The sequence below is a fragment of the Gavia stellata genome, chromosome 5 (genome assembly GCF_030936135.1).
Source record: "Gavia stellata isolate bGavSte3 chromosome 5, bGavSte3.hap2, whole genome shotgun sequence".
Taxonomy (NCBI): Eukaryota; Metazoa; Chordata; class Aves; order Gaviiformes; family Gaviidae; genus Gavia; species Gavia stellata.
The window spans coordinates 28,779,567-28,923,745 of NC_082598.1; the positions used below are offsets into that span (position 1 = coordinate 28,779,567).

Below are 144,179 nucleotides of genomic sequence, written 5' to 3' on the forward strand. Positions count from 1 at the left end.
GAATAACCATAGTAACAGACAGCATGGTACCTCACAGTGTTTACCATCATCTTAGATAGATAAACTAAACCCAAATATTAAACTAAGAAGCTTCTACTCTTTTGTGTGACATCCTTAGCTCTATGTGACTGGAAAATGTTTCCAGGCTGGGTCTGCAGAAGGCTTTCTGTCCTCATTGTGAAGTGTCTGTCTAGTTCTTTCTTTCACTGGACTGAATGCTTCTTTACCCATTGCAGGATGCCTTCCCTCTTTCTTGTCAGAAACTGCCCGTCTAGTCTTTCTACGTAAACAGTAGATCACAGCCTCTCTGTTTCCTACAGCAGAGATAGGTATGTGCAAGCTAAGTAATGTAGGTATGTTTCCTTCTGCCATTTCCAGGTTTAGTCCTTCATCCTTGGCTATAGAAGTGTTTATAGCCCTCATGCCTCTGAAAAATGGTGACTTTCCAATACCTTCTAGTTTTGTTTTAAATTTCAGATCTCATTCCTGCTTTTGTGTGGGAGCCCAAAATATTGCTCAGGCTTGCAGACCTGGAATCTTACGTTGCATGCAGATCGTCCAACTTTATCCCTGTATTGCTCTACCACCCAGGATACCAGAAACACATCTGTTGTGATGGTTTTTGTCTTTTCTGAGGGAAATAAATGTAAGACAGTGTATTAGAGCAGCTGAAATAGCTGGAGAAAGCATACAAGCTTGCAAGCACATGATGTCTTCACCAAGTCTGAAAAAATTGTGAAAAATTCCAAGCGAAACAGAGATTAATTGCAGTTGCTTTGGATTTAACATAGTTGTGTTTGTGAAACAGACAAGTTGAAAGCAAACAGCACTTAGCACCTGTTCAACAAAGAACTACAGGAGGTAGGAGATGAGGTAGCTTGGTTTAATGATCCATTTGCAATGTGGTTCTGAATCAGAATTTTAGGTTTAAGTAGCTCTCTGAATTTTTGGGTGCTGGACTAAGAGAATTGGTGTTTGGTGCCTGAAGGTCTGAGGAAGGCTTGACTTCTTTGAGCAGAATCCTCAAAACAGCAGGGGACTGTTCTGCCACCAGGTCTTCAGACACTATTTTTCCATCAAATGCTGTAAGTTTTAGTACCTTTTAATGCCTTTAAGACTTTCATTAAATCCTCTTCAACTCCTTGCCAAATTCATTCAAATATTCTTTTCAAAAATCAGCTCAAACTCTTGTCCCCTGAAGAGCTTCCACTAACACAGCTCTTAGGAGTTTGCTTCCCAGTTATCCTTCTTCTCTGCAACAAGTTTTACTTCTTCACAGAATTTTTCCTGGTAGCTGGGACGTTTTATTTTTATAGCTCTTTCTCCTAATGGAGCCAGTCCACAGTTTTCAGTAAGGAATTTCAAATCACATTTGGAATATATAAGTGTCAAAATGTCTGGTCATGGATGAGAGAGGACGTGGTAATAGGCATATTGGGCTGCCCCTGTTCTATGTTACCAACCTACTTCAGGTGTTGTCATTACCTGTGCAAAACATAAATGGATTTTAAACAACTGTTAAGTTTGCGACCAGAACTAAATCATGTTTGTAATAACAATGAGCTGGAATCAATGAGTTAGGAATTGCATCCCAGTGCTACCTACCAATGAATTTTGCATATGCAGTGCACTCAAACAGAATTACTTCACCGTTAATCCTACACAGCTTTTGACAATGTGCAAAGTACACTAAAGATTTGAGTTCAACTGTTCAAATCTGCTCTGAGCTCTAGAAGCCACTAACTCACACTGACAAGTTATAAACATGCATTAGGATGGTCACCAAAAGTAACACAGTATAAACTTTTTAGAATAGCTACTCCATTTCTAGTGACTGAAACCCCTCCTGTTGCAAAGCAATTTTGATAACAGTGATACTGCCATAACTAATAGGTATTAATAACGAGTAGTAACCAAAGCATATCAGTATACAAATAGATGTACCTCTGGATCACTCTTTTTGTGGAGTGAACTCTTGAATAACCTTGAATGAGGATGTATGCTTGACTAGGTTGTGCTAATATAACATTAACTACATTATTGGGAAAGAACAGCTCCAAGGCTTTTGAAAAAAAACAGGGACCTCCAAAAATTCAAGCACAAGGTGACAGAATGGGCCTTGGAAATGCAAGAGCAGGATGACACCAGAAGCATTAGGGGTGCAGACCAGGGTAGTACTGGATTTAGGGATAACAAAGACAGCAAAAGACAAGTATCCAACACATGAAAAACATACTATATATACTAAAACCCAATGATAACATGGAATTTGCAGACCATTGAAGACAGAGCAAATAAGTTTGTCAGAAAACATATAAAAATAACCCCAAGTGAAACCAGAAATGAGGAGGAAGAAGTCCTACTATAACTACCATGTTCCTGCCAGCGAAGCACCTGAGATGCTGGATCCTCGGTATAACTGCACTCCTGTTTTATATTCTGCCTAAGGAACAGTAACACCATCAATCTACTGACCCAGAATAAAAAAGGTGAGCATAAAAGAGGCAAGGATAGATACTAGGAAGTCTGTGTTCAACAGTTGTATTATAAATGAGAAATAGCTGTAATTGGATAATTTCAACTGTATGTGTTATCTAGATTAGTATAAATCTTTGATTAGATTTCTAATACTTTAATTGGACTAACAATAAATTCTTGACTTTGCATAAGATGTGTTTCTTTAGCCCACATACCCTGCACAGAGTATTTGGTCGGCATTGCTCCTTAAAGATATGTAGCATATCTCAGGTAACTTTTATTGTTTTGCTTCTTAACATATTCATCCAATGTAATCACAGACAGATTAATAGGCTAGCTTTTCTTTTAAGAAAGTGCTGTGCATATATGAGGTCCTAGTGAGTAAGTGTATTTCATGACCTTTTATGCCATAACGATCTAAATGAGAATAGTGGTGATTTGGTGAAAAGACTGTCATGGTTGCCCCCTAGCCCCTGATGTTCTGGAAACAAGCGGGGATAGCAAGAGCTAAAAGCACAAGCCTTCACAGCATTAGCTAGCTGCAGTCACTGAGCAGTGCTACCTGAATCACAAGAATAAGGAGGCCCACGTCACCCACGAACAAGTTAACTGTACCCTTGGTTCATCCATACAAACACCATTTGACCTCCTGGCCACCTCTGAAATGCCTGCATACTCTTGTTGCTGCAATTGCAGATGGCCAGGTAATCCCATCTTGATTCAGGCTGGCTGGAGTGTTTGTTTGCCTAAGTCTTGTCCAGACACAGTTCTTCTGATGCCCCCGTAGAGCACCTGAGGAGGTCAAACTCTTCCCTTTGCACAGAAAGCCCTACTTCCCCCAGCTGCATAAGCCTTCTATGTAAAATCATAATGTTTCTGAGACATAAGTGAGAAAATTGGGCAAAAAATTCCTTATATCTTTGATATTTATTTGGGGATAATTATAGCTTTTCACTAGTAGAGGCAGTTTGGGGAAAACAAATGTTTATGAAATAGTGGCAAATACTTCTAAAATCAGTTGCTGGAATCCCCAATAAAAATCACAGCCAGTCAGACCAAGACACAGTTACTGAAGAACAGCAAATTGCTTTGTATACCACAGCACATATTTTATAATGTATCTTTAGCTATAGCAGCCCCCTAAATACATAACCACCCCAAAAGTCCTTTCCAGGGAATTGGTGTCTTTTTACTTCCCTGATGTGTCTGATTCCTTCAGTTCACAGAAGTTCTTAAATAATCTGTCATTCTAACATAAGTCAATAATCTTTAAGGAGAATATCTTCAGGAAATTTCCCTTTAAGGGCGTAATACTGTAGCTTGTGATTAAATATAGCAAATTATTAATGTGTTTGCTTGTTCCTTTCCCTATTCTGTATTGCCTAAGTATATTTATTTTATTTTTTTTTCCCTGTATCTACTTTGTAGGCATTCTTTCCACTTCAAAATAGCTGTGTTAGTCATAAAGCATCAAAGAACTATAAAAGCTGACTTAAAGTGGTGTCCTAAAATCCCTTAGGGACCATCCAGCATTCAGCAGATTAAAGTAGTAGTTCTTCAAGACTGAAATGACATCTAAGTGTGGAAACTCATTTTAGGGAAAAAAATCAAACTGTTGGATACTATAGTAGACAAACAAGTCTTTTAAAAGACAGCTCTTGCAGAGCACAGTCACTACCTGGGTATTAATACAGGTCTCGAGTAATCTTTCATACTCTCTAAACGGAATTGCCTGGGATAAGGAAAGGCTGCTTCTGCTCCCTCATCATTTACACTACACAGCACTGAACTCAGCTACTGTTTAGTCATCTCCCAACTGTACCTGTTGCTGTGTAAAGGCTGCTCTAATGGAAAACAAACCATTCCCACTTAAAATTCATTGCAAAGTTACCAGCTGAGCTTTAAACACAGCATCTTGAGGATGCCGTGGTGACTGGATGCTGTGTAGCAGCTCTAACACGCTGACAAAACTCTGTTTACAGACAATGAGTTATAAATGTTCTTTTGCCAATAAACATAAAATACTTGTGCCAAAGAAAACACAATTAAAATGCAAGCAAGTTGTGTAGGTAAATTTACTAGTAATAGAAGTCCGTAACAGAACTAAGGAATGGCATTTTGTGACACATTACCCCAACAACTGCTTTTCCGGGGCCAAAGTGCAAGCGATAGAGCACTGCCTGTGGGCAGACTCCTAGGAGCTTTATAGTGTTGGCACACTATATGGGTTAGCAAAAGCCTCATAAACCTCAGAATCAAAATTAAGAAGAGATACATGAGAAAACGCGATCTTGAAGATAACCTTTCTTTGTTATTATTTCTAGAGAAGGAAATGATGGGACCCTTTCACTCTTCCTGCCCAGGCAACAAAAGAAAGTACAGATGCGTGCTTTGTGCATGCAAAGTGAGAAGAATTTTTGTGAGGCAAGTTAAAGGACAAGCAAATAAGATTATTTTTCACACAATTCAGACTACCTGAATTGCGAATGGAAAAGCTGAAGGAAAGGAAATTGTAAAAGTCTGAGCTGTATTTTATCAAAAGCTACAATGTGATCTGCTTTAAGAGATCCCTGGAGATCAGTCCAAGGCATTCAAGTGCAAGAATTAATACACTGTCTCACTCTACATTTCAGAAATAATTTGAGACACCAGGCAAGTTGGAGGAAGTAGAAAATACCTTAAATAAACTTAAGTTAAATATCCCTTGTCAGAATATTGTGAGTTTTATGAGCCAAGAAGCTCCTTTAGGGCTACTTAATACTTGTTACAATTTCTAATTGTCTCCCACATTGTTCTATTACATAAACAATTCCAGCTGCTTCTAAATGGAAAAAATATAGCAAGCTACTTTGCCAAAATACATCAGGTAAAATGATTGCTAACATCTGATACACGTAGAGGGAATTTTATTCTCAAGGTACTTCTAAGGCACCTACCATCTTGCTATCAGAACAAATGTACTCGATCATTTTTATTACAGATTTGCTGGAATTAGTAAGGGTTTGAGTCATCTCTAGGCCCTTTCTAGGCAAATTTTGGTTTCTGTAGAAAAAAACATCTAATGATACAGCTCCTCTAATTGACTCCTCTAATTGACGCATGTTCTGGTTTATGTCTTGGTAAGTTCTCTCACTCTCTCCAGGAAACTCACTGTAATTCTCCACTGCAGACTTTTGGAATAACTTTAATTGCTGCTGTTTCATCTTACTCGACCCTCTCTTCTGCTGCAAAAGGATGGGACACACTGACCTGCATCCTGTCTCTCACAGTCTGAAGTCAGTTTGCAAAGGAGGAAGAGGGGACGGCAACCAGCCTGGCTGCTCAGGCATAGCAGAAGCGGTGGCGGCTCCCCGCCTGCCCTTGCTGCCCTGCAGGAGCAGGGGGCTCGCCGCGCCTTTCGCACCCACCTGCAGCTCCAAAAGCCCCTGCTTTATCCCCTCCCTGAGCCAGTGGTTGAGCCAGTGTGGGGGAACCAGGCAGAATTTCTCAGATGATTCAGAAAAGCTAGGGAAAGGATTATGGCTTTACATACATTATAAATGCTTATGCCTTCATACCTTCAAACTAACTGCAAAGGGTGCTATGTAGCTGAGGTTTGCCCGTTATTGACTTCTCTCTGATGCATGCAGAAGTTCCTGAAAATAAAAGTGTTTCTTCCTCAGAGTTCTGTACCTCAGAAGTAAGAGGTGCATTGAGTCTAATCTTCCTTGGGATTGTGGGGAGATAGGGGACTCAGGAATGCTTTTGTAAGCTCTCACACTTTTATAGAAAGAACTATGATGTTAAGTACTGAAGCAAAGGAAAAATTCATTTCACTAAGCCAAGAAGGAATTCCCTAGAACGAAACGTGTTAGGAAAACAACCCAAACCAAAACAGCCCCCCAAACAAATGGAATTTAAACAAATCCATTTTGGAAAAGCTTGGAGATGTAAAAGATTGGAAAAGATCTGGAAAAGAGTGACTCTAAGGAAGAATTCTTTTCACTAATCTAAAGAAAAATTCACTAGGATGAAATGTGCTAGGAAAAAAACAAAACCAAACAAAAAGCCCTTAAACAAATGGAATTTAAACAAACTGATTTTGGAAAAAACTATTCCTCCTCAATTTCTCAGCAAGTTTTCATTGAGAAAGTGCAAGTTCAGTAGTTTCTGTTTGTCTGACTTTCTGCTATGAAAAAAAAAAAGCACAAAACTGAAATATTTTTCTTTTGATAAAACCCTCCTTGTCTTCTACATGCATTACAAAGAGCTGAAACACAATAACAACTGCCTTTATCCTGCACAAGTCACCTTGAGAGGTCCAATCTAACCCTGAATTTATTTATAGTGACTATCAAGTATGACTATGAAAGGGTTATATAGTACCGCAGAATAAATATGAAATAGATTTTAGTTGAAGCGGTACATTATTACATAACCTCCCCTTTGTTATATAGCCTCTTGTAACCTGGTAGAAGGCTGCAAGAACAAAAAGGGAGGCGCTTTAAGTAGAGGAAGGTTTTCTGAAAGTCGACTGTAACAAGAGCCCCCTGTTAAGCATAAAGTCCAATTCAGTACAGCCCCCTCTTCCAAAACCTCAGTGATATGGCTTCTGAATAAAAAGCATATCTAAGAATTAATCTTTTTGGGAAGAAAAAAGTCTAGAAGAAGAAAGAGCAACTCACAAAACCAGAAAAATAGTCCATGCATTTGCATGAATTTCTCTTTCCTCATGCGTGCCCATATCAGAGGGAAACATGCCTAGGTGAGAGCTACACCTCTGCACATCATCTGCCTGGGGGAACAAATTAAATCAAGAGTCCATTTATTCAGAGATTTCAACAGGATGTGAGTTGCCATAGAAGTTAGCAAACCATTTTCCCAAACATTTAAACATTTGTTTTAAATTATTCACAAATAATACAGGTACAGATATTCATATTCTGCTGCACTGGGTGTGAGATAACTTTGAGTCACTCCCTAGTTATCTAACTAATGACAATTCCCTAGGCTGAGTCTCTGATTCACAATGAGGTAAATATACCATGAAATGAAAATCCTACTCTCATCCCACATTAAATTTACTGAAATCCAGGTATCTGTTAAATATTTTTATGCTTTAAAGAGTATTATACTTGCATGAGCAGGGAGGATGGCAAAGTTATACAGGTTTTTTTTATTTTTCTAAGTATCAATGATGATTACTTTAAAAATAATCCTTAAAGCATCAGTGATCTCTCTCATAGACGTCTTTTCTCGCTTCTTTTAGTTATAGGTGCTTCCTATGAATGAGAAACTTTGCTTGCATGCTTGTGTATACAATGTGGTTTGTGCAATCTCCATTTTTAACCCTAATTTAACACTTTACTGAAATGGTCATATTTCTGGCTTGCCAAGAAAGATTTCTCTTGTGCTTTTTACTGAATTACTTTTTAAAACAAATGTATCAATAAATCATGTTCTTTTATGTAACTGGATTTTCTGAAGTGCAAAAGAAAATGAAAAGCATCAATTCTTTAAAGGTAGGTCAGGCTGGGAGGCAGTCCGGATTAGAAATTGGAACATTTTCTAAGATTTTATCTTTAAAATCCATTCCAAATATTGAAACTTAGAAATAATATACCAAATTTCTAAGTAATTTGATTGTAACTTGCTATGAGAATAGTGTGAGTCATGTTCTGAAGTATTCTTCTTGGGTGGTTTCTCCCCTTCCAATTATTTCCCAATTAAACTAATTCTTTTCTTAGCCGCTTTGCACATTTTCCTATTCTTTGATTCCCTATGGTACTGTACCATACAACAGATGTGATTTCCATAGCTTTTTGCTCTTTCATTTAAACCATTTTCTTTTTTTTGTGTGTAGGGAATTCACTGAGATATCATTTGAGTGAGATGCTGAACAGACATCCACGTTATTTTACAGCCTCAACATTGCATTGTATTTTAAAACCTTTTACGCAAAATCGCAAGATATGAAAAATAATGCTCCCTGAAGGCTAGATAATGACTTCAGGCTTAACTGTTAGTGTCGTTCCTCAGTTAGGTAGATTGAAGACAAATCTTGGTACGATTCCTATGAAAAAAGTCATTGTCTTTCCTGCAAGAAGACCACACTATGGACCGCTCCAATGGGAGGACAGGCAATGGCCTCACCCTCACCCTGCTTCCTTTGGGGCTGCAATTAAGGTTATGAATGAGCAGGTCAGGTAGCAGAGAGACAACTGTGGACCTTCCCTTCCCGCTATATGGCTGCACCATGGGAGGGTGATCAGCAGGGCGCTTTTCTTCCTCAGCCATTTTTCAGTGGCTGACTACGAACCAAGCCAAGCAAACTGTTAGAGACCACCCAGACCCCACAAGATGTAGGACAGAGAGCCATTAGGCAACGCTCTCGTGCGGCAGGTCCCACAAGGTGCCTGTCAGTGTTGAAGGGAATCAGAGAACCTGGAGGAGAAAAACAAAGCTACAGAGACTAGACCTGCCCTCGCGGCCCAGCTGGGCAGGAAAGTGCTTTGTGAGGAGCTCCATTAATTTAAACAGGATTACTTGAGGAAAGTAACCACCACATGAGCAAGTGAGCACATCAGACCTGAAATGAGTACCAAAGGGGTTTGCCTCAAGAGAATCCTGCTCTGCATTCCAGTCACTCTGAGTTTCCTTTAAATGTAGACCTGTCTAATGCCTTCCTCTGGAGAGTATTCTGGTCACTTTTGTCAGAGGCTGAAATGACTCCACGACGGGGAGCTTTGGAAGTTCAGCAAGGCAGCCCACAACAGGCTTCAGCTGCGACCTAGGAGGGCTTGCCCTGTAATTCAAGCAGAAGTCTGAGCTGGTGAGGCATGAGGTGAAGGACTAGTACTTAATAATGTTGGATTTGGTCTTTTCTTTAAATGAAATTTAATATGTAGACAATTACATATGAGAGCATCACACAGGTCATAAAGTCCAGTGCTCACCAAGTCAAAAATGTCTACTTGTCTGTGCAAATCCAGCCTCCTTGGTTGTTTGTAGTATAATGCTGTACTTAATTCCAAAATCAAATGCTATGGTTTTCCTCAAGGAATAGCTACAGAGCAGACTTTATCATCTCAATGGTAATTTCTTCTAATAGAGATATGTAATTCTGATACGCAGGGAGCCGTTACCCACTGAAGAAATCCTTAGGTGGAATGAGCCTTTTGTTTCAGATTTTATATATGGTCTACATTTTAGAAATTGTAATCAATAAGTGAACTTGCAAATTAAACCATTAATCAATGTAATTCATATCATGTGTTAATTAGAGAGTCAAAACTTTTAAGATTCCTTCACCATTGATCAAAATAAATTCTGATGAAGGAGACTTACGAATGTTCTGAACAGCAGTATTCAATCTGTGATTGCATCACATACCACGATAAAAAAGAAAAATTGTTACTGGAAAATTTAATTGGATGCAAGGATATAATAGTCAATTGGTGCTTGAGCAGGTGTAAGGGATTCAGGTATAATTACTACCATGAGAAATCAAATGCCAACATACATAAAAAAAAAATGTCAGAAGTAATTATATGTGGAAAGGGAATAGTTTATCCACCTCTATTAAAAAAATCCAGTTAATAAAAACAGGTAAAAACTCTGAACAGAGAAGATAAAGATCTGCAATGGGAATTAGTGGGGGAAGTAATAGTGGAGACGTACTTCTTGTCATAACCCAAGTACACTACTAAAATTAACAAAATATCACTCATAGCAAATTGTCATTTGATTATGATTATTCCTTTAGCATTGATGATCACTATTTCATGAATAGTTAAATAATTAAAGTGATATTGATATGTGTGTCATACTGACTAGCCTTGAAAGTTAACATGATACCGTTATTATAACTTGGCAACAAAGCAACTACACTTCAGGTATAAATAGGTTTAGCAACAAGTGTAATGTGTGAGTAGTGAGAAAGGCAATAATTTCAAGTAGTCAACTCTTTATGGCATTGTGATAAGCTCAGAATAAATGGAAATCATCTGATTGTTACTAACGCTCTACAAGAGTGAATGGATAATTTAGAAATTTTTGTTGTGAAAATGGAGAACGAATAGCAGGTGAGACAATGATTCAGTTGCAGGAGCGTAACATAAAAAGGACGATTTCATACAACCTTAGACTAATAAACATAAGAAATCAAAGTGTAATAAGAGATCTAGTCATGCAATAAAGAAGAAACTGCTGACAATACGAATCACATCAAAAGCCTTCTTACACATTGGCTTTTTTGTGATGGACAAAAGAATTCTCCCTACCACCACCAAAATGAGGTGTAGCTGCAATTCTAGTCTGTGTCCCACCATGGGAAACAATCCTTATTAGAGAGCAAGTGTTTGTATTGGTAAGAGCTACAACTTCCTAATAACTTTTGTAGGTACTTTTAAATAAGTTCTTCCTTTCCTTACAACCTGCAATATTTAGTTCTGTTTGATTCATAGTAGTGTTGCACTGCATAAATCTCAGTCTGCTCTTCTTTTATGATTTCCTCTTTCCCATCTCCTAAGCACTATAGACAGTTAAAAATATGTATTTGTAGTGTAGCAGTGGAAACAAAGCTCTTCCTTTCTTGAATGACTTAAATTATCTCAATTGGAGTACCAATTAAGTGATTAACTGATTAGTCCACAACACACTAAAACTACACTTCTCAGAAGTGATCTGGTGAGTCAGATTTTCTGCAGATTCAGCGAGTGCTGTAACTTTTGATGTTGAGTGTACAACTCGGAGGCTTTCTTTGAAACTGCAAGGAATAGAAACTGTTCTAAGGAAAAATGTGTCATCAACATATGAGGTAAGAAACAGAGAAATAGCAGTGGGTTGCCTATTGTGTTGACTGGTGTGGGAATGCAAGAGATCCATCTAATTTTTCCTAAATTCCTTTAATGTAGGAGAAAAATATCTGTGGAATTAACAAAAATCCTGGCAACCCTAATGGTACTGTCCTACTACATGCAGCTAATGCTGGAAAAGATGCAGTCCTTGATGCTGCACTTTGACGTGTAATGTCACACACACAAATTGTCCCTGGAGTTCAATACATCTGCTAACATAAGTGAAATTATTCCTCTCTCGGGCAAGATATGGGCCATGGAGTTTAGACAGCCAACTCTGCTTTTCTGGCTAGCTAACCAAGCAGGGTATGGGGTATGGGAGCATGCCACTGAATACAAAGAGAATTCAGTTGTTAAAAGAAGCAGCTGATAGACAGGAAAGATGCCTCCTATGAAAAACTTGATACAAATTTGACATTTACCAAAAGGCTGAATTATAAACAAAAGTATACACCAGTAATAAGGTGGGGGACAAACCCTGGAGCCAAAGGGATCTTCCTTGCAGGAATCAGGACAGGATTTCACCCACAGATTCAAACTGCAACAGAGCAGGCAAAGCTGAAAGATGTGGGTTCACAGCTATGCTAAGCCCTTCCCTCACCTCTGGATGCTCATTCCCATTCCTTCCTTTTGGCCAGCACTTGCTCTCTGTTTAAGCTCAGCTGATCAAATCAAGGAGCTAATCTGGCCAAAAATAAATAAATAAAGAAAATCAGCATTTAGCATTACTATCAGTAGTAGTGTTTTAACATTTTTGTACTATTATTATCTATCCAGATTAGGAAACTTCCCCATTGACGTAACAGTTTGGTTCAAGAGGTGTTAGCTGGTCTGCTTTAGGTGTTTTAAAATGTGATCCCAGCAACAGTTTTTAGTTATTCACAAATTATAATACAAATATAATTGCCATAAAGCCATGGCTTAGGCCCATAGCTCATGCAGAACATTTGTCTAATAATGCATGGTTCATTAATATCAGGTATAACTCATATCCCCTGTTCAGTGTGCATTAGGTTTTTTGTTGGAATACATTTTACCATGATATTATACTCATGACTTGCATAAAAACACAAACTTGCATAACAAAATCTAGGCTGTATCATATTTATAAAGTATGACTGTTGCTTCTAGTGAAACGCACCTGGATCTACACTGAATTACAGCTGTAGCAGAGTATATTCAATTCTGTTTCCTGAGCCAATTGACATTGCGTAGGCTTTGTTTGCAGTGTGATCAGAAAGCAGGCACTAACCAAAGGCTATGGAAGGCTAGCAATTTGGTCAGGTTTGGCAAAATAGCAAGGTGCATGTGTTAACTTAAGCAGTGCTGAATCCTTTGTCTTCAGTCACACTCAGTGCTCCGCTCATACCAGACTCCTCATTTTCTAAAGGAGAAAGCAAATCACTTGGCTGGGCTATAATGATCTGTGTTTGTTCCTATACAGAAATGGACTATATTCCCTCTATTGTGCACAACCATTTCTTTCAGTGTTTTAGAATTTGAAGATTGAAATATATTCATGCATACTTGCATTTAGGTATACCCACATAAGCCTTCCTACCTTTGTTTTTTGTGTTTAGTTTTTTGTTTTGTTTTTTAAATTGAGACTATTCTTAACTTACCATGTAATTCAACAACAACCACTTTTCAGATTAGCTAGGTCACTTGGAGGGCAACAGAAAGCAAGATGAGTCATATACTGCCTCAGGCTCAATTGTAAGGTTAGGTATATCTTTGGGAGTTTGATAAATTAAACTCTCAATGTATCTATAGGCTTCTTTGCAAAAAGGTAGCTATTCATTTCTTTTTGTAATAGATTTATATTCAAGTCAATCTATTTCTAGAGTTAAAGGGCTATCATTGTGACTTCTAACTTATTCATACTTTCTTTATATAGCCTGTGTTGGTAGTGGGCTCTGAAGAAAACCTGGCTGCTATTCTTACAGATTTTGTGTTTGAAAGTGAAGAGGGGAGGAGCACATTAATTTGCAGCCATGTGTTGTAAAGAATGCCATTTTTGGTATCAGGCTGCCCCACAGTCCACCCTGGAAAGGAGTCTTTGGTGGAGCTGCATAACCCAAGAGGCCAAAATGATCTCCTCTGATCAAAAGCAGAGATCTTCAGAGCTGGAAATTACCCATCCTGGGGATCTGTACAGTTCAGATTTAGCACAGAACTTAGAGCTGATAAATTCCAAGGTGGAAAGCCAAGAACACATTCGCAGAAGAGGAAATAAGATTGAACCTAGAGCTTGTTTAATTTTGTACCATGAGAGACAGTGATCTGCTTGGATCATTAGAAAGCAATTTAACACCTGCAAGTTCATTCTTCCTTCCAACACCAGCTTTGTCAGCTTTTGCAGAGTCACAGGATCACTGAGGTTAGGAGGAACCTCTGGAAATCATCTAGTCTAAATTCCCTATTCCAAGCAGGTCACCTACAGCAGGTTGCTTAGGACCATGTCTAGACGGCTTTTGAATATCTCCAAAGATGGAGACTCCACAACATCTCTGGGCAACCTGTCCAGTGCTCAGTCACTCTCACAGTAAGACAGGTTTTTTGTGTGTTCAAGTGGAACATTCTGTATATCAGTTTGTGCCCTTTGCCTCTTGTCCTTTCACTGGATATCACTGAAAAAAGTCTGGTCTGGTCATCTTTACTCCCCTAGATATTGATGCACATGGATAAGATGCCCCCTGAGCTTTCTCTTTTCCAGGCTGAATAGTCCCAGCTCTCTCAACCTCTCCTTATATTTCAAAATCTTCAGGCCCTTAGTCATCTTTGAGGCACTTCATGGAACTTGCTCCAGTATGTTCATGTCTCTCTTGTACTACTGGGGAGCCCAGCACTGAACACATTGCTCCAAACATGGTCTCACCAATGCTGAGTAACAGCAAGACCTCTGGCAATGCTCTTCCTACTGCAACCCAGGAGGCCTTCTTTGCCACAACAGGACATTGCTGGCTCAGTTTCTTGTCTGCCAGGATCCCAAGGTACTTCTCTGCAGAGCTGCTTTCCAGCCTGTACATGGTGCACAGATTTACTCTTCTTGCATTTCCCTTTGTTGAACTTCATGAGGTTGCTCTCCTCTCATTTCTCCAACCTGTCAAGATTCTTTTGAATGGCAAACAACCCACTCCTCCCAGTTTTGAATTGCCTGTGAGCTTGCTGAGGGTGCACTCCATCACGTCAGTCAGGTCTTTATTCAAGATTTTAAACAGTATTTGCCCCAGTATCAACCCCTGGGTAAATAACTAGTGATTGACTTCCAAGTGAACTTTCAGCTACTGACCACAATCCTCTGAGCTGGGCAGTTCAGCCACTTTTCAGTCCACCTCACCTCTACTTCATCAGTTTGTCTAATAGGATGTTAGAGGAGATAGTATCAAAAGCCTTACTGAAGTCAGATAAACAAATCCAGTACTGTACCCTTGGCCACAAAGTTGATTTTCTAATCATAGAAGACTAACAGGTTGGTCAAGCATGATTTCCCCTTTATAAATCAATGCTCACCACCCCCAGTCACCATCTTCTCCTTAAGGTGTTTGAAAATCCTTTCCAGGATTATTTGCTCCATTACCTTCCCAAGAATCAAGGTAAAGATGACTGGTCTGTAGTTCACCAGACCCTCCTTCTTGACCTCTTTGAAGGTAGGAGTAATATTTGCTTTCTTCCTGTCCTCAGGAGCTACTTCAAATCACTGTGATTTTTTCAAAGGTAATTGAGAGTGGCCTTGCAGTGATATCGGGCAGCTCCCTCAGCACTTGTGGGTGCATCTCATCAGAACATGTGGACTTGTGTATGTCCTGTTTGTTTAAATGTTTCCTATTCTGATCTCCTTCCATCAAGGCTAAGTCATCTTTGCTTGACTTTCCCACTGGACTTGGGGGCCTGGGATTCCTGAAGGTAGGTCTTACCAACAAAGACCACGCTGTCCTGAAGTCCAGGGATACAATCCTGCTTTTTGTCTTGTTCCCTCCTCTCAGGATCCTGAACACCACCATCTCATGGTCAGTGCACCCAAGGCTTGCACATCCCCAACCAGTCCATCCTTGTTTGTAAGTATGAGGTACAGCAGTGCATCTTCCCTGGTTGACTCCTCCATCATCTGTGTCAGGAAGCTGTCATCAATGCACTCCAGAAGCCTCCTGTATTGCTTTGGGGTTTTTCCACCTTTTTATTTTTTATTTTTTTTAATGCTGTCTCTTAGTGTGAATTGTGAAGGTACTCTCATCTTTGGGTAAATGGCAGGGTGACCAGATGGGTCTAGTCTTTGATATTCCTGATACCACCTAGTCACTGGCTCATTACTGGCCACTTGTTCTAGTGTATTAATTCTGTCAGAATTATTTTTTTTTTTAAATAGAAACATTGACCACCATGCACAGCCCACAGTAAAAGCAGTTGAACTCTATGTATAATGCAGAGTGAAGCATGGTTTGACTCTAAACTCCCATCACTGTCACTTCTGCAAACACTAACCTGTTTAGTGTCAGGTAGCTGTGATAGAAAGGAAGAGCAGAAAGGGATTTTGAAGGAAAATATGTTCCATCAGAAAGGTTTAACAGCAATATGCCAAGCCACAACTTAGGGGAATTTTCATTGTCAGTTCTGACTATCTCAAAATATTGACAATTGACTTGGGGTGGGAGGGTGAGGAGTGCAGCACTTAAGTTGCTCTGCACAAAACAGTAATCTTCATAAAACTTAGTCACATTCTTTGCACTTGCCACTCATGTCCGATATTAGCAAAAAATGATGCTAGTCTTTGGAAAGTGGAAGAGACATTGAATTCCTTCCTCTTTAGTATTTTACACCAGGGTCTCAAAAGATCTGCAAAGAAATGGAAAGCAGAGTTGATTTCAATATTTAAAATGTTATGAATATTCATCTTCCACTTTTACTATGGCTCCTATCCACCACAAATGCAAAAGACAACTGTTCAGAATGTTTTCAATGCTGTATCTAGTTAAATGCTTTTCTTCTCCCATATGATTCATCAAGTCTGCAAATATTACTCAGGCCCCCTGTTTACTTCCTATCTGTACATAAAGCATACCGTTGAAAAACAAATCCTCATCCATTAGAATCTGATTTTTGGATTAAGTTTCCTGAAAAAATGTACTATGTTATAGACCATTGTCTGTATCGTTATTAATCCCTCAGCATTCTATAAGAGCATAAAAACGCTCTTTAATGCTGGTGAAATATTCAGGGGAAAAGAGTACTCTAACTAAAGAAAAACACTTTTCAATGGAACAATAGGAAGCTTTGGACAGTTGCTAATAAGAGAGCATTACCAGCATATTTTGCTCTCCAAGCATATTTTGTCTGCATACATTTTTGCACCATGAAGAAGGAAATATATAAAGAGACAAGCAGAACAGACTGCTTCTTCACCAATAACTTCATCCTTATTTTTGTCTTGGCATTAGGATATTGCCTTGCTTTATATTAGAACATTGTCTCTGCAGGGGAAGAAATGAAAAGGAAGTCAAATTCATCCAGTGTCTTCAGGAGACGTTATGTGCAGTGTCCTAATAAATCAGTAAATCTCTTAATAAGCAAATATTCTGAATAGATGCATAAGAAATGTACGGGTCATACAGCTGAGATTGAACCCTCTCCAACAACACTCAACAGCTACTGATTTACAGCTCTAGAGAAAAGCAGGGAGCAATGCCCAAATGGCACAAGTACACACCTATCAGTGTGTTTGAAGAACCATGTCCAGCCTCTTGCAGACAGCATCCCAGTGTGAATCCCAGGTTTCATGGAGTCAGCCAAGCAGCACCGCTGTTTGTTTTGGAGCAGTGGCAAAGAAATGGCAAGCTATGAAGTGGCAATAAGATTAAGGCTTTGCATTGCCCAATATATTTCTCAATATGCATTGTACTTGTAAGCTGTTCATAAGCTTTTCCCTGGGAACAATGTTAGTGACAGCGTTGTAGTAGGACTGGAGTTCACCGAGAATGTTGTACTTCAACGTCAGCCTCTAATGCAGTAATTCAGGCTCTTTGGGACTTCAGGATCAAGACTAGATTAATTGTGTAAGGTGTGCTATCAAAAAAAAAATGACACTTTTGAGCTATCACAAAGCAATCCAGAAAAAAGCTAGGCCATTATCAGAAAGGCAATGCCCTCACTCAGCCTGCACCGATCTGCAGATGGAGTGTACATCCTAGTGCAGGATACAGTTAGAGACATGCTGTAAATAGCAATTTGACCCAAAGAACATAAGTGAACTTTCTTTGATGTTTTTTTACTCCTCACACTTTGATTTTTCCCTTCAAATCCAGGAGACTGGCAGGATAGTTAGAAGGAAGCTGTATTCTCTCACAAATACTCCCACACCAAGGAATATATTGGTTGGTATTTGTTGGTACCTTTAACACTCAGAGTTTACAAGCCTGAAATTCAAGATTAACCATGTAATATAATTTGAACTACAAGCAACACAGCTTCTTGAACTCTACAAGGTATACCATGGAGCTCATAAAGAGGCCCTAGCCAAGGGCCACAAGGAGCAAGAGGATTTACAGATATGTTTCTGAACTGAAGGCTGTTACTGATGCAGACACAAGGCACCTAACTGGTGTAGCCTGTCCTGCCAGCAGTTGCCAGAATACAAAGCACAAGCAGGAGCTGTGATACATTACCTTGGGACCACAACTGCAATTATCCAGCCCTGCATTTACAGGTTCCCATCTTCCCCCAGGGAGGTGCTGGCATCAAAGCACAGGGCTTTCCAGACCAAAAGGCTGTGTAACCAATACAGGGCACCTTCCCCAAGGGAAGAGGCACTGTCTGAGCACTGCCTGCCTGCAAATCCTCCATACATTTTCAGCACCTATTAAGGGAGGAATCCTGCTCCTACAGGTCTTCTCATGCAAGAGGCTCCAAGGCTGACAGGGCAGACATTTGGCTATGAAGCATCACGCATTTGTTCCAACACAGAGGTATGCCACTGTTTGAGCTGAGCTACCTAATCTACAGCACTCTATAGTCAAGTACCTACATGCATTTGAAAATAAAAAATTATGTCCATCAGCCACATCGAAACCCTTACCTCATGACCAATGGTAGTCAATGTATAAAAGGGAGGGGTTTCCTCACCCGATATAATACGTATTTTGTATCACCTCAGTACCTGAAAATTTACTGTAGGAAAGCAAGTGCAAAATTACACAGTCTGATTATGTGAGGATATGCAATAGCAAGGCTCTTCCACTCCATCTTCTTAATTGACAGAAGTCATTGTACACATGCAAAGAATATTGTCCTGATTCACAGAGGCAGGTAGATTTTGTTATCCACCAGCCCAAATATCTCCTATGAGGTACAAGCCATAGGATCCAAGAAGCAATCTTGCAAGGAAAACCCTACGAAAGCCAGCCTTGTGGTAAAGCCTGGGCCCACATATTAGCATTTCCAATCTAAATTACCAATAAAGCCAAACCACTTAGGGACACCGCTTGGACTATATACATACGGACACTCGTTTCAGAAGTCCAAAGCGATAGAGCAAGTAGCAACAGCCACGATTTGTAACATGGGAAATTCCAATGAAATACAAAAAAATGTTTTTATGCCATAAGGGTGGTGACAGAGTAACAGGGACCTGAGGAGGTTGTGCGATCTCCACCCTTGGAGATGTTCAACACTTGACTGGACAAGGCCTCACAGAACTTCATGTAATGTGGCTGTGCTTTGAGCAGGGGATTGACAGGATGACCTCCAGAGATCCTTTCCAATTTAAATTATTACAACTCTTACTATATTTATCTATTTGCAACATAAATTGCTCACACACTGTCCTGGCACTCCCAGGTATTCCGGGAGAGCATTACATAGCCCCAGCCCAGATACAAAGCACCCCAAATCCCTTCTGATAAGGAAAATTACTTCCATCTTCCATGAAGAACATTTACGTGTTTGTCCTGAGAAGCTTCAGCTATACAGGAAAAGAAAGGGACATCCATGAAATATTTATAGCCTTTCTACTGAAAGACTTGGAACTCAGAACACTCATTTTAAAACAAAAAAACCAAAACCAAACCCAAATCCTATTAACAGTATATACATTTGTGGTTTTTACCAAGTAAGCTTTGTTACCCCATCTACTCCCATTGATGAACCAAGCTGTCTACTAGGAGGTTTCTTATGTTCCACATCAACTGGTGGTTAGTGTATACCCTGCAGCAATATGTTTTACAAGCTTCTGAAAACATGAAACATTGCCGTGCGTAATAAGAATACATGAGGACATTCTCATTTTATAAATAGAAAACCCTGTTAAACTCTCACCAAGCTAAAGAATTTTTTTTTTTCCAATATATTGTTTGCTTCCTTTGGGAAATTCTACCTTTAATGAATAAGCACCTTCATGGAGGCTGGAACGGGTTGCTTAAAAACAAGCAAACAAAAAACCCCACATACAATCCAGAGAGAAAAGCTATGAGGGGAATTAAACATTTGTGCTGTGAAAACATTAAAAACAAAAAAACAAAGTGTGCTATATTTAAATTAACTTTAATAAGAAGTACAAAAAGATAATGTTAAGCAATATTTTGCATGTGGTTAATAAATATTCTTCAACAGCAAGCGGTGACACATTCAAACACAAATCCAGTTACTTCTTTTACATTTTAGAAAAGTAACAACTTTTTCCAGTTAAAACAAGGTCACAAATTACAGAATATTATCATCCTCTTTAATGATTTATAACTATGAAACCTACTACATAAGTGAACTGTCACCCAGAAGATTTTATGTGACGTTGATGTTCAAGGTTAAGTATACTTACATTTATCATGCAGTTTCTTACTGTGCATATTTGATTGGTGTTTAATTTTCTTTAAAATTATTGGTTCCATTCTTCCTGTTTCCTTCTTTCTTGTTAATATACTGGAAGCATCTATTTTCAAACCTCTATACATTTTCACGCCTAAGTGACTCACTAAATTAGATTTGTCATCCAACGCATAAATGCTCTCTGAGTCCAGCCCAGCTGAGAAATTGCTAACAGTGTCTGAATCAGACTCCACATTATTTTTACTATTTTTTTTAAGTCAGGTATAAAAAGATTTAGTGTAATCACTTCCATTAAAATTAAAGTGCCTTCAAATATTTCCTAATAAAGTGACTATTTGGAGGGGAGAGGGTGAAGGAGCGCTGTTTAGGAACCGAGTTTTTAATAGTTTATAGATATGGTGCATATTGTACATATGTATTCTAATAGATGTAAAGTACTACGTTGCATTCCATGCTAATGTTAAGCTACAGTAGCCTATAAACTGATAAATTCAGCCAAAATGAACATCTAATAAAGAATATCAAAAGCAGTTGATCAAAACAATATCTTGTTCCATTCTCTTATTTCCATCCATCCTCAACAGCATAGATAGATGGATGAAGTACTGGAAAACAAATAGAACACTTCAACCTGTTGAAGCTCACCTCTTTGAATATCAGATAAATGAAAGCAGTCAGTGCAATCATTAAAAACCTTGAATGCATAAAGACACGCTCCAGGCCACTTGATTGAGTGAAGCATTCACAACATTATATACGGAATTAAAATTTGAAAGCAAAATATAACTTTTAAATCATCCAACAATAAAAATATATTAATATATATTTATGTAGACACCAACACTACAGGAAGAGTAGATATCATCTTGCATATTTTAAAACATCCTCCAAATTCCTTTTAGTGAGTGTTATCACATACTCCTAACTCATAGCACTTTCACAATATTCTTAAGAGGCATTCATACACACCAGGAATGAAACAGACATCAAGTCCTATATTTCAGTATGGTTGGCTCTTCTTGTAAGGGCTTATTTTCATGGGTTAAAGAACTAAGCACCTGTATCCAAAGGACAGCCCAGGTTTACTCTCAGGTGTACTCCCCTTCTGGAAAAAAACCTTACTAACTTCAGTGACGTAGACAAATATCCTGAGGATGCTAATCAGTTTTAGTTAAAATTCAGTGCAAATTTTGCCCTGATCTCAGTCAGAGAGGTCAGGCACTCAAAGTTTAGCCTAGTCCATTAAGATGTAATCACAGATTCCAAAATATGAGTTCAAGGATTCACCTAGAAGGATCTGAATCTAGAGAATTAAATGGTTTAAAGTAGAGGAAAACAAACTTTTTATGTGATTAACATCTGCCATTCATTGAAACAAGCTTTTGAGCCTTTAGCTTCTACTACTAAAGGTCTAAAGTGATGAAGCCACTCAATGACTCTCAGATGGCTGGAATTAACAATCAGAATCAGAACAGCATTAACCGAAACTCCCTAACAACCAGAACTGTTATCTACAGAAATGAGGCAGAGGAGGTCTCCTTGACTAAAAAAAAGTAAGAGAAGCTAATGTTAAAGAGATACTTAGAGTTATATTGCAAACTGACAGCGTTCTAGCAGAAGGTACACTGTTGTTGGGAAGAGGCGGAAGGAATCCTAAAGCTCTGCTTTCTAAAGAACCACTCCCTTTACTGGAGGCTGAAGTGTGAGCTGACTTTCACATAAATTCACTCAATTACTTTAACATTTCAAAGTCTTTAAGACAAAAACTTATATATGACATCAAATTATACCACACTCAGAGATTCTATTTAGATTTGTTTAGACACTTGTAAATTTATCATGCTCTTTTTTTTATGAAATTAAGCTATTTAACTTTGACTTCTTTTAAAATGTTTTCTTCCTCTGCTTTAAAACCCATTGCATTGTTTTCTAAATTTTAGCAATATGTGTCTAGACTGATGATAGCTTCATATCCATACTGAAATAATTTTTCATGCAAATTTATTAGGAATGGAAATGTTCAGAAGCATAGACTTCATCTATTTTGTGAAAGGCCAAGGCAAAAACTTGTGCACCGCTAAGCTTTCAGAATAGGAATGAGAGGTATGGAGGATGGATGCTGACTATCTGTGGTTAAGTGAAAGTCACACCCTTTAAGAAAACAAAACCTGGAATTAACAAAGTTCTGCTTCATTCCCAAAGCTTCTTTTCCCCCTCTGCCCTAGATGTCCCATGCAGCAGGAAGCACATTTTATTGCGTGGTTTTCACAAAGCAGCCAGCAGAAGCCTCTCAGTTTCAAAGGCACGACTCGTGTTCCTCAAGTTCAGCAGAATTATACAAGAAGTATTTCAATTGCTCTAAAAGTTACTTTCCCACAACTCACATATGGTAATGAAGGCTCAGAACTAAAGCTGAAACGAAAATACACATTACCTCCTTCAACAGCTGCCTCCTCAATCATCTCACAATCCACTGACACAGTAACAAAGCCATTTGCTGCTTCTCTTTCCCCTTTTCCTCCCCCATACAGCCCTACCTCCTCCCAGCTGCTTCTGGTTGCTTTCATGCAGACAGCTTATGGTCACCCCACTTTTAAAAAGTCTTACCATCCCATATGTTATCTATAATCACCGGGAAGAAAGGGTGTTTGGTGTCTAGTGAAGCTCTTTCATGCTCTCTCCCGTAACTATACAGGCAGACTAGCTCCTTAATTTAGCATAACGTTCAGTGGTATGAGTAGTCTCCCAAGCTAAAGGTCCTATCTCAGAACATCTACCACAATAATTTTTTTAAAGATGTTCAACAATGCAGCAGTTAGTTACAAGTTGAATTAACCCAGATATGGAAGATGAAGGTAATTTCATTGGCTACAACATAACTGAGAAGTTTGGAAGCCACTCTTTTAAAAGCAATCTGTTAAGAAGTCTCCAGCAGACAATCCTGGCTGATAAACCCTGCTGATCTCTGTATTCTTCATGCTGATTTATAAATTACTGTTGAACTACTGACCACATGCATCCAGAAGTACATGTCCCAGTACTACACTGGAAACCTGTTTCATAAACCTCATTCAGAATTACGGTAATTCCAATCCAGGTTTACCACAGTGTTATATCATTGTATTCATTGTATTAATTTCTTAAGTCACATAAAATATGACACCCTGACCCAATAATAATGGAAAAAATAAATTACATTAACATGTCAACCAAAAATTTCACTGGTAGATTCCACGTGCAAGCCTTTGATACTGAAGTGACCTGCGTTTGCTCACTCATGCTCTCTCTCGGGCTTTGAGTATTTAAGACCAGCAAGTTTAACTCAATGAAACTTCTAGGTATTTGGCACATAAATTTGTGAGACCAGCTTTAAAATCCCAGACACAGATTCTATACTGCTAAATGGAAAGAAGGCCTAACTCTTGCATTCCCATGTTCCTTGCACAATGCTTGTGTTCACTTACATCTTTACATTCAAATTCATTTATCCAGTTGCTCATCTTACAAATTTGCAACTTACATGTAGTTAGTTTACTCCCTATAAATGTTTCAGTAGTGAAACAATAAAGCAGACTCCTTCCTCCCACAGAAAGAGTTTGCTTTAACACAGACCAACTGAACTAAATGTAGAAGTGAAACTTTTCTGGAGCATACGCACTCAAAAGCCTTGCTGATGCCCACAATAATTGTATATGGATATTTAAAATGTATTATTTTTCACTAAGTGAATTTATATAGTATGCCTATTTTTCTGTTAGTGTGTGAGAAATGTATCTTTAGCATGTGATAAACACCTGTTTTTTTGTCTGACTGACTCTAAGCGTAACACAAGCATAGAGAAAATGGTCAGTGAATGAAAAAATAATTGTACCCAATAAAAGCAGTAGCAGCAGAGCTGACTAACATGAGACAGCACCAGGCTTCTTGTGCAAACTGAAGATATGCTTTTTGCATGCAGCTCTGAATTACTCAGATGTTATCTTCCAGAGAAGAAGTCTTGTTGGAGAAGACTTGTACTGTTAAAAACCTTTGAGAGGTCCCGTTCTTGGATAAGGATGCAAAATCCTTTCTTATCAGGTAATCCAACATGCCTCTGAGCACACTCATGTTTGTAGCGGGGAGAGTTCTGACTATAGTGTCGTGCATGGAGCAATACACAACATCATTGTTTAAACACTGTGAAGGGTTTGGAGTACCTGGGATGCGGCCAAGGGTGAAACACAGACCTCTGTTTCTCATAACCCAGTCCAGTGAGGTTCGGCGTGCCCCTAGATCTTACTGATGTGAACAGAAGGTAAGAACTCCCACTAGGTCGCAGGAAGGAGACCTCAGCTATAGAAAACATAATCGAGCTACTCAAGTTCAAGAGCAGTTTAGCATGGGCCTCCATTAAACTATACAGTCAGAGCCCTTTGCCAAAAACAGAGTTAAAAGTGAAGGAATTTTTCTACAGTTCTAATATTTACAATTATTTGTACATATGTACATATTTATATATTTATTCATACCTGGACAATGTGATGTTAAAGGGATAATTTATAATTTACAAATGAAACATTTTTAAAATGTATAATTATACCATGAAAAAACCTTTTTTTATTGCTTGCCTTCCAGTCTTATGCTCGTAATCACACTATTGCACACATCTCCATGTTACATGGAAGATCTACATTTATATATAAATATATATGAAAATAAGGATATTTTTATTTTAATGTTCTGAGTAAAGTGCTCATTTTTTAACTACTGTTTATGAGAAAGGTTTAACCTGATGGTTTAATTAGAGGAACTTCAAGGGATACACACCTTGTCTATGCTTCTCCCTTTCATTTATAACTTACGAAATGTCTTTATTTTACTGATGTCAACTCTGTCTTAACTATTAATTCTAGTCGTAATTTGCATTTGTGACCTTGGCATCTATACTGTCACACAAAGTACAAAACAGAATCACATTAAAAGCAAAGAAAAAACAAGAAAATAAAAAAGCAAATGAAAGCAGTGTTTCTCTTTGTTGTTTTTAGCACATTTCCATGTCTTAAGATACTCTTTTATTTGATTTTAGAAATATTTGTACAACTTTGTTAAACTCTGAACATATCTATTTTATGCACTATACTCAAGTACTGTACAAAACTGCAATAAATGACACTATACGACTACATATGTCTCTACTAGAAGACATCATCATAAAGGTGTATCTTTTTTTAAAGGTCAACTAATAACTGCTAATGTATGTGTGAATCAAAATATTTCTGATTGGCCAAGTATACTAAAATCTAAATACAGTACACAATTATTACCTATGTTATGATTTACCAGGCCTTTAGGGGCATAAAGAATCTTTGCAAAGGCTCAGATGAAAAATAATTTTACTGATCAGTATTAAATGTTCATATAAAATTGCAAATGGCAGCTCCAATTTTGTTCTATTTGTGTGTATGAAATACAGTTGATACCTACTGATGATGCATGACTTTTTATTAAAAAAATAACATTCAAATCTTAGCAAAACCATTTCTAGTATACAAAGTTGTTGTAAAGTTATGTCAGCGAAATGTAAAGTTGCAATTTACAAAAGCAGCAGTAAATTTTATCATATGGACAATTTCCTGAACTTAAATCATGGTTCTTGTTTCCCTTGAACACAATGCTTTCTTGGACAAATACAGGTAAGTATTTTAATGGCAGGTTTTAGGACAACATTAAGCAAGGAAAAAGAGTGTATTATATTACTGATATACTTAACCCTGAAAAAGTTCTGAGTGCTTTTATGAACCTGATAACAATCCAATTAAGAACAAAATCAAAAAGCAAAAATATCTACCTTTGCTGAACCAGACAACCTGGCTTAGCAATATCAAATAAATAAAACAGTGAAAAGAATAAGAGTTTCACTAGTGGAAGTTGGTTGATATTGGAAATTTAATTAACATTTGCTTTTCCCTGAAATCAATTAGAAGAGTTTATTAACAACTTCAAACAGGACAGAAGTAAGAAACTTGTGGCTTTTGCCATATAGTGGTCTTTACTACCTCTTCAGCCTAACTAATATCCAGAATGTTTGTGAACAGTAGAACTGTATGACCTCCGTACTCTGTTATGTACATGGGTACTGCTATTATATGAAACAATTACACCTTTTTAAAAAAATCACTTTTTTAAATGACAGTTTCTTTCATTAAAGTAGAATTAGTTACTTTATAGAAAAATATTTTAACTTTAAATTAAAAAAATACTGTTCCTAAATAATTATGTAGGATCATATCTTCATTTTATTGTACGGAGAGAATATAATTCTGTATATTTGAATCCTAGTTTAACAGAACTCCCCTGGGTATAACTTTTAAAGAGCTGGCTGTATTTGCCATGGGTGCTATCTGTTTACAGACCCATGAATTAACAGTGTCCCTCCCTTGGAGATACACAGATAAGACATCTATATACACTCTGTACATAATGGTTCACAGATTAGCAGTTATTAGTCGTACTGTACATAGCGAACAACCTATCTGATTAGAATGATGCTGTAAGTCCTCAGTGCAGTTCAGCTTTTAAGTTGATGGTGCAAAGCCAAGTAAGACAGGCTCCCTGTTTAAATATGTAGCCCAATACACTAAATTAAAAGTACCAAATAAGACTGGAAACACTATTCTAGACATTCTGTCAATTTTGCTAACACTGTTGAATGTCTTCTTTGCTTCCTGTGGCTTCGCTTCTGGTTTTGCCTTGTTGGGTTCTGCAGTTGTAGCACTCTTGGAGATGGTTGGTAGCACTGAGTCCTTGGTAATATTTGGAGCATAGTTGGCAACAGCCACTGCATAGGCATTATTTTTCTTAATGACAGACGCTTTTTCTTTTTTCTATTGGAAGACAGCATGAAGTTAAATATTTAATGTGTATTTGCCAAAATAGACTTAATAAAACATTTCAAATGTAAAAGAAACAAAACAGTATGTGAGTATGTTTAAATAAATAACAGGAATACCATACTGATAAATTCAAATACAAAGAAAGACACTTCCAGTCTATCCAAAAAGAAGGTACAGGTAACAAGAATGCTCTAAAAACATGGACTCTTGCACCATCAAATGCCCTACTGAAGTTATATGAGGAAGGATCTGTTACTGTGATTGTAAGGGTAACGGGAAAAGAGTTGGTCTTTCTCTAGCTGCTTTGTATCCGGCTCCTTACAACAGCATTGCAAGATATTTAAAATGTTCTCTGTTAAGAGAACTAGAAGGAGTGAATGGGTGGAGCAAAAAAAAAAACCCATTACCAGGCATTGTAATAAAATGAAAATTAGGCCATCTTTCCCACATAAATCTAGCATTGCTGTTATTTGAACATCTCTAACATACCACCAATAAATAAAGGAATTTCAGTAATGGTCTACATTTTTAAGAGATTCTGGAGAAATACGTGTGTTTACATGTATATATGCATACACACACACACAGAGGTCAGAAAGAGATTGCAATCAAGAGAAAGGACTTCAGCTTGGGAGTTGCAGAAGTGAGCTGAGAACTAGCCCAAGAACGAGTTCTGTTTTTCAGAAATTATTGTTTAAAAATGCGTAACAGTGATGAAAATGGGGATTAGAACCTAAAAATAGCAAAGATAAGAAAAGTGGGATGGAATGACAAGAATTTAATGAAGTTCAGCAATGGGAAATTTAAGTCCTGCGCTTGGGGAGGAATAACCCCATGCACCAGTACCGGCTGGGGATAAGGGCTGGAAAGCAGCTTTGCAGAAAAAGCCCAGGGGGTCCTGATGGACACCAAGTTGAACAGAAACCAGCAACGTGCCCTCACAGCAATGAAGGCCTACAGCCTCCTGGGCTGCCCTGCAAAGAGCGTTGCCAGCAGGCCGAGGGAGGTGATCGTTCCCCTCGACTCAGCCCTGGGGAGACACATCCAGAGTGCTGGATCCAGTTCTGGGCTCCCCAGTTCAAGAGAGACATGGACATAATGGAGCGAGTCCAGCAAAGGACCACAAAGGTGATTTAAGGCCTGAAGCATCTGAAATATGAAAGGCTGAGAGAGCTGGGACTGTTCAGCCTGGAGAAGAGAAGGCTCAGGGGGGAAATCTTATCAGTGTATATAAATATCTGGGGGGAGAAAGTAAAGAAGACCAGACCAGACTCTTCTCAGTGATATCCAGTGGAAGAACAAGAGGCAATGGGCACAAATTGAAGTACAGAATATTCCACTTAAACATACAAACTTAAACATGTTTTACTGTGAGCGTGACTGAGCACTGGAACAGGTTGCCCAGGGAGGTTGTGGAGTCTCCGTCCTTGGAGGATATTAAAACACCATCTGGACATGACGCTGAGCAACCGTCCCTAGCTGACCCTGCTTGGAGTAGGAGGGTTAAATTCTACGATCTCCAGAGGTCCCTTCCAATCTCAGCAATTATGTGTTTTTATGGGATTCTGTATGCTTTCAAATGACTAAAGTTCAGCCAATGGCAGTCCGATGGAGCGGCTATGTCTATAGATAGATACAGGGATGTATAGGTAATGAATATAGGCTTGAGTTTTTAGACATATATATAGGTACACGGACTAGCTCTGCAATAAGATTATAATGCTATAAATTGATTCACTGTTTTGCAGCAATCCCAAACTAAGGAACTTCTAATAACCTACAGGAAAGAATGGAAGGATTTCAGTTTCTCAGGAAGTAGAGCTCTCCATATATAATTTAGAAGCAGGCAAATAAATATTAGTCAGCCCACCTCTTCCACAAAATACAGAATTAAACAGATGAAGGAATAGTTAAGTTCTGTCTCATATGAGAAATCATCAGCTGTTGTATTGGTTTGGTTTGATTTTTAATCTAACGGAAGTGGCACAAGTGAGGGAATTCTTGTGATATTTCTGATACAGGTGCATTCCAATTTTTTACTTCCACTGGGAGGCATCTACCCAGTTTCCAGTTTGGGTTTTAAATTAGCTCCAATTTGATATTTATCAGGGTCATCTACAAATCTTGATAAGATCTTCATGGGTACAAGTTGTGCCCCAAATACCTTGTCTCAGGAGATGGTGTCACATAAAAAGCAAATCTGGGATAGGGTGGGAATTCAGCATTGTTCCTTATTGACTGGAGTGTGAAAAAAGGCTGATCAAATATGTAGCTTATCCCTGCACCTGCTTTCCTGTGAGACAAATTCCATGCTGATAGCACTTAGATAGAAGTTTCCATATAACATGAACACACGTGACTGTCACTAGGGAAACATATTTCACTTTATTGGTGAAGAATAAGCCTGGCTTTAGGTGCACAGATGCATTCAGCAAAAATAAGAGCAAATTACTGAATCAAATTATGAGAGGAAAATTCTAATTGATCTATAATTCCTTCGTTTCAGACACACTTAGTGTGTTTTTAAAATGTATCTGTAATACCATTATGAGACCTGCATAACAAAGATGAACCATATTTTTGTATGACAAACTATGAACATGTTAAAAGTTTAGCTTCTTGTTAAGTCAGTTTGAAGAAAATAGAAAACTGGGCATGTGAATGGTATATAAATCTTAAAATGGAATGGCTAACTTTGTCATTCCTAGGGAAGTAATACTACCTAGCTGTTAAACAGCTGTCACTCCTAAGCTCATGAGACAACACTGTTATATTAATTTAAAGGAACAGCCAAAGGATGATCGGAGAGTTTATAAGGGCTCCCTACATTATTACAATGCCAGGGTAATGCGCCAGTCTGAAAAGCTTCACTCATGACATGCTGATAAACTTTTAGCGATTCAGTATCTACTTATAGCATGAGGGAACAGACCCTGAAGCTATGGATAGTTCATGCCCTTCCAGAAGCCACAGGGAATTATAAACAATGTACTCATTTTCTCTCATTCTGCTTTACCATTAACTGAAAATTTTGCTTCTTTATGCATTGTGCTTTATGCATTCAAAGTGCTGAGAAACCATCAGTTAATTAAACTTTGCTTTACGACTACTATTATCATCAGGAAGCAAATAATGTTCTATTCTATTTTAAGGAGAACCACAGAACTCAGTATTCTTTGTCAGAAGAAATCTTTTTCCATTGGTAGAATCAGGGGCTGGGATAGGACAAAATTTTTTAATGTAGTAAGTCAGTCTAAACAACAGGTCAGCTTTAACATTTGTTCTGTGTTATTAAAATTATAAACTGTAAAGCTTGACACAAATTTATGTGTATCACCAGTTTTTTTTGTTCACTAAATAAGAAATTCTATCAGGTTAAAATTTCTTCATGCTATCACACCTACACTACTGTCAATATCAGAAAATTAAAGCATGACTCTGTTTCTGTGCACTCAGAGCATCAATACATTATAGTTGAAGAAGTAACTCAGAATTTTGTACAACTGCTATTTAAATTAGTTTAAAAATTAATGTCCACACATCATTAGGGATAAGTTTCAAAATACTGAAAACGTTCAAAACTTCTTGATTTTGTTATTAATAGTTTTTACATATATAGGCATTCAGTTGTTTTTCTGATCCTTAGTTACCAGGAAAATTAACATGCATCATATCTTTCTGTAATCTTTTTCTTATTTCCAACTCAATTGGATTAAATAATAAAAATGTTATCAACTAGTATGATCTGGATTAAACTTTCTGAATAACCAGATAAACAGTTGTATCTGAGGAGTCAAGAAACAAGTCAGACAGTCCCAACATAAAAACCCAAGGTGCTCGATAACTAAATCTGGATTATTGAGACCAAGTTAGATATCAGGGCAGATATATTTTTGTTCAGGCCAGAAAATACATCTACATTCTTTTTATTTAAAGCATAATGTATTTTTTTTTTAATATAGCCAATTTTATCAAAGCAATATATTATAGCTGGTTTAGTGCAATTGACTGAAAATAGGGATATTTCCTTAGGACTTACCTTATCATTCACTACACTTTTTCCATCCCAGGCCCATCCTCGTTTTGTGAAATAATTTACAGTTGCAAATTCAATTAATGCAGAGAATACAAATGCATAACAAACAGCAATAAACCAATCCATAGCTGTTGCATATGCTACTTTGGGGAGTGAATTTCGAGCACTGATGCTCAGTGTTGTCATTGTCAACACAGTTGTTACTCCTGCAAGGGGACAAAAAACCAGAACATCAACAATTTTACTTGTATTTTGAATGTTAACAAAAATACAAACCAAAAATTATTATGGTATGTTTGTGAAACACAGTGGAAAATTTGCTTATCTAAGTTGGTGACAAACTGCCAGAACCATATTAAAGGCTGCACCTGGAGTTTCCTTTGAAGTATTTTAGTTCAATTTTGTTGACTAAACTTCCCTTTTCTAATCAGCTGAAGATTTCACTTACAGGAGATAGATAATATTTTATTTTTTAGCTATCAGGACAGGTAAGGGACAAAATTAACAATTCCTTTATGGACTCATAACACTTTGCAGCATAACAGTAATAATGATTAATATGTTAATGTTTGGTGGCTGGCTTCACTGCAGTGGCTGCAGGTCTGGCACCCATCCTTACTGACAGTATCACACAAATTGAGCTTTGTTATTAGAAATAAGGATTTCTTTTTTTGCCAGCAGCTGTCTCACTAACCATCCAGTGACATAGTTGAAGACATAAACAGGTTAACTTTTCATTCAGGTAACATGGATTTTTTCTAGAACAGCATATTGATTTGAAATTGTTAATATTTGAAATTTGAAATATTATAACTGTGTATTACGTGTCAGAAAACAAGACTTGATGCTCCAGGAAGATTATTCTTTCACTGTGGCAGTTATTAAAAGCACTTTACAGTACTTTGTACATAATGAAGACCCAGGAGGAAGGCAGGAATTATACTCCAAAAAATCAGAAAAAAGATACATAGGAGGAAAAGAAGAGAAGAACATTTTACTGAATCAGTTTTAGCAAGCAGAAACCCACAGCCACAAATGTAGTCTCCAGTCCTTAAGTAAATCAGTTCTCCCACTTCAGGCTGAATCACACTTAGACAAACTAAAGTATTCCCTTTGTGGCACACCATTAAATATGTCTCCAGAATGAAAAGCAATGCAAAGTGATATATGTAGCGCAGACCACCAAACCTACACTCCATTATGACAGGCAAAGGAGATGCTATGGCAGAAATATTAGTAACAGCACATCACCACTTCAACAACTACACACTCATAAAATTGTTGTAAGAGGATTCCCATGAGAAAGTAAAGTCACTCTCCCTAAGCCAGATCCTCCACTGTCAGCAATCTGTCACCTGGGTTCTGCAGGATTGACCTAGCTCAAACTTTCCTTCTGCTACAAGAGAAGCATTTTTAACCACTGTGTGAGAGGGAAGGGAGGCAGCAATTACGCCTACTCAGACCTCTTCAGGTTTTGCAATTTCCATCCCTCCTGTAAGGAATCTCCATCTCTGAGGGTGCTACAAAGGATGACAGAGCAAAGCTAAGTGGACTCAGCCCCAGTGCTACTCTCCCTTGATGCGATTCCAAAGGCCTGTGCAGCAGGAAAAACAAGGCGCAGAAACATCCTGCTGAGTCCCACAGTATCCAGACACCTTAGCAAACATAATTCTCTAATTACTATTTTTTAGCCTCCATAAATTAAAGTAGTGGATTTGGTCTGGACTCAGCTGTGACACTGTTGGGATCTACTAGCCTATACAATGAAAAGGAAGCAGCTATCATACTATATTGAATGAAAATGTGTAGACAATATATTTTGTAAAGAACTTACTCTCTCCTAACACTTAGACAACATAAGGCTTAATGATTTTCAGCACCTCAGGAAAAAGGCAGTCTATCTTACGTTTAAAATTATCACATGCAAATTTTAACATTGGTCCTGAGCTGCAGATAAATCATGTTAATTATACAGAAGTATCAGCAAAGTGATCGTTTCTCAGAGATAAGGTGACCTTATCCACATGTAAATATACACAGTTGCTAAGGTACTGTTCTGTTTAAGTCCTACCTTTTAGAATAAACTAATCTTCTGGAAGCCCCATTGGCTTCTTCAGAAATCTAAGTTAATCTTAACTGCTGACCTTTTCTAGTCTTAATTAAAACATCATGAATTTACATCCTGTATCTTGCTACCAGTTGACAATTTCTCTAAAAAGTTCAGCAAGCCACACCATTTTGTGACCCAAATGCTAATCTAACAGCACATTGTCAGACAATTGCCAACGCACTTTCATTTATTCCTTCACTATAAATTCAGTGATGTTCAAGCTACCACAGACATTTAACCTAAATTGAGTGGGAAAAAATTGGACAGAAAATCTAATCAGAAAATATCTGTTAGTTTAGGTAATCTCTAATATTGTTATACTTGCTATTCTTCTTTAGTCAAAAGATTTTGCACATTATAATTAATTTGAAAAATCAGTATTATCAAGTCTTCTTTATGAAAAAGGACTGACTGGAAATAACCTGCCTCCTTGTCACTGCTAAACCTGAGAGGACTGAAAAATTATTAATGTGGAGGAATATGGTCAACTTGTAAAACAAAACACATTTATTTCACAAAGATTTAACTTAAAACCCCACAAAACCCATACACTGACCAGATCAAAACCATCCCTCATTGCATTATCTAATTCATAACACTAGTGAACTAAAATTGGTATAAAAAACAGTGAGTAGATTGTCCCCCTACAATGAGGTAGTCAAAATATTAGAGGAAAACAATCTTCTCCCCTAAATCATATACTACTCCAAACAGCCTAAATAACGTAACAGGCTATGTAAAGACTGCATGATATCTCATGATGAGGTAGAAAGACCACAGTTTATATACAGGTCAAGAACTATCTTCTATAGCTCAGCACCCAGCAGATGTGGCACTGAACAGGTGCCAGAAGGACATGGACAGGTATTGTCTTGTAAGAGACCATGAGCAGTCACCAGTTTGTCCTTAAAAAGGATCCAAAAAATAAACCGTTTACATTTCCTTTCTCCGAAGAGGACCAAGCATTTTATACTTGACAGTAAAATTACCTCAACATCATTACAACTTTTGTTCTCAGCAGTGCATGCCTATAAAAGCTAAATATCTTCCATCACTACAGGATTATCCATTCAGGCCAAGACTGGAGCTATTTGTTTGCCTAGGACTTTTTTATGGTGTCACTTTTGAAACAGCATCTGCTCACTGGAGAGAGGATATCCATCTCCAGGGCTATAAATTCAGCACTTTTCACTGGCACTAAACTTATTTATGTGGACAATACCAGCTCTGTCATATTTTGGATTCCAGGACAGATGGATACCATTCAAGATGTGTTTAAAGTTAGACAGCCACCTTTGGGTAAACAATTTCTGTCACTCAACATTATAGGGCCCTGCCACGCAACAGCGGAAGAGGTGAACTGAAAAACTAGAAATGTCTAACTAAAAACATACAGTGGAAATTGGAGGAGCTAGCACATGAATGTTAAAGTTAAAATCTGTCATGATGACTAATTTATGCCCACATTTGTGTGCAAAAGTCAGCTTACTCCTTGACAGCGACAAGTTCTTTTGGACCCTAATTTCACCTCTTGTGTATCAATTGATTTTCCTAATTTGAATAGATTTTAGTCAACTAAATCATGTCCTAGCCTTCTTGTGTTAGAATGTGGACATTTCATTTGAAAATGAAAGTAAAAGGCCTAAATAATGAGTTACCAAAGGACACTTCTGTAACAAGAGGTACTTCAGCTTTGCAAATAATTTGTACAAAATGCCTAAAATGTGTTCCATTTCTTATAATGTCATGCTACTCCTCCCACAATTTTATCTTTTCATCACAGCACTTCGCAAAGATACATATAATGGTTGAAGAACATCTCACAAAAGGATTGATAAATTACTTTTTTTTTAAATTAGGAAGCTAATTCCATTGCTCTATTATTTCACTCTTTCTTTTTTCTTAACAGTAATCGCAAATGTTGTTAGGTAATTAGATCACTCAACCTGGTCCAAAACCTGAATAGATTTATAAATACAAATAACATAGCAGAAAAAAAAGACTGTTGCCCCTTTTACAGAGATACAGATTACTACTTCATTTTATCACTCCACAGTAAACAGTTGGAGGTCTGAACAAAACCTTAAAACTTCTGGAGATAGGGTAATTTTAAAGTATTACACCATAACATTTGGCTACACACCATACTGTTTCTTTTTTACTTACGCATTGTATATGTATTACTTGTGAATACAATAAAAAAAGAATGTACATTGATTCTCCGTAGACACCGTGAGGTACGTCTGAACAACCGTTGAGAGAAAGATTGTAGAAAATAGCTCAAGTGCTCTGTCTACCCTTTTCACTAAAAGAATAACACAAAAGGCCAGAAGCCTTTTTAAATAGCATGGTAGGTCAAGGACCATAACATAATCTATTTCCAGAAAAGTTGCATTCAGTCAGTCGGTTAAGCTACATATACATATTGTGAAGTCGGTGCTCATGTTGCTTCACTGTACCATAGCGAGCAACAGAACAGAGTTCCCCATCGATCAACAGCCAAGGTAATTCCCAAAGCTGGACAGCAAGTGCTATTTACCCCAGCTCCAGTAAAAGCTGCATGTCATTATGCCACTATTGGAACATGAACTAGTGTCTTGGCACACCACTGAGCTGAGAAGACATATTAGTTCATTTGCAGCCAGCTCAGTCTCTAAGGGCTACAGTTTTCCAGGTATGCTTGCTCACTGCCTACTACTAGAGTGTTACGTCTACAGTTAGCAGAAGTTCCCAATTAAGAAATTACAGACTGAAAGTTGTGAGTGGTGGGATATGTCTAAAGGCACAAAAGTTAATCTGCAGCATGGAAAAGAACTAAATAAAGACAGTTGACATTTTTTTCAGCAAAAGGTACTTTGCATATCCAGAATTCTTCAAAAGGAAGGATCTACGTTATTCAGATCCCATGTAAAAATAACCAGAGAACAAATCTGAACTTTTCTTAGGTTCCCCTTTCTGTAGTTGCACAATTAAAAAGTCTGTCTATTTCAGGTCTAAATGGCTTTTTGCTTCAAAATGTACATTAATTAATATAGGTTCAGAAAAGATAAACCAAGAACAAGCAAAACACAGGGATAGGAATGCAGCATAAGAATAAAATGATCACAGAGAACAGAGTCTTGACAAAAGAACATAGTTATGTCAATTTAAAATTCTGCATCTTGGACAATGTACTAAAAAATGATACGACTATTAATTTTTGTGCTTGCCTGCTTCGGGTATCAAATAATATATATCTAATGACATTCATTTTAATGTTCTCATTCCTACTCCATGTGAGTTAAAACACATAGATAAGTGTAGCACTAAGAAAACTATTTTCTGATTTTTCTGTCACCTGCATCTAATGCTGCTATGCAAATACATGTGATGCTTCTAAATGTTATGACCCATTAAAAATGAAGTGAGAATTCAATAAGCTGCACAAGATTAGTTTTGCTAATATTGTTGACACTAAATGCGTAGCAATAAACACATTACTAAATGAAACAGATTGTAATCTTGCACTAAATGAAGGCATTATGAACCAGGCTTATTCTCTTTCGTTAAAAATGCAATCAAATGCTTTTCAAATTTATCTGCTAGAGAAAACACATTCAGGACTTATTTAATTAACGATGATAAAACTTTCTTCTTACAATAATTTAAAGCAAAGTTGAAACAATATAACATTAGGCCATAATTCATTTGGAATAGCTTAGGTCAACAATATTAAATAGATGCCATAAAGGAAAGGGATTAAAGAGCTCAACTACAAAACAAGCCTCATTATACCAAGCCCTTAATGTTAACCTAGAACTTGAAACTACATTGCAAGAGAATAGAAAGGGGAAAGAAAAGTAACTTCTTTCAAACATGAAATAATAAATGCTAAGCGGTGTTTTGAATAACTGGGAGTTACGTTTCTTTGAAAGGAACAGTGCTCCAGTAGTTAGTCCTTTCCAGAACTTGGTAGCTCTCAAGAAGGTACTTAAAATAAATTTCTCATTGATTCTGAAAAATGCTTTATCAAAAATAATACTTTCTACTTAATCATAATTTAATATTGATATATTTATTATACAATACAAAGATGTGTATCTAGTAAGTGACTACTCCATATAAAAACTAAAAATTAAGTGTGATCAATAAAAATGTAAAGTAAAATCTCCTGTGATTTTTATGTTTCCTGCTGGAAGTAGCTTGTTTTATTACCTTAGCTGTAGTAAGGACTTCATGTGTCACTGGGTGGAGTCTACCTGAAAGTACCACCCAAATGAGACCTTGGGCGCACCTGCCCAGCTCTAACCGTCAAGATTAATTCAGTACAAACCAAAAAACAGTAAGAAGCAATAGACGAACTTCGTTATGAAACTGCAGCTAACTTCACATTTTTGTAACACATTTGGGCAGGAGACCAGAGGGTATCAGAAATCCCAGTGACAACTGCTGCCAGCAAGTGTGGAAGAAGACTGGGAGATTCGCCTGGGGCTACGTGATTAGAGAGGCCATTGCCAGCTTATGCTGACAATCTCATCTACAGTGTAAAACAATGTTAAGAAATAGCTGCTCAGGGGACATCCAATCCAATGCAGAAGGCTAAGCCTGAGGTGCAAATGCTGCATGCAGGGGCTAGGCTGCTCCATCAGGCAGAGCCTGGACATGTCTTGTTCCCCGGGGTTCAGAGTGCCAGTCTAAGCTGGTCCGGAGGGTACAGAGCCCTGACCGGTGCGTGAGGTGCATGTCTGTGTGGCTGAAATAAAATAGTAGCATAGAAATTGCTGTCTCCTCGATATACCCACTGTGCTTAGTAAACAGATTTTAGATTTTATGGCAGTGGGTGGTGTGGTTCTGTTCTCGCCGCCGTCCTACCCAGTTCCCTCAAGACACCCTGAAACAGGACACTGTTCATTACCCATATTATGCTAAACCCCTGGGAGAGTAAAGCAGCAGGCTGCCATGCAGATATTACTTATTTCCGAAAAAACATAAATGAAACAAAAAATAAATCAAGAACAAGAAAGGTATGCAGGGAGGGACACAACATTCCAGGAAAATTATCCTAGTGCCTTGTTACTGATGTAGTGCCTTGTTACTGACAACACAGTAACAGAAAATGCATTTTAGGAAGAGAAGATTTGAGACTTTTATGGACAAACCAGTTACACTGTCCTAAACGTATAGGAGGCAGTACAGAAAAGGGCAAAGGCAGAGACATAGAAGGATTTGACAGTGTACTTGCAAGGCTGGAAAACAGGAATGTGCATTTTGATAAGCAGAAATGGACAAATTCATGGAAGATTTTGAAGAAAGAAATAAAAAAAAAACAAACCTGCCTGATAACAGCCTGGGAAAACATGGTAGATTTCTCGTCCCACTAAAACCACTGACCCATTTCATCTGACTTCAGTAAGGCTCATATTCAAACCTGCAATTTTCATGATGCTTTGTGTGGCGTTTTCTCTACCAGGAAAGACAGTAAGTGCTTTGCCGCGCATCATACTTAATATGCATTTGAGTTTGGCCTGTTTTTTGAAATGTGCATGGTGTTTACTGATGACTAATCATACGATTGTATGCAGCATTTCTGATGGCTGATTCCATGCAAAAATACTTGCTTTTTGTTGTGCTAGTCTCTTTTTCTTTCAAAGCAAATGAATTAAAAGAACTTTAAGTTATGCAAATAAGAAAGGCATTTGTTACTTTGCTTTAACAAAGAAGAAAGCAAAAACTTACTGTAAGACAAACACCATTATTTTGTGCTGCTGAAGCTGTTTGCTGCCTTGTAGTATACTCCAATTTGAATTAGTGAGAAAGTTTTGCCTGGACCCCCAGAATAGGGTTTCTTTTAAAGAACTGCAGCTTGCAAAGTTTAACACATTCAAATAATTCAACAAATTCAAATTTAATTAGCTTAATTTAGAAATATATTTAGAAATGTGCTTATCTACCAAGTACCAAAATATTTGGATAATATCAGGGTAAGTAAGACATTTCAGAAAATAATCTAAATTTACTTTTTAAATAGAAACCTTATCATCTTTTTCCATTCTGTGAAAACTTTCTCCTCTTAAAAGAGTCAAGGATATGTGGACAGTTCTCTCGTATGTGCTAATTTCCAAAAACTTTGGGACTCTCAGGAGATCTGTAAGCTGCAGTTGGAAGCTGTTTGGACTAGAAACAGTATCACATTCTACAAACACACTAACTTGAATGAAAAAGGCCTTTACCAAGCAGACTTCAGAAATGCTTCCTAACAGCTTCAGATGTTGCAAACAAAGCTAATGCTACTCAGTATACTCACCAAAGACTGTCCTGGCAGGTACAGATTCTCTGTTCAGCCAGAATGACACTTGAGAGAGAATGACAGTCATGATACAGGGGAGGTAAGTCTGAATGACAAAATAACCAATTTTTCTCTTCAAGTGAAAATGAGCCGTCATTACTGTATATTCACCTAGGTGCCACAAACAAACAAAATACAATGAAACAAAAGGTCATTATCTTAATAAAGTCCATTTCTTTGGTAAGAGAAAGTTTGGTACGTTTATGTGAACCAATTGTGCTAGGGTTAAATTGCACAGAATATATTTTGTAGTAGAAAGCATCCTACAAAGTATAAGAAAGTTTCTGAGTACAACTTCATCTTATTCCCACTGAACTCCAGGAAAGATCAGTGTTCGGGAACTTACAAGAACTCTTGTATGCCCTGACAAGAACTACAGTCCTGCAGGCTTCTGCACATAAGCAACTCTCTGCGTTCACACAAAGGCACCCTAAGAACTTAATTTACAGTCAGAAGGCAATCATGGGAGTCCACTACAGCCTGGCACATGTAGGAACACAGCCTAGAGTCTGGTAGAATAATCCAGTGTTTAATGCCAAATACATGATGGAAGGAAAAAATGGTTGAAACCTGCATGCTTCACCACTTAATAGTCAAAAAGTGTCATTTACCATATGAAATTAAACAATTATCCCAGTCTTGGGTTACAAACATTAGGATTCAAGACTGAGCTCCAGGTAGCATTAAAAAACAGTCACTGGAGTCAAGATCACCTCTGCTATCACCAATTACTTATTAACTTGAAAGAATCAGTAAAGTGCTGCTTTGTGTTACTTGTACGATACATTAATAGACAATGCCTAATATCTCACATTTTGCAACATTTTTTTTTCGTTAGCATTCTAACACCACCAGCAATGCCTATATTCTTCATAGCCGAGTGAGTGCCTTTTTCTTCAAAATATCTTTTACTAACCTGTACTTGATTTAACTGTCTCTTTTCCAATTGTTTGGCCTAAAAGATCATACTGATTCAATCTTGAGCCATCTGGTGCCACCTGCACTGAATCTGAAGCATTGTAAGTCCAAATATATGTCACTTCTGAAGTTGTGTACGCATCTGTGGGAAATAAGATAAAATACATTGTCAGCAATTTAAATTAAACAGCTTCCACCAAAAGTCATAGAGTTAGAAGAGCTACTTACTTTAAAAAAAAACACCACCCCGAAAATTTAAAATTATATGGTAAAAAAAAATGTTTGGCGATTTAAAATAGCTTTACTGTAGGGTAAATGCCTATTGCAGCATGGGAACAAGGACATTCATTTGTGATCTTATTAACCATAATTCATTGCTATTAAATGACAAACAACATCTCTTCCACACTATTAAAAAATTTGTCAGAGATTAGATATTATATGTATCCTAAAGCTTGTGGTAAGCCAGATGAAAAGAATAACAATTTGCAAAATTTAGGACACACAACATTTCTGCAAATTCATTCCTATATTGTTCTGATTTTCCATTGTCCCCACTCTCCACTTTGGGAGTGTATCATAAGCATTTTATTATTAGGTGAAGTTCATGCCTAAATATGGGAAGCCAGGTTCAGTGACAATGCCCTTAACAAACTTGTAGCGGCTCTGTGTCCTGCCCTGCGTACCCTCTTAAATTTCACTCCTTGGCATCTTTATGTAGGACACGCTGACATTAAGCATGCTGCTCTCTCAGTGCATTCATGACCAAACATACATTTAGCCTAGGGTCTGTCAAAATAAACTAGAATGAAAGCAAATCAACACTGTATTTTAAATAGCATTAATGCCTCTCCAGTAAGTAAGAAAGAAAAAAATTGAGTATGTCCTGCGAGTTTCTCCAGTCTAATACCCTACTAACAAATGGAGTCTGAAAGGAAAACGGTAAACAACCGATGGAAGAAATTGTGTGCTTATTTTGATTGACTGAGACAAGAACATTTTAAGTCTTATACCGTAACCGTAGTGAAGTGAAATAAAAAAGCAACGTTTCTGTCAGGCTGCAAACATTTTTACTTGAGAAATTTCTGGAGGCGCAGAACGAAGCTTCTTCATGCAACTAGCCACAAATTGCACGACTAACAAAATCTAACAGGTGGGTAGCGTATAGAGATTTTTAACACTTCCTTTCTATCTTTCCAACTTCCCACAAGAAGACCTCTGCTTTAATGCAAGCCAGCACTATTGCCAATTTCTGATTTGTCCCCATCCTCCCCACTGTTGGCTAGACTTTTTGATAAGGATAAAGAAAGGCAATCTATTAAGCTACAGCTTCTCCAATACATTCAGTTTGGCTTTTCTCTTATGTATAAAAAAAACCCCTGAGACATTCGTACAGGCCAATGATCCTCCCAGCAATGTAAGATTAGCAGCATATGAAGAGCTGTGACAAATATATACCACTGGCAGACTTGCCTCAGCTAAGCCAAAATCCTCAGGATTCCTGCTTATTTTCACCACTATTCATTACTCAAATTCTATCCCAGAATAACAGCTGAAAAGTGCACAGTAGTCTAGAAATGAGTTCTAGGTAAAGAAATAAAATGAGCATGAAGCTATTCAAAATGCACAGAAATATGAGTCCCCTGGATAGGCCAACAGGCTGGCACACAAGTGACTACAGGGGAAATGAAAGACAGCTTTTCTACAATCACATTGCTCACAGTTTGAAACCATGGGCAGACAACAAAGAACAAATTAGTAAGCAAAAAAACCCAACCAAACAAATGAGAGGGGAAAAAAAAAAAGGAAAAAAAAGAAACTGTTCACACAAAGTCTAATATACCTAGTCAGAAGGGTTTCCAACTTAGGAATGCAAATGAAGTCATACTATAAAGTAGCCCCTTGGCCTTAGTATCACCTTCATTATTACAGGGTTTTTAAGTTGTTTTGAGGCTACATATGAGTCTTTTTTCCTCCCGCACCTTATAAATCAAACATACCTTGCTGCGCACATATATGTAAATATTTTAGTCAGTAGCCGATTTCGGCTAACATCTCTGGTGTTAGTTAGTGAAGCTGTATTGTGTATTAAAAATGCAACATTTAGGTACCAAAAAAGGCTCCATGATACAAATATTATTAATTCTAATGATCTTTTATCTCCATAGCTAAGATTTCCCTCTAGTGTGGAAACATCATCAGAAATACAGGCTTGGTTTAATTTGCTCCACACTCCAAGGAAAAGGGATATGTCAGGGTTATGGAGAGAGTGTGCCCAGTGCTCTGACAATGTTCATCTGGTTAATGTTGTCCTTAGTGGCAGCATATCACCTGTTTTGTAACTTGTGGTGGCTGCAGTTAATGTAAAATCGGCCAGAATTTAAAGGTATTAACCCGTCTCCTAAAAAAAAAATTCCCTTTCCAGGGCCCAGCAGAGAATGTACGCTGCAGCCAAAGAAAGAAAACCTTTTAGTGTACAAAATCCAGGAAATACATATAATGTGATCCTAATTCATGGAGAAGAAAAATGAAGGCTGTAATATAGGTAAATGAAGTTATGCTGCTGTTAAAATAATACTAGTGAGATCAAAGTCCACCTGTCTGTAACATGCAGATGCGCTAATGAGTGAAATTTTTTATCCCAAGAAGCCACTTGTTGATGCTTTCATTGACTAAGAATGTAAAAACAAATATCATTAACAATAAAGAGAAAATAAATGCTTCAATAAATGAAAACAAACATTCTTTGAAGACTTTAATCTGCTCTTTATTAATACTTGACAGGCTACGTGCACCCAGGTCTGCATTCATTCATACGGTTTGCACACTGGAATAAAAGCAGATCAGTGCAGTGCTGAATTAGGTGCATAGTGTTTATTGTTAACTGGAGTCAAGAAAGCTTTAAAATGCCTTAGAGAACAACACTGAAGAGAGAAAAGAGATTTCGATGTGTCAGGTTCCAAATTTTTTAAAAAGTACTATCATGTGTTTTAAACCTCTCATGTAACAACTTACTGAAACAAAATGATGCTGAGCAATGTTAGATATTCACTAACCAAAGGCTATACCTCTCATTATATACTTACAGCTGCCAAATTTCAGTGGGCATGAGTGAGCATCCATAGGGAAATCCTCCAAGTGCATTGGACATTCAGCTTGGACTGTAAGCCTAAAAGGCAAAAGACCACTATGCATTTAAGTCAGTTAACAGGACAAGAATATCAATTCCACAGAAATGAACAGAGTTCATGCTGATTTAGGAGATGAAACTGAAATGCTATATTAAACTAATTAAAATTTAAATCAGCTCTTGCTTCTTCCCTTTTATGTGTTCCTTTGGAAGGCATTGACTTATCACATCAAAAACCTGAAGGAGCTGACCTCAAAACTATGAGGAAAGGCCACTTAAATGAAAATATAAATTATGTAACTAGCGGTTGTTAAGGACAGTCATTTTCTTCTCATAATATTCTGAGGTACATGTGTGATTATATGGCTCTCAAAGGCTCATTACAAAAGCACATAAAACACAGTTAATTTGCCAAAGGACTGTGCTCCACAGTTTTCTGAATTTATTTTTTTTTTACAGTTTGAATGGAAGATGTAGAAAAAACCCCATTTGTGTGCTTTCAAAGATTGCTGCTACTCATTCTCCATGTTACTTGTGATTGTTATTTTTATTTATGTATAAGTGTGAAAGTAGGTTAACAATGCATTCACTTTTGTTCGTGAAAAAATCCCAGCAATAACCCAGTATCAAATATGGGGATTAATACGATAAAAAATAATTTAAAACAGTTTGAAGAAAGTTTTTGACAGACTTTTCTTTCCAATTATTTTTAATTAAAAAAAAAAAAAGCTCTCTTTCTCCTTATTCTGTAAGTCGCCACTGGCTAGAGATTTTTTTTTTTGATGTCTTCATTCCTCTTCATCCAGCCTCAAACATCAGCTACATCCTCCTGTACTCCCAGTGGTTCATAGTCATTGTGTTCCCCACTATGTTCTCCCGCCCGTTCACCCAAAAATCTGTATTTCTATTCCCCCACTCCCCAGGACAGTTTTTCTGAAGTCAAGGGGCACAGCGAGACAGAGGAGTCAGCAAACAGCTGAAGGCAAAGGAAAGAACTGCATGAACCTCTGACATAAATCACACTGTCATTTTAGATAAAGACAGATAAAAATGGCTGTTTAAAATCTAGACAATGAAAACAGTTTACACATTAATCTCAAACCCTCAGAAGCAATATACTTATAAGTCATGAAAACGCTTAGTTAATTCTAGCTGACATGACCCGTCTTATGTTTTTAAAAAAAAAATATTCATAATGGTTTCAAACAGTATTTCTTATTATTTATAGCATATGATTATGGGCCTGTTCAGCCTGGAGAAGAGAAGTCACTGGGGAGACCTTCTAGCAGCCTTCCAGTACCTGGAGGGGGCCTACAAGAAAGCTGGAGGGGGACTTTTTACAAGGGCATGTAGTGATAGGACAAGGGGGGAATGGCTTTAAGCTGAAAGAAGGTAAATTTAGATTAGATATTAGGAAGCAATTCTTCACCATGAGGGTGGTGAGGCACTGGAACAGTTTGCCCAGAGAAGTTGTGGATGCCCCCTCCCTGGAAGTGTTCAAGGCCAGGTTGGACGGGGCTTTGAACAACCTGGCCTGGTGGAAGGTGTCCCTGCCCATGGCAGGGGGGCTGGAACTAGATGATCTTTAAGGTCCCTTCCAAACCAAACCATTCTATGATTCTTGATTATAATACCTCTGGAAGGAAAAAATTTCAGTCAGTTTATACAGATACAAGTTCAAATACTGATTTGAGCCCAAGCAAAAATACTATAAATGGGGGTCTCAATTTATTTCCAGCAAACTTTTCTGAACCTCTTCAACCACCACATCATTCAACATCATTAGCAGTCTACCCATCACCACTCAATACTATAAGGGTTTGAGTGTTGTATAGTAAAATCAGGCTTACGGGATGCTGGTATGGCTGCGTGGAAAAAATTGCACAGTACATGTTTTCTTTACAGCTCACATTTTATATCTTACTAGGCTGGGGATTTTAAGTCTACAATCACAAGAAATTCAATTTATTAAATATTCTCAAAGAAAAACAAAGCAACTAAGTCAGGGGTTTCTGGAAATTTGGACAAAAAATTTCCAAAAAACTCATATAGGTAACATTATTGCAAAAAGAGCAATCGAAGAAGAAATCAGTCTTGCAAAAACGCTGCTTATGCCTATGTATACATTATATTTATAATTTTTCATAAATTATTTTTTAAGCAAATGTAATACATTTTACCAGCTAAATGTTTATCTTAGCTGCTAATCATGCACAGGATGCAAAAATTAAAACTCTAAGTAAAATATTGTAATTAGATATAAAGAAACAGTTATTACAGAGTAAGACATATTTTCCCTGTAGCTCTTGCTGGAAAGAATTTGAGGCCTTATTAATCCTTTCTTCTTCCTCTTTATTTTTTATTGCCACTGATCTTAATAATAAATCTGCTTAAGGGCTCACATGGTTGGTACAATGGGTGCAGTAACAAGTAAAAGTCATATACTATTTTAATCATTCTAAGATGGAGTTGGTAAATTTTGGGTATTCTTAACAATTCTTACAGAGTGCTTCCCATCTGAAGGTCTGAAAGCACTTTATGCAGGTGTTCTGTACCTTTTCATACATTATAGAGGTATGAAAACTGAGGAACATGTAGGAAAACAGATCTAACTCATAATCAGCCAACAGACTTCTAACAGAACTGGAAACAAAATGTACATTTTCCCAGCTTTCCTTCTGCTGGGACAGAAATGAAACAAAGGAGAGTCCTCCTGGAACCTTAATTGTTCTCTGGAAAAATCACATCAAGAAATAGCTTGAGTAGAGAACAGATGAAAAGACTTACCTCATGGTGTACAAGAGAGTCCCATCATCTTGGATTCGTAGAAGCTTGTTTGGCATTGTCATGTTATGAGCCACTGACTTCTTCCCATTGTGAAAAAATGTATCTGGGGTCCAGATTTTGCTGGCCATTAAGTTGTTCAATCGAAGAATGTTCATTGGGCCCTTGAACTTTAATCTCTCATCCTTCCATCTCTGACGGAAGAAAACATCTATTGTGTATTCCTGAAATGGAATAAAGATATGCTTTTTTTCACACAAGGAAACATTAATCTGCTTTTTGAGGGCCAAAACAGAAAAGCTCTGGTTGCAAAAATTCCCTTGGTAAAATTGTCAAGGGAAAACAACCATTACACAGAATTTTATAATACTGAGAATAATGAACAGGAAGTCAATTTATTAAGGGTATGACATTCTCCTTCATGACTGCTAGCTGTTGTTTGCATATCAAACCCTTCCAACATTTAGATTTCTGTACCTGATACACATAGTATGTGTGACAAGGATAATTTCAATAAACACAGCTATTTTACATTAAGAAGTAAGAAAAAATACGCAGAAGGATATTAAAAAGTTCCTGCAGCAGATGCACCTGAAGGAGAGGAACCCAACATTTCAAGAGCATGGAGAACGGCTGAGAGTGGAAGGAAGGAAACAAGGCTACCCATAAAGGGTACAACATATCCAGGCAGGCTGATATAAGGAAGACAAGGGGAAAGTAAGGCTCTGTAGTGGTATGGATTTTCTTAACAAAAGTACATAGGTAGGGAACAATAGCTGATGATAAACAGGTGACACACACTGTCTGCTGAACTTCACTCCAATGCCTAATCTTGGGAAGGAAGTACAGGCTGGAGAAAAGGACACAAGCGAAAACAGAGTGATGACCTAGACCAGATGCCTGTCTCACCCAGCGCTGGGTCACCCATCTGCTGGGTTTTGTTGCTGTTCTAAACAAATAAACAAACAAACAAGATACTGATTAAACATTGATAATATAAATTTATCAAGTAACTTCAAATTTGATCTGTAAATGGATTTAGTGGTTTGCCACTGTCAGCACAACATATAAATTGGAAATGGAAGAGCTTAAAAACTTGGTTAGAAGCAAACTGTATTCTGTGTATTGGCAAATGCTACCTTGGTGCAATTTCAGTTTTGTTGGACAGGTGCGAAACGTACCCATGATTTCAAAATATTAGTATGTTACAACATACTATTGCAATTACTCAGCAAATGCTACAGTTTATGTAAACCATTTTCAAGTAAATTATCTTTGAATGGACAAGTCCTGATAAAATTACACCAATATAAAATATTCAAGTGATTTCAATATAAAAGTGATTTCAAGGAACTTATCGCCCCCATCACTTTCTGCTGGCTCCCTTGTGTGCTGATTAACAAGGCTTAAGTTTTTTCTCAGTCAATCATACGGTGGTACAAAAGGAGTGCTGAGTAGGCAGTGAGAAGCAGCAGCCCTTTTCAGCTCCTTTGGTCTGCAAGCCAAGGAGCTGTGAGGACCTTTCCCAAGTCAGGGCCAGAGGCTGAGATGAGCATGTGGAATAAAGGAAAGAGAATTCTGTTACCTGAAGGAGCATGGCAGGGGCAGGAGAGAAAGCAGTTGTCATTAGGAACTGTGACAGGTACTTGGGGAGATCTTTTGGGACCGATGTAATGGTTTACTTATAAACTAACCTGACAAAAACCACAAGTGCGATTTTTACCTGTATCAAGAGGTCTTACATTGTACTACAGTACAATTTTCTCACTTTTCTAATTAAAATTATAGTTATTCAAACAAATGTTAATTAAAACTAACACTACAGTACACTGAAAATTAATTTGCTTGGGTTTCTTTAATACCAGTTGCTATTATCTCTCATAATATTTTAGCAAATATGTCTGTGAAATACAAAATTATGCACTTCTAAAACATGTATTTCTTTGACATTATACCTGATCTTTTACTGTCTCTCATCACATGAGGCCTGAGACACTGCCTCATGACAAGTAATTTTCCCATTTCTTTATGATAGATCACATTCAATTGTCCTGTTTTATTTGCTGATTTATATGTTTTTTTACTTGCTAAATATTGCGTGTCTTAAAATCCCATTTACAAATTCCAAGCTATCTATCAGTTCAGTTGTAGACCAGGGAAAGTCACAAAATGCATAAAATTATGGAGGATCAGGAGCAGCAGGAACAGTGTGCTTGAAGCAGGGGGAATATATGATATCTGGCTAGAAATACCAGGTAATTCAAGGAAAACATTTGCCCTAAAAGCCTCCTTGTGGCTTTTGTCTGAGGGGCTTTGCCAATAAATCATTGCTATGTATGATAAGATTGATGTTTGAGGTATAAATAAGTGGAAAGAAGAGCCTGAGGCAGTAAAACTTTGAAATCCCATCGAAATTCATGTAAGTGAGTGATAAGTCCTACAGGTTCCTTTTACAAATATCCCTGCACATAAATGATTAGAATATAAATCTTAAGGTTTTGTAATGTTTCCATCAATAAAGAATTTCAAAGGTCCCGCTTCTTCACTGTCTTCCAACATATATATAAAAAGAATTACAAGAGATACAAAATAGGAAAAAAGCAGACATGAAATGCCACTAAATCAAAACAGCAACATTTCAAAAAAACACATCTGATGCATGGCAACTGCTTAGGAAGCGGAATAAGCAGGAGAGAATCTGAGCTGCAGCCTTGAAAGATCCCACTGATAAATCTCTGACTGATCCACAGGTAATTCTAATTTCTCCATCCAATCCATGCTGGAAATCTTTATTTGCAGAACATCCCATTTAGAAGATGGAAACAGGGAATAAACCAAGGTTTGGTGTGAATGATCGTGAACACCTTCTCCTTCGGTTTACCACAAGAGCAATAAAATCTTACATAGGTCTTAAATAACTTCTCTTGCTAGAGACCTCAGTGCATTTTTCAAAGGAAGTATTGGGATCTCAATTTTGTATGAAGGGAAGCCAAGGTACAGAGATGAAATTAACTTGTCCCAGTCCATTTACAGAGTGATTATGAAAAGCAAAATACAACCCATGCCTTTTGCATCCCAGTACTATATTCACTGATCTCATGTTCCCTCCTAAGCCAGATCTATTCTACTTATGATCACGAATATCCCTATAATGATTGCCGTGCAAAACAAATGAAAAGAAGGAAACTATTAAAGTATTTTGAATATATTCCATGAGATAAAAAGCCAGCATTTATCAAAAGATACTACATACAGATCTTAGAATTATTTCCTATTCCATAGATGTACCACTTTGTGATAAATGCTGTGTAATATTTACTTTCCAAGCAAGACTAACATTCTGTTAGAAACGCACATCTGGGCTCTAGAAAAAAAGACTCAAATTAATACCTAGTACTCATTTCATACAATCTACAGATATTCTCCCATACGAAAAAACCTGTGCTGTCTCTGGACGTTACCAAACCACTCTCCGGTATATAGTGCGGTATCTCCACAAAATCACAAAAGCATACTTCCAGGACTACCAAGGACTCCTATGATCATTTCTAGACAAGCAAATGCTTCCTCCTGATTCGTGTCTGAAATGGTGCTTTCGCAGCTGGACTCTAACACAGTACAATTAAACATAATCTTTCAAGTACGTATTATACCAGCTTACATGAAATTTTAGGTACAGATGATGAGATTCTTACTACAGTGTTAAGAAGCACATGAGCCTCTGCCAGTTCAATGGTCTGAAGAATAAAATGGTGAAGGAATTTCATTCTTCTTTTAACATGCAGCTGTTGTGCATAACAATATGCACAGTAAAAAAAGACATTAGTATTTCTGGGAGAAGCTTTAACTGACCTGAGTATAAGCAATCCCTCTCACTACATGGCAGTCTTCTTTTTTGCTAAGGCCAGATTTGTATGGGAAAAGTTCAAACAACAAAAAATGTGCTCTCATCCTCTCAGCTAATGGTTGGCAGATTTTGGCAGTCTTTCCATCTGAAGTAAAGATGGAAGTGTTTCAAACATCTCAAAAAAATGTGAGTGTCCATTAGCAAGCAGTATTGTCATGGAGCAGACTGAACATTTTATTAACCACCCTCTGGAACATAACGTTTTGTTTAGTGAATAGTTCAGGCCAGAGTTCCTCATTCCTTACTTGTAAAGATTTTTCTCTGTCAGTTCTCTAAAGAAAGTTTGGCTTTTTCTTGACCACTGTTAAAGCCATTAACTGACACACATATATAACCACGAAAGCAAATTTTAAATACTGTAAAATATAAAACTTTAAAAAGGCAAATACAAAAAAATAAAAATAAGGAAAGGGAAAATGGCACACATTTTTTTTATTGATTCCTTAAAGACAGTCAGAAATACTGTGGTTGATACATTGACGAGATAAACACATAAGATTCATGGACCTAAATGTCACCTAGCTAATATAGGGGATTCATATTAATATTTATTTTTACATTAGTATAATTTCTTAATTTTAGTTCTTAAAAAGCACATTCTTCGTATCATATCTACCTTAAGGCAATATGTAATTTTTCTTTCAGTTTAGCTTAAAAACATTAACAATATTAGTATGCAACTAGTACTGTCGAATACTAACATGGTTGGTATGCAACTAAGTATCAAAACTACTTCCAAGAAAACGAAGAAGGAGTTTTAGACATGAGACTCAAAAAAAATTCAATTATTCAAAGCAAAATAATCTGCCCAGTATATGCAGAGTTTGAGTATATTGTGGGTTTGAGAGTGCAAGTTTGTGACGGAACTTCTGCAAATTAATTTACCAAACTTCCTCACTAAGCATTTGGATCTAGCTTTTGAGTGAATGCTGAAATCAGCTTTACAGTGGGAAGATCAAATCATTAGTTTGTTGTCTTGGTCATTTAATTCTCTGTAGGATAGATTTACGCATGGTGCAAATGGCATACACAAGGGCTAACACACTACAACAGTCTGCAAAACCCCATAGTTCTTGAAGTACACCATTGTATGGCTTGGCTTTACCTAGACCTGTCTACCAGATGGGACAAACAATGTTTCTACCATCTCCATCTCACTTACTACTTATCTCTTCTCTTAAAAAAAAAATAGTTGTCTAACAATATCAGGACTGAAAGAGTTCAGGATGCAATTCTCCTCTCCCCAAAAACCCCTCAACACTCCAGTCACAAACACTGACTACTCAGGCTCTGTAAAAGTACTTCACAAGCTATGTATCTAACATCAAATCTCATTGCACAGATGTATAAACTGAGTCCATTTGTTCTTTTCCAAAACTTACCTTCTGAGGTGTACAAAACACAGAACACAGAAGGAAATTGCACACAGCCAGAAATTCCTTTCAGGTCCTTGGGAGGTGCAGATCTTATACACTGGTGAATAGAATTCTTGAAAATATTCTGAATAAACTCCCTTATGAAGGAGGGCTGTGGTCTGAAACTGCAAGGTTGGTTATTTTTTATCAAAAACCTTAACAGCCCTGTTAAAAACTTAAACACTATCCCATCATTGCATTTCAAAGGAATATGTATTCATTTTTAAACACATAAGTAATGTCTGCCAGATATATACGACCTTTAATACTATAAAAAATATGTGGTATATTTCTAGGGAATTGTAGCATGATTTTCCTCTATTTGAAGAGCTCATTTCAAGCCTTTTATTTCTGCTTCGTCTGCCAACTTCAGTCATTTCTGTCTAAGCATTTAATCTAAACATTGAAAAAAATCTGGAAAAAAATGTGTTTAACCAGTTTGAATGATAGTGTCTAGGGAAGAGAATGTCTTCCTATTCATATCCATTTATGAAAAGGACCTTCTCTGAATGATTTTTCTCTCTCTTTCTTTCCATAGACCTGATGCAGAATGAACTCCGAGTCTAAAATAAGCGCTGAGGAGGGATAAGAGAGGAATGTGAAAGATACAAATAGGGTTTACTTAGAAAAGAGACTACAGGATATTATTCACACTGCTGTCACTGAAAATACAAACACTTCTCATTAGCCTTTTTTACTCAGACATGGAGAAAGCAGAACCCTGAAACACAATGGACGCGTGGTGCCAGGGACAGGAATCCAAACGAGGTACGCTGAGAGCTAATGTCAGTGAAGGGCTTGGACAAAGTCTCTGACAAATCAATCTCCAATACTGATCCACTTGGCAGGATGCTGCACAGGAGAACAAGCCTTCCCAACAGAATAAAACAACAGAAATTCTGCAAGAGATCATCTGAGATATCCTCCTCAAAATTTCAGCCTATGGATTCAACTTGCAAAGGCAACGATCTGAGCCTATAATAAAAGGGAATACAGCAACCAGTTTATTGACTTTTCAGAAACATATAAATGATAGAAAGACAACCTAGATGCTCCCCAACACCCAAGAAAGCCAAGTGTATTTATCATTTCTGTTTGCCTTTTACACTTTAGTTTTCTGTTACTGAGTTAAAATAAAAGCTACAGTAAAATAATTGCAGTGCTTTTTTTAATCTTTGTGAAAAAAATCATCTTGGTGCATTCCCTTATTCTGTTCTGACTTACATATCATACAACCCCTGTAAAGCTTCTCTCCAGTTAAGAACCATAGCTCATAATTAGACTTTGAAACAGCTAAAAAATAAGTTTCCTAGAAAAAAAACAAAATCTGAAATACAAAAAGGAATGAGGTAATCTGAAAAACGGACACAAAAAAAGATACATGGTTCCCTGTTCAGCCACTGTCTCTAAAGAACCATCCTCAGTTGTAGTGAGATGCTGTAACAACCCTTTTGGTCCTTTCTGGATTTGACCTTCAGGCTTCGTTGAAAATTTCTGTTCTGGTTGTACTTGAAAAATCAGAAATGCTTATTGAAAGTTTAATTGAAAACTGACAAGATGGAAGTGTGTGTAACAATGAACTAGCTGGGTATGACCATCTCTACAGAGAAACGTTCATGTTTTGTGACTCTAGAGTGACAAAATAGAGGTTTATCAAGAAACTCGGAAAAATTGTGTGTACAAACAAATGGGGAAAAACAAAAATGTAACCATGGTAAACAAAACTCCCCAAAGACAATGAAAAGCTAAGGTTGAAAGCTGAAACACAAAACTTTCAGAAAGCTTGTTAGTTTTAATATTCAAGCAAAACTGATTCAGGTCCTGCCACCTACTAACTGTGTGTTGTAGGAAAGCAGGAAAGACTGTTCCCAGTGACAATTAGAAAGACTGCTCTGAGGCAAAATTTGGCAAAATCTTGGCAAAGCTTTCTTCACAGCAGACCTCATATAAAGGCTCTCAGTGCCTATATGCTCTGTCTTACATACAACAACTATTGCTTGAAAAGTAAATATGTTTCTCATTTATGATTTACATTTTTTTTCTATCAGGGACATTAGCACTTACGGCTACCTGGGAAAATTTAGAAGCCGAAGTGTCAGGAGAGCCTGGAAAGAACGTAAGTCACAGAAAAAGCTGTAAAAGTACCTTGCTTGCAGTGCTAAAATCAGAGTTAGCAGCATATTTATTTATAAAGATACATCAATCTACCAGACTTCAAATAATTAATTTTGAAAAAACAGAGAAATAATCAGTTTTAATGTTTAAAGTATTTCCATTTTGTTATACTACAATTCATAATCCAACCAAAATTATCCTTCACCTCAGAATTTTCAAATATTAAATATTTTCATTTAATTACAAATGTTTTAATTAGCCTCTTTAATCATAATTTAGCCTTCTAACTCTTTAGAAAATTCAGATATGCTTTATTTTTCAATTGTTCTGTTCAATTTTTGGTTTGTTTGTTTTTCTAAACAATGCAGCTTTTCTTCTCTCAGGCTAATGTCAAAATAAATTTGTATCACTGATCTGGTTGGAAGCCTATAAGGCATAGCATCATAATACTGAACTTAAACATTTCAAAGAAATAACAGCTCAGAAAGACAGAACCATGAAAGTAAAATCTGTTTAATCCCATGTTTTGGTTTGCCTTCCTTGGTTTTCATTAGTTTGCAAAATGAACTTGAAAATTCCTGTTGTATATTGGCATTTCCTTTGACATTAAATACTGTGGTTGACATACAATAGCATTTTTATGACACAGTTAATATAGATACACCAATATTTTAGGCACAGCAGTTCATTTGAAGCACAGTTTGCAATAGAGTTCTGGCCAAGAGTCAACAGATTTGGTAGCTGACTATTTTGGGCAGAACAGAGAGTAGCATCTTTTTAACTTAGTCAAAATGTTAATCCACAACAAGGATCAAAAGTTTTTGCCTCTTAAGACATTGGGAGAAAAATCTCAGCTTTTACCTTCTAAATTTATCAATGACAACTTCAGCTAGCCGAAAATCAGTCAAAGATCAAGTTCCCCTGGACTTAATTATTTTTTGGCAAAATTGTGATACTGGAAAAATACAGGGAATATGAATAAAAAACTACATTCTAGCAATCATCCTGAGTCACAGATTGCACACGATACTATATTATCATTAATGGCAACTACTACACTTAGTGAGGAAAAATGAAACCTCACAAATTGCTACCAATTCAACAACAAAGGTTAGAATGACATTTTATCAACTTTGTGAATCAACACTGCTATGCAACAACTGTGTCCTTAGCTCCGATCCACCCACGATTTTCAGTGTGCCACCTCCCTCTTCCATACTATAAACATATATTAATCATCTCCATGGCAGTGAGTCCCCTTCCCATTTTCAACAGGCTTTTCTCCTAAGCACTGTTATTCTTCACAAGATGCTAACCAAGGGGAAAAGAAAACAAACTGGCAAAGAGATAATGCAAAGGAGTGCAGTCATACATCTGCTGACTTTCGTTGCTGTGAAAAATCCCAGGGGAAGGAATCCTACTGGCAGTAATGACTATGAGAGTTTTGGGCAACAGCAGTCTCCAGCCTAAAAACCTGATGTGACTGAGGGCCTCACCACTCACACTGTGAAAGCAGAGAACCTCAGGGACTGGGACCCAACCTTCCTGAAAAGATCTGAGATTCACTTTGGGATCTTCTGGAGATTTAGGAGGACATAGGCAAGCGTCAAACTTATTCTTCCAATGAAGCCTTTTAAGGAGGAAGCTTATAAAATGAGAATATTCCAGATCTTCCAACATTGACAGAAGAAAATATCAGTAAACCAAACCCTCTGTATAGTAGCTCACATTATCAATTCAGCAATGCAATACCTAAATGAAAAGAGTACTCATGGTAAAAGCTCTAATGTCACATTCATGTTTGACAGAATGTGTGATAGTTTGGAAGCTATTATTTCAAAACTCACATGGTGAAATTTTCTAATTGACTGCTCATACGTTTCAAAATTATTTTATAATTATCAGCTGAACAAGCTAAATTAACCCTGAAACTTGTAGTAGTAAGTATAAAATTGCTCTTACCTATCTACTTATCTGCAAATAGACCTACCCATTAAGTAACAGCTGCTGTTCTGATGCACTGCATCCTGTTTCAATTAACACCTCTGCACAGAGCTGTTGGAGTTTTAGCATCAAATGACCTGACCCCTTACTGTGCCGTCATATCTGTCTGTGCAAATGGACACCCAGAGTTCTCCACACATTTACACACTGATGTCAAAAGTGTTTCAGGAGCTAGGGATTAGGCTCAGGGAGCTTTTCATTAAATTCCCATTTAAGCACAAATGACTTGCACAGCCTTGGGTAAGTCTCCTTGTGCCTCAGTATCACATCTTTAAAATTGGGTTAACAACATCTTCCCATTTCACAGGAATACTGTAAGTGTAAACACTGTGAAGTCATGAGATACTAGACTAACAAGGTCAAGATGTTCATATCACCTTTGTATATAGCTGTGGATACTTGTTTTTTATAATTAGTAATAAAACAAGAATAAATTCAGAAACTTAACATCATTAGGAGAAAACACGTCAAGAGGATCAGTAACATATAGAGTGACAAAATGAAAATAAATGTCTGTTTTTCCAATGAAACAACTTTCCATATGAAGCCTCAGTAATGTATTCATCACAATTTAAACAAATCTTGAAAACTGAAACTGTCACACACAAAAAAAACAAACACAAAAAACCAGAATATATTCTCCAAAGCTATGACTACCTGTTAGTCAGGCAGCAAATAACTTTTAAAATGTACACTGTACCATGAAATATTTAGTCTCATTGCAACCTAGCTTGTAACATCAAGGTGTTTCCTGTTTTGTATGATGCATAACCTGAAAGTTTTCATAGAAAAAGTAAATATTGCCTGTTTTAAAAAATATTCGGTTTTTAATGCCTATAGATACACATAGGTAGTATTTTATATGTCTCATATATAATCATGAATGTTCAAAACACTTCAAAAATAATTTCATGCAGGCAATGATTTCTTGCAGGAATGGCAAGGACAACTAAAGTAACTTTCAGATTGTCCTTCCCTTCTTTCCTTTTAGAGATGTTAGATCCATGAAGATCTTTCTCCCCAGAGCAACACATTCTGCCTAATCTGTGTATGATTTGCAGTGAGCCTACAAAGGACTCCTTGCCTCAGAGTTTTTTCCATTGCTGTTTTCATGAAAGACTGTAATCCAGAGTAATATTCTGACAGTTTCTTTCTTTTTAATGTCACTGACTTCCTTTAAATGGTTACTAAATAGTGCAAATTATGAAGGACAGATCTGTGGAACACCACAATCGTGCTGATGACCCAACTTCCAAGCTACATCTTTCAAGAAGTTTTGTTTGGACTGACTCCAGTCACGTCCCTCAGACTGGTGTCAACATTAAGCGTGCTCTTACAATGCACCTTTCACTCTAGTCTCATCCAAGAGGAAACCAGTTCACCCATCTCAAAACTGCTCCAGAATATGAACCAAAGAACAGTCAGTGGGTACAATCAGAAGATTCACTGGTCCCAACAAAACAGCTAATACAAGTGTACTTATCATGTAAGGTCTATAAACCAATTTCCGTCTTTAGAACTACTGCGATTTGGCACTTCCTGACATCAGTGAAATTATTCCCAATTTGTCCACAATAAGTAAAAGCTGAATACAAGTTTAAAGAAAGGTAATAATATGTATCTTACACCATTTACCATAAAAGCAAAAGATTCAGAAACTCACCATATCAGTATCTGAAACAGGTCCAAAACTGGTCACATAGATGTTAGTGAAGACTTCAGTAATACTATCTGATATAAAAAGAAAAAACAAGCAAACATTTTAAATTTATAGTACTTCTTCAAACTCTCTATGCAAAATTATGGGACATTTTGAACAAGTTTCTGTCCTTATTTACTTCTCCTAACCAGTATCCTGTTCTAAATACTGGGGGTCTCTACCCCACTTAACACAGAGGTTATCGGACAAGTTTGTCCCACTGAGTAGTTTGTTTCAGTTAAAGGACTATACAACCATCAGCAACTACACATATATTTCCCACTTCTCTACCAGCAAAAATAACCACACTCTCTTGGACTTAATATGGTAGTACAGTTCTACACATAAAATGCCTTTGTTGCAGAGGTGTTCTCTCTGTTGTTGCAGATCATTCCTATTAAAGCCTTTCTAGTTCAAGGCTGTTTTCTTCATCCTGAATAGCTTTTTCAAAACTAAAGACAAGAAAAAGCTTACAAAGCAATTATTGACTACACCAAATGTAACACTCAACAGCATCCTACTTTTTAATTGTGTATGTTTTTAAGTGGCATGTATTTTAACATAATAGTTCCTTCCCTTGATACACGATGCTCCTGATACATTGTTGTGGTACTGTAAATACTATAAGAAAATGTTCTTCCTAATCATTGTAGTCAGACAGCCATGAAATCAGAATATTAAATATTGTACTGCAGGGAAAAATAATTGCTGAGTTTTCTATCTTCAGTTTTCAATTAGGTTCAAAATGGAACAGTATTCACTAAGAGGGATAGCACACACTTGCAGGAAATCTCTTACAACAGTTGCCAGCTACCGTCTGCATTCAAGACAGTGAATATGAGGAACTCTCCGCCTTAAAGCCAGCTGCTGGCTGGAAAAGAAATATTTGAATACAACTACCTGTAATTTGAGTCACCCCAGAATTTCCCATTCCTAAAAATAATACAGCTGCCTGTTATATGAGTGATCCTGCTGTTATATTATGATTTCCATATTTAATCATCATTTAGTATGGATAGTTAATAGTTTCTGTATTCCTAAAAGCCACCTTTTGACAAATATGTGGCATAGGCAGCTTTTACTTTTAATGGTGGTGTTGGGTTGATGGTTGGTCTTGATGATCTTAAAGGTCTTTTCCAACCTTAATGATTCGGCGATTCTGTGATTCTGTGATTGTATTGAGGCCAACAATATGATCACTGCCCTCTGTTGGGAGAAATCAGCAGTCCTCACCCGTGACGGCAGATGCTCCACCAACCACCAGGCAAAGGCAAGACCGTTCCTTGAGCGACTGCATGGGGAGCAGTGTATTTCCAAAGGGATGTAGCTGCACCCAAAGCAGAAAACTTCTGGTACACGGGGGAGGCACATTCCTGCACTCTCATCTTTAAGGAAACGTGAATTTCCTTCTCCAGCTGAACACCAGACGTGCTTATTAGAATACAAGACTTTGTAAAGCCTTTCCTACCCAAAAGAACCTTCTTTCCAGGATCATCCCTGCTTTTTAAGCAAATACATAAAGGCTGACTCTTAAGTCACTCTGAAAGTTCAAAAGGACACTTCCCCTGCATGTCCTGAGAGATGTTTATTTGTGTCATAGAGATTTCTGTAATCCCATATGCAGCATCCATACACAAGCACAGTTGATTTCTACTCCAAACATCTTACCAACTAATTTTAAGTCAGTGGACAACAAGAGGTGCTGAGTCTGCACTGTTCTTAGTATTCAAAAAGGATGAAGTATGGGTCTGGCTGAAATATCATACAGAAACCACAGGTACAGTTCAGAAGACTAGTGACTGCATATTGCCTATGGGAGACTCTCCAGAAAAAAGATTATTCTCTCCAAATGGTTACCTGGCACAGGCTGAGATGAAATGGAAAAGGGACAAGAGAGCTACTCTTCAGGGGGTAAAACAGCGCTGCAGGGACTAACTGTGAAATTTGGCCTGTACTATGAAATTTGGCCTGTACTATAATGACAACACAAAATCTTAATTACAGTTCCACAAAAAACACTGGTGTTACAAAAATATGACTGACAATCAAGAATCCCAACAGCAAAGAACCAAGGCTAATTTCAATTACACTGGTATAATCTGAAGGACTCCTACTATAAGCAAAGAAGTCACTTGGCAAATCTTAACCTACACATACACCCCCCAAATGGTCGGAAGCATGGTCCTCTTGTAGCCTCACCCTATTCTATCAGTTGTTTGCATCTGGCGTATTATTTGACACATTGGAATGACTTTACAATTTGCATATAGTAAACTGCAGGACATGGAATCTTCAGGCTTGCCTTGCATTTGAAGTTTTAATTTTTAAAAAAATCCCATATTCTATCATATTATTTCCACATACTTCTGGATCCATCCTCCCACCAGAAATGAGCAGAGAAAACAGAGCTGAGAACAAACAAATCGACCACAACATATCGTTGAATGCTATTACAACAGTCTGCAGACTCTCCTTGTTGGTGTGCATTACTCACTTCAAATCACTTCAAATACTTGGAGTGAAGGATCAAGACTTGGGGAGTGGAGGGGGGATGGATGGGAAGAAGAGGCTTGCTATCCACAAATCTTCAGCTGCAAGAGCTTCATTTCAGGCTGTCATCATTAAGATAAGCACTTCAATGTATAGAAAAAGTCCTGGGGCAAATTCATCCCTGATAGCCTCAGGAATAGGAATGGATGCAAATTAATCGTGCACCTTTCTTTCTTTCTTGCCAAAACTGTCTTAAACCGGCATAGCTCCAGCCAATGGTCACAGCAGTGAGTTTCAACGCAACCAGTTGCTCTCCCCCAAAGTGAGGGTTCATCCTGACGGCAGGCACTCCACCGAGCTGCTTCTCCTCTGGCGAGACGAGAGCCACGCCGCGACAGAGAGTGGAGGGAGTAGGTAGAACATCTTGAAACACGGTATGAAAGGGACAAGGCAAGCTGAAAAGTTACAAGAGATGAGAAGACTGGGGGAAAAGGAAGGATAAGAAAACAGAACAAAGGAAGACAGGAAAAAAAGAAAAAGGAAAGTACACAAAAGATGAACTAGCAGATTTTTATTTCTGTGTCCTATTTTCTGTCAAAATTCTGAATATTTTATAAGTTTCTATTTATACCCTACATACAAGGAAACTGGTCCTTAAAGACAAAAGAAGCTGAAATGTAGTAAATAGTGAATTATTCCTGTTACCATCCGTTAGTGTTAGCAGCCTGAGCCTTGTTTCTTCTTTGTTACTTTACATAGTGTTACAATAAAGATTCCTCTGAATTACAAATTTGAACGCAGGGTATCAGAATCAGTGTCTACGAAAAGAAAAAATGAATCCTCCTTTTTTACAACAAATATTGTAGTTATTACTTTGAAAGAATACATGCTCATCAAATAAAGTCTGTATTAAAACACATCACTGTGTCCTGCTAGTAACTTACTGAAAGCAATTCAGAGGCACAAAGCACAGTTTCAGATGGACTCTCAATTCAATCAGCAGGCACCACAGTTACAGGCTTTTTATAACTCACATTCTGTCAAGAACAGCACAAGTCATCACACTTAGCCCACTGGAGAGTCAAACAGTTCTGGATCATTAGTGCTTGTGAAAAAGCCAAAGGAATATACTCAGCTAAAGAATGTTCAATGCAACATGTGTTTGTGTACCAATGTAGAGTCTATTTTTTTGAGAAAAATTAAGAACAAGTTTTTTTCCACTAGAATTATAAAATTTTTTTCTTCAATTGACATGTAAACACATAACTCAAAGGCCTGATTTTCCATCAGTGCTTAAATCAATGGAGGCCTAGTGCTTTTGACAAACAGTCTAGTTTTTAAAGAAGAACCTTCTGTTGGGAGGAGAGGTGGCTGACTCATTTATAGTTGTGAGCTCTTAAGTTATTCTGAATCACTGCCTTTGAAGGTTAAACAAAGAAACAGGAACAGGAAAGGGTAAGGATATAGTTTCTATTTCTGATGCTTCTTTTAGGGAAAAAAATCTCAGGCAAAGAATATGACATGTAGATGTCATCATCACATGAAGCGCTCTGAAATTCAGCAAATGCTATTATAGCATCGTTTCTAACTTGCCTTGGTCATAAATGTTAAAAGTGAAGCCTTATCTGACTTAGCCTAGGCCAATTTCTCAGAAGATGGAAGCCAAAGGTAAACTGACAAAAAAAAGAGTCAAGAAAGTTAGAAAGAAAAAGAGGAAGAAAAACACATCCTATGAAAGAAGTAAAAGCAATAACTATTAAGATCATGTTTCACATAGTTCTCAAGCACTGGTTTCTTCTGATTCCCTTTCCTTACTTGAACTGTCATGGTATCAGTACTGTAAAAAAATCAAAAAGTAAGAAAAACCAATAAATATACCAAATCGCAGAAGATGTATAAATCTTTATCTATCCTTAGCTGGAAGTTTTACTGTGTACTTCAATTACGTTTAGGATTTTACACACATTAATTGTAATAACCTCTCTCTGAAGATAATAATTTTATTATCTTCATTTTGCTGTACTTGGGAAGCTGAGGCAGAAGGATTGAATGAAGTGTAAGTAATGTGAAGTACAAGTGTTTACCAAATCTGGCTTCAGCTGTGCAGCATTAAGTATCCACGCTGGAAAATGTCAATAAAGTAAAAGCCAGTCTGTTTGAGGTAACACAAACCGTCAAAGTATTCTTGGTGGGACAGAGCTTTTAAAATATACATACGCAGTTGTAATGCATAGCATGAAACAATTTCTTACAAACGTTATTTTCAATGTAGAGTAAATAGTACCCAGGAGAACACTGAAAGGCTGTAACTGAAGGGCTGCTACTGCATGCAAAAATAAAAGTGAAAATAAAATACTGCTTTTTAATTACGTCAGCAAAAAATAAAAATGGAGGTCAAGTTGCAGTGCTGTGGGAGCCTTAACTGAGGATTTCTGAGTTTTTGTGGAAATGCTGTCAAAAGCTTGACGTTCCTTTAATTATTTTGCTACAAAAAATTATTTAACTGGAATTGACATTGTTCTGACATTGTAATATGGTCTCCAAGGGCATGCTTGCCAATGTTGCACAAAGGCTTTGAAATTGTCATCCATAATACAAGTCAGGAATTGCACAGGTGAAATAGCCAGGGTCTTAATCCATCAAACACTGTTCCAACTCAACATGCTGCCCTTATCTGACAAGCTCCTTAGTGTGTCTGTTGACAGCTCAGGACACTCTCTGGCTGGCAGGGAATGGGGGTCAGAGGAGGTCCTGTAACGTGGAGCTGTAAGAGCAGCAAAACCCATAGGAATGCAGATATTTCAAAATACTGTTCTGTCAGTTGTTCTTTATATTTGGTTTTGGTGCTTTATGTGACAGTTTTATCTATCCAACTACTCAGCATCTTCATTCATTATCCACTGTTAAATTACAACAGTTTCAAAGCCACATGTGCCTACATAAATACACTTCCAATTTGTGAATTGAAGCCAACTGTGAGAAGAAACAAATTCACTTCCCTCCTTGGTATCAGCGCTTCACTTTCAATAGCCTCACTCTATCCTCGGTCTATTGGCACAACAATTTCTTAATATGAGCCATAAGTAAACTTCTCTTTCAATCTCCATCTTTAACAAAGCATATGTACAGTAAGCTTACCAGTAAGACCTAGTAATACCTGCGTTACTGTTGAGAGTTGCTCTCTTGATTTTGGCATAAATGAGACCTGAATCAAATGGTCTACTTGATTTCTCATGGTGTTGACTGGAACAAGAATATATTCTGGAGAAAACATTCTGGAGAAAGATACAGGAACTGAAAGCCAGCAGGCTAACAGGCCCCAACTGATTTTGCTCTGAAGAGCTTATTTCTATTAAGAGACATTGTATCATACACAAAATAGACAGCTCCATGTAAAGACTATCAGAGACCCTCCAAAAGGCCTACACAGAACCCATGAAGTTGGGCAACCCTGTAAAGCAATACCGTACTCTTCAAAAAAGACCATTATGTCATTTAGACTAACTGAATATCTGGTCCTGTGTACAAGCCCATTATTGAATTGAAATTTTGATTTCAGAAAAGTAGTATTTATTATTCTGAAATTGAATATACAGCTATATATTCCGAAATTGCAGGAAAATATAAACTTGAGGGAGAACTTACTGTAATACAAAACTTCACTTAAAAGTAGGTGTACCTTTAGAGATGAGTGGGACTTTTTGACATCAAAAACACACACATTAACCTGGAAAAAAAATGTTTAGCTTAACTGTCAACATCCTTTTCTTCTGTAGTAAAAAAATATTACTTGGGAAAACATTTTCAGATATGTTTATAGCTGAGCTAACATCTTTTTTAGGTGTAGGTTACCCACAAAATGTGCACAGAATGAAACATAGGCATATCTGCAATTCAAATAATGTGATACATCACAGTTGGGTAATTGCTCAGATTTGTCCTGTATGTAAAAGAAACTGGTGCAAACTGTAAGACCATTGTTTCCAGATAGCAAACAGAAAATTAAACAGTTCTCTCTGTGCTGAGTGATACATTTACACATCACTAAGTCAATTTTCAGATGCATATGACAGATTTGGAGTTTAACCCTCACTCAAAAAGAAGAGTGCAGATCACATACACAAACGTTACCTTTACTACTTTTTCTTCTCTCTCTCTCCGCCAAGAGACCTTTAATTTGCAGACCTTATTACTTCAGGTAACAAAATTAAACATATTTCCAAAGGGTCCTGTGAATGAAGAGCCTTGGATACAAGTGACATTTGAGGTGCAGTTTTAACTTTATTATAGCCTTCCTCCACAAGTTTGAGAAAGTCACTTAAGGATAGGGCTAAAGACTGATTTTGGTGCCCAATTATCTCTTTAACTATATTGGACAAGCTCCAGAAAGTTATTTAAGCTCCAAGTTTCCACTTAAATCAATAAAAGTTAATCTGAATGTCTCTGTGGTCCAGATCATAATGACTAAATTTTGCACGTATATTTGTCTAATCCCAAATTCCCATCTAACGTTGTCAGTACCTAAAATTCCCTGGCTGCTTATATTTCCACCTTAAGGCAAAAATATCCTGATGCTGCCAAACAGCTTAAAGAACTGGCTCTCAACCAAGTCCCAATGAGTTCCTCAAGCTATAAATAATTATAAATTTACTGGGCCAGAAAGAATTTGAGAGAGAAAGCAAGAAAACAAGCAAGAGACTGATTCCACAGCCTAGCAGTACTCATGGGATGCAGCAGACATAAACTGAAGTCTCTGCTCAATATCTAATTATTTACACAAAGCAGAACAATTCCTTCCAAAGACTGAGGAAGCACGCCCTATCTTAGAAAATTTACTTTTGTGGTCAAGACAGACCCTGACACACAGTAACTTTAGTTCATGTCTCTGCTTTAAATCAGAGCATGCACTTGACAAGAGATGCTCTCTCTCTCACAAGTTTCCATCATTCCAGGCTATCTGCTACTCTCATGGCTCTTTTCAGGAAAGAAGGAATGGCACGAGCTCTAGATGGGGCACACCACTGTGAACAGATGAAGTGGAGACTGGTAGTGTTTTCCCACCCAAACTTTGATGTTTCACCTGTGTTGGTAAGAAAAGGCTTCAGCTGCATGCCTCTCTCCAGCATTTTTTAATTAGTTAGCTTGACAGGTCCCCACTCAGTTTATTGACTTTACGAACTGCTTTTGCAGACAGTTAAGGCTATGCCCACACCATTTCTGAGGTGTGCCAACATGCCTAGCTTTTCCCATGTTCCACAAAGGAGACCTGTCTGTTTGAAGCAATGAATTCCACTATACATGGGGTCCAGGAGATGTAGGCACTGCCAAACCTAAGCCCTCAGCCTGTATGGCTGATTGGCCAAAGACTGTGAATGGCATTGCAGTCCAGCAGTACAAAACATAGGTCGCAGTCCATGTTCTGACACATATGTAGATATTTTATACAAAGTAAACCATCTCTAGTGGAAGAAACCACTCTCTCAGAATGATCAAAAGCCCTGTGTCTAGTTAACAGAGATGGAAAGTGGGACACATGGATTCAGATCCCTTTTCCAAATCAGGCAAAGAATAAATAAGACATTTAAGCTCGAATGTACTTCATCCCTGATGAGAAGGCTACCGTACTGACTGGTGCAGCCCACATCACATCGGGCCAACCAGTGTCTGGTTTGAATCCTGCTGGTAGGTAAACATGAGAAAGAGTTTGAAGCAACCCAGAAGTGCATAACTTAATTTGCATGGGGAAAAGAAGAAATGTAGATACTCTTGGTCATTACTGTTGCACTTCATAGACTTTTGGCACTTCAAGCAACATTTTGAGAATCTCAGAGGTATCAACTGCAAAGTGATTAAGACAGCAATTAACTAACTAAACATCTTTCTGGCTTTTTTTTTCCTATCTTTTAAACAGAGTACTCCTCCGATTTACAGGTTCATTGTAAAGATATTAATGCAACATGGATGCTTTGGATGTATAAACATATGAGACAACTGAGCAATTATTAACAGTAGTATTGACTATAGTACAATTAACAAAGGGAGAAACAAATGTTGAAACTAGGAACAAGAAGGAGTGAATGAAATCACTGGGAAGGACAATCTAAACACATGGGTAATATGAAATCTGTTCCCATGAAGCCAGACTACCATGAAATCCACCAAATCTCAAATTGTTCCCTTTTAATTACATCCTCACACACCAAGAAAAAAGGAAAAATAATTAAAAAGCATTCAGCTCTAAAATAAACAACAGATGTGAGTCATTTTTATTTGGAGTTGCACGAAATGTTCAATAGTTTGGCTGGAAGAAATGTGATCTTACTGCGATGGGTTACTTAAAAGGTTGAAGTAAAATGAACTTAGCTAACACACAACACATGGCAAACAAAAGCTACATGGCATTCAAATGAAAAATCAAACATCAGCCCTAAACCTTATCCCTTTAGACACTACAGCTTCCACTAGGATGCAAAGAGATGGTATATAAGAACCAGGCTGAGTAACAAATGGGACTACTGCCTTGTTTAGATCAACTGGATGAGCATGATAAAGCTAAAATGAACCAGACTGCCCCAACAGTGTCCAAAGAATGAGACAGAGGAAGACAAAGAGAACAAGAGCACTCAAACAAGTCTGGAAATGGAAGGGAGCAGACTTCGATAAAGTGGAGCAGTAATTATTTGGACCAACCTGAATCGGTGTCATCACAGAGGTAGGGATGGCAAAGTTATTATTCCCATGCAATTATATTTCCATCTACTCTGCTTAGAGGCTTGTGCTATTAGAAGGGAAACCATAACATGCAGGTAAGGCAGAACAACTCCCAAAATTATTTCAGATTTTAGAAACTTATATTCAGAAGTCTTTCTCTCTCTCTTTTTTTTTTAAATGTTTGAATTTTATGTCCTTGGTACTTAAGAGTCATGGAACACCCTGTCAAATTCTGCATTACCCTTAGAGGCTAATTTCAGGTTTAATCTCTGTGCTTTATTCCAAGTCACAGTATTTATAAATGATCCCATTTGATACACTCACTCTGCCAGCCCCTCCTGTACTCCAAAACACACCTCCCCATAATAGCAGTATCATTTTAAAAAAGCAGCAGCTTCAAGTTTCTCTTTACAGTCATGAAGTGGCCGAGTCTGGGCTTTTTAAGATATGCCTTTATTGCACAGTGGCTCCTGACTCACTTGATTTTACTTGCTAGATTATTTGCTTGTTCATCTCCTCTTACACAGGCACAGGTGCTTTTCTAGCCAAGATCGCTCAGCCTAGATTTTCTACAGGTTCGATTTCAGGAGCCGCTTTGGCTTATGCTGGTAACATGTCAACTTGCCAGTGCAAGTACAAGTTATGAGCGGTGGCTCTCCTGCAGTACCTTCCCACATTCCAAACATTAAAAAAACCCCGAATTCTCATAATTCCCTGGAAGAACATCAGAGGTTAAAGTTCTTCCGCATCAAGGGCATGTGAAATGGCCACAGTACTCACACTGGAGTGACCAAGGAACCGTCAGAATACATACATAATACATACAGGATTTCACCCTTTGGCTACACACTACTTTTTCTAAGCTAAAACAGACACTGTCACAGTGCTTATTACCTTTGTTAACTATTTAATGAAGATTTGGGTAGCATGCCAGAGCCCACTGGAGTCAGTGAAAAAGGCTTCCCCTGGTGATGGCCAACTTCAGAGGAAGCCTTTGGAGAATGTCTGTATCTGTGGTCAGCCATGGCAAAAAGACTTGGCATCCCAGAGCTGACAGAAACTGGGATAAAGCTCTGGGAAGAACAGTCCTGCTTGTTCTGTGGCAAACACTCATCGTCACCAGAGGTTGGCATCTTCCCAAGGCTGGCTGCTATCAGAGCAAAGTATGAAATTCACATGTTCCGAAGTCCCAAAGGCTGATGGAGCTCCTCTAGAAATCAACAGACTTAAGAAAGCATTGAAAAGGATGATCCTTTCAGACAGATTAATTTTACTGTCCATTTATAGTGCCTGTTACTATAGTCCTGAATCGTACAGTCATTAAAAATGGAGCTACAGTTCTTTTATCTTTTGCTAGCCTTGTACTTTGCATTCAAGCATGACAGGAACCAATGGTAGAAAAAGGTAGTGCCTTTATTTAATACAGCTGTGTCTTAGTGGGCACTCTTAATGCATTTTTTGGAGCAGGAGCCTTGAATATATTTTTAATAGGTAACGCTGTATGAAATTCTGTAATAGCATTTCAGAAGATTGTGACACACTGTCAAAAAAACTAGGCAGCATTCTAATCCTTCTATCAGCCAGCAGTTCCTATTTTAAGCCAGGTGAAATAACTATGAAGTACAGGAAATTAATGTTTATCCAGACTACTCTAATCATCTCAAAAAAGCTAGCACAGACTTACTAAAATCAGCTGGAGGTTGTGTGTATGTTAACACCCTAAATACCCGGGGTGTATAAGAACAAGCAGGCACACTTTTTCTTTAGACCTCCCTGATCCCCACTGTTGCTGAAATGCAGGGAAAGGAGGAATAGGAGTCCTGACAAATGACGAGTTCATGGCTTGACCCAACAGAGAATCATATTAATACTTAAATCGAACAAGTACCCCACAAATGAGCAAAAAATAACATGGACAGTAACGGGGCAATCTTTTTTTAAATCCCATTTTAACATGTTACAGAGTTGTCAGTTACTCTTCTGTTATCTAGTTAATAATTAAAAAAAAAAGGTCTTATATTAAGGCTGTGTAATGTGCCTACAAGAAGTGTACTGTAGCACTCAGAAGTCCCACAGCTGAGTCACTTGAATGTCTCCAAGCTACTTTACAGACAGCAGTGTTTCCCAGAATCTCCTCTAAAACGTACTCCCAGAGCTTGGATTAGGCAGCCTCAAATTTGTCTTTCATGGTTGCCTGTGACAAGAGAATTCCCCTCTGGCTGTGCATGGGACTTTCAGAACCCATCAGGCTTCTATATGTGGAAAGGCTATATATTTGGGACAAGAATCTGCTTTTAATATTAAATTAACAGTTGGTTTTTTTACAGGCAGAAAATACAAAACAGGTTTTTTTCTTTTTTGAAACAATGCCTAATATGAGTTTAACTAGAATCCACTTTCTTAAATTGCATATTCTTCTGAGCAGATACTATGGCTTTGTGAAAATGCAGACAGCATCTACCACAGAATATTATTTTAAAACAACTGGTTATTTTAAAAATAGCATATTATGCAGTAGCAAACAAGATTATCTGTTCATTTTTTTTATGGTCAACTAAAGACAAAATGCCTGGTAAAAAAATTAAGAATTCTCTGACAGCTTTTAGCACCCCGTAGATGGAAAGGGATTATTAAGGATGTGACCATTCCCTTATCTCAAACAACAGGCATTTATATTTCTCCCTTCTCATCTTTATTTATTTATTTACTTTTCCAGGAGGAAGTCTCTTCCCTTTTGTTCAGAAACTGCATGAGGCAATGCAGTTCAAAGTTCACATTTAAAGATCTAGTAGAAAGAAGTTCTCTGGTACTCAATTAACACTATAGACACTGATAAGGACAGTACATGAAATGCCATGGCATGCCCTCCGGATGGCAGAGGGGTTTTATTAACACAGCACTCAATCTAAGGCTCAAAATTCTGTTTTTCCTCATTTATATACTCCACACTACAACTGTTCCTCAGCCTCTTCTCATCCAAAGGGACTTCATTCCTCACTCAGTGAGCCTATAAATTGTGAAAAATATAAACTACTTCAAATAATGAGAATAAAAAGGCATCTAGAGTAGCCTTTAGATAGTTAGTCAGAAGGAAATATCTAGAACATTAGGCTGGTGTATTCAGGGCAGCAATTGTCCCTTCAACCCACCTCTAAATTCTTAAAGATAAATGCAGACTCTCCCCCAGCTCTATTCCCTTTCTGCTCTCTGGTGTTGTGCTGAAAGGCTCACACACTTGACGGAATGGAAAAGGATAGCTCTAATAACTCCCAATCTCCTGACAGAAGTGGTCTGAAGAACCTATTATCTTAGGACAACTGAGAATGGATACAAGAAAGAAAAAGCAGGGAATGTGTTGGAAGACAATTACCTCTCTTGGATGAGAGAATCGGCACCAAGCAACAGAGACCAACAAAGAGAAGAACAACTCCTAACAACCAGGCAATCCTTCAGTCAGAAGATACATTGCTTTACTGACATTTAGGTATTTAACTGATCAACAGGATGCAATTTTTTAAATTAAAACAGAAGAAGGTGTTAAATGCAGATAGGTAACTCCAGCAAACTACACTCACATGAAAGATCACAAATGCAAGCAGTTTATAAACACCTCAAGAAAAAAATTAGGCGTTTCAAAAAACAGCTTATTTAGAAGTCATCTTTCCAGGTGGAATATATCTTCTGCATAAACCTCTCCACTCAGGTCAAATCTGTGTTAGAAATTATGTGACCTGTAAAACAGAGCACTGTACTGGTGCTTGGAGACATGGATCTGTTCCATTACCAATAGTGGATGATACCTCCCAGTTACTTCATCCTCGTGTAGCTTTTGTATTTACTCAGATATAAAAGTCACCCCTTTTGCAAAGTAGCCTGAGTTCTCTGATGCATTTTCAGTGTCACTGCTGTGAGAAAAGCCATAATGTACATATAATGGACATGTAGGTTTTACAGCATACGTTAGTTTTTAACTGATTCTTACTGAACTATACGTGTCAGAACACAGTGAAGGTCAGTGGTCCATGACACTGAATTTGGATTGCAACCAAGTCTATTAGTCATAACACTACAAGATTACATGATACTTAACTCACAGTTTGTAAAAAACACAGATTAAGCAGATGGAACATGGGGCATCCATGGTTTTTCCAAACCAATTGCAGATTAGGATGCATGATCTCCACTGGTTCAACAAAAAAAAAATGCATGTGCAGGACCAAATATGTATGTATGGACATAAAAAATGAATGTAATTTGGTCAGATGCAACTAAATCCAATCTCTGACTGCAGCTCCACAACTTCACTAAAATGTTTCATGTCCTCTGATGTGCACAATAATCCCAGGTAAGAGGGAAATTGATTTACACTGCGTTCACAGAGTTAACTGCTCTAATTATTAAATAGCCCTCAACATATGGCAAGGAATTACAGAATGTAAATCAAGAGCCACGTGCTACAAAGTAATCACACAAATAGTTCCCAAATAGCAACACCACTTCCAGAAGGTTAGCAGAACCATACCTTCCTGATGTACAGACAGTTTCAGAAAACTAGTGCTGACGTACTCTGCATTATAAAGCAAAGTATTATTAGGATGACAGTGGTAAACAAAACTTCCTTTAGCTTGTGATTAATTTAATTCGAGCATTAACCTGAAAAAACAGACATAAAAATGTGTTTAAAGATTAATCTTGGCATATTAAAGTTCTTTGATTCTTATCACTAAAATGTATTAGACTTTTGACAGTATTAAATCAAAATCTTCTGCTGATGCTTTAATTTAGCAGGCTGGTGAATTGTACAGCAACACAAAATGTTATCCGATATATCCTCTATAGCTGCTTTTTGAGACAGATGACTCATTGTTGAAAAACAGTAATGTCAGAAATTTAAATACATGCATATACCATAATGATAAAACTGCTTATGTTATTCTACTTTCAAGTTTCCAAAGGGTATTTGAAAAAACTATCATTCAGCTGTCTTAATCTGCCAGTTGTTTAAAAGAGGCCGATGTTTAATATCACCATTTTATCTCCCTCCTTCACTATCTATCTCTTCTGTCCTGCCCTCCTGCCTTTTCCCCTGTTCCTTGCTCAAAGTGGTTTTTCACCTTGGCTTGTATTACCCTAATGCTACGTTGTTGAAAAACAGCGTTATGTTCTACTTCATCTCTGCTTCTTGGAGTCTTTAGAAGCTACTGTTAGATACTAATAGTAGCCACTAGTAAGAGCTACTAATACCAACAATTAATACAGACCAAAATACTGTAAAAAACAAAGCAGATACAGTTTTAATGTACTGGCAATTACCATGTCCCTCTGTATGACCCTTGTTGATGAAATACCTCTCTCTCTCCACACTACTAATTCTAAAGATTGGATGCACTAGATTGTGCATTGAAAAGGTTATTGTTAAAAATGGTCATGAAATGGTGGCATTCCAAGAAAACAGAAGCAGGAATATGTAGTCAGGAATACTGCCAGAAGGAACAGATCTATCTCAGACCACTCAACAACACCAAAAAAAATTGTACTGGCACAAAAAAAAGGCCAGGCAATCTGTGGGTAGAGAAGGATCTTTGCTTTCTACCTACCCAGGAGTCTGCCCTCACATCATTTCAAACTCCCCAATCCAGTTTAATTAGATATGAAATCTTTCAGGCAGCTGGACGTAAGTGACTGTACCTGGGAGGAGAGTAAGGCAACTCTGGGTTTCATAACACCAAGAAAAAACCAAAACCAAAATTAGACAGCTGCATCTACATGGCATGTCTGGCCAGGATTTGGGGAAAGCTATATTTAGACGGAGTGAAATAAATTCATGGAATTTTGGTCAAAGAAGAGAGTTGGGCACTTTCTAGAAGAATGTATGAAATAGGTATTTAGAAAGGGAAAAGGCAACTATGAAAACAGAAGAAGAAAAAAGGAAGACCTTCATCAGGACGCTTCAGAAGGGCAGGGTTTAGAGGCTTCTGGGTGCTTCCTGAGGAGGTGTTGAGCTCTAGGATACGCAGTGTTGTACAGCTTTTCAGTTCCCTGTATGCTGCCCATCTAATGATGACAAAGTGAACTGGGAATGATTCAATGAAATACAGTGCCTCTCCTTTAAAACACTGTCTTTTCCTATCTTTAACCCTTTTCAGGACTCCAGGTTATGGTGATAGTGGGAAACGTGGCTACAGTCACTTTTAGTCTATTAGTCAAGTCCCAGCTTCTGCTGAATGTTAGAAAATCCAAGGCAAAGACCATAAAAAAGGATACATCCTCTGCATTTTTCCAGACCTTTCCCATTTACCCCAAATTTTCTATTCATCACAGTGGACTGTTCATGAATAATAAGCTCAAGAGTTGTACAACACTGTGCATTCCACTGTCCATAGGCAGTCTAAACCTTTCATCTACACAGGTATTTTTATTCAGCTATATCTTCCAGAACTGACATTCTAAATAATTTTTTCACATTTGCCAATTACGATGGAAAACTTCAGCCATTATTTCAATGTCTTGCTGGTTATAAGTCACAGAATCTTAGAATAATTCAGTTTAAAAAGCACCTTTGGAAGGTCCAAAGCAGACTGAGCTCTAAAGACAGATCAGGTTGCCCAAGTCATATTCTGTCAAACTTTGAGTGTCTCCACAAAGATGGAGATGCCACCACATCTCTGAGCCACCTCTGTGACTGTGCTGAAAATCACCATCATTGGCCTAATAGTTATGAGCTTGCCTAGTAAAGCCAAGGAGGGGGAAAAAAAGGTAGTATTTCTTCATTTTTTTATCATTTTAGATTATGTCTCATAAATAGAGATACTATTGTTACATTGTTTTCACCACAATCAGGCATTGAATGGAGTAGAAGCAGCCTGTTGTGCTATGCAGAATATAAATACATAGTAAGAGGTGTGTCTCATGGCAGTTTTTATTTATGGGGTGCTAAAATACAGGAAATAAATATATATTTGCCATTAGAGTCTGCAAGAACGAAGGTTAAAAAAACCCAACCTTTTCCACACAAAGAAGCTGAAGGAGTTCTGCCTGTCCATTTAACCCCAAGTTTCCATTGAAAATAAAATGTCAAAACTTGCCAATGAATTGTCTTGAAAGAAAGTTATGAATGACTACTTGTCACATGAGCAGAAATCAACATCACTAAAACAGTGATGTCTACTCATATCACAGTATGATGTAACTACCATTTTTCCTTAAATCAAACATACTCCTAAGGTCCATTTTTCCAGCTCTGTGAAGAACAGCGTATTCCAAATATTGTCTGTATCCTATGTATCTTAAACCAAAAATTCAAAGAGCATCAATGCTTTTATTAACTGCTGGTTTAATAGTTCTTCACCAAAACTTTCTTAACACCTTTAGGTGAATATACAATCGAATAAAAGATCTCTATAGCCTCCTTCTTACATTCTTTAGTTAGCACTCTTTTTTTTTTTTTGTGCAAACTTCAAAAGATTTGAAATGTAACTTTCACTGTGTCTCCTATACAAAGAATATACGAAACTGAGTACTCCATGACTACATCGTAGCAGTAAACATTAAAGGATTTGTGTTTATAACTATACCTTTTAGTGTAACCCAGAATACTATTCATTTTGTATTACAAAATGTGTCTTTGTTGCTACAGAACGACTAACTTTTTTTTCATTGTAAGCAACATATACATTGATTTCTACATTTTAAATTCACTTTTTGCTTGGTTAAAATCCACTACTAAAAATCCATTAAATCCATTAAAATCCCCCAAAGATATCCTGGATGAATTTCTAATGCGCTTAAATAGTTCTGAAAACATTTCAGAGTTATATTATTTAAATAATAATTCTATTTCCAATTCAGGTGGCATTATACAAATTGTATGATTTCACAAGGGTAATAAAAATTTTGGAACTATAATATTGCAATCCTTTGGTACTTGGCTATTAAAACTAATCAGCCTGAATGAGAAGCAGCTCTGTATTTCGGGGAGCAGACTTGTTGCAAGATTTATGTAACATGGTAAGAGGCCTTAGTGGGAAGCAGTCAACAGAAGAATACCTTGGATATCAGTAAGACCACTGCTTTTCAACCAGTTTCTAAATAACCCGCAATAAATGTATCACTGAAAAAAGGCGATGTTTGTCTTAGCCCATCAAATCTGGCTGAAAATTAAGCCATCCTGTCCATCTGATTTACAATGAGCTCCAATGAGCTCCACAGAAATCTGCAGTATCTGCTTTCATGTCTTCCTTGTAGCTGAGATAAAAGTAAGCAAAGCCTTAATTCAGCCTTGGTGTCATCAGCAGTATTTCTAGCATTAGAAGCAAATGCTGATGCTTTGCCAGGAAAAACAAAAAGGAAAGTACTGAATATACAAGTTCAATGAACTGGGAGATCCTCCCAGACAAGCTCCTTTATAGGCATATAAACTTTATAGTAAAGTACCTAGATTTTTGTTCAACTGTTGTGAAGCATAGCATTTTGCTGCTTTGCACAGTGCAACACTTTCCCCAATTGCAATATTCTGCACTCATTAATTTTATTTTGATATCTTCACTGTTGATTTATCCACAGACGTTCAATAAATAAATAAATAAATAAATAAGCAAGCTTTGTTTCGCTCCTGAGCCACTCTCCTATCCTACATCATTTTTCCTGGTTTGTTCTTCAGTATCACAACAGTTTCTGAGGGTTTTTCATCCTTCCACTTTGCTAACGATTCATTCCCTAGCATGCTTATAGCTACTGAGTTAGTTCTGTTCTTGGATTTTAGCACCATCTGCATGCCCTGGATAACTAATTAAATGAGATTTTCATATCCTCCTCTCTGTTGCTTTGCTGTTTTTTACAAGGAATGCTTTTTGCCAATATACATTATCCACAACTCTAACATAAATTAATCTGAGTTTCTCACTGACTCGTCTGAAAGCACTATTATGGCCAGATTCCATGTGACACTTCCAGGTATGCCCAAGAAAGAGCATACAGTAGTTTACTCCTTTGCATCCTGGCGTAACTACATAGATAGCGGGCTTTCAGAAAATGCAAGTGCTGCTCTGAATTGCTCTGCACTAGCACTGGCAGAGAGACATTACCATTTCCAAAAGATGAAACGAGAGCAAAGAAGGGCTAAGGAAGCAACCAGAACTGAGCAGGGGAACTGCACTTTTTCTTTAAAAACAGTAGTGAAAGCTCTCCTATAGTGTTCTGCAGCAAAAATAGTCGAAGGACCTTCTTTTAGGATACTGTGAATGTGTATTAAGCATGATGAGGCTGACAGACTCTGCTAAGTTTTGAATGCCCAGCTAGGGGACTGCTACAGCTACAAACTCTTCTACAGCTGATTAAAAACTCTGAATCACAGAGATATATAAATATACTGCCCTAAATTTAAGATATTCCAGATTATCAGCATATGATCATGGCCTTGTTTCCTGGCAACTGAAGACATACAACTCTTTGATAAACACACACACACATACACATACACATGCATACGTATATATAGCTCTCCTGATCTGGGGGGGGAAAAAAAAACTCTGTGAAAATTTTTTTTTTTTCCCTTTTCGCTCGTATTGGTGAACACATCATACAACCTTTAATCACAGAGTCTCATACTCTACGCTACCACACCAATTCTATGCAATGATATATCCAGTGCTGCAAAGAGGAATGATCATACCCGCAAGTGCTCACTGCTCACCATCTCTCTTGATAGCAACAATCGGCAATAATCCTTCTAAGTTCTCTTCAGTTTTCCGGCTCGATTTATTTACAAAATGTGAAAAAAAGGGTTTGGTATGTCTGTAAGTGAAATGCAATGGAGATTCTTGTTTAAAGCAATCAGAACATCTGAAAGTCACCTTGCAGCAGAGATGGATCCTTCAAAATGGAACCATAGTGGTATTTAGTTTTCACCTACGTACTATCTGATCTTCCTCAGTTTTTTTAACAACCAACATTCACTTCTTTGGTTACAATGAGAATGCCATTCCTGAAGCTGGTGAGACTGACCACAGTTTGTGAAAAGGTCCTGAAATTGTATAAAATTGCATAGCTCTTTTCGATGTCAATATGGAAGTTGAAAATCTGGCCTTCAGGCTATAAAGTCCAGTCCTCTGTTCTTGTAACTTCCCTTTGTGGGTTTTTTAAGATTTAAATTTTATATTTTCTAAGTCTTGTATTCAATTATATTTTATAAATTTGAGAGAGTAGAACAGACAGAAGTTCTATAGCTGCTGGAAATGCCAATTTCAAACGTGAGAAAGCAAAGCAGGCTGAATAGCTTATGGAGATGGTAAGACTACTGAAGTACCCAACACGACATCAAAATCCTAGCATCATCTCCATTCCTTCTCCTTTCCTTCCTCTTTTTCATCTTTAAAAAGAAGCTACCATTTTAAAAAAATATGTATGTTTTTGCTGATACACCTAATACACAAGCACCTCAACATATTAAAAGAGGGGATTGCCTTAATCTATGTCCCTTTTTTCCTTCAATCATGTCTGTCCATGGGGCAGAGGAAAGCAGACAGAGCAGACAGATAATTCAATCACATCCAGATTTGAATGCAGCTGTATCTCAGCTTCAACACTCTGTTGTTTCATTATTTAAAGATCTAAATTCTCTTTTGGTCCCTTGCTTAGCTTTAGTGTTCATTGTTTTGTGGACTTCCTTTTCTACACACTAATAAAAATCAAAGGATTTATAGAAAAGTGCTTCCCTAAGTGTCTTGCAAACATTACGGCAAATAAATACAAGAAAATACCTTCATGATTTTGAAGAAAATCATAAACAATCAAACTCTTTATGACTTATCATTTGCATGGCTGTATTTCATATAAATTAGTGCTAATGACATAGGGAATTTGTTTTGAAGCCAAACTTGTAATTTATTTTGATGCCTGAACAGAAATGGCATGGAATGTTTGGGTAAAATAGTTCATGTCAGAACTGAAAGTGCAGTCAAGAGTGTTCCAGCTGCAATCCTGTGCTTAGCATAAAATGAGTACAGAGAAAAATTTATCTCCCCTTGAATACCCTCATGCCCACCCATATCAACACAGTAGGTCATGTTATTATCTAAGTCGTATGAGGTGTCTCCGGCTTCAGGGGACAGTGCAGTGTCTTCTTTTCCCTGCCCACGCCCATTTTGCAGGCTATTTCATCACTGTAATGTTCATACATCATTCAAGGACCCCAGCTGCTAGGGAGGCAATAGCCAACAGCCAAAACCTGTTTATACGACAGAGCTGCATCACCAGTGAAAGTTAAAGCTGCCTTAACAGGCTATAGAAAAGAGTACTCAGTTCTGAATTGTATCGATGTATCAGTAAAGCAACCAGTTACGTACTGTAAGTACTCACACCAAGTCTCCCGTAAAATTAATTATAAATCTATCCCTACATTCAAGAACAAATTCCCAAACAGACAATTACTTAGTTAAATTTATATACAGTCTTTGAAGGAGCCTATACGTTTCCATTTTGTTGGTCAATAACTAGCTAAAATGCCAGTGTTAAGCTAACACTTTTCATTATTAAAAACATTTTTGAGATGAATAATTCTTTAAAATGAGCTGAATTTTTGCTGTAAGACATCTCTGAAAATGTCTTTCACAACAGGTGAAAGCGGGCTGGTGAACAACTCTTGCTTTCAGAAGACTTTCAAAGAATCCATCTCAGACCCTGGACTATGTCTGTTGGAGCACGTTAGGACAAATTTTGGTCTCAGTCATAGCAGCGTAGCAGGATAATGCAAGCTGCTATGCCAAAGTAAATGCTCTACTCGTTTCAGTTGAATTATTTCAGATTCATATAAATGCAAGTGGAACAGAACAGAGAGTAAGTATATTAATGGCATGTGGCATGGTCAAAATGCAGTAGTCTATGCAAAACCACTTTTAGAAACTATCAGGACTCAATAGGCACAGAGTGTTTAAAAAAAAGATGAACGATTCCCATTTTTCTTTTCAGAGTACAGGTCAATAGAGAAAAAGGAATAAAGTGCTACAAAATTCCTGAAATATGGAACTCCATAATTCCTAAGCATTATGTACAAAAAAAAAGCATTGTCTGGTATGTTTCATATAATGGATTATCACAACTGGCTTTCAGAAGCATTCTTTTAAACCATACAAATCCGTCCATCCACAACTGAAGTATTCATGCAGATTAAGATTGATGTATCAAGAATCATCACGGTTTAATATGCATGACACAGTTTCATTTCACACATGTTCTGCATGGGTTGATTGCCATGTATACCAATATCAAACAGATGTTAATTCTTTAATTTTTATGCTCCCAAAGTATATTTTAATTACCTAGGGGGCTTGGCAGAGAAAAACAGGGAGGAATTTTGAAGTAGATTTAATGGAAAATCTAAAATAAAAATCCATTAGAAAAATAATTTTTAAAATTAATGTTTTCAACAATGTAAATTTTAATATTAAAAAGAATACATGATATGCAAAGGAACTGCAGACTGCTCTCATTAAATCGCACATTCCTTTTTGGAAACAAGAAAAGAATGTTTCATTATTTTTCTAATAAAAAACACTATTTTAAAAGCCCTGCCAATTAAACACAAGCTTTGTGATATGAAATGTTTCTGCAAGTCACCTGCAAGGCATTTATGTGTACACTATGTCTAAATTCTTAAATTCAGGTATTTTGCAAAGAAATCAAATCTCCATGTAAAACATCACTATATAAATTCTCACATCAACAGTGCTGTATGCCTCATTTTATGGATCATCTAAATTTAAAAGTCCTTAAATATAAAACATTTCACAAGTCTCCACTGTACAGAGGCCAGAAATGGAAATGAAAAGATATCCTAGGTTAAGATTAATGTATAATGAGAAAGCTGTTTCCAGCCAGCGCCAGCTCCCACTTTATGCTGTGTCAGATGTAAGCCAAGATTCTCCAGAACCAGGGCAGCAGCAGAGCCACAGGTCAGGATGGAAGAGTGTTGTTCCTAATTTGATCAAACGGAGTTGTTAGAGCAATTTCCATGGAAGTTAGAGCAGGTCTCTAGCTTTGGGCCTGATCTTACTGAAATCAACAGGAACAGGAAAGGCTCCAGGGATTTTGCACTAGAATTAGTTTTAGCAAGCTGAAAGAGTCTCCAGGTTGAAAATTAAAATTACCCAAACTGTTATGAATAATAATAACAGTAACGGTGTTATATTCTATATATAAATATTTATGTTAGATAGTATAAATAGAAGATAAACAATAATAGTAGATGAAATATTATCAAAAACAAGATATTCTGCCCCTCCCCATACCATAGAGATCTTTCTGCACAGTAATACTTCCAACACCAAACAAATGATTTAAATTTCTTGCTTACATACTCACATGAGCTGGCATACAGCTTTAAAATGAAAATGTGAACTAACATTTTGAAAAATAACTGACAGTCATGGCACAAGAGTGCAGTGACCTCTGTCCTCCAGTATTCCCTTCTTTCTTTTCTTTTTTTTCAAATGCCCAAATACATGCAAGGTAGTCAGAAACAAAATGCTAATTAGCAGTGAAATCCTAATTCCAAGGAAGTCAAAAATACAACATTCCTGTTGAATTTACTGGGACAAGGAATGAATCTAAAATGTGGATTTTACACACACCACACAACACACTTGTGCAGATTTCTGAAAACATACACTCATCGCATTGCAGGGAATCAAGCCTGCATTCCTTGCTCAACCAAAATTCCCTGACTGGAATAACAGCTTTAGATGTTATTTTTGTTCTCATTCTGTTTTACTATGTTAAATCACCAGATTTTTTTTTTCTTTTTACTCAAGATAAATGTGTGAAAGTGCCTCCTTTCCATTCATAGATGTTATCTTCCTCAAACTTCAAATGATTCAGCTGGGTGAATATAGAGTTATAAATAATTTATCAAGATACATACCAGTTGTTAGGAAAAACAAAAACTGAAGGAAGAATATCACTGCATAAAATCTGAACATTAAAACTGATTCTTTAAAATCAATTTTTAATTATTACCTCCTAATCCAGGTCTGAGACGATTATCATAACCATCCAGAAGTCTGTCTAGAATTCTTGTAAAGATGGTGATGTTATTCTTAGCTTCGTCTTCCAGGGAGTCAGCCAGCACTGATCTGAATAGACATTTTACATTTTAGAAAGTGCTAGATATATTTTAATGTACACTCAACATGCAGTTTTTGCAGGCTGGCCTTGGATATTTAACTTGCTGCCCTCTAACAGGAAGGGTGTAGTTAAGAGTATATGAATACACAAATTATATATAACATGTTCAGAAACGTAAGAGTTATGATATACTATTTCAAATTTCCAGGAAGTCATTTTCCAGTATCCTCTACTTCTAGTCAACATTGCATCACCGTGAGTGCTGTTTCAAGCTCCACTAACACATGTGGGTGTGCAGGTGCAAAAGCCTAAAAGAGCTTCCCAGGCCCCAGTGGCATGTCAGTCCCGGACTGATAACCCGGGTTCCCGCACACAAAACTGTCTCCTTCCAGCTCTATCCTATCTGTCCTCACCTAAGTATACTCTATCTCTGGATAAATCCTGTGGATATGCTTCCACCCAATGGTCATGTAACGTACATGACCAGCAGAACTAACATGAGGGAAAACTCCAGCGATCATGCTCAGGGAGTCCTCTGATGTCAGTATTTGGTGGGTGGGAACACCGATGCTGACTAGCAAGCCGCAGGATAGCTGTGGATAGCCTTCATGTTTCTAAACCGCTATTTTGTTATAAAAAGCACTATCTGATGTTCCACTGGACGCAGATAGAAGTTGGCTAGGAAGAAGAATCATAAATGAAGTGTCAAGAAGAATCTATAGAGCACTGATTGTTTCAAACTTCCCCGATAAAGACAGAGTCGTTACAGCCTTTATGGGTCACACCGCTGTGGAAAACACTAGTGTCTGGAACACGAACCTGTGTTCAGCTCTGGTGCTGAACAGTCCTTCCAGACCTGGACACCCGGACCAAAGGGTTTGTGTACTAGGGAAACACTCCCATGCAGAAAGCCTTACACACGCAAATGTTACTGTGCCAGCAATTTTAAGCACCGTGCATGTGAAATAAATGAGCTCATCAGTCTCACCTACTTAACACCAGAATATTGCTATTAAGGAAGTAAAGCATCCTATGCTACACGCATTATCGTTCATACCTTTTTCAGCCATCTACATTTTTAACCCGAAATGTTTGAGCATTTATCATCTCTAAATGAACGACTGATCGAGTCATTCTGAATGCCACAAAAACAAGCAGGTTTTCTTCCTTCTCCAACCAGAAGTAGGTTTGGGTGACGTTTTCTCTAAAGCAAGCTGTAAAATGATTAAAGACAGGGCTTTTTGTTGGTCCCCAATTCAACAGCATGGAGGAAGTATTTAAATGTAAATCATTGCAGTCTGTGCTTTCCGTCACATAAACCACAGAACCGACCAAAATCAGAAAACTTATAAAGAACATACCAAAATGCCATGTGTGATTTCACTGATGTGTGAGTTTTTTCCCAATTTTAATTACTGGATGGCTCATTTTTTATTTTTAAAATGTATTTCTGTACTGTAAGTCTCTGCCATTTTTTAAGCTTCTTTTTGAGATACAACAGTTTTTTGAACTCAAGACACCACTAAAAAATTAGATCATACAATTACATCAAATTAGGGTCGAATCCTGCAAACTTTACTCAGGCATAAACTCCTTAATTACGCATGTGGTCTCTTTGACGTCAGCGAGATTACTCACTTGAGTAAGGTTTGCAGGATCTGGCCCACTGTGACTCAACTAATACTGCACCATAGTTAGGCATAAAGTGAAATAGGAAACATAGTTTCAGGAAATACTTTGTTCACTAGGAAATAGGCAAAAATAAATGCAGACTCTTTAAATCATAGGAAACTTGCATTATTTAGCTTACGACCCTTATCATATTAGGACAAGACCTACTGCAGTCAGAACCAAAGCAAGTAAACTGAAGTTACAAACCACAATTAATTGCACGTTTAGGGGCTGTGACCAACACAAAACTATTACGTGATTAAAATTACTTTCTTTTATGTTGTCACTTCAGAAATGGAGAACTTTAAACAACATAAGAAAAGTTGATTAATAAATGAGGCTATTGTTTTATTATATGGGATTGTGAAGTTGTATGCTATCTCCACCTAGAGGTTTAAAGCTTAAGTATCATTTTGAATTCTGTTATGTTGATCAAAAAAAGACCAAAAAAAAAAAAAGGCATGCCCGTATTAAAAAATATGCGAGCATTATTTTAGGGACCATGATTTGCTGTGTGACTTCATGATAATCTATTTCTCCATCTTAACTGTTCTGTATGGTACAGAATCACAGTGATACAGTAACTCCAATAAATCTTGAAGATCCAATAAGGCATTTAACGGAAATACTATTTTTTTAATGGTGAAATAAAGCATCGATTCACAAACTGCTTAAGGACAAGAAATTAGGCTTATATGGTCCGTAGACTACCTTCTACTGCATTTGCTCTGGAAACCATGTAATACTGCATTCAAACAGCTAAGAAAGATTTTTTATTACATTACTACATACTATACTTTTATAACCTCTCACAGAAGCTCACCCTCAGCAGATCATAGCATACATGTTTGTACCGAATAACAAAATTAAACATCCTCTCACCTTGTTGGTAGCCACACCAATAAAATGAGAAGAACCAACTGCATCTCGGAGGGTGCCAGCTTCCTCTTCATCGCTGCTCTTTGCAAAACCTAACCGTGCAAGAAGAACACAAACCCACTCTCAGCTACAGCCAGTCTCCGCCAAGGCGTGCTTTCAACTTAACCCGAGGAAAAATATGTCACTTCAGCGGAGAAAGGAAACCACTGGATTTCTGCAGCACTTTTCACTACTAGCAACTTATTGTATCTCCATCTTTCCCAACGATCCTGCTCTGTGCCGAGAGGCAACGTATGATCAAAAGTGGCATGTGAGCAGACGCATCAGATGCTTTCCTTTTCCGTATGCTGAAAGCCCCAAGAAGACAAGGAACAAAAAATAAAAAACGCGTGCATAAGAAGACCGGGGCTTAACCATTCCTCGCCTCGCTACGGCACGCCGCAGCCGGGGGGGCGGGCGGGGGGGAGTCATGCCATTCGCAGGGGCTCGGTGCGGGGACCGCGGGCGAGCCGCCCCCAGCCGCCGCCGAGCGCCCAACACGTTCGACAGCTGCTCGGCAAAGCACCGGCGACAGCCGCCGCCGCGGGGGCCGCGGGGCGCGGCGGGGGAGCAGCCCCCGCAGGGCGACAAGTTGCGGACCGCAGCGGAGCCCCGCCACGGGCAGGTGCTGCCCGCGGCCGGGGGGGCCGCGCCTCGGCCGCCGGGGGCGACGCCGCCGGCCCCCGCTGCCCGCGGCGGGCGGGGACCCCCGGGGACCCTACCTGGGAGCCGCGGGCGGGCGGCCGGGGCGGGGAGGGGGGGGAGGGAGGGCGCCGACGGCCAGCGGGGCAGGAGGCGGCGGCGGCGGCGAGAGCGGCCGGGACGGAGCGGCTCCCCAGCGGCGGGCGCGCGCGCGCGCGTGCCTGGGCGCGCGGCGGGCGGGGGGCAGCGCGCGTGCCTGGGCGCGGAGGCGGGCGGGGGCGCGCGGAGCCGGCGCGCGCGGGCGGCGGCGGCTCCGCGGGCGCGGAATTGCCCCGCGGGGCGGCGGGGGGCGCGGGGGCGGCGCCGCGGGGCTGTCACGGCGCCGTGCCCGCTGCCCCCGGGCCGGCGCGGCAGGCGGGGAAGATGCAAGTCACCCTGCTGCGCGGCGGCTCCCGCCGGAGGGGCTGCCGGGGCCTTACTGCCTGCGCGGGGCGGGCGGCCGCGGTAACTTCGCCGGCGCGCGAGGGCTCAGCAGGGGGAAGGGCGGCCCCCAGACCACGTTGTCCGCCGCCCGCCTCGTGCTAAGTAGGGGTTTGGTAGGGCAGAACCCAAACAACCGCCCTGCGCCCTTTTCCGTCTGCTGTGGCAATACCCGCCAGCGCCCGGTTCCCGCCCTCGCTCGCAGGCTGCCTCATCAATATTCCTTTCCCCGCTTACCCATTGGCACAGTCTAATTGAAATGCAGAGAGAAGAAAAGTCTGTCATTTAAAGTGAGCTCAGGATGCAGGCAGCCAAGAAAACAAACCTTCCTTTTTTTGCTCAGATTGCATTACTTTCCGTTGTTTTGCCTTTTAACGCACGTTGCCCTCTTTTCTTACACCCAGTCCTTCTTCGGTGGTAACCGGACCGCTGCTAGCATTCCTTCCTGTTGATTTTAGGTTTTCCGGCGCAAGTAGATCAGGACAGGCTTGACAATTAAAGGTAAGGGTTTATATTTAGTGTACCCTCATTTTGCATTGTTAACGCGGAAATAATTAAATAACACCAGCCATAACTGCAGCTTTTTTCTTTTTTTAAACCGATCTCCATCTCCTTTCCTTTCAATCTGTTAATTGCAGAAAACACAGCTCTCAATTATCCTCTTAACATCACTGGCCTACCTGCTTATTGCATTTTGGTTGAAGCTGTTTTGCTGAAGTTTGCTTCTGAATCACTACTGGTTCCAAAAAGAACATGTGAAGTTGCTTGCACAGACACGGTGGGAAATAAAAAAAAGGAAAAAAAAAAAGAAAAAATATTTAATTTTATTCAATTAACTGTAGAATCAACTACAAAAATTGGGGGGTTCTTTTTCCTACTTTTCTTTCCACTGTTTTTCCTTCGTTTCCCGCTTCCTAAGTGTTGCTGGTTGCAACTGGAGGTCCCCTTGTTTTCCTTCTTCTCTAGTGGCTTAATGACTCCACAGTAGAGCATGAGAGACAAAAGAAGGAAGAAAAGTGCTTGGGCTGTCAAGACAATCCATTACTTCCAACTTTGAGATATTTCATAACTTGCAGTAAGAGTGGGAAGAGAGAGGCAACAGTCTGAATTTCTTGTGTTTTTCAATAACGACTGAAATGACAGCCCAAACTGTGGGAAATTACAAAGATACGGACACAAGTGCGAAAACTGAAATCCGAAGAACATCCCTTCAACAGGCATCTAACCCTGGCCATGTCTAAGGTACCAGGCCCTGGTCTTTCCCTGTCCAGATGTGAAAATGAGCTCTGCTCACAATTCTTTGTTGTCTGATCATTTAAGCATCTATGGTCAATCTAAAGTCTTCTTTGGATCTGCCTGTAGGTCCCCCGTGTTGGGAATTAACAACTGATGCTAGAGGCAGAATCAACCCTCACAGTAAAGAAAACTAGTTTTAACTACTTGTCCTAAGAAAGGGTGACTTCACAAATATCAATATGCAGGAAAAAAAATCATTAAAAGTGAAGAGCCTTCATGATTTATTTTTGTGTGAAATTCATTACATAATAGAAGCAGAATAATTTTTTTCCACAGCTATTCGCAGCATTCCTTCCCAAAAGACACTTCCAGTAATCATAATACCGAAACTAGAATCTCATCTTTGTATGCAAGTTGCATCAAAACATAGAAAAACACATTTGTTAAGGAAAACAGTCAGAGTGGCTTCTTGTTGCTGTGATAGCATATTGTCATTCTTCAAAAGCCACATGGGGTAGGTATGTATTTATAATAAGCTTGTGCTTAAAGCCTTTCCCCAGAAAAATGTGCTGGGTTTTAGGCTCTAATCACGATTATTACCTGTGATGTTCTCTGATACTTACCTTAGCTTCATGCATTGAAGTCACACTTCAGATAAACCACATATATTAAAAATATCAGAAACTTGAAAACAACTCTTCATGCCCATTCTCAGACAAGTTGGACAGCCCCATGGGGCATCCCAAATCACAGGGAAGCTGAGTACAGAGGCAATATAATTACTACCAGAAAGAACGTTCTTTGTGACAGTCCCACGCCCTTATAACCCATGCTGCTGATGAACTGGAAGGCATTTGAGGAGGAAAAAGTGTGGTATTGCTGGGGTTTTATTGTTTCGTTGGGTTACATGCATGCGTGGCTCACGAACACCAGATGTGTTAGCTCTTGATGGTTAGAAACAGTGCACTTGAGCCCCCTCAAATGCATAGTCAACGGGGAACTCTCTCTTCCTCTCTGTGTTATTATTTGTGGAGTGGTATTGAATGCTGTCATTCATTACTGAATTTCAGTTAGCTCTGAGTCATGTGCAGTGTCCAACACATCACCTGGGTTTGTGAGACTCTCCTGGGTCCTGATGCAAGTGCCCTGGAGGGCGCGGAGTCGTGCCATTGGTTTGAATAGGACTTGAAACAGTACACTGGAAGGCAGCAGGTCTACAAATTGCTACTTTCAAAGCATAAACAAATCATTTTACTTAAAAGGTTTTCTTTCTTTTCTGCTGTATTTGCTGAAATACATAACTAGAATTCAATCCCTATTTTGATATTTAAAAATATCTTTAAAAAAAAGGACCTTAAAATCCTATTATTCCCCCTTGTCCTTGGATCTCAAAGCTCTGTACATGCTGATAAATGGTGTTTCACAGTATCTTTGTGAGATTGGAAAGACTTCCTCTCTGAGGACAGATTTAATAGCAGGGCAGGTACGTGACATTTCGTATGCACTTCTTCCAGTTTAGAGGTAACAGAATCACAGGAGAGGTTAAGCCCAGGCAAGTCATTCTCCGTATTGCAAAATACCAAATTGAATGTTTCCTTTACCATTTTGCTTAAAAGAATAATTTAGATTACAAAGTTACTCCATCCTTCAGGCAGAATAAATTACTCAAAAACAATACCTCCGATTTGTAGCCATTAGGGAGGTGGCAGTAAACATTTTCTGTCATGGACATTATCAAGTAATGCCAGACAGAACTTAACACATTATGCTGATCTGGGGTACGTTCTGCGGTATACTAGTGCCAGACAAAAAATTTGACAGGTTGAGGTAATCATCATATACTTTGTGCTGCTTGAGAATAATCCTCGCCCTTATATCTAGGCCAGCAACACTCTTAGCTGTAAGAATAAAAACAATAATTACTGCGGTTCAGTAAAGTGATGCATATGTGAAAATTGAAGTGATATTTCAGAAAATTTTATATGTGATATAGCAGTGGACTTTTTTTTACTATAAAGTATGCTTTTTATAAATGCTTTAATCTCTGAAAAGGCATAAACCACATCTCTCAATCAATATGGTATTCATTATTGGAAAGACTATTTTATTTATCCTTTTAACACTTAGATTCGTAAGAATTAGATAGTTCACCATTCATGTATAAATGCAAGTGTTTAAGATACATCACCAAGATACAATGCCTATGTAATTTTAAACATGTATTTTATTTTGTTTTGTTTTGGTTTATTTTATTTATGTGAATAATGACAAAATAAGAAGTTGAAGGGGGAATTAGTTTTTGACCAAGTCAGTCCCTAGACCGGTTCATCATGCAGCTATATGAACGCTAATCTGAGTAAAAAGAAAGGACAAGCTGGCTCCTTTCAGGAGCAGCTCCACATTATGCCCCATTGAATTGATGATGGAAATATGATTTCTGTAAGAAAAGAAGACTCAGGTCTCCAAAACCCCTCTAGTCACTGACTTTCTGCAACATAGCACCCCAAATCCCTCAGAGGGGTGAAATTATTTTGAAATTCACTGTTCAACAGCAGAAGCTAGTATAATAAACAAGGAAGCAAGAAAAATCTTATGGCCTTATGTGGTACCCACTGTTGTAAGCGCCGGAGCAACTTTTAATCTTTAGGGTTTTCCATCTAACCATGACACTACAGGATTGGGAAGAGTTGTGCTCATTCAAAAGTCTCTTTCATACAGACTTTCTGACTGAATAGCAGAAGTAAATGGCCAGTGCCAGCTTTATTTCAACTGTGTGTAATCAGCTTTAAGTCACCTTTCAAAGTGCACTGGGAAGTTCAGCAGAACAGGAAAGTGAAATGAGCTTTCCCATCTAACGTATTGATGAGTGTTTTTTCTTTCCCAGGATTGTATTTCCCCCAAATTTGAACCTTAAAACTCAGATCAGGATTTTTAGTCTTCTCCAAATACACTGAGATCTACAGAAAGAATGAGCGGAGAGTCTTTGCTGTCTATCAGGAGCAGTGAGACTTGCGTCATCCTTTTAGAGTAGGTCTTCCTTGACGGGAGAAAGGAGGGCAATGCAACACACACGCCAGCTGGGATGGGAAAGCTCAGATAAATAGAACTGGCTCATAACTCTTGGTTTGGGTGAGAGGAAGGGGAGATCTGCTTTTATAAAGAGCGATAGCTTCCTTCAGCTGCAAATTCCTGTTTTCTTTTCACATCTATGGGGAGCTCACATATCACCGCAGGCTGAAAGTAAGTTTACAGCAAAACAAGACCTTTGCTCTGGGTCGACAAGACAATGCAGAAAATGCAAATATATGTTAAATAATTTCATAAATGTCTTTACATTTGTGTTACTTGTACAAATACAGTCTATTTTATCTTTCAGCTGTTCACTCAAGTATTCCTTGGACTCTGAAGATGTTTTTCATGTAAAGCAACACAGATTTGTGATGTTTCATGTTCCAGGTGTCCAGCTTGGGGCAAGTAGACCTTGTTTATTACAGAAGTAGAGATATTCCGCATTTCTAAAAATCAGCATGACAACATGGAACTACTTTGAGGTTCATTTTGTTTGAATATATTTTGAAGTTCAAAGACAAATGTTCTATGTCTACAATGAGATTGATATTCAGCGAAAAATTTACAGACATAGAGCCAGTTGTGATCAACCTTTTTCCCAGGAATACAAAGAAAGGAGAGACACTAGACTTCTGCCACCTTGTGTTGCCCACGAAATTGCCATGTGGTGACTTTGCAATCTGGAAATACCAGGAATCATTCGTCAATGGCTGTCTTTGCTTCTGCAAAGGCCTCATCTCCCCTTTTCACTGGCTAATATTGGCCATCCTAAATGATGTTAAATGTGCACGAATTTATCGATGATGACCAATAGACTTGCCTAAGCCTCAAGGCCTCAGACAACTTCTGAGAGGATGTGCTTCTGCACATCTTTTTCCCCCATCCTAATGCAGTCTGTAGGCAGATGACACAACTGAGCAGTGATATTTCTATGTCTAAAATATTTAATTAATTAGTTGAATTCTGGTTTTGGAGAGTCAGTAGCATGAAAGAGTAGTAAAAAGAAGCAGAAAGTTAAATGGAATATAGCATGACAAACAGAGGGATTACGGAGGGATGAGTTTTCCAGACAAACTGGTTTAAAAGGTACTGTCTTTTGCGAACAAGCGCAAGTCACTCTAGAACAAAAAGCACAATACAGACCTTCAGATTGCCTGAAAAGTGCTGGAATTGGCAGTTCTGGCAGTGACAGATTTTGAGCAGAAAACAATCACATGTTTTTTTTAATTCCTACTAAGAGGGCCTTGAAATTTTGAATTAAAAAAAAAATCTATGCTTTTCTGGAGTCCTGATAAAATATTTCAGCCCTTGCCCTAATTTCAGTGCTGCTTAAAAGAATGGCCAGAATTCATTTAGCAGTCTGTCCAATAACTGCTCCTAGTCAGGAAAGATTTTGTTGCTGATCCAAGATTACCTTATCTTGGGTGGCAAAAAATCTGCATTTTAAAAATGATTCTGCCTCCCGGGACTTCAAAGAGTTTCCTCCTGTCTGTGACTAACGTTAACTAAAACATATGCAAAGGTGTTCTTCTATCACTAACAACAAATAATCCAAAGACAGTTCTAACATGAAATGTCTCGCCTAGATTCAACTAGAACAACAAAAAAATCACATCGCTCCCTACAGAGTTGACACAAGTGCCTTCTTTGTATATGGAGTCTAGATGGAAGGATTTAGGAGGAAGAGTGTTGTGCTATGATGTCCCATGTTTGTTAGAAAAAAACATAAACCACAAAAAAACATAAACCACATTATGTGTAGCTACATTATGGATGTAGCTGTAGTCTGTGACAGTTTGCTCACATTTTGCAAAAACACTGGGCTATTTATAAACATATCTGTTTATACTATTTATAATATAATTGCCATTATAGTATTTTTATACATTTAAAAGAAGAATTTAGCTTTTCTGCACACTGCAGATTACATATTATGCAGGATGAAAATTAAATCATAGTAAAGACATTTGCATAAGCAAACAGCTAAATTTCAGTACCTGCTCCGTGTATTGCAGTTTCCAAAATTTCCCCTTGCTGCACCAACAGATAGAGAGATCAGGAAGCTCCCTAGCTGGGCAGATGCGAACGACCCCAGCTCTCGAGGAGCTGGTTAGATGGATTCTCAGCCAGCCCTGCTGGAGGAGGCTGAAGTACCCAGGGATGCACAAATCTAGAATGCTCCTAGCATGCACCTAAGCCGGCAGTATGAATCCTTCCTCTGCTCTTCCATGCTTCAGTGCAAGAGACCTCTATGTGAATGAAGGTTCTCCATTTCATCTCTACTCACTTCCGTACATGCAGGTGCCAAGCACAGCCCAGGGCCCAAGAAAAAGCATCAGACTTCGGCAGCTGTCAGTCCAGATGCGTTCCATTGCTTTGAGAATGCCCTGGGCTAAAATAAATAAATAACCAGATAAATGGATGACACCTGGTGTAAATAGGCCTGTTTTGCCTTCCTCTCTTTTCAAGAAATGAATCACCAGTGAAATAGAGGTGACTTACTACTGGAATCCAAAGCATGCTTTCCCTTTCAGAGGTGACTCTGCTGCAGTAGCCATCCATGCTCTAAAGGGGGAGGAACCTAGACTGCGTTTTAATATTCATTTCCACAACACTGTGTCAAAACCGCCTGTAAGTGCAAAGGGATTTTTAAGGAAAAACAGAGCTTCCCTCATATCTCACTAACACAGTGAGAATGTATAAAGAGTTGCACATGGCAGATAGCTTGTGTCAACACAGTATTGTACTTGTGAGCATCTGGGTAACAACTGCTTGACATGAGAGAGCAACTGAGTGGCTGCTAGCAAAGTATTATGCTGCTGTCTACAAAGTGCCATGTTACCCAAAAGCTCTGGGTGATGCTATTCAAATCTGCCACACAAAAAGGGGTGCCCAGGGCAAGAGTTTAATTATTAAACATCATCAAGATTATTTGAGAAGAGAGAACTTGGCATGTCCTTTCTAATTGATTCTGTGGTACCTGGCTTTGTCTTCTGAGCTCTTGATAATAGTCCCTACTGTCTAACTAAGAACCTGGACAGGTCCTAACCTCTGCCTGGCCAGTCCCTGGCATGGGTGGACAAAGTTGCATGCCACTTTTTGGGAACATGGCGACAGGTTCTCCCCTCTTCCTTGGTGGCCCTCCATGCAGTTTTCTCACTGCACCTTCTGGCTTCAGAGGCTTGATCTGGTGCATTGCAAGTCCCCTTTTTTTGCTGGGAAGCCCTGAGGGGTGCTGTGGGGGCACAGGGGCAGCTCCAGCAGCTCCTTCCCCCCCCTCCCTGGGGAATGCAGTACTGCATCTCATGAAGGAAGCTTTTAGCTAACCTCAAACTGCCGCTGTATCAAAAAGCAGGCACGAGCACGGCCAGAAGTCACAAACTCGTCCATTAGCCAGAGCAAGATCCTCCCCAGTGCTGGTTCTCCCTAAAAGCCTGAATCTGTTCGCGCAAACACCAGAGGCAAAGGAGCAGTGATTTGGGATGCAAGAGACTGGAGGGAGGCAGAGAAAAATTCTTTTTTTTATCTAATTTGTCAAGTCACGTAACTACAACTTCAAACTCAACATTCTTCACAGAATTCCCACTCCTCTCATTTGCTTCCATTTATTACAGGCAATGGTTTAACAGGAACCTGATATCATCATATCCTTGACTATTTGTGGGTTTTTTGAATTATGTATATGCTCAGCAGGATTACTTCCACAGAGAAGTGTAGATGGCTGTTATGATTCCAAATCACAGTTCTTCTTCAAGGAAAAAATGGTAGCTGAATGGCGTCTTATTTAATTTTTGACATTTTAAAAGACTAGCAGGGGGCTGTGTTTGCATAAGGACCTTTCTGTTGCTCTGAGCCTAAAGACTACATTATAATGAGTATTCAACTAGGACATTAGTCTGCCAAAAAATACCAGCAGCCTACATGCAAAAAAATCAAAGAAAATATGCAAAGTAGTCTTTTTGCACTGTTTATACAACTCTGTTAGAGATGTACCTGCAGCCCAATTTGGCATACCTGTAGCTTTCACATATTTTCACTGGAGTAGTCTGGATTGCAGAGAACAGATTGCTTCCCTGGTTTTGTGTCGCTTAATCCAGGCCCTCATGAGCACATTCAGGAAATGTGGGATATTAAATTCATTTTTTCTGCACAGCAGCAGGTCTGTCTTTAGTTCAGGTATAAACACAGTGTTTCCTCAAATTCATTCTTATCCTGTATTTTAAAAAAAAAAAAAAAAAAAAAGAAGCCCCAAAACAAAACTCAAATGGATCGAGCTATCCAAAGAGACCATAAGAATTTTTTCTTTAAATACTTCTCCCTTACCCAACTGCCTTCCTTCTTCAGGGTCATTTTCTTCTCAGCTTCCTGCATTTTCTATCAGCCTGTTCCATCTTAAGAAAGAAATCACAGGCTTCAAGTTGCTCCTCTGTTACTTCATAAATACCTTGCAAAAATGAAGATTTCAAAGTTAAATGTTATTCAATACTTTTCATTTAATTTTGTGTACATTATTTTAAGTGGAAAATGAGTCTTTGATGTTCCATCACTTAAAAGAAGCTGAAAAAATATTCTTGCAGTGGAGAATTTTGTACTTCACTAATACACCAACAGTCCTGAAAACGTATGCTCAAAAGGCATGAACAGTACTTGTAAAGCCATGTAACTCTCCTCAAATGACACAATATGCTTTTATTTGGCTGAAATGAAAGAGTAAATGCAAGTTGATCCTGGATACTATTCCCACACATTATTTAAATAATCTCTGCTTGCTTGCCATTTTCATGGCTTTATATGTTTTGTACTTCAACTCTCACAAATGTACCACACTTCTTTCTCTTTTTAAAATATTAACCTTAATCACATGTATCCAATTGCACATTGTTAACACATCTCCTTAAATTCTTATGTAGTACTACATTACAGTCATCCGGCAAACCAAGCTGTAGTGTGAAAATCCCAGTCCCATTCAAATCAATGCTCTTGACTTCCACAGGGCCCATAATTCTTTCCAAGATGCTTATTACTTCAGAGACTGATTTGAAGGTGAGTGCTTTGGATATCTTTCACAGAAGAATGTCACATTATTCCACCCGAATACCTGTGCCCTATTTGAATGAATTTATGCTTGAGTGAGAGCATCCCTATACTGCAGTTATTTGGGAAGTACAGAGAAATGTGAGGAAGTTTTGAAGTAGCTCAGATTCTGTTAACAGTGTAGAATTTGGCAGTATGAGTTACAAAATTTGCTCAATAAAATAGGCACTTTTGAGATGGCAGGGTGAACACATGATGGGAGGTAACTTCAGCTTGCCATGGGTTTAGTGCTATTAGTTCAGGTTTGTCTGCAGATTACTCTATACTGGCTGTATCAAGATGAGTCCTCATAAAAACTTTATGATGCTCGTACAGTTTTTATGAAACATACTGTGAATCCAAAGTTTGGCCTCTGGTCCACAATCTCTCCTATACCTGTTATCTGAGGGACTATGTAGAGGAAAATTACTACATTATCAATTCAAAGAGATGGGATTTTCTACATCGATTGGGTTTGGAATAATCCTGAAGTATTATAAGATCATGGAAGGACTGTTAACATAATATATTTAATCAGTACTTAATGGTGATATAATAATAGGTTTCCCCATAGAGAATGACAATATGATTTTCAACTTCCTGAATTAATAATCTTGCAGAATACTGAAGACCATTATTCCACTTCACTCACATGCAGAAAGAAGAAATCTTTTTCTGTGCAAGTAAGGAAACCTCTAAAACAAATCAAAGATGTGGGCAGACAGTACAGAGAACTAATTAACTCAAGGCGAGTAACCCAGGGAAATTAATGCTGAACTGGAGGTAGTTCGAAGACTCCAAGGGTAACAGTTTAAAATGCAGCATTTATGGCCTTGAGTAGTTAAGACCTTGTGAATGACTACATTCTTTTCAGAAGGCATGAAACATCAAAGGCAGGAGGAATAAGAATAATCTGTGTGTACGAAGTGATGGGAAAGAGAAAGGAAGAGCACTCATTGTATTCGTAGAAGGGCAAGATTGCTTAAGAGCCTCAAAGTCTACTCAAGAGATAGCGACCACTACTACTGCACTATGAATAGGGCCTTGGATGCAGTGAGATTGTCGAAGGAACATGTGCAGGGGTCCAGACATGCTGAGTTCCCCTTAGGTGGTGTGCCTGGTGGCTGCTCCGCTGTGGCAGGGTCTTCAGTGTACAGCATGTTCCATGTCTATAAGTAGCTCCTTTTATAGTGTTGCTAAATTCAGTGTTCATTAATCAGAAACAGAGAAGAAAGATGGTTCTAAATCACTGATGTAAAGTGGCACTGTAAAGCAAATGTGATCCTAGGACACACCAGGAAGTTTTTTGCAGTAGAAATAAAGCTTTAGTACCTCTGTAGTACCTCTAGTCATCTGCTTTGGTGACTCAGGAGTAATAAGAATCAGTTTTTAAACTGCTGTTTGGGAAGAAGGAATTAAAACTTGGAACATGTGTCCAAAAGGGCCACTGAAACGGCGGGGCTACTTGTATTGCTGAAGAAAGTCGAGACTTGTCTTGTGCCTAATATAATGAAGGCTGAAGAAAGAGGGGCAAAGAGAATAACAAAGCTGTGATAAAATGTCTCTAGAAAACACCAAAGTGAAAAAGCAATATTGCCACTGAAGGACAAAAGGAGTGGGTATCCACAGGTCCTGAGTAGATGTAGCCAAGAAATTAGAGGGTTTCTAGCAAAGTGGAAGAGCTGCGACAGGAGACTGTGAGAGAGACAAACACAACAGTTGGTAAGCAAAAGAGTGAAGCAGCAGTTTTAACAGAGATCTCCCTTTCCTGGGTGTTTGCTATTTTAGGACATGTTTCTCATTCTTCGTTTAAACTTTGAAAGTATTGATTGGAAACCCCTCTTTCATGATCTTCAATGATATGGTCTACTGAAAGAGAGTGTTGACTGGTAAAGCTTTAGGCAGCAACAGAGTAAAGTATTTTCCCTCTATACAGTCTTGCATGTTTCAGCACTATTGCTTTGTGATAGAAGAAGAATAAATGCTAATTAATGATAGCTGTAAAATTATAATAAACACAGAACAAAACTGAGGAGCACATTTTATCATAAGATAAGACACAGACACTTTTGATGAATGTCAGTCTGCCATCAAGGATAACTTCTATTGCACAGGCATTTAAATATCACCTCTGTCCAGTTTTTGGACAGAGCTGTCTTGGCAGACAATTGCATTTTAGTGTAACAAATAATATATATTGATTCCATCTCTTACATACACATAAAACCTGCCCTTTTGCAAGTAACCTCATTCTGTCAGCTGGTTATGCTTAAGGAAAAGGTATAATATTAAAACATGTTGGGTAAGCATTTTTATTATGCTAAATGTTTACCATATCTACGCTAGAGTTTTTAAATGTAGAGTGACTTTTTTAAGATTTGTTAGCTGGTTGAGGCAAACTCTACCTTCTTCCAAAAGACATATGTAACAGAGTACAGCTCATTCCCTTGTTTAATAAGCTTAGGAATTTTCCCTTAATGCTGAATATGGATTCATCACAGTTGTATATTTTCTAAAAATATACATTTTTGAATGCCTCAGAAGGGTAAAATAAGTGCTTACATAAATCAGAAGTAAGTGGAGTTTCTCAAGTTTCATGAAAATGTATGCATGGGTGAAGATCAAGCGTGGAGATTTTCTGCCGAATGTGAGGGTATTTTTATGAAAGTGCCAAAGTATTTTTATAACAATATTTTTAATAATATAACATCGTACTACAATTTTACTGTATAGTGAGAATTACCGGTCCTACAACATCACTGTAATTTGTCTTAAATGCTACTCCCTCAAATTAATTCTTTCTCAATCAGAGAGAGTGAGCCATAATTTTTATATATATTTTTACATATACACACAATACAAAATTGTGATTGATTAGGCCTGATTTTGATTAAGCAGATATGGATTGTTCTCCATCCCAAAAGGGATCAAGAAAGTAAAAAATGAATGAAAAAGGTTAGCAAAGTCATTTAAGAATTAGTGTGATTAGAATCCATACCCCTCTTACCGTACCCAGATCTTTCAAGAGCAAATGGCAAATATATTCCAGCCACTGGCAAGCAAAGAATAGATAATAAATATCAGAGAAATTAGAAAGGTTAATGGAAGACCACAATAAAGAAAGAAAATTATCTCATTAATTCAATTAGTAACTTGGATATCTAAGGCTAAAAGTAGAAACTGGAGGTTCAGAGATACCTGGACATAGAATTGTATGTCATTGAAACAAGAAAATGTAGAACACAAATGCTTTTGAGCAGATATCAGTTTTACAGAGCTGGAAGAGGGACAGAAGTGTTTACTCCGTTGAAAAAGCCTCTTTACTGGCTGGGCTGGATACTGTTGTTTTGTTATATTAAAGCTGGATTTAACATTTACAGATTTCCTACAATGGGATCATCTGACAAAGCCATTCTCAATGGCCAGGAATCCCCCCTCTCTTCGTTTCTTACAAGGGCATGTATTCCCCAATATTAAACCTAGAGCTTTCTTTTCAACCTTGATTAGTTAAAATAAGATAAATAGGTAAGGCTAAATACAGAGAACAAAACAACTTGCAATGACTTTGGGCTGTTATTTATATGGGATGCAGTTAACAAAGCAGCTTGCAACCACTATCAACTCACTTCCAGTTCCTTATCCAGAATTAAGTACCAGAAATACAGAAAAGTTTGTGCAAAATGTTATTCTCTGATTTTATAAAAAACAATACCCTTATTGTAAAGCAAAAAATGCAGTGATAAATGTAGTAGGGCATTCATAAAGCTTGGAGCTAGAATATATGCCTTTCTGCAGCAAAAAGCAATTAAGTATCAGGGTAAAATAAGCGTCTCCTGGAGCTCAAGGAATAGTTGTTCACACACTCGTCCAGGAGAGGGACTGCTGAAGGCTGAGTCATGCTCTGCCCAGCAGAAGCTGTCCTGGTTGTGCAGAAAAGGCACCTCCAGGGCAGTGCTGCTGCCACCTAAAGAGTTTTGCTTTTGATGCTAAACTGCAGCATGAAAGCTGTCCACCTGCAGATTCAGTTAAGGGCCCAAGCTTTCAAAAAATGCGCACACACCCCAAAATACTGCATTTTCCCCTAATGGATGAAGGGTTTTATTTAGATTTAAAATGACAAAGGCATTTCTCCAAGGCTTAAGTGAATTAATTCTACAGCAATTACAATACAATTAAATCTCAGCAGTATTCAGGTTGTTCGTAGGTAGGCTGACACCAGTAGTCTGCCAGGAACCAGCCTTCCGCTCCCTTCCTCTACCTCCCTTGCCCGCCAGGCAAACCTTTGGCCCTCTCTAGACATTCTGTTTCGTTTAACAAGTGCAGACTGGACCACTAGTTCTTCTGATACCTACGAAAACATAAAGATCATCTTTCTAACTTGTACACTTTTGTGTTTCCAATAAAGGGCCCAGATTTCCAAATAAAGCTTTGAAATACGTATTTTTATCATCCTTCTGTCCCTCCTTTTATATAATGACCTAATGCAGTTTGGTTTCAACCTTTTTCAATTTGCAGGCCTCTAAAAACCTCCCAGGGGAGATATATAGTGAATTTAAGCCTACTAACAAAATACTTTTCATGGTTGCATTTCTCAGACCCTTAGGGGCAGAATCCATAGACTTCACAGATTAAAAACCACCATAGTGTCCAAGGCTTATCTTGACTGCAATCAACCAGTGAATGTGTCATGTAGCTCTAGTTGTACCTTTTTATTTTACAGGTCTGCCTGGAGGCAGAAAGATGCAGTTGCCATTTAAACAACGTTAAATTGGCGAGAATTGGCTTACAGATATTGAACAGAATTGTGTATTTCATCATCAGAGCGTTGCCAATGGTGATTCATTTTAAAGGGATACACCTTTTAGAAATTCTTCCTTCAGTCAGCTAGAGTCTCTTTATTCCTATCAGAAAAGGGAAAACATACTGACAAACTCAAGAAATTAATGTAACTCGATACACATTCTTTAGGGCCAGAGGAGTAGTATTCTGCAAAGCAAAGTCCCCCTCTGCATGTGCAGTTGTCACCTCAGATATGGCACCCGGGAGGAGAATGGACCTGTCATGGTCCAGCCTGTCCCTCATTATTCCTGTTGTTGGTGTGTGCACAGTCACCAGGTCCTAGGTGCACTGTGCCAAGGCAGGCAGTTGAGGCTCTATCCAAACTAGGACTTAAGGAGAATCTAGACCCCATGTTAGATACCTCAATACATAGGCCATGCAGAAAGAGAGAGAGCTCAAATAAGGTACAGAACAGCCACCCGGTAGTTGCACACTTATATCTTCTCCTGAGCTTACAACTACTTTAAAAATCAAGCTGGGATCTATTTTTAGAAAATAGCAAGACACTTGGTTCTTACACTCTAGGCAGATATTTATCTGCCAAAGACATTCTGACCCACCTCTCCCATGATGGTGCCCCAGTTACTGTCCTATTTTCCTGTGACACTATGGAAACCTAGCTATCATCATACAACAACAGAACAAACCCCATCTCAACTATGGGACCCCATGCTGTTATGTAGAAACAAAAGGAAAGACTGAACAGGGATGGAGATCATGAAAAGGTTCCTGAGTATTGCAATCAAGACAAGTTGGGAAGTCAGCCTGCAGAAACTTTGCACAGGTTATTTCCAGAAGCTATGTGTTCTGGAGGAAAAAAAAAAAAAAAAAGCTTTTATTCTCTGTAATTCTCACCCACATTCATGAAGAAATTGCTTTAAAAAAAAATTGTGAGAAAAGTTAAGTTACTGTTTCTTTTCCCCCATATGCTTCAGAATTGTCTAATTTGGACGAAGAGCAGTGGGTGGTTTTTAGTGGATTTTCAAGGACAGTTGCTCCAGTTGTACATAAAAGCTCAGCATCTATTCCTTTTTTGGCAGAGCAGAAAGTGTGTAAGTAGCTAGCAAAGTAGAAACATAAAAATCTGTAAATGCTTACTTGAACTTAAGCTGAAAGCTTCTGCCTGTAAGTGACAGACTCCATTACCCATTGCCTCAAATCCTTTTAATCAATGCATTGCCTCAAAGTAATATACACTATAAAATAAAGGTATTTGTATTTGAATTTCTTGTGCTGCAGGGAAATACTATTCTCTTCCTATTGCCAAAGGTGTCTAATACCCAAGTCACACAAAACATTTTTTGGAGAAAAAGTGCAAAATCCAATGGCAACATAGCACAGGAAAGCGTTGCATGAAAATGCAAGCTGTGCTACGCAGAGGTGATTGCAAAGTAAGCACTAGTTTTTAAAACTAGTTCACTAGAGTACTTAAAAGAGCTGTTAACACAACTTCTCATTCCCATGTAGGAGTTCCATAAAAACTCATTTTAGAATATAAAGTAAATGTCTCCCCAGCCATTTCAAACAGATTTGATCCCTTGTTATTTTAATATATTAAGATGCTGTGCATATGATTTTATGTAAAGTCTTAATGTGCCTAATAAGGTCAAACTAGTGCGTTAAATAATCAGTCTTTAAAATAAGTGTGGGAAGAAACAAACTAAGCAATTGCTGTGTTCCTCTTGCTCTGACTTTATATATATAGTTCTGCTATTAACCTCTAAATTTTTTATGGTGCATTTGTGGCGCATGGAATTTTTAAGGCAGGGAAAAATAAATATGAACTTTTTTTAATAAGTATTCCAAGCCAAATAAAGGCTTAAACAGACAGCTGGAGTATAAACAACTCTTAAATTTCATCAAGCCAGGGACACAAATATGTCAGATTTTATCTGAAACCAGCTACATTAGTAAATTGTGTTCATTTGGGGCCTTTCTCAAGATTTAAAGGTCACTTCAGTATTAATTTATTTAAGTAGACTGAAAAGTCATATAGTAAATTCAGCCACCCCAACAGTAATCTTTTCTCCCTTTGATTTCAAGAGAAATGACAGCTATTCCATCTCATGGGTATCTTTACAAGTGAACTCTTCTGATACGGACTGCACATTTCCGCGCTGGTATGTAACATTTACTTTCATCCCACAGGCACCGCTGAACAAATACATCACTGCTTTTTGTGCAGAGATCACACTAGTTATGTAACACACAGGTTAGAGAAATCCGAGTTACATGAAAATCAATTTTGACACTATGCTACACTACAAAAGCGTAGCCTGGGTTATTTTGCCCACTATTATTCAGCAGATTTAAAAGAATGTTTCCAATAATCTCATTTTAGAATTTTTGATTGATAACTTCGCAATATCTACAGCTAAGTCTATTAAATACTTAGGTACCAGGACAGGGGAGGAGGAGGAATTCATTTGAATGAGCAAGAGTTTGTCTTTATCAGCAATATCAGCTGTTCTATGAAATCCATCAACAGCTTGCTCACTGTCCTTGTCCTACTCAAAAGGAACTACCTTTTCTGTAGAATATGGTTTTAACTTCAACAACAGAAAAGAGATGGGAACATAGGAATGTTGAATTATTGACATTAGCAATCTTTTTTTTTGCCTTGAAACTGCTTTATCTCAAAAAGAAAGAAACTTCTGATAAAACATTTTATTTCAGTGGATCCCAGTGCTTAGAGATCCTACTAGACATGCTATGGAGAAGTGTAAGTGTATGGCTGAAGTAGTTTCCACCCTGTATGTTTTGCGAGGATACTCTTAAGGATAGCAAAACTTATTTTCCTCACATGACAATATTTATCATTTTTTTAGAGCTTAAAAAAGAAAATTACTTCAATCCTTTGAAATTTTAATTTCAGCTCTTAAAAGAATCTGAAGAGCCACCTAAGACACTTTGGGCCTGTGTCTTTTTTGCACTTAGTTGCTGTTAAAGCCTGTACCAGCCTGGAATGTGCCCCCATTAGTTAATGCTCGGCTCTGGTGACCAGTCTGAGCTCCCTCTCATCAGGGATATGTGTTTTGGCATCTTAAAGAAAATGGATAAACAAATTACTTTTAAAGAAATACTGTCCTATCATATATCTATCAATCATTTACAATTACTATGCATTCTAAGTGAACATCCTTTTAACAGGGCAATTAATAAAAGTTTCTGACCTCTACCTTCATATCAAGCTTCTTGTTCCCTCGGGAATTAGTATGGCTAGCATTATACTCTTCATGGTGACATAGAGTGGTTGAACATCACTGCACTGTGTACATCAGGGAGATATTGCTCCCCACAAATAATGAGTCTATGGTGGCACCAGGAGGACGTAGGAAGTTAATTTCCCATATTATCCACTGGAAAAAGTCATTTTTAAATGAACAGATAGAGACTACATCAGAAAATTGCTGGTCTCCCAAATTCATGCTATTGAAATAGCACTTAGGGACAGATTTGTGATAATCTGGTGATTCACTGCAAAGGGCTGAAGGAACAATTTCCCCCCTGTTGACAATGATAAGCAAGAATGAGATTTCTTATTACTGCTGATGCACCTGCTGAAATTACTACTCAAGTAATTTCTGCTATTGCTATTTTTCCTTCTGCTGTAATTAAAGTAACATCAGAGGAACACTGCCTTCTGCTATGTCTCAATTAAACCAAAGTCAGCTTCTTCATGCAGTCCTATCCAGGAGGTTTACAAAAGGAGTGAGAAACAACATACTAACTTTAATACTGTTTCAAAGTTTTTAGCACTTTCATTATTTAGTGGTGCCTTTATCTCGGAGAACTGCACTTCCAAAGACTCGTGTGGACCCAGATGTTTTTAGTTTTCCTGGGGTCATGTCCTCATTACTAATCTAACTGCACTAGGATTGCTGGACCAGCACAGAAGTACCTAGTATGCAGGGGTGCCAGAACGTGACCTGAGAATTTATTCAGCAATGACTCAGATCAGATTCCCTTTTCATTCAGTGGCTGATTTGACTGAATTAAAATAAGCATGGAAACACACTCCATGATGGGATCCTAAACTTCAGACAGATTGACAGACGTGATAGTAAATGTAATTTGAATGCCAAGATCAGGGGTATTACCTAATTGCAGAGCAACAGTCTCTTTCTCTGCATACATAAATTGGGCTTGGCTGTGACTTGGGGCCTCACCCAAGAATCCAGCTTTTTCATGGATGGACAAGTGAGGAGCTACTTCATCATAGTCCTGCACACTGAACTAAGTAGTTAACTCATCAGAGGGATTATGAAGAGTGATTATTGCTTAAAAGGGCTGGGGTTAAATTACTGCTGTGGGATATGTAGAGCAATTTTTCCTGGAGATTTTTCTCTAAATCACACGAGCTATGTCTATATTGCTAAATAAAAGCCAGACAGGCATGTGTCTGCATGGCTAAGGGTGCTTTGACATAGCCTTAGAGTCAGATGGGATGGTCCAAAACAGAGCCAGCTAGCAAGCTAGCTGTTAAGTAATGCAGACAGTCAGGAGACCAATATTTGATCTCAGTCTCCGGGTGTCTTTTTTAGCAAAATAGAGGCATGATAGGACTGCTCTGGTACACCCACTGCACAGGACCATGGGTAAAGTCACAGTCTTCAAACGCCTGCCTTTCTGCAACAGCTGCCTCTGTTGTGGATGACACAGGACTCCCTCTTTTTCCCTAGACTGTTTGAAGATCAGTTGGCTTAGGACATATTGATTTGATGTTTGGGTCATACTGGTGGGAAATGTGCCAGTCACAAGGGAGAAGAGGAAGAAAACATCGAAAGGGAAATGGCAACAGATGGCAGTAAATATAAAGGCAGAGAAGCTATGTCCATCTAATGTCCGGTTCTACTGATACCGCTGTGCCTTAAAGTCTGTTACTAGTTTTGTATCTATGTATATGCATATATGTTTATATGCAACTAAGATGCAGTTTCATACTGCAGCTAAAGAAAACTAACCCCTAGCTGCAGCCAAGTGCTCCCACCATTTTCCTTATGCTATTTCCTTATCATTCACCTCGCTTGCAGTGAACCAGTCCCAAACACTAAACTAGCACAACTGTACCCTAAATTCTGTTGGCTCAGCTCCCTGAACAAATTCACCGTTGAATGGGACCCCATCGTGATGAGCCTGTGCTGAAACCCAAAAAGAAAAGTGCTTAACTTGAACACAGAAAGAGGAGCAGGACTGGCCTTTGTAGCAGCCAGCAGCTGTTTGACAGGCGCAGCTGTACTTCCAGCCATATTCCCAGCCAAGATTTTTATTCAGACAAGTTTTGTTGGACCTAGCAATGTCTACTATTACATACATCATGATACAAGCAGGAACAGATACTTTTTTTGTTTGTCCTGTAGGGGGGAGCAGTATTAATTCCTTAAGACCTGAAAATATGATTAATAAATAGACTCAGACACATGGACCAATTTGAAACTGAAGTGCTTTCTATTTCCCGAGATCTGACGTATATCCAGGCTTACCTTGAATCTCATATCAAAGTAAGATCCCAGCATATACCTGCTCCCCCCTTCCAGTAAAGGATCCATAAGTACATAAGTAGCAAAAAACCCTGTAGTCTGAAACTTTTGCTTGTCCTTTTAGAACATTGCTTTCTGGGCACATCGAGAGTAAATCACATCTATGGGCTGAATCTCTCAGAAGGTGGCTGCATTATTAATAGCTGATGCAATTTAGCTGGTTAGAGGAAGAACGCTTTCTAAAGTAAGATTGGATTCCAACCACCATTCTTGGATTTCTGTTATTTTTATCCTTTAGCACGAATTGTTTTCTGTGCATGGTTTGCCACACGGCTATAATTCCTGTATCTTTATAATACCAAAACAAATAGCTGCTAGGCAATGCTAATCCTTGCTACTGTCATGGTGGAGATTACATTGTCACCCTTGTTTGGATCTTTCCCTAAAAAGGCTTTTAAGTTCATCTGGAAATTAGGTTGTTGCATTTCCTTAGTCGTGCCTTCCCACTTCTTCCACCTCCCACCATAGATGGCTGCTGCTGCTAATTTTCCATTGAGCACTAGCATATATTGCAGTGTATCATCACCACCAAGATATTTGAGACACACTCAGCCATTCTGATTTGAGAAAGCTGTCAGCACAAGGGCTGTCTTCTATCACCATGTTTTTTTAACAATGAAATTTGTTATAATGAGGAAATTTGCAAAGTAAAAATAATACCTTAGCAACAAATCCCTTTCAAAAGGCAGTGACAGCGGCAAATGTATTTCTTTGTACCTTTCTCTAAGAGCAAGAGTAAATAAAGCATGTCCTTCAGCTACTTCTCTCTAGGTATAACATTTATATTCCTTCTCTATAACTGAATGATATACAGCAACATTTTGCAATAAAGCCCTAATGATATTGTGCTACGTTCACTTAAAAAACACAATGAGTTTTGTGTCACCAGAGGGTATACAGTTTCTGATCTGAGGCTTCTTATGAGTGAATGGCTTCTTCATTAGTCCTAGCCTTACTTACATACACAAATAATAAAATCCTTGCACAAAGGATTTAAGTTAACATTTACAAATATCTTAAGAAATGAAGAACAGTAATGAATTTTCTCCTTACTATTTTTTCCATTAAAAAATTGCTATGGATGGTGATATGGAGATCAGTGGATATGGGGACTCCAAGAAAGAGTAATAGTAATGGATTCACAGAGACAGAGCAGGGAGATGACATTAGCAGCCATATTTTTTCTGGGGAAAGGGAGAAAATGATGGGAATCTTGGGGAAAAAAAAACAATAAAGCAGTTTGAGTGCCCACAATGTATAAGACTTCAGGCCTGAAAGTGTTAAGCCTCTGTGTTGAAAAAGAGAGTAAGACAAGGCTTTTAGACATATGGTGGGGAAAAAAAAAAGCCAAGCATAAGAGGCAGCTTGGATCTTTGGATCCAGCAAGTACTGAGGGTCGTCTTGCATATTTTATGATCGATCTCCCAAGATAAATAACAACACCCTGAAAACCTTTGATGCTTTCAGTTTTATTAAATTACAGCAAGTTACTTTCCCATCAATCAATTAAACAGGCAAGACTGGAACTTGATTATGTATCCCTGAGTTGGTCTGCCATAAATCAAGCCCACAGTTGAATAAGTGCGTAATTATGTGTTCACAAACTGCTGTGTAAAAAGGAACATACCAAGTTGTATTTTTTACTTTTTTTCTGGAGAATTTGTTTCTCATTAACTGATTGCTAGCTACAGTGAACTTTCTCTTGAGAATGATAAGTAAGAGCCTGGTATCAGGACAGAATCTCACCTGGGAAGATCCTACATTTCCACTGACTCATATACTTGTGGAAGCCTGAGAAAAGGACTCCATACCTTGCAGGAACAGGATTCATTCATAATCTGAATGTGTGCATTGCTGGCTTTGTTTATCCTACGTTTAATTTATTGGGACAGGGAACACATTTGTGAATGGAGTCCAAGACCGAGGAAAGCTGTATATAAAGATACAGGCAGCAAACCCATTCTTATACAACAGCCAGGGAAAAAAACATGAATAGTAAGGGCTTATTTTATCTATTGCCACAAGAAAAGCCACAGGATAGAATTCTTCCAGCATACTTGAGAGTAAAACCATCCATTTTCCAGAAGGGATTATCTGTCCCAAGCATATCATGACATCCACTTTTTGTAGACTTAATAAATAGTTGGACCATAGCCTGACCACCATGGTCCACAGTCTGTCTTATTATTTATACAAAAGCATCAACCACCTGGGGTTTTTTGCTTGCTTTTAGGAAATTTTAGCCTAATGGGCAATCACGTGTAATCTGTCAGCACTTCCATGTTAATGCCAACAATTGAGTTCACTGGGTTGTTAGGGCTATCAGGTTGTTGATGGAAGTATCTAAGACTCCTAATGCAAGTCATTACTGCCCCAGAGGAATATGTTCAGAGAATGAGTTAATACTTTGTAAGGACAAAGTTGTTTGGGATGCCAACCCCAAGTTTCATAATCATAATTTCTCTCCTACCAATATCCTAAGAAATATACTGTTAAGAGCCATTACCCCATCTTCTCTATTTGGCCTTTTCAATATATTGTTCTTCTCTTGAGAAGAAGCCAGGAAATCCACATTTCCAGAGTGGCTTGGTGCCTGAAGGATGACATGATCATTGTCATCAGTTAGTGAACAACTGGGATGAGTAAGTCATAAAGACTGAGAGGAAAAGAAGTTTCTAATATCAAAACCTATAAAACTTTAAAAAAAAAAAAACCTCCATTAGGCAGAATCCGGATAATTCATCATCTATGACCCCAACTTTGCTGTGGCTTATGTATGAAGTACGTTACAGGGAAAGTCATCACAAGTTTTCTCCTGATCTTAAACTACCTTCTGTTGTAATTGCATGCTCTTTTGATCAATCTCTAGCCTGCCACAAGAGAACCACATCCACATTCAAACAAGGTGATCTGAGAGCAGTAAAATTGTACATATAGGGCAATTTTAAAGCTTTCTTGGAAGAATTATAGATTAATTTGAAAGATTAATTTCAGGATCTTGTATGAGTCATGAAGGTTGTGGGTCTGGGAGAAGAATGGTCAGATCAAGGCAAAGCATAAGATTTCCAAAAGGCATGAAGGACACTGATTTTTCTATCTTGCACATCTGTAGTTAGTGCTTTCTTGGCACATCCATCTTTGCATGTAGCAAACGAGACGTCATGCCTATTTTCATCCAGGCCAGTGCTTGCTGGCCTTGGTAACTTGCTCACTTCCATCTGCTTTGCATTCTTTACTGCTGGGAGCCAGATGATGACTGTCCTTGCTACAATATGGGATACTTTTGAATGGAGAAAAGGGAGGGAATGAGGGTAAAAAACAGTGTTATACAGCAGATGGAGTGTGGGGAAAACTGCTGAAATCATCTGATTATTTTGTGTGATTTTTTTGGGTGGGGAGGTTCTGCTTCTCCTTTATAATATTGAACCTTGGGCATTGACTGCATAGTTATGTATCACTGCTTGTCCAGAAAAATATGTGTTGTGATCCCTGGTGTCCCAAACACCCGTAATTTCAGTTAGTTTCTGGGCAGCTTCATATGCTCAGCATTTTGTCAGATCTGGCACATGAACAGGTTGATACATGAGTATAGGCTAGTTTAAATTTGTTATTTACAGAATCCCAGGATAGGAATTCTTCTACAAAAAGTCCAAGATTTTAATTCTCCTGGTATATGTGTCCTTGCCAAGGACATACCAGAGGCCACATAAGGGCATTCAACAATTTATTACAGCTCCAAGGCTTTGAACTAAGATAAAACAAAGGTAGATTTTAAATTTGAAAGTAATAAGTCCTTAATATCACTTTGGTACTTGCCAAGTGTAATATGTTGGGTTTTTTCAGCAGAGTGGGAGAGGACTGCATATTTTTCTGAAATCAAAATGTGTGTTGTATATTCTTTCATTTAGAGTTAATGAACTTTTTTTCCCATTTACCATCTTCGTCATTTGTTCTGATTCAGCAAGGTACTCAAATTTAAGCCTACAAATAAGAACATGGAGGTAGTAGAACTGCTTGTGTCCCCCAGCTAAGGAACATGCTTGGGCACAATGATGAATTCAGCCTTAATTAGTTTCTAACACTGCTAAGCACTTTTTAAGACAAGGAAGATATTGAGTGCACTTTGGTTGGAAAATTTCAAACTCAGCGGGAACCAGATTTATCTTGGCCTACCCATGAATGTCCTAAGCAATTAACCAGTTTCAGGATAATGCTTATTTACGTATTTATTCATTTTAAATAAGGAGAGGGACAAGACTGCTAAATTTGGAGTTACCCTGACATTGCTAATGCTACAAAATAGTTAAGGAAAATGAAACAAAGAAAACCCCTAAGATAGGAATGCAACCACATCAGCAGAAAGTATGAAGCAACTTCCCTGTTGGTGGAGAATTAATTTAGGTCATCATATTAGGTCTCCCTACCTATTTATTCTTGCAGATTAAACTGAACAAGTAGGTTGAATTATATTTACTTAATGGAGGGAGTCATTACCTTTGTTTAGTGGAAAGGTGGTGGAGAGAAGAGGATGAGTTGACTTGCTTTTGTCAACCTTATTAATTATGTTTAGACACCTTTGTAAATACACTAGGGATGCTAATAGGAAATCAGGAAAATGCAGGAAATGGAGGGACTCCAGGACAGAGAACTTCTATGTCTGCCTAGGTAAGACTACACATGGAGAGAGGAGGCAGCTTCAGTGAATGGAAGGAGCAGAAAAGTGGCAGATAAGGAATGTGAGTTTTAAGAACAGCCTTCTAAGCAATTTTTTAACTGGATGCCAAATTAATTAGAAGTTAATGGAATTGGTTTTAAAAACATACATATTCTTGCATGCCAGCACAAGTCACAGCTTTCTGAAATCTTCATTGTCATCTCCTCCTTTCTCATTCTTCAGACTGTTACGAAAATCGTAAGACCTCTGCAAGTTGCAAGGATGTATGATTCTTCTTGATTCTCTTCTACTTTATTTATCTGCTATTGAGTTGCGCATTTTCTTACTTCCAATATTCTTAAGTACTTCCCCAAATGAGGAAAATAAGAGTCTGAAAACCACTGGAGTAAAAAATTCATTGACAAAGATAAACATAAGTGACTAAAGTCATGGAGAAAGACAGTGCTATGTATACTTTAAATACAGAAGAAAGCAGCTGTCTGGTGAATTTGCCTTCCCACAGCCAAAGCCATTTAGCTTGTATTTAAGAAGAGTGGCAAATAGTAAAAATAATTAATAGAAACAGATGTCACTGGGGCTACTTAAGTAAGAAAAACTGATGTGAATAAGTACTTGAGGGGATATAACATTTAATAATGGATATTTATAGGGAACATTATGTGTTCCAGGAACTACATTTACAGCAATTAATCCTTAGGACACCCCAGGGAGATGACTTGTTAAGAAATAGTCTCCTGCTCAGTTTACAGAAGGGGTCACACATGTGGAAACAAGCTGTCATTGCAGTATGCCATTGTAGTATGTCATTGTAAGACTAAACAGCACTTTGACAGGAAAAATAGGGCAAGAACTCCTGAGGTTCTGGATTTCTGTTCTGTGTTCACATTGTCAAAAGTAGCAGAACCAGAGTAATGTGGGACATAAACATGCACACTTATTTTGTGTGTGTTCGGCTGCCTGACAGAGTGGATGTCATACACTGAAGTCCCATGGAAAAATATCTAAAAAAATATTGGTGTAATTGTCAGGCTGGAAATCCATAGTTTTCCTTCATGATTTTCAACTATATGACCAATGGAAATTTAGGTTGATTTCACAAAGTAAAAAAAAAAGTAACAAATTATTTTATTTTCAGAAGTAGTAGGAGAGAAGAGTATTTGTTTACTTATGTTTTGAGGATGAGACAAGAGTTGGCATGAGTTGAAAATGTCTCATATTCTCCCTTGTGGCTTTAAGTATCAGTGGTTCATTTGAGCAACAGAGGATGGAAAGCAAAATAGAGAGAATGTGAAAAAGGACAAAACAGAATATAATCAGAAAGGGCAGAAAAGGAACTTAGCTTGTAATTTAAAATTCCTGTATCACATATATTCAAAATACTCTCCCTTTCTCCCCAACAGACTCATATAAGCAAGCATTCATCTACCTTACCAAGGTTATTGCCTTCACACAATAATTTTATGTGCTCCCATTTGAAAGCATTTTATTGGACATCCCAATTATAGACTATTCTTTTTCTTACTAGCATTGGGTAGGAGTAATAGACCAACATACCATTATAAAGACAACAACAAAATCATTCCTCCTTCAAACAACTTACATGTTCCTTTTAATGGGATGTGTAAAATGTTATAATGAGAACCATTCTGAATTCCAGTGATTTTCCTGATTGAATGGTGGCATGTACAGAACCTTCAAAGACAATTTTTTTTCTTCTAATTCTCACCTCTAAAATAACTAGAAGGCTTAGTAGAGAATTAATATGGACATAGTAATTTTTATTCGGTGTCAATTAGTAACATTTTTGTAAACATGAGACTTGTAGGACAAGTAAAAAGGAAGAATTTGATTTTGATACAGCTGAGTGTCCTGAATATTAGAAATTAAATTATCCTGCCATAAGTGTCAGTGACATAAGTCTGTGGACATCAGCTTGCATGCTTAAGATGTTTACAGTGATGCTTTCACTGTTCCTGCAGAGGAGTGATGGATAACAGTTTTTCTCAGGTAATATTCTCTATCAGATATGCTCAGACATTGCTTTTTGTAATCTGCCATTCCAGCTGATAGTCCATTCCTGCAAGAAGGGCAGAACAAGGACCAACCATACTGTGAAGACAAAAAAAGTGACTCATTAAATCCAACCATGAATTGAAATATGGCCACTCACTCACTACATTTTTTTCCTCTAAAAAAGAAAAAAAAAGGGGGGGAAAGAAGATTATTATGGTTCTTGTGAGGCTATGGGCTATATGTAATATGAGTCTATTCCATAGTTTTATGGATAGCAGCTCCCCTAGTTTGTGCTTTTATTATTTTATTCTACAATGCTTCTCATATGGAGAAAACAGTCATGATTCCTCCATACTAACTCACAATTTACAATGCTACATATTACAATGACAAGATCTTTCCCAGACAGACAGAAAGCAGGAGAGAGTAACTTTGGGAAAACAAGACTCTGAATGTCAGATTTTTTATTTTTACTATTTTGTCATATATGGTCTCTGAGAAAGAAGCTAATGGTAAACTGGAAGTCATAAGCCCTCCATCGTGCATGAGCAATGAATCCTCCTCCTAATCTAGAAAGATAAAGTTCTGTTATAGCCTTAAAATAATTTTCAGAAAGAGCCAGAAGCCAGAAAGACTAGTTAAGGAACACAGTGGAAATATCTGTGTGAGGTTACTTAAATTCTAATAAATTAGAGGCAAATTTCGAGGGAAGGGGAAAAGAAACCTAATCCCTGGTAGCAAGGGATGAGAAGCCATCCTGATTACTACAAGTGTCCAAGTAGCCTCACAAGGGAGGAAGTAACTTCACCGCAATATTTAAGAAAACCAAGAAGGAAAGTCTACTGAGAGCAAAGAGAGAAACTCACTCCCGGGACACTATAGTTTTAACAAAGACCGAAAAATGTCTTCTAGAATGAGCTGCTAAAAAAAAACCCCAAACAAATAAAACACAGTCTTATGGGGAAGAATGAGGTAATCCCCCAGCACCCATCCTAACGGAGATGCTGAGGCAGTGAAAGAGGGAGCTTTAGCAGAATCCATCCTTAACAAAGGAACAAAAAGGACCTGCAAGACAGGAAGACCTCAGAGCAAGTGGTATACACAGCAGCTGAGCTAGTTGCTGTGTCCCCACACTGGGTAATTTGGAGCAACTAGGAAATCCTTGCAGTGCCCAGACTGATGCAGAACTGCATTGGGGGGGGGGGTGTTTTTTTTTTTTCTTTTCTGACTTTTATGTTTTAAAATTTGTATTTCAAGAAACTTATCTCATTTTCAGCCTAAACTGAATGTGGTGGTGAGGAGGAACTTCTTTACTTTGAGGGGGGCAGAGCACTGGAACAGGCTGCCCAGAGAGGTTGTGGAGTCTCCTTCTCTGGAGATATTCAAAACTCCCCTGGACACATTCCTGTGCAATCTGCTCTAGGTGAACCTGGCTCTGGTGGGGGGATTGGACTAGATGATCTCCTGAGGTCCCTTCCAACCCCTATCACTCTGTGTGATTCTGTGATTCTGTGAGAAAGCATGGTGAAGAGAAGGATTCCTGCAAGTGGGTATTCCTAGGAACCACTGGGATTTGTGTTTTATATCAAAAATATCCTGAAGAAGTATGCAAGATGTAAGAGCTGCCTTCGTTGAACAGAAACTAAGGAAAACTTTAATGTCTCTTTTCCTTTTTTTCCCCTTTTTTCTCCCTTTTTCCCCTTTTTTTGAGAGGGGTTCTTTGGATCCCAGCTCTAATTCCTCTTGCAGAAGGGGCCGGATTTTGCTGGTGAGTGTCAGAGCTATGACTCTCTTCCTTTGCAAATCTCTTTCCTCCGGACTTCCTTACCTCCAAGGCAAATGAAATTCCTAAATAACATGCTTAGGGCTGGTGTTACCTGTAGAAGTTCTGATCCTCCACTCATGTAAAACATGAGTAAAAATAAGCTCAGCAGGAGCAGACTTGGGGGAGGGCTTCCAGTCCTGCTACATAACATCTAGGCCCAGAGATTCGCATTTGCTGCCATTTGTTTCTGCAGCACGTAGCGACATGTAATTCCTTATCCTACAGGTGACAGATATCTTCGGTGTTATTGCTGCTGGGGGGGCAATAAATCTCCACTCAAATATAAGCCTGGGTCACGCCATATGACAACTTCTTTACTTATTTGCATCACTGTGAGGCAGCCTGGCAATTACACAGAAAGTATGTTGCCATGGCAACACAGGGAAACTGCAGCATCTAAAAAAAAATTAAGACTGCAGAATTACTTAACATTTTATTCCCCAAAGACTTCGGTATTCTGAGTTTAAACTTTGAACAAAAAATCATAACAAACGGTGCCTATTTCATAAATAGTGCTTCCTACGCCTTTTAGAAGTAATTGCTTCTTTTCATCAAAGCCTTTTATATTTTCATCTTTGTGGAATTATTGAGTACAGAGTTTAATGAGTAAAATACTCCTCTATCCCCTGTCCAGAATTTTTTTTTCTTTGGCAACAAATACCACTGGATTATTAGGCAAGTTAAATACAGTAATTATTTCAGCACAGTTAATGCATAAGTCCCCTCACACACCTCCCACACAAATGAATGCAGACAGCTCTGACAGCTCCTGCATCCTGGTAAAGCTCTGGAACAGCACAAAAGAGTAGCTGAGATTTTACGTTTCACAGGATGGGAAGAGCCAAGCAGTCTGAAGCATGAGAAGGGACATAACCACCCAATGCCCAAGTCGTGGGCTGGTACCCACTGACTCAAGATAAAAAACAGTCTGGCTTCTAGCATAAGTTGCAAGACTCCTTCTGGCTTAGTGGCTAATTCAAAACTGAGGCTCAGCCATTCAAAGATGGCTTTGTCACCCAGGTCCCACCAGCTGCACTGTTATGGGTGTTGTGTGTCACATGATTTATGCTCTTAAACCTTTTAGTCACGTACATGGTGATCAGGAAAGCAATGGGCAGTGGAGACTGTACTGTCTTCCATATCAACCTGCTACTGCAGTTCACCTTGTAAACCTGGATTTTGTGATCATTTAGTATAAGCCATTGCTGGCATATCATTACTATAAATAGTGGCAATACAATGAAGTACACATAAAATATTAATGAAATTCAAATAAAAAAAAAAAACACACTATATCCCAGAGCATTTTCTTTTGTGCTACTGTTTGTAAATTATTTCTTCTCACAAACATGGTCAAAGCATATAAAGGCAAAAACTATTTAGTGGCCTAAGAATGTTCATTATGTGCCTCTTTAAACAGAAATAATTTTAAGCAAATATGAAGCAATCATAGTTTTGTGACAGCTTTCTCACAAACAGAGGGTAGGCAGAGTTCTCAGTCTGAGCCCTTTTTGACAGAAATGGAACCGTGTGACACAGATACAAAATTTAGAGAAGTACATTAATGCATAACTAATGCTCTATACTGAGGTAAATACCCTGGGCTCAATTTTTTTCTAAATGGTTCAACACTGCTAGCAAGCTACTTTAAAGTCTGGTTTTGAAAAACACCCCATCCATCCATTCATTGGCACAGTCAATAGAAAAGCACACATTGACTTCTGAAGATCAGAGTTTGAAAAACAAGTCTTGCTGTTCAGTGTCTCTGATCCACATTCCATGCTAATTAACCTATATCTTTCAATTAAAAACTGATCTTGGTTCCTTAACAAGGAGCTTAATTATGTTACCCATATTGCATTTCTGAAATAGGTGATAAAGTCCAGTCTCAAATTAAAGTCTTTGTTAATATCACTAACCAATATGATTCACAGAGACCAGAAACTCTAAAAATGTCCAAAGCATTTGCACAAATGAAACATGCGTGGCCTATTCGTGTGTGGCCTCACAAATGAAACACGGCCTATCCGGAATTATCTGTTGGCTTAGTACATACAATAAATATGCAATACGAGAATTCAAAACAGCCCAACTGTCTTGAGTAAAATTCTGGAGCTTGAGGCCAACAATACAATGGGAAATAAAGTAATAGTTCAGAAAAAAACTTAGAAATAAAATCAGCAAGGAAATGCTGATTTTTATTCCAAACAATAGTCTTAATGAACAAGAACCAGAATGCCAGGCATAGCAAAAAGCAGAAGCAGGAGGAGGAAGAGAGGTAACAAGATGAAATACTTGATGTTGTCAGGGAGTCTACTGACACGTCAACTGAAGCAACAAGCTGAGAGCTGTGAAAAGAAAATGGTAAACAAAAAGCAGCAGCTCAATCATTAAGAAGCAACAGCCAGTTAATGGGAAAAGACATCCAGCTATCAGGAAGCCAACTGCTTGGAATAAAACTACCACAAAAGAAAGATGGCCACCTGGCACCACTGAAAAGAAAACAACAGCCAGTTGCATATACCAACAAAATTACTAGAATTATTGAGTGGAAAAAGCAGCAAGAGAGGAAGCCTGAAGGTAAAGCTGCAGGAATGTCTTGGCCATGCTGCAGACATTATTTGAAACTAATTCAATTTTGACTACAGCCTCACGTAGTTGCATTGCAGCTTTCACAATGGACTGATTTCCAGGTGCTGAAAAATCTGTGTTCTACTGGAGAAAATGAGGTATCGTCATAGGAATGGGATTACTTACCACGTCTGACTAACTGTTTACCCATTTCTGTTTTACAAATGCTTAATTGAGCGATATTTCTGTTCATAAGGTAGGATTCCTTTCACACCACAGCGGTATTTCCCATTATGCCAAGCCCCAAATACAACTGCACGTCTAACTAAAGAGGAGGAGGAAGGAAGGATGACACAATATCTTTGGCATACAACATGAGAAGCCAAGCAGGTTTAATTCCGCCCCCGCCAGACACTTCTGGAATAAACGTTTATCAGCCGCTTTAGGCAAGTCTGGTCCTTCCAGTAGGCCATGGTTCAGAGAGCCTTGGCATGGCTTTCCACTGGGCTCTGGAGGTGATGCACGAGCCTGCACTGGGATATGTACGTGCTCCTGCGGTCACACTGGAAGCCTTCTTATCTGTGAAATGAAGATAACGATCTTCCCTGTCCTATAAAGATGCGATCTGGACAGAGATAAGGATGGCAAAGAGCTAGTGAAATTAGGTTTGAAATTAGAGCACAAGCTGTCTGGTTAAAAATCTAGTGGATATAGGCTGAAAGGAACGTACAGCCACCTCTACAGAAAACATATGGCTGAATTCAATCTTGGTGTAAACAAAAATACTCTAAGATCACACAATTTCTTCTCCTCCTTTTTATTTCACACTTTTTCAATAGCTGCAAACTATCGTCAAAGCCCATCACAGCCAAAGTCATTTCTGAAGCCAAGCTATGCATTTTTAACACCATTTTATCTCTTTCCATATGTCACACCTTCTATTTTTGTTGCTTTTCTTCACCTGTAAGCCAATTATATATCTGGTAATTCGCTCTCCAGTAAAGCCTGATTCATCTATAACCGTATAAGGACAGAGTCCATAAAGAAATCTTTAGGCAAGACAGTTCAGAGCAGGAAAACTTCACAGTTTCCCCTAAAGATATTTTTCCACAACGTTCCACTTCTAGGAAAAAGCTCTCTAAATCCTGTGGAATTAACATAATAAATAATACAATGCCTAAGGCCAAAACTGCATATAGGGAAGCCTGTTTCTGAACAGGTTTTCTTTCATGCAATATTCCCCTGTGCACTTTATTCCTTTTTAAAGACACTCTTGAGAGGGGTAGGTTATATTTCACCATGTCTATACTAACTACAGAATTATTTCACCCATTTTAACAGACATCTTTCCACATTGGTGCTCTTGTATTGTTTTGCCTGTATATCCAGTCTTTTGACTCTAAATCAATGTCTTCGCTACCATTTACTTTGCCTGTTTGAAACTCAAGGATATTTTTTACCTTTTCCATAAGAAATATGTTACTTCTAGTGCTAAATTATTAGTCCCTAAGACAGCTCATTAAACATCTCCTACGTTGTTTGACATGTCGTTATTTTTAATACATCTGGTAGTCTTTCAGCCCTTTTTTTGGAACAAGCAGTACTACTTTTGTTCAAGTAAATGTGAATTAATTTTTGTCAGCTGATTTCATAGGAGGAAATAAAACTCTGACATGAAATCCAGAGACATTTCATCTGCTGCAGTCTATACAGCCACTGATTTTCTATTGTACTTTCAATATAAAAGAACAATTAAAAACATGGCTGGCAGAAAATAACTTTTGTAAGAATTATGATACTTCCTGCTCAAAGTGGTTTTATATGTTTAGAGAGACATTTTTCCATACTATCCTATTATGCTTCTAGAGGCAGAAGTGTAAAAGTCCTTTGACTATCTGTTTTTTTCCCCCCTTCCTCTTTACTCCCAACTCACTAATTAGTACAGCTAGATGTGTTTTCTCCCATTTTTAACTGGGTGACAGGGGCTGCTGCTCCTTCTCCTGGCTGCAGAGCCACTTCCACTCCCTTACTCTGGAATCCCAATGCCACGTGCAGGCAACGTCTGGTGTGCACAATCCTACAGCACGATGCAAGAGATGCATGTACTGAGGCAGAGGAAGAGAGTGAGATCAAAATGAGCAGTTCATGCTCAGTCCACATTTTAAGTTGCCCCTGAGGGCTCCTCAGAAATAGCTCATGATACATATATTTGGTTAAGTGTTCCCTCCAAAACTGCATGCCATAAATTCTCCAGAGCAGCAACTCCCCCAGGCTCTGCTGCTTTAAGTGTTTCCTCACTTGCTCCCTTGTCCTCCCCTGAAATAATTTCTGTATGACCTTACCTTCTTTCTAATTTTTCTGTGCACATATGACAAAGAAATTTTGCAGGGAATCTCAATCTTTGCCGTTTTCAATTCATAATTAATTCACTCCTCTTCATTTATTAATGAGCTAATTTCTTGCTAAGGGTAAAGTTACTCGAAGAGGAAAAAGGCAGAACTTTTTCAGTGCATGAAGGTCTCCCACACGTCTGTAAAGAAGCATGTTTTGGTGGCCTGCTGCCTAGAAGAGTCCACAAATCATAGCAATGAATAACAGAAGCTGCACATGTAGGAAAGTTGGGACCTGGCCTTTGTTTTGGATTTTGTGTTTGCCTCTTATTTCTACGCCCTGTAAGCCTGATTAGACTCTTTAGAGGGGGAAAACAAAACCAAAACCCTCAACCATTCCTCTGTAATCATCCTCAGAGGAAATCTTTTTCACAGCTTCTGAAGATGTGCCTCCCACCTTCACATCTGGGGATAGTTTTTATTTTCTAAGGACCAGGAAAGCAATCATTTCACAGAATCACAGAATCACTAAGGTTGGAAAAGACCTGTAAGATCATCAAGTCCAACCATTAAAAAAAAAAACAAAACAAAACAAAAACAAAAACCACCCACAAACCACACCACAACAACCCACCCACACCATACAGCACCATGCCCATCAAGCCACATCCCACAATGCCATATCCACACGCTCCTTGAATACCTCCAGGGAGGGTGATTCCACCACCTCCCTGGGCAGCCTGTTCCAGTGTTTCACCACTCTCTCAGGAAAGAACTTTTTCCTAATATCTAGCCTGAACCTCCCCTGGCGCAACTTGAGGCCATTTCTTCTTGTCCTGTCACTAGTCACTTGGGAGAAGAGACCAACACCCACCTCTCTGCAACCCCCTTTCAGGTAGTTGTAGAGAGCGATGAGGTCTCCCCTCAGCCTCATCTTCTCCAGACTGAACAACCCCAGCTCCCTCAGCCGCTCCTCATAAGACTTGTGCTCCAGACCCCTCACCAGCTTCATTGCCCTTCTCTGGACACACTCCAGCACCTCAATGTCCTTCTTGTAGTGAGGGGCCCAAAACTGAACACAGGATTCGAGGTGCGGCCTCACCAGAGCCGAGTACAGGGGCACAATCACCTCCCTGCTCCTGCTGGCCACACTATTTCTGATACACGCCAGGATGCCGTTGGCCTTCTTGGCCACCTGGGCACACTGCTGGCTCATATTCAGCCGGCTGTCAACCAACACCCCCAGGTCCTTTTCTGCAGGGGAGCTTTCCAGCCACTTGTCCCCAAGCCTGTAGCGTTGCCTGGGGTTGTTGTGGCCAAAGTGTAGAACCCGGCACTTGGCCTTATTGAACTTCATCCAATTGGCCTCGGCCCATCATTCCAGCCTGTCCAGATCCCTCTGCAGAGCCTTCCTACCCTCGAGCAGATCAACACTCCCGCCCAACTTGGTGTCGTCTGCAAACTTGCTGAGGGAGCACTCTATCCCCTCATCCAGATCATCAATAAAGACATTAAACAAGACCAGCCCCAAAACTGAGCCCTGGGGGACTCCGCTTGTGACCGGCCGCCAGCTGGATTTCACCCCCTTCACCACAACTCTCTGGGCTCGGCCATCCAGCCAGTTTCTAACCCAGCGAAGAGTGTCTAAACCACGAGTCGCCAGCTTCTCCAGGAGAATACTGTGGGGAACAGTGTCAAAGGCTTTGCTGAAGTCCAGGTAGACAACATCCACAGCCTTCCCCTCATCCACTAGGCGGGTCACCTGGTCATAGAAGGAGATCAGGTTGGTCACGCAGGACCTGCCTTTCATGAACCCGTGCTGGCTGGGCCTGATCCCTTGGTTATCCTGCACGTGTCCCGTGAGAGCCTCTCCATAACCTTCCCCGGCACCGAGGTCAGGCTGACAGGCCTGTAGTTCCCCGGATCCTCCTTCCAACCCTTCTTGTAGATGGGTGTCACGTTGGCAAGCCTCCAGTCGTCCGGGACCTCCCCCGTTGACCAGGACTGTTGATAAATGATGGAGAGCGGCTTGGCAAGCTCCTCCGCCAGCTCCCTCAGCACCCTTGGGTGGATGCCATCAGGCCCCATAGACTTATGAGTGTCCAGGTGGCATAGCAGGTCGTTAACTGCTTCCTCCTGGATCATGGGGAGCCTATTTTGCTCTCCATCCCTGTCTTCCAGCTCAGGGAGATGGATACCCTGAGGATACCTGGTCTGACTATTAAAGACTGAGGCAAAGAAGACATTAAGAACCTCAGCCTTTTCCTCATCCTTCGTGACAATGTTCCCCGCCGCATCCAGTAAAGGATGGAGATTCTCCTTGGCTCTCTTTTTGTTGTTAATGTATTTATAGAAGCATTTTTTGTTGTCCCTCACGACCGTGGCCAGACTGAGCTCTAGCTGGGCTTTTGCCTTCCTAATTCCCTCTCTGCATGACCTAACGAGGTCCTTGTATTCTTCTTCACTTGCCTGCCCCTTCTTCCAGAGGTGATAAATTCTCTTTTTTTCCCTGAGTCTCAGCAAAAGCTCCTTGTTCAGCCAGGCCGGTCATCTTCTTACGGCACATGGGGACTGCCTGCTCCTGCGCCTTCAAGATTTCCTTCTTGAAGAAGGTCCAGCCTTCCTGGGCCCCTTTGCCCTTCAGGACCGTCTCCCAAGGGACCCTCTCGACCAGTGTTCTGAACAGGCCAAAGTCTGCCCTCCGGAAGTCCATGGTAGGAGTTTTGCTGACCCCCCTCCTTACTTGGCTAAAAATTGAAAACTCTATCATTTCATGGTCGCTAAGCCCAAGACGGCCTCCGACCTTCATTTCTCCCACCAGACCCTCACTGTTCGTAAACAGTAGGTCAAGCAGGGCACCTTCCCTGGTAGGCTCGCTTACCAGCGAGATTTGCATTTGAATACAAAATACCTTTTATGATATTTAGCATCCTGGAATGAGAAGCTCAGGATTTCAGCAATTATAAAAAGGCAGAGCAGACTGTATGCCCCAGTGCAACTTTTCCCATGTTGGAGCAGCATGGTTGTGCAGGTTTGGCTCACACTTTACATACCTGAATTCTGCCCTATACAGTCTCATCATTACACTAAGCTACACATCAGCTACATGCAATATATTGCAATGTGAGGGGAAATGTGGGTAAGTGAAGATAATCTATCCATATTACTTGCAGAGAAGTTTTGAATATTGCATGTCACTAGGCACAACAACTGCTGGATTACACATGCCTCCTGTTCTCCCTGCCCTCTTATGTGACTGCATGTTACACACTGATTTCAGATTACACTCACTCTTCTTTTGCTAGTATTATGTTCTCATTTCTACATTCTCTTAGAAAATAGGTCTTTAGCTCACTCAACTATGTGGCATGCACATTTCTAAAACAAAAAGTAAGGTCAACCAAGGTCATCATTACTAGTGGAGCCTATTCTAAAATTATGTAGCCCAGATGTTTCTTTTTTTTTTTTCTTTTTTAATCAAATGTAGGACAAGAGTAAAGAGTACTTGAATTGACACATTAATATAGGAGGGAGACTATGTGAAGATGGAATCAGAGTTATAATCAAAGCCTGCTGCATAAAAGCAGACTGCTGCAGCTATATTCAGAGTGGAGTATTTGTAAGAAAACAAGCTACTGGGCCCTGAAATCCACATTTTAATTAGAATTATATTAAGATTTGAAGCAATTTATACTTACAATCACCAATGAGTCTTTATTTGTATCTACCTAGAGTAGGAAATCATTAATTGTGCTAATGTATTGGAAGGAAACTTCATTATTTCATCAGTGTTGAAGTCAAGAAAGGATATAAGAAATAAATTGCTGAGGAATGTGAGCCCATTCCTATAGAAAATCAAGCACATAAAATTACAATACCTTGTTTTCCACAACTTTTGGTAATTTTTGAGGAACCAAGACACCAAAACTCAGCATTTTTTGTTGGTTTCCATGAAATTACCACTATAGACTGCACATGAAATATCTCATGAGCAGGCTGCCTCCCTATATTTGCTGTCCATGAAAGAAAACAACAGACATTCCCCTTCCTCCTCTTATTCATGTGATACTTGCACACAACCTTCCTTGTAGCCTTCTGGTGAGGTCCCTCAGGTTTTGTGCACTCATTACAACTAATTCAGTGCCTCTATTTCATCTTATATTTTAGGATAAGCCAAGAAAAGGGCATGGAAATATCCACTGGCCCAAGATTGTAGAGACCTAGCAGCAAAATCAAAAGGAAAAGTTACTATTTATGGCTCTTCTGAGGGCTTCAAAAAGCAGCCAAGAAGGGACAGCCTTTGTGTACAACACATTGCTAGGGTAATGGCAGCATTTTTCTGCCAAGTACTGTTTGTTACCAGAACAAAGTCCAATTACATAGTTGTTAAATAAATTTCATTGTTCCTAGAGGGAAAGTTTCAAACCCGAACCGAACAGCAGTGCTTTATCAGTTCTTCCTGATGTAACATTTTTATTTTTCTTCCATATAGCAATTAAAGAGATTCAGTAGGGATTACTGAAAATGTTACTAGTTTATGTGAAAACATTAAATGTGAAAATATGAAGTGCTGGCAGTTCAAGTGATAAGTGGAACAAGTCAACATTTTAAGTTTTCCACATATAAATCAGTTCATCACTTATATCTAATTAAGACATTATAGCTGAAGAAACTATAACTAATATGCCATCCTGTTCTCATGGTGAAGCTGGTATAGGCTAGGAATGTATCATCCCTGCCTGAATCACTTCTGGGAGTTACATACATGCTGTATAATGAGACTAAAACTTCATGTCATATTTTGAAAATGGCATTTATGGTCTATTTATGATTTCACAATTCAAGGTCATTTACAGGGATCATTACCTCCACTTATTCTGCCAATTCTTTCGATACTTTGGCATAGTAAACTAATATGGTTTCTGAAAGTATTAAAGCATAAGTTGCCTTAGTTCAAAATAGGTGCCCACTTAGATACATTGATGAGTTTCTAACTAGAAGAAAGCATATGTATTTTAATTGGGTTTATATTACAAATCTGAAGTATATATAATTAACTAAGGCTCTTAAGCCTTTGTTTGTAAAGAGATTCTTATATTCCTGGAATAATTATTAAATTCTGTAAGAAAAATAGTTCTTCAAACATTATGTCTTTATGCAAAATAAATACTCCTTATAATGTTAAGCTCAAATACCATTAATTTTTTTTTTGTTGAAGAGAGCTTTTTTACGAAATAATGAACTAGAAAAAGATACTTGGGAACAAGATATTAAATCCTACTACATGCAGGAAGACAGGTCTAAATCTCTTGGACATTTTTCAGCCAGCAATGTATCAAGCACTTATTTTGTTATGACCCTTATTTCATCGGAATAACAGGAAAATTCTTAATGATTTAACTTCATTTACTTTGCACAGTCATTGGCAAATTTAAAAAATAGATTTATTAGGATTTTCCAACTCGAGGGACAAATTTCCCCTCTCTTTCCAGCAAGATGTGCGGAGCTGCACTACTACAAGTATCAACCTCTCAGCATCTACAGTAGTGACACATTTTCCTACTCCTCTCCTAATAAAACTAATTCAGGCATTGAGTACTTCAATTATTATTTCCTAGTACTAATGACTCTTTATGCAAGTAGAGCTAATAGCACTGAATTATCAATACAAATATACCGATATAGCTTCACTGTTGGAGTTATCTGGCATCAGGTACTGTTCAATGCTGTGAATTTTATTATTTAATCTACATATGTCTACAAAAAGAATTATTTGCCTACAGATGATCAACAGAAACAAATTATGGACAAGATTCATTAAATATATACAACTTTTTTAGTAAGTACTAGTAATTAAGACACATAAAGGGAAAATATTTGTATTTTAATATAAATAGAGGCACTGGCTACACTTTGGTTGCCATCTGTCCTGCAAAGTCAGGCAGAGAAGTGGTGTGCTATTAATGTCATCCCACCTTCTGATATGTTCGCTACGTGAGCTTAGAAAAAACTTATGTTATATTATGTTTAGGGTGGTTGCTTGCCACACTTGTCAAAGGTGCCTCACACCCTGATGATGCCAATATTTATCCCAGTCTCAAAGGACTTCAAAGCACTGAACACCATCCCTTTCAAATGGAAATACTTGGCCCTTTCAGAAATACCTTTAATGTTTATCTGGCTACATTCATCCCAGGATCCGAGTGCTTTATAAACACTACTGAATATAGCAGAGTGCTTTTTATGGCATGGAGGTATGGAAAAATGAATCAAATCTATCAATATCTCACACAGGAGTTCTCTTATGAAAGAACAAGAAGGGTTTTTTTCTACTCTAGCCAGAAGACCAGAGTTTTGGTGACTGTTTACAGTTAATTTTTATAATTAGAATAGCTAATAATAAATGACCACTCCTTCATTCCTTCTGCTCTGCCAGTTAGTAAAACAAGTCTCCTGTCTCTTGCTTGTATTTCTCTTTGAGCAGGTTTTGAAAGCCGGATCCAGAGCCACGTGTTTGGCACCCCCATGGGAAGAGGACCATTTCCAAGCCTGCTGCACTCAGGAGCCACGGGCAGGACAGGTGCCTGAACAGGCTGAGGAAAAGAAGCTCTTGCTGAGTCTCCAGTCTTCAACAGGAGCATGGGATTTTGTGTTATTGGTGAGAAATCAAGCAGCAGGAAGCCAAATGTTTAATCGAATAGCTAAAACGTATTCCAGCCCTGGAGGTACTCTTTGTTTTCTCCTTAGTTTGAACGTCTTTTCTGACCCACCTGAAACTCACCTTTCTCCTCTGTTGTCTGGCTCACCCTGCTCTCACTACACCTCTCACAATAAACAATTGCTCTATTTGTGAAAGATAATTTCATTTTATATTCATACAGTTAGGAGAGACGATGCCCCAGACAGAAAGCTACAGAAGCATTTGCTGGGCATAGTTTTGTGGAGGGCTTTGCACCCCAGATTTGTATGCACACAGCATTTTCCTCTTTCTTCCCAACCAACCCCAAATCAGAAGAAGGGAATATTTCTGGGGAAAAAAAAAAAAAGTGAAACTCTAGAAATGAATTTTAAGCCAAAGCCCTTTCGTGTCCCCAAAGTACAGGCAACAACACTGGCAACTACTGTAATTGGGTCTGCAATGAGCAGTTCAAGGGAGTCAAGCTGATGATTGACAGTTCTCTCCGGGCTAATAACCACAGAAGCTGAGCTACTTTTTTTCCTACAGCTGAAGTACTCCTATGGAAGCTTAAAAGCAAAACACAAACTTTTGCTTTTTCTCCACTTTAAAAATATTTATTTTATTATCTGTTTAGAGCCCTCTGGGGAAATTTTCTGCTTTCTTAACCAGATTTCAGTGGCATGCCGTCCTCAGCAGGATGAGGAATGTGTTACCCTTGTAACAGACTTCCTTGCATTTCTATTCCTTTTAGGTCATCTACAACACAACAAAATAAAAATCCAAATATGATATGAGACTGCAAAAAAGCAAAAGGACTTTCTTTAGACTCAAGAGCAGTTCCCCAGATCTGAAGCACATTTCTGAAATTACAGTGGGAGCTTGTCTGTTCCAAAATCTGGGTATATTTTCACACATTCCCTGACTGATTCATGGGTTAGTCACTAAGTTGATGGAGTAGCCCTGAGGGATTTAAAAAGATTATACCAATTTAGTTAGCTAAAATGCTGAGAACACATTAAAATCATCAAAACTATTATGTACGTTGGAAAATATAAAGTTATTTAAGCCTAAGGCAGGTTGTGTATTCTATTACAAAATAGTACATTAAGAAACATTTCTTTTCCTTTATGATAAGCCCTGGGCTAAAAATCTATTCTTTCCCCATCCAATTTGTCCCCTCTGTTTCCTCACAACAACAATAATCCTTCTCTCAACAGTGTGTGTTAACCTTAATACAACGCATCTCACCGAGAAGCAATGCACTGATGTATTTGGTGGAATTTGGTACTCAGCATATACAGTACCCTGATGCACTATGGATAGTGTACATCCCAGACACCTCTAAAGTTGCTTCTTTCAGTAGTGTAAATCAGCAATGTTCAGAACAGATTGTTTGAAAGCATTCATCACAGAAAATTTTTTGTACATCTTCCATGAACTCTAGTACTGTTTTACTATCACAGCAATACAAATCTGTCTTCCTAAACTTATGGGAAGATGTTCTTCATTCTATCCCAAACCAGACTAACCTTAAAAGTCAGTATTTTTGCATTATTTACTTCACTACAGCTGTGCTCCAACTGCATTAGTGCTCAAAGTACAGCTAGCTAGCCAGCTGTGCAATTGCTCTGTCAGCAACACAGAGTCTTTTAAACCAAACATGCTAAAATGGCTGTTTAAAGATGTTTCGAACTATTCAGTGGTGATTAGAATACTGAACGGGAGCGGCTGTTTGCTAGTTAATGACAGGCGAGAGATATAATTTCCTACCCATGAAAATAGATGAATTTTTTAGGATTTGCATTGTTATACTACTGCATCCTAATTTACAGCACACAGCAGTGCATGAAAAAAATAACGTAACTGGGCTGAATTCCATAGGCCTTTGTGAGGCAAAACCCATCACTCAGTTAAGAAGTGCAGAATTTGGCACACAGACCTTAAGCATTTGTCTCATATAGAATTATGTATGGTTTTCTAAATAAAGAAGATTTGAAACTAACCAATTGTATTTCATCTTCCTGTCTTGTAAACAAGTGGAAGTATGAATGGTTTTATCCCTCTATAATTCCCAGTTCTAATGCAACTGTAAATATTGTGAAGAGGTGTATTAAAGTTTAAGACTTTTTGGACTCCTGTCTGCAATGATATTTTGGGGCAATGCATGATAGAGGTTAATTATCCATTGCAAAGAAGTATACATTTTTTTTACTCAGCTTCATGTTCAACTGATTGAAAGCTCTCTTGCTGTCAGCATCTAGGAACTGTGAACATGAAGGAGTAAAAGACACCCAATGAAATCATCTAGATTAATTTACCTCCCAGAGGTCCATGGCAGCATAAATATTACTTACCCTCAGCTAGAATGACTCCATAGTCTGTGACTTTTCAGTTTCAAGTTATATACAGTGAACAAACACCACTTGCTAAAAAAATATTTTTCTGAAAAAAATTGAAATCTTTTCTTTAATTCAGTAACCATTAAATATTGCCTATTAAACTTACTATTGCAGAAGTGGGCCATTACAGTAAATAGGCAATATCACTTACTTACCTTTACAACATCAACAGTGCCAATCCATGATTCCTGACTGTCATTAAGCATAATGTCAGCTCCTAATTTTGATATCTTTCAAGTCGTTACTGCAACCCTTCCTAAGGGACAAATTCCTGCTATTTGTAGAGACACCCAGAAAAGTTTTGCTGACTTTTCTACAAAAGAATGCCAGAAGGACAGGACTGTCTTCAAGAAGAGTAAGAAAACGTTCCCAGAGAAATCTCTGATGGGAAAGCAAATCAGACAAAAATTAGACTACGAGCTTAAGCATAGCCCTGTTTCAATGTTCAAATGCCCCTTGGATCAAAGCTGATTTGCTGGGTCAAAGCCCATTCAACAGCAAAGAGGTGCTAACTTTTCTTACTCATCTAACAAGATGAACAAGCCCTGACTTATTAGGAAAGGTTGAGCCAATTTCCCCATACATTTGTACTGAAGCACAATGAAGTCTGCAACGAATCACACAGCTCCTGCAGGAGCAAGTTTCATAGTCTGGTGCCATTTATTAAGTCAGACCAATACGCATACCCAGAACTTTTTCCTCATGATGGATAGCTTTGTTACACAAAGCATTTCCAGCCTTTCACTATCAAATCTGATCTGCCCTCCAAGAGCCTCCTAGAGCAATGCACAAACTATTGTGCACAGCAGTCACTTCCAACAAAATTCATTGCTACGTAGTTTCTCATGTCATATGTGCATTCTTATATTTCATTCTTAAGTTTTCCAGTGAATCTATGAATTCAGTTTGTAGGTGATGGCCATAACCAAAATGTTGGATTATACACATCGATGAAGAGAATATAAAAATCCAAATATTTTGGTCAAAGTTCAGAAACACTTCTGTAGCTTTTCCAGGAAAATTTCTGTGCCTTATTCTTTAGCTGTCCTTTGTAGGTCAGGTGCTTTCCCCAGGAGGAGAGACTATTTTCATACAAAAATTCTGTTTAGTCAAAAACCACTTTTGCAGTGAGGGTGCTCAAGTGTAATTTTCCATCAACCATAATACCAGCAAAACAGTTGAAGCTGAAATTTGAAGTCCTATTAGTATGTACTTTTTATAGTTTGTTCTTTTTCATTCTACTCTCTAAAGCTCTTTTACATGAAAGGATGCATCTTAAGGATATAGCTGATGAAGGGGAGCATAAGTAAGAATCGTTTACAGTCAAGGCTAAAACAGTCCTTACCTCATTAAAGGTTTGTTATTGCAGCTGTTATGGTCTATCAGGGAAGGCAACCTTGCACACTAAACGAGGTACAATACTTCAGCAGAAAAATGAGAATTGTTTGGTTGAGTCTTACCGCTGCATTTCCCAAGTTTAATCAGACCCTTAATGTTAGTTTAGCATATTTTTTCTCTGGACTCCTTTTTTGGTGCTTAAAAGTAGAGAAGATGAATAAACATTTGTAACAGACATTTTCTTTAAAATTAAATCTGCTGGTGAAGGGTACAAGGCAATCTTCTGATGGAGCTCAGTATAGCAAAGCTCCAATTTTCCCCCCAAGTTCAGCAGAGTTTCACAGGAGCAACCATTTTGCCAAAACTGAGGTCTCCTCATGAAGACGACCACTTTGAAGGATGGGCTCCACTCATCTATGAGTTCATACCACTAACATCATTGTACCAGGACTATAATCATACAGGCTCCTGAATCAAACGTTACCGAAATAGTTCTTGTACTATGATACCACGATGGTATCCTTCCCATCAGCCTCCCAGGCAGTAGTATTGGTGTCATAAAAGTTGTCTTTATCTAGTATTAAAAAAAAAGAAAAAGACTATTTATTACCCAAGCCACTGAAGCACCAAGTATGCTGTATATTTCGCAGACAAAAAATTCCTTCAGATAAGTCCTAGCTTCCTTCTTATGTTAGGTTTCTTCCAAAATGACCGAAAAATTTGTTTCTCTTCTGGTTAGAGCATACATCCTTACTGAGGGTCTCCAACCCTCTGCACACCAGCTGTAAACCTGACAGCTCCAGCCATACACTGGGGCACAGCAGAGGGCAAGGCTTGCTGTCACAACATGTTTTAGACTCTCAGACTTAAATTAGGCAGGACTTTGGGTTTAGTAATTAACTGCCCTTGATCAGTGATCCAGGAATATAAATACATGCATCAGTCAATTAGAGTTTATGTCGTCAAGCACTTACCCTTAGCTGTACCTAAATTAAAATATATCTGAATCAAGCATGCAAGGTAAAGTAGCTTGTATACAGTTGGCAGACTTATTTTTACAGAACACTTAATCACACCATCTAAAGATCAGTTGCATAATTTAGTGTGTCAAATACCACCTTCAACAGAAAAAAGTTCATAACTTTCACTATTCACTGAAGTATGTTAAAGTAATGAGAAAGGACAATATTTTGTTATAATGACAAGCCCATTTTTTGTATGCAAACTGGAACAATGTCTCAATAAACAGTAATTGATGTGAAGTCATTCTGGGATAGCTTTCTATCCTATGTCAAATGAGATACGTAAATACTCATGGAGTGTTTCCACACATGCTTCAAGCCATAGTAATTTCTACAGGACTATGTGGAATCCTGCCACTCAGAAGTTGTTTATCCAAAGACTCTAATAACAACACTGTCTGGTTTCTCTTATTTCATACTAGATTGGGGAAAAAAAGACACCCTAAACCACCATGTTTCATGTTCTCTACTCTTGCACTAGATCACAGCTTTTCCTAGATTTTCTTGCCTCTCAGGCAATAAATATTTCTCAGTGCATTCCCCCACAGACACTACAGCTAAGTTAAAAACTGAGCCCTTAGAATCAAAGATGGTTCAGCACTGTTTTTTTCTACAAAATATCAAGAAATTAATTGAATTTGTTTTAGGAAGTCACTTTTCTTTGCTCTCCAAGCATATTAACAGGAATATTTGAAAGAATGTCCTTGAGCAGCAAATTTTCTTAACAATAGCAATTTTGGTCTAGTTATCTACGCAGAAATCTCTTGAGATGGCAAGGAGGGTAACAAAGAAGACTGAAATAGGAGTAGAAAGCGGCCAACTAATAAAAATGGAAGTGACTAAACAAAAGACAGAAGGAAAACTCAATTGCATACCATGTTCACAGAGCTTAAACAAAGAGGAAGCCACTACATTATTTACATCTAGAGTCTGGCCTTCAGATCACTGATGATCCACAGCTTACTAAAGAACAGAATGTATGAAGTCTTCATTTCTTTATGACTTTCATGGTAGAGTACAAGTAAACCTAAAGCTTCACAGTGGTGCATGCGTGTTCAAAACTTGGGTAACCAGTGTCATGGATCATCATAATTTCCTGCAGACACACCTATACTGAGCCCTGTCACTTGACTTATGCAGAAGTTTTTCACTTCTTAGATGAATAAATAAACAGATTTTTTCAGGCAACAAACAAGAGAGACCAGTGCTTAAGGCAAGGAAGTAACAAGACATCTAGAAGTCATCTACAAAAGCCCTGCTACCTTCAGATTCAAGACAAAGCCCCTGCCAGCCAAACCTAGGGAAGTCAGCTTCCCAGACGCTTGTGATGGTTGTTGTGACCCTGAGCATATAAGGACACCAAGCAGAGGATTCTCAGGATTATTTAACAATATTAATAGAACCTTCCTAACTCACCCTGTCATCTGACCAAATTTTGATGGTTCAAATTAATAAATAAACAAACAAAATATGTAAAGTCCTCCAGACCCTCCTAGGCAATGAGCTGAATTGGTGTTTCAGCTGAAGAAGGAGATTCAGTTCTACTTACCATTTTGTTATGTAGCTGCAAATGTTAAAACCATGCTGAGTGCAACACACATTTTACCTGTGGATCCTCAAAAAAGAGAGAAACAGAATTCATAAAACCACAAATTTCAAAGTCCAAAAAACGCTATAATGATCTAGGCCAGTACAAACAAAATGCTTTTAGGAAATGTTTTGCCTCCTTTTTAAGGTTTCAGAAAGTGGAGCAGTATCGTATCTCCAGTGCTGCTCTTGAAACACTGAATTATCCTTGTACGAAGGAGCCTGTATCTTTGCAACTGGAGATTTCTAACTTCAGTCTGATAGGTGCGGAGAAGAAAGGAATGCTTTCTGGCTTGGAGGCCTATTAGTATAGATTGGGATAATTTTCTCAGCAATTGTATGTTTTCCTTTCTTCTTGGTCAGATCACAGGCATTATTGAATGTTGGGTTTGGGGGGGTTGTTTGCTTGTTTGGAGTTGTTTTTTTTAATATTACACATCTGTATTGTTTTAACATCCTCATATGTTTGTGGCTGAAGAAATGTAGTTTGGAATAAAAACAAAATGCTTACTGAGTCCCTTTAAAAGGTCTAAGTATATGCTGTCAAAACCTGTAGATTTGAAAATACTTAATTTTAGTAGATAATGCCTCACAGCTCCCTTTGCTACAACTGGTAATCTATCTATGGTACCATACATGATGGAGCTATCACCCTGCTTCAGAACAGGATCGCCTCTCTGCATGATTATTTATAACTGACGTTTAATAATAGCTGTGTCTCTGATTGAAGCTCTTTTATTCCTCATATATATCAGAGAATCTTTGCATGGTTTTTAACCAAAGTAACCATTGATATTTGATTATTCCTTTAAACAATCTCATCAGCCATCTATATGATTAACTTTTACTATGTATTCCATTGTATTTATCATTTGCTTTCTGTTATTTCTGCAATATAAATAGCTAGATCTTCTTTAAGTAGAATGGATTGTTACCCAGTGTAACTTGCTATTCCCCAACTCTTTTTAAGAGTTTAGGAGTGTCTTAGGGTGATGTGTTTCACCACAGATAGCAGCTCTATGGACTGCTTTGGGCTACTAGTCTCTACAAGGAAGCTGCATGCAGTTTCATAGCTTGGGTTTTCCCCATTTTTCCCAGAGCCAGACAAAAAAAAAAAAAAAGAAAAGAAAACTCCCCAAAGCAGTGGTGTCATCTGGCACTAAGCAGGAATGGCCTTTTCCAGCATCAGGCAATCAGACACCCTTGGGTGCTTCAGTTCACCTCAATACAAATGAGGGGAAGGATATCAACAGCAAAGACCACAGTACATGTTTCACCTAAAACTTACCAGCAAAGCACAGTTCCTCTGAGACTCTGCTGTTTTGCTAATCCATACAACACACATCAAGGCAGTATGACTGGAGGAGATAAAGGAAAAGATGCATACAGTTAATCCTTATAATCAGAAAGGATATAAAGAACGTTTCTCTTAGTTTGCTCTCAGACTTCTGGAGTGCTTAATGGCTCCTGTCTGGCAGAAATACTAAGTTTGAAATTACTGAGACAGATCTGACATTCACATATAAAAGAATGATATTCTACCAAGGCACCTCTATCAGCATAAATAGCTGTAAGGGAAGAAAAAAACCCTTCGTATTAACTTCAGTAGCGGATTATTTGGCTGTCTAAAATTACTGTATTCAATCTTTGTATGTCACCTTACTTCTATTTGCTAGGGTAAAGCAGCAATGAAAGGAAGTATTACCATGTAGAAAAACGTCTCAGTTTAAGGCATGTAGGGAAGTACTTCATTTTGAGGCATAAGTGTGTTGCAAAGCCATAGCATGTGAAAGGGAGGCAAGTTGTTTTGTGCTGCTGCCTGGCTAAAATCGCATCAGGTAACAGTGAGTGCACATGCCTGGGGCTAATAGTTGTAACTCCCTTAGAACCTGTGTCCATCTGTATCTTCCTAGCATTGCCTTTCCATAACAGGCATCTGTTTTTGAAGGGCTACTTACATGGCAGTAAAGCTATCAGTCTTAACACTAAGCATTGGCATTTGGAGAAGGCAGAAAAAATTCAAACTCTCAGCTGAATAGAAAGCAACTTAATGAACACTTAAAAAAAAGGAAGTTAAAAAGTATGAATTTTGTGAACAGTGAAATCCAGTGAGCAAGTCATTCGATTCATAAGTCACATTTAATAGTTCTGTTAAATTATGTCAAAGTGACATAATAATAATTCAGGAAATATTTCAGAGCCTTTACATCAGTTTTAAGCTAGCGACAAGCAAAGATACCAGAAAACCAAGAGTATATCCATTTTTATGATGATGAACATCATTTTACAACCATGCACATGAATATCTTCTCCATGCCTATGCACTGTGAACAGCTCCTTAATAATCTTGAAATAATTCAAATACCCTCTCTGAGACATGTCACCCTCTTAATCTTATGCATTTTGATATGCCGCAGGAGTCACGCACACAGACATGGATACACACAGATTAAGCAGAAACTGTGAGGAAAAAAAATAAATAAATCAGACTTTCCTGCTTAAATAAGGACTTTGTGTTTTCCCGAGCTAAACTTTTCCCTTTAGTTTGTCATAGGTGACAATATTTATTCTGTCTTTCATATTCTGTATAGGTGATAAACAGTAATCAAGGAGTCAATAGTAAATATAAAATCTGTTGTTTTCTGGAAGTATACAATCAACAGACTTCAATATTGATACCAAAAGTGATTATTTTGTTCATATAATTCCCATTATTTTGATCTTGATTTTGCCTTTACATTCTCGTGTGAGAAACTTCCCAGTGAATTTCATGGCCATAACACTTGAAGAGCAGTTGCTCATGAGGTTATATTTTGATTGCTTTCTTAGTGACATGAAATATTTAAACTAATTGAGGAAATTAATATGTAATCTGTTTTCTACTAACAGAAGAAGAAGGGAACCCACCCTTTTAGCTCTGAACCCAAGTGTACTCAATTTAAAGGAATACAAATGATTCTGGAAGGAGGTTTTGTAAATTTTGTATTGCTTCGCATCCTGTACTTTTTTAAATGAGGTTTTTTTTTAATAAACACAAGGATGTACACAAAGTGGTACCATGAATCATACCATGTATGGAACATTTGGTAGAAGTTCCATTATAACCGTTCTAGAAGTGGTTATAAATCTAAAAGCTATTTGGTCAAAACACAAACAATACAACAAGAGTGTCTTCTCACTATACAGGACACATCACTCTTGTAAAGGTAGCAGCAAGTTACAGAGATAATTTGTCAAGATAGACTCATGCTTACACTTTAGAAGGGAATCAGCCTGTTTAAAAGAAGGATACTGAACAGATAGCAACTACAGAAACAGAAGTGATGCTTATGGTATATTTTATGAGCTGAAAACTATATCATCTGGCTTTCAGATCCATCCTTTTGGCTAAAAAAAGGCCAAAAAAAAAATCAAGTATTAACTGTAGAAATATACTTGTGATACATTTAAAAAACAGCATAACTCATGTTTCAGCTGAAATCAGAAAATTTCTGTTGTTGCTGAAATATCAAATGGTCTTATTTATTTTACAAGTTTACTTGCAGATACGTTGACTCTAAAAAGCATGCCTTCATATAATTGCATGAAACCTTGGCTAAATAAATGGTAAAATGTTGTATATACTAGTGTAATAAGTCATAACTTACTGACAGGTTGTTCTTAATTGTGGTTAAAGACTGCTTACTTTTTAAAAGTAAAACAGAAGTAAAACCAGAATTTTGTTACAGTGAATGAAGGCCATCTGTAAATGTGGGATAAATTCAAACTTGAACATTTTTTTTTTTAATGTTCAGGTAATTGAGAAAGGTAAATAAAAATGCTGAACAACCAAAATGGAATATTTCTGGTTATATTTCAAGAGTTTGTCTTAAAGTGAATGTTTTTCCTCTCACTTCATGCAAAGTTCTGTTTCAAGCAAAACTGAATTAGATTTGCCGGCTTCATGTTGTGGCCATGGCAGAGAGGAAAAAAGAAACCTCTTAACTCTGATAAAAAGATAAAATAGATTCCTAAGAAAAAGATGGTATAGGAATTGAGTTAACATTCAAAAGATGTTCCAAGAGCTTTCCTACTCCAGAGGTGAAAGCAATTACACCTTTACTGCATTAGCAGCACTGAATATGCATTTTTATGACCTGTCCTCTGCTCTCTGCATTGACTTCAGATAAAATTCACAAGGTGTGAAGTTGTTCTCATCTGGAATAGTCTGTTACACAACACTGATCACCCCCTTCACATCTCACGGATTTATGGAAGATGAAATCATCACTGTGTGTGTGTGAGCTACTTAGAAACTGTAATGATAAATGTGGATCAAATGAAAAACATGAACACAGTGTCAAATAGTACTTCTCTGATCTAAAACACCTTCAGTTAGTTTCAAGTTTCTATGCTGTAGTTCTCAGAGATTCCAGTGTTGTGAATCCATCACACTTGTATGGTCAGGCAATATAGTGCTTAGTCTAAAAAGTTTTAAATTAACAAGACCAAAAGCCATCAGAAGTTTCTGCAAATCCACAAAGAACACACAACAGTAGGGCAGCACTACCTCGCATTTTGATCCTGCGCACTGAAAAAGAAAGGTTTTGTTTTCTAGCGTTGATATCTTGAAACAGCAAGTATCCATCTAATTAAGGTTTGTTTAACATTTAGGACTGCTACTAAAATGCTAACTGGTAGGTAATGTTAACAGTAAAAAAAAAAAGCCAAACCGAACACACACACACACACACGCACAAAAGTTAGAAAAGTGTCCAAACACCACTAGAGACCTTCCAGAGCTGAGGAATCTGCTCCACTCTGACAAGCCATTGCAACAGATAGTCACTTTTTAATAAGAAACTTCACTTATTTCAAGTTTGTATTTCAATATTTCTTCTTTCACAAGTCAGATACTGAACATCTCTTAGGAAAGTTTGTTCTCACTGTTATAAATAGACTTTTCAGCCCTTAACTTTTTCTTTGATAAGTTAAATAGACAGATTCTTCAGGAGCTCATTAAAGGCCTGTTTTTAGTCATTCTCTCACTCTTTGTTTCTCCTCTGAACCTTCTCCAATAATTTTTTCTTTTTTTGTAAATTACGGACTTCAGAACTGAATGTAGTGTTCTTTCAGTAATCTCATCAACACCAAATACAAAGGGAATATAGATATTAGCAAGAACATATAGTGGCAGCATCAAACATCATAGTCTTGACATTGTTTCTCTCGCTCCTGTATAGATTGTCAGTGTAAGATGTACCATGAAAAAACAATTTTACATTCTTCCTATGATATTTATTTTGCAAAACCTCTCCCTAAGTCTCCGGTATCTTGGCACAACCTTCCCATTCTTTGTACTCCCCAACACGGTTTCCAACCCTTCAAGTTATCACTGACATCCCCTAGAGCACATTTTTAAAAAAAACATGCTAATTTTTCCATCTTTCATTCTTTCTCCCTAATTTCCAGGAAATGTTCATCTTCAGGAAGGAGTTTATCAGAGTTTGATGAAAAAGCAATCTTAAAAATTTGATCTCTCTTAATTATTGTATAGCAGCTACTTGTTCTCCCTGATTTGAATCAAGTGAACCCAAGTGAAATGTTTTGTGGATTGACTCACTTGAATGAGGAGCTATGAAAATTAGTGAGGCAAATGGAAGAGGTGACACTATGAATGGACAGTGAGAGGCAGACCATCAAGAGCAGTTTACTACTGCTAGGCTCAAAATGCCAGCAAGAAAGGAGATACCTCAGCAGCACCTTGCTCATTTTACCTGTTCAGATGCAGCCTAGGTGTTCCCGGTAAGAAGGACACAACATGCCTACACAACATATTTGGTGCAGGACAGTGGGCCAAGTCACCAGAGGCATGAGTTTGCACGTGAAGTATGCAAGCGTGAGGAGAGCCAGCAAATGAGCACCTGAGGCATTTGCTGAAGCAGCCACAAGGCCTGGCTGTCTAGTCACCACGTCAAAACTGTGTCCTTCCAGATTCACCAAAAAGCACTCACGTGTTTTGATGAGAGCAGCACAGCCAGTGCAAAGGCTGTGCTTGTCCTGGTGGCCAGCATTTCTGATGCTGGGGCTCTGTGAGATCAGACAGGCACACAGACTAGGCTACTCATCGTGAGCAGCAGCAACTATGTTTTGGCCAAGTGTGCTGTTCAGCAGCTATCGTGGTACATTGGAGCAGTTATGAGTCTCCTGCAGAGAAGATCACAGCCTTTGAGGAATAATATGATCCTAATAAACAGACTTTAATACTCTTACTCTTCGCATTAACTGTATCTTACTAGAAATAAACCCTGGGTTGTTTCTGAGAGAGCGCTTTTTTCCTACATGCATTCTCTATTGATAATAAATACAACATGAAGACAGTCTGTGCACAATCCAATAGTGCTCTACCCCAATGACCTGTTGAAGATTTAAAATGGCATTAATATTCTCCTCTTCCCGATGTAGACTGCACTGCTAAGGATCTTTTAATTACCTTTAATTACATAAAAAAAAAATTTAAAAGCTCTGTAAGAGAGAAAACTGCACTTGGCTCAAGTATTCAGTGTGTTGTTTTTAGATAATTTTTTTTAAATCTAGAATTTTTCTTTTCAGCAATTCCATATTATCTTTCTAATTTTAGCATTTTCACATGAATATTAAGTTAATAACAGTAAATTCACATATACTGTTTATATAACATCTTTGAATTTAGTTTGGTGGCACTTTAACCCCTAAGTTTGCAAGCAAACGTATAAAGATCAAGTATCTATTGATACCTACTAGACATAGGAGACAACAGCTTGTAGCCACTCCCTGAAACGTAAGGAAAAAATGTCAAAAACCTCCTGCAAGCAGTATCTTCCTGTGTATGAAAGCCATTGTATGGTACAAAAGCTATATGGAAAAGAAAAATAAGTTTATCAATTCAGGGAATTAAACACCAATAAATCACAGAGGTGTTTGCACAAAAAACCACGAAGCACACACTTCCACAACTCGAGCATCTGAGTCTTTTGACTCAGTTTTCCCATCTATTGATGTGAATATCCAATATTAAAGACCTCTGGTCCCCGGGGTTCCCTCCCACTTTCCAGAGACCCCCTGCACACTATCCATGGTCAGTGAAGCTACAGACCCCGGCACAACCCTACACATCCCCTGTTAGCTGCCGGAGAGATGCGCTGTCATGAAGAGGTGCCTATTACATTGCCTCGTGCCTGGCGGTATCGCTGCTCCTACGCACTGTCCTCTTCACCTGCTCTAGATGAGCCTTTGTGGTCTTCTGCCTTTAATATAGCCCTGGAAGGGGGTTTTTAGACTCTCAAACTGTCTAACAATCATTGCTTTACAATCATTATGATCTCAGTGTCAGCTCTTTTAAATGTTATTGCAATTTACTACAAATCTCATTTTGGCAGGAGCCCCAGAGGACTTTCTCCCTTCTCTCCACATCCCTGGGGCATCTGAACTCCCATACCCAACGGCCCGTGGCTGAGATGTGGTTATGCGGAAACCCCGCTCGCCCTGGATCAAATTTGAAGTCATTTGTTGCTTATTCAGTCAGTAAGGATGACAACACCTCATTGCCTCTACAAACAGGGCTTGAGAAATAGTATTAACAAGACCGGCCAAGGCCTCAGCGCAGGCGCAGCGGCTGCGGGCCTGACTCGGGCTGGCCCTTCCGCCGCTGTATCAATAGATGGCAGCAAGAAGCTCCTTCTCTCCCGAGCGTCGGAGAGGGAAGATACAGCCCGGTAGGAACACAAGACAAGCTTTCCAAGAGAGTTCAGATACTAGATGTTAGCAGACAAGTGTTGTCGCTCGTTCGGGAACGGCTCGGTACACTCTGCAGCAACGCAGAGGTATGGAGATGACCCTCGGTGAAGCGTCCCGACACATTTGCAGTACGTTGAGAACCCGTCGACAACAGGAATTAAAATACGTTTTCCACTTGCATTTACTTGTGTCGTAACCGGCATGGGTTAAAATCCTAAAATGCAGCATAACAATCAGTGAAAGCAATAGCTACACCAGGTCAGGATGTCATCTGCACTGGAACAAAGGCTGCAGAGGTTGTAATTCATGGGCAGTGAGACTTTGATAACAGCCCACCACACAATTTGACCAGTCCATGTGTTTAGAAGCAAGATGCAATTTACATTACATGAAAATCTGGATGTTTATTACAAATAACTTTTCTTTTACCTAACAAAGATGAGTCCTTCAGGAGTCTCTCAAAACTATTGCATCCTTCCTTCTTGCACTCAAATTCACTCTTTTTCCTGGACCAAGCTTCTAACTCCCTGTTTTGCCAGTTCCTCTATTCAGAATAGTACTTTCTCTGTTCTCAGAGTGTCTCTTTACCCTCAAATAACCTTTCCTCACACACACACGCACCCCTACCTTGTGCATCATTTCTTTTTTCTTTCTATTTTTCCCTTTCTTCATTTTTTATGCCATTAGAGTGAAAAATCTTCACATCAAAGTGAAGATTTCAAACTCACTGGCTTGGACAGGTTATAAAAACTGGGCAAGTGAACCGGTGACCTCTGAAGGATGTGCAAAATGGGAATGAATATGCCCAAGCCCTGCTGCTGCCACACAAAAAGAGGCACTGTGTTAGGATTGCTTGGGACACAATTTTTACTATGACATATAGATATATCTGCTTGTACATATAAATACTTAAGCTACAAAACTATTTAAGCAGACCATTAATAATTTTTGTCACACAAAGGATATTTCAACATGTTTTCCTGAGCAGATAATATCCAGTAAAAGAGGAAACTATACCTTCTTCAAAGGATTCAGACAAAACCTCTAAGAATCTTGAATTTCATTGTTCAGTTTTAATATTGAAAGGATTCAGAACATTGACCTCAAGACCTTTCATTTCCTGTATCATGCTATATAATTTGAAAAAAGTTAATGTTTAGTTATTCTTTTCAGTAGCAAACTTATTACTGCTGCTTAAGGTCTGCCAAGTTCTGGAGCAATTAGCAGTTTCTCACACAGATATTAACTAAGAGTTCAAATGCGAAGTCTACTGCATCACTTCTGAATGCCTGAAATCGGCCCTTATGTCAGCAACAACAGGGATAGTGCCGTGCACCCAGGAGCATCTGTGTACCCAATAAAGTTCTCTCAGTCTCCTGTGTGTTGAAGCAAAAAGGGCTCCAAGTGCCAATGGCAGTTAAAACAACGTTAAATTCTGGCTTCTTCTCAACAGTGTCAAACTATCCATGTTAAGTGGTATGATAAATTGAGCTGGAGATAGATGTCTAGGTTTATGGAGGGATCTAACATTTTGTGGTGAAGGTTGGGGAATACATGTACTGGGCTGGCTAGGAGTGCCTCAGAGCATCACCCAGCTCTCCCAGCATGTTTAAGAACTTTTTGCTTTCCTTTTCTTCCCGCCCCACCCCCCACCTCCCCTTCCCTCAGAAATATCTGTTGCTGGGAATGTAGAAAGACAAACTATCTTTGGAGAACACCTACCTTCACCACAGACTGTGGCCTTTTTCATCCACCAGCTTTATGGGCTTCGCTGACTTCACTGACCACAATCTCTCTCAGAAGTTCTTTGAGGATTTTAAGCAAAATCATGTCCTTACATCACACTGTCTTTAAATTTAAGCTAGATGATGCCAGGCTTGTTCTACTTGCAGCCTTTTGTTTCCAGTCTTTTAGGTAAAAGCCAAACACTCAGACTTACCACAAGAGTCTTTCCTTGTTTTTACTATTGGTAGACCCAAAATCAACAAACATTTTTGTGGGCATCTCAGAGCATATATAGCTAAGCTTAAGGTTGGGGAGCACTTTCTGCCAAGTTAAAAAAAGGCAGAGCAGAGCCATGAGCTTAGGTGGGAAAGATTTTCCCAGAAGGGTGAAAACCAACATTTTTCCTGCAAAGTTCCGATAACAGAGAGATAGCCCAGGGCTCCAAGCAGAGGTAAAAAAACCCTCATGCTTGTTAATTTTTCTCCTTTTCTAGGCAACAGAGATGACTGCAGAAAGGTATGGTGAGGAGATACGGATTCTTGAAGTTAATTCATAGTATGCAATTTTATTTCAATTTATCAAAAATGCGCAGAGGAGGGAAGCAACACCTACACATTCAGCCAGAGGGTGGCCGTAGATCTATTTTTGCTGCACTGCAAGCTGCATCCCCCTCTCCTGTCACGATTACTTGCACATCCACTACCCAGCCAAAGTACAGTCACATCCTAGCTGTGTGGCAGCATCAGCCATGGGACTGCAGTGTCGGGGAGCAGGCAGAACAGCTAGCTGCTGCGTTCCTCCTTGCAGGTCACGAATATCGCAGGATGCGCATCTGGCACAAGTTAGAAAGAAGCATTGCTTTTCACATGATGGGCATGTGACTGGTCACAGCAGGGGAAATTAGAGCAGCTTCTGACTGACACCGCAGGATTTTGGCTCTGTGACCCTTCCCCAAGGGCAAGGGTGAGAGACAGTCCTGAGATGCACCCAGATGAGGGCAACAGGAACGTGTTGTGGAGGGGAGGAATTTCATAATAAAGCACGTCTGACACATGGGCCATATCTCAGCTAATGCTGGTTTGAAGAACAAAAGAATGACAGACTGTTATCCTAGTTTAACAGGCAATATAACTAAAGGAAAGCAGAGTAATGGCAATGATGAACGCAACACACAAAGAATTTCCTGAAAGCTAATCCACTAAACAACATAGAGTCTATACTGTCCAGGAAAATATTTTCTATCATGGAGAGTCTTTTCTACACAAGTTAAGACAAGGTTCTGCAAGCCACTAACAAGTTCTGTTCTAGTGTACTGCACACAATTAAGAATCATTACATAGGTGAAAACTGTTTTCTCATCACTTACAAGTGGGCATCAGTGAACTATTTTCGTTATTATTTAATCAAGGTAAATATTAAATTTCATTACTTGGAAGACTCCATTCATACAGTAATCTTGAAGTAAAGGATGAATTAATATTTTAAATGCTTGTATTAATCAGGTCTCATACCCACACAGACCAATTTCAATATGATTTCCCTGGCACCTCACCTAAGGGTGTTTGAGAGCAGAGTTACACCAGGTTCCCACTGCTTTTATATTCTTGCTGCTGTTTGCATTCTCGTAGCAATACACAGGACAATTTAAGGAAAGACTGCCATAAGTGAAAGGGATGGCCCTTTCCTGTGCAGTTCATACAAGGCTCATTACCATCTCTTCATCTAATTTTGCCGGCAGAAGAGCAAGCACTGCTCCCACGAATCAATTGGCTTCTAAGTAGCAGTACCTGTCACCTTCCATTGCCCCACACATGTTTAAGGTATTGTAGCCCTCCCTCAACTAAGTTACTGTGGGTCAGGCTGGTGACACCTCCTCAACTCTCTCTGTTATTCTGCTAGCACCAACCATCCGTTTTTTGCAGAGATTTCAAATACTTTTCAAAGGCTCTTGGAAAGAAGAGATTTTATATCTAAGTGTATTAATATTCTGTGTCTTATTTTCATTATGTATTAAATTTCTTGGGTCCTATGCTTGATATCAAGACTTTTTTTTAAATTTAGAACAAAGAAGAAATTTGACCATTACCAGCTTCTTCAATTCTTTAACACTGCATTTCAATGGAAGGTGGGTAGCTTGGATTGTTAAACTAGGTATTATTTTTTTTTTTTAGAAAGACAGGTTTTATGCATCATAGCAAGCTGTGTGATATACATAGCTTCCTTTCTCATCAGTTTCTTACTTGGAGACAGCATGAGCAATTAACTCTGCAGAGTTATACATACAGGGCAGATATATAAGAGGCTTCACAGGTCATCAGGCTTCACTTGATCTTCACTTCAGCTAGTTTCATATAGCGATACCGTCACATTTTGTTTACTCTATTCTGAGTTATGACTCTTTCTGCAAGACCATAAATTTGTCTCTGCAAGGAAGCCAGACAAAGAAAGATGCAATCATTGGCAAGAGATAGAAGCTGGCTTCTCAGAAACATGACAGATGATAGAATAGAATTAGCCCTGAAAAAACCTAAGGAGAAATTTGCACCTGATGTATTTACAAAAAAAAAAAAATTATTAAAACCCCACTGTTCTTGGGGAAGGAAAAAGCAGTGAAGCAGGATGGAGAGGAAAACAGTAACATTTGGAATCTATGAAGCAGGAATGTGGTCTGTGCAACATTCAGTGAAGTAGTATGAAAAGGATGCATTTACCAGTTCCAAAAAACCACGTGACACTTTTTGAGAGAAACAACTTTAAGGTGCTGGGTGAGAGGAAAGATGAGAATTTAGATTTCAAGATGACAGTTTTATTTTGCTTTATGGAATTCTATTGACCCTGTACAGAAATCCATGAACTGCCCTGCTCACTATTATAATACCTAAATTTTTCCATCCAGTTTAGTATTATTAGCAAGACCTACAGCATTACTTTTCCTGAAGGCCTTCAGGTCTTTCCAAGATGCAGTATTTAATTTTCAGCTTCTGTATCCTTTAGAAAAGTGTACACTGTCAATCCTGTTACCATTTTCTCATTGTGTAGTGCACAGTCAAGGTAAGTCTAGTCATTATAAACATATTTTCCCTACACAGAACTTTACTCATAATACTAAGAAATTCTTATCGCTTTGTTGTGATTTCTTTCCCGTAGAATGAGGGTAGATGTCAAACTGCACAATATGACCTATACAAGTTTTTTCAAGGACCAGGAAGACAACAATTACCTTTGCTTGTTGTGGGCCTACACTGATTTCAACTCCATCACTTGGTTTACAGTAACCTTTTACATGCAGAAAAATAAGGAAAGAAGCGCAAGAAAAAGAACATCAGCAACTTCACTTTCTCCCCCCTCCTTGTCTGGAAACCATAGAAACCAAACTGAAAGTACAGCCAAGAAGTTCGTCATTTGGCTATCTCTGGCTGATCTCCATGGAAACATTTCGCTTTTTGTTGAAAGAAAAGATTTTCAAATCAGACAAACAGCCACAGTCTGATGGGTTATGACATCTTTGGGAAGAATTTAAAGAACAAAAACAATGTCAAGTGTTTCTGCTTTACATATTCCTATTATATCTCTATTTTATGCTATTCATGCCTATTTTGTTTCATTATAATTACAGCTTTTCTTTCAGAGTTGTGTTATCAAACAAAACATTGAACTTGTGGAAAAAAGTGATACCCTGCCTACAAACCAGGGTCTGTTCACTCTGGTATCCAATTTAGGTATCATTTGCTGTAAATTATATAGGTCATCCAATACCTTTTTTTGCATGCTTTGCTTGAAGGATTGAATAGAGGCATTGAATGCATCATAACAACTAAGACTGAGAGCTAAGAAAACATTCAACACTGGCAAATCACATCTCTCAGAGCTATTCTTTAAGGAACCCTGCAGAGCCAGGAAGGTACTTCTGCCTGCTTCCCACCCCCTTACCTTTTACTATTTATTACAATTAAAATAAGCACTCGATGACTGCGAAAAAAATCTACAGACAACTAATAAGAAAGGCGATTCCACGGGACTCAAGGCTTT

General features: G+C 38.4%; 1 protein-coding gene across 1 annotated transcript; it reads right to left on the reverse strand.

The window, feature by feature from the left end:
* Nucleotides 1-26,683: 26,683 nt before the first annotated feature.
* GABRA2 (gamma-aminobutyric acid type A receptor subunit alpha2) lies at nucleotides 26,684-83,387 on the reverse strand. Its single transcript, XM_059817464.1, has 9 exons — nucleotides 83,317-83,387; nucleotides 80,656-80,771; nucleotides 57,409-57,476; nucleotides 46,308-46,528; nucleotides 43,477-43,559; nucleotides 40,389-40,532; nucleotides 39,431-39,583; nucleotides 31,041-31,243; nucleotides 26,684-26,992 (listed from the first exon to the last, which is right to left on the reverse strand). Exons 1-9 carry the CDS (start codon nucleotides 83,385-83,387, stop codon nucleotides 26,684-26,686), a joined length of 1,368 nt encoding a protein of 455 aa, XP_059673447.1.
* Nucleotides 83,388-144,179: the final 60,792 nt, after the last annotated feature.

What these genes read in the sequence shown, in the direction of transcription:
- GABRA2 (XM_059817464.1), bottom strand. Translation starts at nt 83,387, where the DNA reads ATGAAGAGGAAGCTGGCACCCTCCGAGATGCAGTTGGTTCTTCTCATT. An exon ending in CTGTTTCAGATACTGATATG is followed by an intron (nt 46,529 to 57,408) that starts GTGAGTTTCTGA and finishes ATTCCATTTCAG; the next exon opens with GAATACACAATAGATGTTTT. An exon ending in ACCTGCCAGGACAGTCTTTG is followed by an intron (nt 31,244 to 39,430) that starts GTGAGTATACTG and finishes GTCCCCTTGCAG; the next exon opens with GAGTAACAACTGTGTTGACA.